Genomic DNA, 144,179 nt, shown 5'->3' on the forward strand with positions numbered 1-144,179 from the left:
TTAAAATCTTTTATCAAAGCTTCTAGATTAAACTATATCCTTGACTAATTTCTTCGGGGTTCGTTTTTAATAAATCAGTCTTGAAAATTTCCTCATGATTTCTCTCAAGTTCTAGAATTTTGTAGTTTTCCTAATAGTTTCTAGCGTATAAGATATTCTAATAATTTACTAAGTGAATACTCTAAGATCGTAGTATTTCTTAAGAGACTTATCTTATTTCTATTGAATTTGGATAGAAATTTTTAGAAAAAAACTTGTGGTATCAAAATTGGTAAAGGGTTGTTATCCATGCCGGTGACTTCGTTAGTGACTCCCGTGCTTGCAACTCCAATTGTTGCTTCCATGTTAGTAGGGTCCTTCTTTGCGATTTCTGCTTTTGAATTCTTTTTCTTCGGGGCCATGACGAAAATATGATTCGTAGAAGAAGAAGAACACGGCAGTAATACCGGTTGGCAAGGGTATAAGACTCTCGATGATGATGATGATTATTGTAGGATTGATCAATGATGTAGGCCTCACGGATGGTTCTTCTTGCCTTGTGGAGAGCAATACTTATCTCTCTCTAGCAGACAGAATAGGGATGAGAGTAGAGGTATGACTTTTAACCAAATTGATAGAATAGGATAGAGTTCTTCAGTGTCTTCTCTTCTCGGATTAGAGTAGAAGAGGATGAGAGACCTTCTATGTATCCCCTTCCTTAGGTTGAATGGAATGATGTCTCTTCGTCTTGCATAATAGAGTCTCCTCCTTCTCAATCATCATCTCATCCTCGTCAATATTGCTCTTGTCCCCCTTCTTGCTCATCCCCAATCCCTCAATTTATAGTTTTGTAGGGGGTAAAAGAGAGGATGCTTGCTTTTTAGCATTTTTCGATGACATCATCTATGACAAAGAGAGAACACTTTCTTTTAGCACTTCTGATGAAATCATTGATGACATCAGAGAGGGAGCTCCATTTTTGTAGCGCAAAGATAAAAATTTACGAATCTATGAGGCGAGCATTGCGTGGCGCATCGTTGGATGGCCGTCACTCCAAGGCATAGACCTTGGCATCTTGGCCTTAGCATACTTGGCAACGGGCTACAAGGCTTCGTTGGTGTCGTTGACTACACGCAAGAAGCTTCCACTAGCTTGTAAGAAAATCTTCCCGGGAGGTCACCCATCCGAATAATGTCATCAACCAAGTACACTTAACTGCCAAGTGACTATCCACTAGGCTAGTTCTTTTTATTGTTCTATACTACAAACATAGTTTTAATAAGCTAGTCTTGGGAGAGTCTCCCAAGTCTTTCTTCCATGAACTGGCATATAATACCTCATTAATAATAATAATATCTTCATAATGAGAGTCAGTTTCATAATTAGAGCTAGTTTTGTTTCTAAATGTGCAACATAAATCAATTTTCTTTGGAATGTATACACACATTAAAATAAACTAAATAATGGGGATATTACAGTTAGTTCAATGATATGTTGTTTTTCATAAGTAGGATGATGCATAAAGATTTGGAAAATAAGAAAAAAAAGAAGGAAAAGATAAGTCTCCATAATGACCAAGAAACAAGGGAACAAAGAAAAAAAGAAAAGAAAAGAAAATATTTTGAATATCTAGGAATGAAAATAGACAGTAAGGGAAGAAAGAGAGAGAGCATTAAAAGAAAAGAAAAGGGGGGGAAGAGCTCATTTGAGTTGTGATGAGAGATTCATAGATACTTACTTTATGACCACTAGAACTGGTCGTAGATATTCTAGATATTTGGTCAAGTTTAAGCAACAGATCCAGGGAGAGTAATAGGCCAAAGGAGTAGCATAGATCTGTGTATCTTCACCCTTGGTGGTTCCACGTATGATCAGAACCCTCCTTGCTCATTGATGAATGTGGAGAGAATCATAGTTAGGCATATTGTGGTTTAGTGAATCATTACCATCATTTTTTGGTCATTCAATGTGTTTTTCTGTTGCTCAGACGGCGTCCCCAGACCTTAGACGGCGGTCAAATCCTCACTGTCCTTGGACGTCCGAGTCACCATAGTCCCACTCAGAATCGGACCACTTCTAGGCCTCAGATGGCCGACCCACAAGTCTCAAATGGTAGACTCAGATGCTCAGATGAGCATTCCTAATCTGAGCACTCGGATGGTCATAGAGCCCACTCGAATGGGCAAGTCTAGGCCTCAGACAGAAAAACTTGCTACTCGAACGGGTCGTCCAAAACACAATTTTTGACAATTTTGACTACTCCAAGACTTGTTAAGGCCAACATCTAGCTGCCCAACAATCCAAGTTAAAACTTAGACCTACAAATGGGACCATAGAGTTGATTGTTACAAGAACTTTGACCTAACAATCCAGGAGTGACTGAAATTACCGATCACTACCCCTTGGTAGAGACTCAATTTGCCTAGGCTAATCACCCATTAGACCACCTATCAAAACCCATGAGGAATCCAAAATTGACTTTTAGGAGTAATCACAAATCATGAGAATGAGCTGCAACTGCATGAAATGGATTGGTAAAAGTGTGAAAGTGATTAATTTCATCAAAGGTTGCACCCTACATCATAGACACTTAAGTGTATGTAAAAACTGAAAAGCTTAATTTCGCACAACTCACGTGGAGTCGCATCCCTCAAGCATGTAAGTATGTGTACACTTAGAGATTGATTGGATTAACAAGCAACACACTAAAGGAGATTAAGCTAAGAAATAAACCCACCAGTAGGAATCCAACCCCAAAAATCAGATGAGTGACCCAAGACACCCGAGACAAAGATCTAGGAAAAATAGGACCATCAAACCGCTGAGGAAAGGAAGGACTAACCAAGATTAGAGCTACATCTTTATCTAGCCTAGTCAACCTCATAGAAATAGTAGTGGGTCAAGAGACAACCACCATGGCAGGTACCAGTTTGAATGAGAATGACCTTGACCTTGACCTTGACATACTCGAATGACATCCAACAACTTATCATGCAGTATGACCAACATACAAGGATAACACATCATGGAAGACCTTCAAGGGCCAATATCATAGCAAATCTTAAGGAGGAGAGGAGGCTAGAAGGGATCACACTGCAACGCATAGCAAGCTATAACCAGAAGCAATGGGCTCAGAGGTCACGTTAAGAGAGAGAGCTCAATGAGGTTCACAGGATCCTAGCCATCTCAAGTAGAAACAGAGTAGGAGGAAATGCTAACAGGGAGAGAGCCTTAGAAGTAGATCTTATAGTGAGCGAGTTGCTCATCACAAAGTGATTGCTACACTAGCACTGGGCACCCCAAATACCAAGAGCCAAACAAAGATATCCATTGTTGCCAAGCAACTCGACAAATATCAAGCAAGCAATGATCCCTACAACTTCATTGAGCAGTTTGAGCAGGTGTGTGAGGCTAACAACCTCATGGACCCCGCTCAATCAACACAAGCATTTGGTCTTTGCTTAGGAGACAAAGGATGGACTTGGTTTACCCGTTTATATAATGCTGAACACAATAATTTCAATTATCTAAAGGATCTCTTCATCAAGAGATTCTTGGATGCAGAATACTCTAACAACCTCATCATTAAGTTGATGAATGTCAGTAAAAAAAGGAAAAGAGGACATATGAGACTATGTCACTCACGGGAGTCTCTACAAGAGGATACATGTAGTTGAGCGACTCAATGAGAGAGTGGTCTCTACCATATTCATCAATGGAATCCACAACAAAGAGCTCTATGAGGCCTTAGTGAGCAACTTGAACCTACAAAGGGATGTGGTGGCAAAAGTCTTTGAGGAGGCTATACGAGTGGATGACTGGCTCTCAGAGAGAGGTACTAAGGCTATGTAACAAGAGAATAATACATTTAGAAATGCCAAGACAATCGGAACACTTAGCGAACAATCAGTCCCTAGCAAGCAAGATAAAGGAAAGAATGTCGACCAGACCCAAGTGATAGATCATAGTTGACCTGACTATAGGAGTCATGGAGAAGGCCAGTGTGACCTCACATATAGTGTGTGCATTGTGGAGGGAACTACTTGCCATCTGAGTGTCCCAATATTAGGTCTCGGCCTTGTGCCAACTATGAAAGATTCAAGCATGATGCTATACACTGTCAATTGCCAAGATGGTTGCCATACCAATAACCCTAAGCTCAGCCATAGTATCCAGTAGTTAGGCAGCCTAACTTTGGAAGAGGATCCTCTTTGGCTCTACCCACACCTAATGATTCAAAGCCAACCACTCCAAGGATCAACATCAACCCAACATGAATCCCTAGATCACCAAGACCTATAGTGATCTGTCCACCAAGCGATACTCCAGTAGTGCACTTTGTAGAGGAACTACTCGAGGAAGACTCACACCTGAACCCTTATGTCTCTTATGATGAGGATACTAATGGACTTTAGGCTTGTGTTTGTCAAGATTGTGGGAGAGAAGGAAGGAGTCTCACTTGTAGCTTTCTTGCTTGCACAATGGGGGAATACACACACAGGTGGAGGCTGAAAACAGTTTTCCTCTTCTTAGTTGTGTAAGCCAAAAGAACTCACATACAAAGAAATAGAAGAACCCTATATATGGGTCTCAAACCAAACTCAACTAACTAAGGTGGCATACTAACTGAGCCACGAACTAGAGTAGATAAGGATAGCTATCATGTAGCTATTATTCATGGGCGGTGTACCAACCGCATCTGCAACTAACACGTCGGTGACATAAATGCACAACAGTCACCCTGGCATATCACGAGTGGAGCTCGATATCTCAACACTCTCCCTCAAGCTCAATCCCAATTCCTGCACACCAAGCAGGTCTCTGAACTTGCGTAGCTTCTTTGCGCCTAATGCCTTCGTAAATATGTCAGCTACCTGATCCTCTGTGCTGACATAAACTAGATCAATAAGACCTAGTAAAACCCTCTCCCGCACATAGTGATAATGCACCTCAATGTGCTTTGTTCTAGCATGATAGACTGGGTTATTTGCCAAGTGTATACTACTCATGTTGTCACAATAAATGACAACTGGCCCATCTGTAGGCTGATGCATATCATAAAGTAGCTTATGCAACCAAGCTACCTCACATGCAGCCATTGCTGCACCCCTGTACTCAGCCTCTGTGCTGGATAAGGCAACTGTAGGCTGTTTCTTGCTGCTCCGAGTGACTGTAGCACTCCCAAAAGAGAACATATATCCACTGGTAGATCATCTATCAGAAATACTACCAGCCCAATCAGCATCAGTGTATCCATGCAACTGTATCTGAACCCCAGTCTCATAAAATAGTCCATACTGCAATGTGGACTTCACATACCTGAGTATGCGTCTAGCCGCATCCAAATGTGGTTTCCTTGGAGCCTACATAAACTGACTTACCAATCCAACAGCATAGCTCAAATTTGGCCTGGTAATAGTCATATAAATCAAGCTTCCTACTATGCGTCTGTACATAGTAGGGTCTTCCAGAAGCTCACCTGCGTCTGCGCTCAGCTTCACATTCTGCTCCAAAGGAACTGAAATAGGCTTACAGCCTGTCATCCCATATTTGGACAACATGTCCAATCCATACTGCCTCTGCAAGAGCTGTATCCCACTTGGTGATCTAATCACCTCAATGCCCAATAAATAACGCAGCTCTTCCAAATCCTTCATCTCAAACTTCTGCTTCAATAGCATTTTCACATTAAGGATATCTTCATCACTGTCACCTGTCATAATCAAATCATCAACATAAATGACAAGTAGCATGATACCTTTCTCTGTTTTTCTCACATAAAGTGAGAAATCTGCCTTGGAAATCTGAAAGCCAATAGTGACAAGATACTGTCCTATCTTGTCAGACCATGCTCTAGGTGCTTGCTTCAAGCCATACAATGCTTTCTTCAACCTGCAAACAAACTCAAGATGAACAGCATGCACATAACCTGGTGGCTGCTCCATATATACCTCTTCTTGCAATTCACCATGCAAGAAGGCATTCTTTACATCCATTTGATGTAAATACCATCCCTTTGATGCAACCATAGCAATGATTGCTCTTACGGTTGCCATCCTTGTAATTGGACTGAATGTTTCTTCATAGTCAATGCCATATGTTTGTGCATACCCCTTGACTACTAATCTTGCCTTGTATCTGTTCACAGAACCATCTGCATTGTGCTTCACCTTATAAACCCACTTACAGCCAATTGCATTTTTACCTTTAGGCAAAGGTACCAATTCCCATGTAGCATTTGCTTCCAAGGCATCCATTTCTTCATCCATGGCTTTCTCCCATTTTTCTTTTCCCATGGCTTGCTCAAAAGAAGTGGGTTCCGGTTCCTGTATCACTTTGACCATATATGCATAGTGAATAGCTGTAAATCCATCATATTTCAGCCTATCCACAGGATACCTAGCTCTCGTAGACCTGCGCAAAGTAGGTTCACTCCCAGGTGCTCTCAAAACATCCCTGGTCTTCCTTACTCCAGGTGTAACAATAGAAGGAATACCCAACTCATCATTAATGCTCTGTTCTGAGCCACTGGATTCACCATCCATATAAGAGTGACCTGCATTCACATCAAACATGGGCTGATCAACCTTCTCTTTTCCTTTTCGTGATACCTGCATACCACTATCTGCATTGCTTTGAGAAGATTCTCCTGATCTCAATCTGCCTGTCCATGGCGAAGAATGTGAACCACTACTAGAGGATGCTCCAGGTCCACTAATATTTTGTGACTGCTGCTGTGAATTCTGTGCAGCATTACCATTTTGTGTATCTACATCATCAATCACATTTACTGGTTTATACCAGCTATTCATCTCATCAAAAACAACATCTCTGCTCACTGTAAACTTATGAGTAGAAGGGTTATAGCATCTATACCCTTTTTGCTGCAGAGAGTAACCAATAAAGATGCACTTCTCAGCTTTTGGATCCAACTTGGATCTCAACTCATCTGGCACATGTACATAGGCAATGCAACCAAAAATTTTCAAATGAGAAATATCTGGTTTCCTACCAGTATACCTCTCCTCTGGAGTCATTCCATGTATTGCTGCAGTGGGAGTCCTGTTCATTATGTAGACTGCTGTAGCAACTGCTTCAGCCCAATAAAAATCTGGCAAGTCTTTTTCATTTAGCATGGCACGAGATACCTCTCCAATATGCCTGTTTTTCCTTTCTACAATTCCATTTTGTTGTGGGGTATGACTGCATGAATATTGCTGCTTTATGCCATGCTCCTGCAGGAACCTTGCAAACTCATTTGAGAGGTACTCTCCCCCTCCATTTGACCTTAGGCATTTTATCTGCAGGCCTATTTCTTTTTCAACCATAGCTTTAAGAGTTTTGAAATGCCCAAAAACTTCACTTTTCTTTTTCATAAAATACACCCAAACTTTTCTGCTATAGTCATCAATAAAAGTGATAAAATAATGACAGCCTCCAAGAGATGCAGCTTTAGTAGGCCACACATCAGAGTGGATTAATTCCAATGGCTTCTCACTCTCTTGAACATGTCTAGGAAATGGTTTCCTTGCCTGTTTTCCAAACTGACAATCTTCACATACCTTATGCATTTCTGCAACCTTGAATTTGGGCAATCCTGCAACAATATTTTGGGCCTGCATTGATTTAAGTCGCTGTACATTAACATGACCAATGCGTTTATGCCAGATATCAATATCTGCAACTACACCGGTCCCATGTGCAAACATTGCTGCACTCAATTCAGGCATGTCTGCATCCAACGTAAACATTCTGCCCTTCTTCTTTCCTTTTGCTATCAAGCGACCTTTATTTTTCATATCCTCAACAAAGCATCCATGAGGATTAAATCTGACCTGCAAGCCCTGCTCAACCATTTGACCAACAGACACCAGATTCTTGGTGATATTCGGGACATGAAATACATCGGACATGTATTTCTTTTTCCCATCCTGCATAGACAAAGGAATTTTTCCAATCTGCACAATAGGATGTGCAGTATCATCACCAGTCTCCACAAATCCTGGTTTTTCCATTTTCCTTGCATCCTCCATCCATTCTGCATGACCTGTCATGTGGTTTGATGCACCTGAGTCAACATACCATACATCATTGCTTTCTTCTGCACTTGTCACAGAATTGTTCATGTGCTGCACCATAAACAAATGCTCATTTCTGTCATCACCCTGTCTACTAGAAGATGCATAATTCCCTTGTTGCAGTTTTCCATTCATGATGTCATTCTGCTTTTTATAGCAGTCTTTAGCCATATGATCCATTTTACCATAGTAGTAGCATTCAACATTACTGTTTGCATTTTGGTCTCTTTGCCATGCACCACGACCTCTTTGGCTCCCCCTGCCTCTAGAGTTACCACGTCCTCCTCTATAGGACTGGTTTTCTTGAGTTTGCTGCATATTATGATTTCTACCACGGCCTCCAAATCGGCCTCCTCTACCTCTGCCTCTACCTCTTCCAGCATTTGAGTAGAAGACAGCTTCTTTTGAAGTTCCTCCTGAAGAAGATGCACCACCATTTCTCTGCTCCTCAGAAATTAGAAGAGCAATTAACTCCTCAAAATCAGGAAATCTTTCACGAACTGAAATGGATGTCTGAAACTATGCATAATCCTTTCCTAGACCATTCAAGGTCATAGAAACTAAATCATCATCTTCCACTGGCGACCCAATGGAAGCAAGTGCATCTGCAATCTTTTTCACTTTCATGTGGTAGTCATTGATACTCATACTTTCTCTTTGCACATTATGCAACTCTTGCTTGAGTTGCATTTTTCTGGCTTGCGTATTTGTTCTATACATTTTTGACAAAGTATCCCATGCCTCCTTTGGCGTACTTGCATCTTGAATATGCACAATCATAGAGTCTGAAATGCTGATAGAAAGCCAGTACATAACTTTCCTGGCTCTCTCATGCCATGCTTTAAATGCCTGCATTTGCTGTTGATTGGGAACATCAGGAAGAACTGGTTCTTCTTCATTTCCTGCAACAAATTTCCAATATCCTTTTCCCATAAGGAAATTCGTCATTCTAAACTTCCATGCTTGGAAGTTGTTCTTGTCAAGCTTTTCAGTGACAATCTGTGAGAGAGAATCAGACGCCATTACAGAACACTGCAAAAAATTCTGTCACTGCAAAGAACACAGCTTCAGCCTCACAAAGGCAAATTTGCAAAACTGACGAAAGTGGTATTTGACCACACAGTCACTTCCTAGTGACGATTTTGCATCAACAGGCAACAGGGATGATTCTGTAACTCCCAATGTCTCTGTACACAAGCATACGATGCAATTTCTGTGGTAACTTTTCACTGACCTGTAGAACAGTGGTCACACAGCATAAAACATGGCCTTTTCCTGAGTGTGTGCAGAAAACTTCCGCCTTCAAAACAGGCCCCGAAATGGCCTCAAATAAAAAAAATAGGGTCTCGGAGGGCTAAACCCCATTCCCGCAACATATACTGCCCTCTTGCTTCACCGCGAAGGGTGTCTCAACCTGAGACAATGCACTCCTGCACTTTCCGGCTGTGCTACCTGCAGAGATCTGCTCCCAAAACAGAAAGTGAAAGCAACACTGCTCCTCTTACCAGAACACTGCAAGCTTGGCTTGCTTTCTTGAGCTCCTTACCACGAACAAGGCTCTGATACCATGTCAAGATTGTGGGAGAGAAGGAAGGAGTCTCACTTGTAGCTTTCTTGCTTGCACAATGGGGGAATACACACACAGGTGGAGGCTGAAAACAGTTTTCCTCTTCTTAGTTGTGTAAGCCAAAAGAACTCACATACAAAGAAATAGAAGAACCCTATATATGGGTCTCAAACCAAACTCAACTAGCTAAGGTGGCATACTAACTGAGCCACGAACTAGAGTAGATAAGGATAGCTATCATGTAGCTATTATTCATGGGCGGTGTACCAACCGCATCTGCAACTAACACGTCGGTGACATAAATGCACAACGGTCACCCTGGCATATCACGAGTGGAGCTCGATATCTCAACAGTGTTGGCCATGGCTTTAGTAGAGGGAGAGATAGAGGTCTAGGAGGAGGTCAGAACCATGCCCATAGCATGTTGGACATGTGGCCATCGAGGGAATATCTCGTCCCACTACCTTGAAAAGGAGTAAGCAAATAAAGAGAAGGCTGACTTGAGATGTCCTAAATGCAGAGTCACACACATATTTTCCTATTGTCCTAGGAAAAAACCCTCCACTAGTTCAGCAACGTGCCATATGTGCTGCTTGGACTCTTTTGTGTCGCGTCACCTGACAACAATGCCACATGCATCCCTATAAATGTCATGATATGAGCCCAAATAAAGCAGGCCGGTATTTCATTACCTGGATCTAGCAACCTAGATGCAACCTCTATAGGAAAGAATAGTCAACAAAGGAGAAGAAAGAGGACTGATGCAAAAATAACACTCAAAATAGAGAGTGTGACCACTTTAACAAAGGGAAAGCAGGTTATTGATGCATAAGGAAAAACATATGCTTCTAGGACAAGGGAGAAGGGAAGTGCTAAGGTTGGAGAGTACCCTGACCCCAACCAGCAACTAAAGGTTGTGGATAAGGTCAAAGAATGGATAAAAGAAGCATAAGATCACTTGAAAGACGTTGATCCTATCATTGAGGATGAGATTAATGAACTCTCAACCGTGAGGCTACCAGTCTCTCTCATGTACTTGAGAGCAGGAGAGGCAACATCACCACATGCACAGCCGCATAGGCAAAACATGGATGCATGAATAAACAAACTATCCAAGAGCATTGGTAGGAATCCCATGAAGTAGAGGAGGGAAAGACGATTGGCAATTTGCTCACTACACTTATATCAACTCCTATAACATTGCCACTAGGAGAATTGCTTAGATGAAACCCTATATTGTGGCAAGTGTTGAAGCAATGGGTAGAATGAACCAATAGACATGAACTGCAAAACTTGCCCAACCATGATGTTGTGACACACATACCAAGCCTAACGCTGAACCCAATGTTTAAGTCCCCACACTAGCATTAACTCCATCTTATTCTTTTTTATTAAAACTTTTGTAGTTTTACTTTTGTCACTATGCTTGATAAACCTTGCAGCATTATGGAATAGGGTTGGCCACCGCACTTGAGATTGCAAGATCTAGTGAGCCATGGAGTCTCCATCAAAATGAACCCCCCGCAATTCTTGTGTGTGCCTTAGTCAAAACCTCATGTATCTCATACTCGCAATGCAACATTTCATGAGGCCATCTTGGCCTAATTGGTAAAAATTATCCTATAATTTGTAGCTAATAGGGTTGTGCTTTGATTATAAGTCGACAAAGTCAAACCTTTTCTATTGGTCAATCAGGTATTCTATTTCCAAGTTCTCAACCACATCATCAGTGCAATATGGAGTGAGGTCAGCTTTAAAGATGTTCTCTACTTGAGAGATTTTGAACAAATGTTTGCGACATGTAATGTGGCCGTGCTCGTGCTCTTTGCTGGGCTTGCTCCAAAAGTTTACGTCTTCTTTTTCTTGCAGCAATAACATGCTCGAGAACCTGGGCACCCTCTGGCTCTTATAGGGGTAGATTAGGCAAGGGCAGACTGGGCTCTCTGATTTGTGGTTCTTCTTTGAGTTTCTGCTCGAAGTCTGGCCCTTCCTCTCGGTGTCTTGTTCCAATGTGGGTTGGACTAGGGGTGGATGGGGCTGCTCTTGTTCCTCAAATCCAAGTTCCTTGAGCTCATCAGTGGAGAGGTCAGCTTGTCGCAAGTAGCTGCATTGCTACTCCTTGGTTATGCCCATGCTGGTTGGGAGTGTGTGTTCTTGCAAGCCATACCTTAAAGCTTTGGTTGTCAACTCCAGCTTCCTTTTCATTCTCTCCACCGAATCCTCGCCTTCAACTTGTGTGACATGAAGCACTGTGCTTAGAAAAGCTTGCCTTTGTGTGTTGGAGCACGCTTCAACAGCCTCAGCTCTGGATTCTATGAGCACCCTCTCACACTCCGCCATTGCCAAGTGCTCTGTCAACCCTCGTACTCTTTCAAAGTTACGCCTCTCCCACTACTGTGCCTTCTCTTCCGGATCTTCCTTACCCCTTTCCATCTCCTGAGACAGCATCATTACCACTGCTATTGCTCATCCCACACTTCTGGCATTTGGGCCTTCTCTTTATCCTGGAGGTTCAACTATTCTTCGGCTATTCTTTTACCTTGATCAGCCAATGGAGAAATGCTGGTGGGCCTCTGTGAGCCTTTTTGATAGATCTTCAGTAATTTGTGCTTGGATTTCTAGCTTCGCCAGGTGCAGTTTTCTTTCGTTCATGGCCATGGTCATTAGTCCCTCCACTTCTTGCTGGGCGTTTCGCACAAGTTGTCTTATAGGCTCCTGGTGGCTTCATCTATGGCCTCTTCCTTTCCTTCGACATGATTCATACCTCTCTCTCTAGCCTTCCTTGCTCCTCCACTGCTAACCACAACCTGAATACAAGGGCATCCTCCTATTGTTGGCGTTGTTCTTCTTATGCAACTTCTCTTTCAGCCTCTAGTTCTGTAGTGGTGGTCTTCTTCTCTTCCTTAGCGTTCTCTAGCTGGGCTAGGAGTTCAGCTACATAGGCATCATAGTTTGCAACTGGGGGCATTGTTGGTGATGCTATGGTGGTGGATGCTTCCAACCTTTACCACTTTGGGTCTTGCCTTGACTCAGTGTTTGCTACAGCTGGCCTTTTGGCTCCTACCCCTGGCACTATCTCTTGTACTTTCGTGACCAGGACTGCATCATGGACATGAGCTGAGTGGTGTCCATGGCAAGTGTTGGCTCCTGTGTTGTGGAGGTGGTGGTGGAAGTCTGAGGCGTGAGAGTCAAAGGGAGGGGATGGAGTGGGGCCTTGTCCTTTCTTGCAACAACAGGGGCCGCTTCCGCGCTACCGCTTGGTTCACCTTCATGCCGTGGGCTCAAGGTGGCCATCTCTTCGGCATTGTGGGTCTCCTCTATAGACATGTGCATGGCCTCTGCCATGTCTTCATCCTCCTTTCTCCTTAGCTCCTCAGCCTCTTCTTCCGCTCTCCTTCTCCTCTCCTCCTCAGCTCTTTGTGATTCTTCTCTCACTTTCTTCATTTCTTCCTTCTCTTTTCTCCTTTTGTTCTTCTTCCGCCCTTTTGAATTCTTTTTGGGCTCTTTTCAACTCTGCCCGTTCTTCCTTCGTCATCTCCTCTCTCCTTTGTTGCTGGGGGCCTCGTGGCCTTCTTCTTCTCTTATCCCCTAGCCTCCTTCTAGGTAGCCTACAGTTCCTACTCTCCCTAGTCGTTGATGGTTCTCTCGTTGGATTGCTCTATATCAGGATGCGACAATTATTGGGGTGTCTCTCCTACCTCCTCTTCAACTCCTTCTATCTCCTTTATGGATTCTTGGATGATAGCCGTTAAGACTCCGTCGAATCTGATCGTGGAGGCCTTGGAGGTAGGCTTCTTACTCTCTAATCTGGCCGTTGAGACTGGGGACTCCCCTCTTGCTGGTGCTGCACTTGTGGCTAGGATGGCGGTCGAGGACTTGATGGCTTTTAGGACAAACCCATTCAAATCCACTTCTTTAGGGGAGCCTGTGGCTATGCTCTCCAGCAGTGGCATGCCAATCCTGTTCATCAATGCGTTGTACCTCTGTCCCGAGAAGAGGGCATGGGCCATCTTCACTTGCATCCTCACTTTTGGGTTTGGGATGTCTAACAGACTTATCCCATCCACCATGTACACATCATTCTTATTCACACCCAGCATTGTGTACACGTCTCTTCGATAGCATTTTTCTTTCTTAGGGGCCAAACCTAGGGCCTTCTCCACCATTGCAGCACTTAGGGGCACCTTTACTTGGCGTTCTTCTTCTCCTGTCCTGACCATCAGGAGAAATATGGAATCTCTTTTTTGCCCCTTAAGGAGTGAATAAACAAATATAGGCATAATTAATGAGAGAGCTGGGATTCCAGATTCATGTAACATGAATCTTCTAGCCATAACTTGGCCCAAATCTTCCCTCAGTATTATAAAATAAGGGAAAATGTGGGGAATACAATGCTAACACTTCCTGGAAGTTTGTGACTCGAATTTTCATTTTTTTATTTTTTTATATTTGACTTTTCATCTCTCCCCCTTTTAGTTTCCCCCTCTTTCTTAGGTGGAACTCAAATTTATCATATCTCTTTCCCTGGTTCTTCTTTCCTGATGAAATCTTACAGCCTCATTGTTGCTTGCCCTATCTGTAACCCTGTGAAATTTCATTTCCTCTACACAAATACAGAGTGAGTTTCACATGTTTTATGAGAGCAGAGCTTGTCCAAAGCCCTAAGATTTTCGTCACAAAACTTTACAGGTATATTGTTTTCTTTCATGGATGTTCTGTGGTAAAGTTTTATCTCATTTGGACAAAACCTGTGCAAGTTATGTGCATTCTCTAACATGTAATTTCTTTTGTTTTGGTACTCTAGAAGTTTCTTACAGTCAAGAACAATGATCTTTTGAACACTCAACTTCTTCTTCAACATCTTATGGTTTCTTCGTAAACAAAGTTACATGTATGTTGTCTTGTTTTTTTGCTGCTCCATAGTTAAATTTTATCTTGTTTGGACAAAATGTATGCAAGCTATATGCATACTGAGTTTTCCTTTGTTTTTTTACTCCAAGAGTCTTCGAGGGTGGAGAACAATGTTTTTTTAAAAACTCAACTTATTCAACATCTTTGGGCTTCTTGCAAACAGAGCCACATGTATATTGCCACTTTTTTCTATTGCTCCATGGTCAAGTTTCAACTCATTTGGACAAAGGCTATGTAAGTTATATGTATGCTTTGACTCGATATTTCTTTTGTTTTTTTGCTCTAGATATTTGTCAATTGAAGGAACAATGGTCTTGTTATAAGTCAACTTCTTGTTCAACATCTCTAGGCTTCTTTGTGAAAAGAATTACAGGTACAATGTTTTTTTTTTTCCATTTATATTTCATTTCATTTGGAGAGAACATTTGCAAATTATACACATGCTGATAGGTAACTTTTCTATTTGGTTATCATAGATGTCTTCACGAAGGAAAAACATTAGTAACATACTTGCAGTGGAGGTCTTCAATAGGAAAGATAGTGGCGATAATTGGATTTGTGATAAGTATTATAAGTTGGATTGGATTTTGAGGCACCCAAGTACTCGAGGTAGTTTCAAGGTCAGGCATAAGGATGTTGCAAACCCTAGCAAACATTAGAAAGGTAGAATTTTAGAGTTTAGAAAAGTGTTTAATGGAACAACTACCGTAACATAAGTGTTTAATGGAACAACTACAGTAACATAAGTGTTGATCCAACATGTTTATACACACAAACAAATCTCTATATACAACAATAACTACATTGCAAATTTTAAACAAAATAATAACTTTTTAAATTTTATCATTGTTTATTCTCTTTCATTAGAGTTGTTTTTAAAAATCTTTGCAGTGTTCTAATTCAATCTTGTTTTACTGACAACAGCTCTATATCCATCAACTTTGCATGAATGGCAGAATGTGGAATATTTGACTGGTAAGATACACGTTTGGCATGAAGGCATAGGTTCTTTGATCTATGATAATAAGTGTATAAGTCAACTTGCAACCCAAAATATATATTTTTATAATTCATTGTATGTAGTAGAAATCCAGAGATTGCAGCATGTCCCATTGCTGCCACTATCTAGTGGTGAATGGTTGATTGGTAGCTTGGAGTTGTCAGGAGCATGTAAGTCCAATATGAAATTTGATATCAATAGTGCTATGAAACCTACCACATGCTCCAAAGATGTGCATCTTAGTTGGTTGATTCCATTCTCATTGTTTGCACATATGTTTGGTTCATGTGATGTTTTGAAGAAAACAAAGATTACTTATCAATGTAAGTGTCCATCTGAGGAATGGATGAGTCAGCTATTGGGTGAGTTTTGGAAAGTCAAAAGAATACATCTTGATGAGATTATTGAGTGCAGGGTCAACCAATCTGATCTCACATTCAGGCAAATCTTTTTTACTACTTTTAATGCCTTGATTTAATTGACATAGGACTTGCTTAGATGAAATGTTGTGTTATTTGCATTTACTTACCATTATTTTTGTTTTTATTACATGTATTTCATCGCTAGACAAACTCTGTGCATTCACTTTTGATATAGAAGATGACGACTTTTGCAAGGGGAGTGGATGAGCTTGGATCAAGATACTCGAGATGAGACATATACAACTCTCATAGATATGGTTATCTTGTGGAATGGTCATAATCTTTTTGTGGTCAGCGCAAAGAGCCATTGACCCATTTATTTTCTGAGACAAGAAATCCAATTAATGTTCAATGAGCCCCTCTGCAACTTCTATTTCAAGTTAGATAATAGAAAAGTCAGGATTTGTAGTGAGCAATCCATGACATGTAAACAATGTGCTTCTTCACATATCCTTGAGATAATGGAATCCTTGTAAATTTTTTATATAAAGAACAAATATAAATTTTTTAAACTTTTGAGTACTTTCAATTTAGATAATCTTAGTTTACTATGATCCAAGCATGTGATAATACATACTATAATTAGTCAATAGTGTTGGTTAAAATCATAATTAAATTGCAGACTGGAGTTCTATAATCCATGCAATATTGTATTTGCATAATGATATATTGTAGCTCATCTCTTCTACTTATTTCTTAAAATTAAATATTAAATTGGATCCAAGGGATTTTGAAGGTCTTTTAGATTTCTTTTCTTAAAAATTTTCTATATTTTCTGTAGTTGGACTTGAATATACTCAGCAATCCAAGTATATTTGAGGATATAATAATGTAGAACGAAGCATTTATCTGTATGAGTAATTTTAATGGTTACTTTAAAATATTGAAATAAAGAAACTAAGGTAAGAGTTTTAATTTGAAACTTTAGGGTTTTAAAAAAACCTTTATTTAAAACCTTAGATACATAAAAGCTATAACTCCAAACTCATTTTCACTTTCATTCTCTACTTCATTACACTTGTGCTCTCCTTCCTTTTCTCTTTGTGTGCCATGGCTACCACTCCCGCCTTTACCGCATGGATTAGCTCCACATGCTATGCACACATAAGAGACCAGATATACCCTAGGTTTTGCACGACCTTGAGTCTAGAGAGCTCACTTTCCGCTGTAGACCCTAGCTCTAGTATATTGGCATCATTTTGTGATGCGGAAAACCCTCTCACTTGCTCTATTCTGGACTCTGCTGAGGTGCAAGAGGGCACGGAGGAAGACATCGACACACCTCTCAGCCACAAGTGGAGTATTTCGAGAGGGAGCCTGAGGAGATCACACTCAATCCAAGAGTAGAGGCAGCACAAAGCTTAGCCATTGTGCACCCACCTCCTTGCCCTGTTGAGATGCCGACAAGTGATGAGCCACCCCTCGCTTCTCTCCATGCTATCATCATTGAGGGGGTGAAATATTTACTTATGCAGGATGTACTAGAAATATTCTTATGCAGGATGTACGAGGGTGATGTACGAGGGTGGCCCAGTTGCAAGAGTAGACGTGGATGCTCCATTACAGCAGCAGATGGATGATGCAAAGAAGGTAATGTTATCGAATTTGTGTAAAAATTTACTAGTAGGGCCTCTAGGGCATCGGGAGTGCGCACATAAAATTTTTCCGAGGTTAGGCCCCCAGAGCTGCCCTACTGGCCGGAGGCTCGCATCTGGGGGGGGCCAGTAGGGTAGCTATAGGGGCCCGATCCCAGGAAAATTTCATGTGCACACTCTCGATGTCCTAGAGGCCCTACTGGTAAATTTTTACGTGAATTTGATTTATATATCTTTAGTATACTCCATGCATAGTGAGTCTCACATAATGAGTCTGACACTGAACTTGTGTGATGCAGGACATTGTCTATATAGATGAATTTTCATCTAAACAAGGTGGCCAATTTGGTAGCCAAGGAAGGGTGCAGGACTCGACATTGAAGGAGTATATAGGCCAGCTTGTGAGCGACATTATTGTATTCCATAAGACATGCTCTTCGACTTTTACTGAGAACTTCTTGAAGTTGAGGGCACTAACAAAGGCTGGGCCCTTCAAGACCATCCCAACGAACTCTAGCTTGAAGAAAGTAGTGTTGCTTCGATGTTTGAAGCTCCTCTACTTATTCTCTAGTAGTAGGTCTGGGCCGCTTTTTTCCATGGTGGCCCGTGGCATGGTTGCTGGTGTTGAAGACCCCAATGGAATTAGGCAGGAACTACTAGGACAAAATGTGTTGCTGCCCATGATCAATAATAGCTTTGACCATGGGGAGTCTACCTCAAAGAAGCCTAGGAGAGAGTAGATGTACTTAGTGCCAAATGATATCTCATCACCAATGTAATGTAATTTGTAATCTTCTCTTGAAGTACTGAAAACCGATATTTGTTGGATTTGCTTGCAATGTAGTTTGTCATACGCGTCATTTATTATTGTTTTTTACTTGAATGTTACGTTTATACGCAACATGATTTGTATCCTAAATTTAATACGTAGTGCTTTTTGAGTTCGTGCGCAACATATATTTGTTTGAATGTATGTAATGATAACTCAAAGACATAAATAAAAAAAATAACAAACGAATAAAAAAAATAAGATGCGCTAAAAAATTTGTATTAATATTCATAACATTTTACATGGGATCCTTCACAACCAAGGTTTTACAAAATCTCTTTGGAAGCTACATTTCGTATATGTTTTGGTAGTACACCCCTATCATTGTTGATCTCCGCAAGGACTATCCTTCCATCGCCGAAAGAACCTCACTATCCGCAAATCCCTATCAGTGAACGGTGACTCTCCTTGCATGTATTGTTGCATAGACCGAGTCTCCGAACAAGTCGATGATGTAAGCTTTGGCAGCTTCTTGTAGTGCAAGTAGGGCTTGGGCAGTCCAACGATTGGGTTGTTGCAAGCGTGTTCCATCTGGGAAGTGCCTCTTGCTGTTCTTAATGACTATGCCATCCATAATCTCATGCACCAGCTTCTGGAATGGAGTCTTTAGTATCAGAAGGTGTGTGGTCTTCTAGTAATGGTAGATCTCACGAAGAGCCACTGTGCTTGGCTTCCATCAATGCTTGTGATGCTGGTGTGGTGGTGGTGGTGGAGTTGGGGGAGATGGCCTCTACATAGGATTTCTAGGGGATGTCTCCGGGCCGCTTGCTTGGTACGTGTCGTGTCTTCTAGGAGAGAAAAATCAAAACTCAAAAGTGAAATGTGTAAAATGAGGTGAAACTTTAAACTTATATCAAAACTTTCAAAAAATCCTTAAACCTAAATTAATGTGTCCAAGCTTTGGAAAAATATGAGTAGTGATTCGATTGATGGAAAATTTTACATGTTGACTCCTCTAGGGTACATCAATTACCCAAAAATTTTTTGGCCTCATTAGAAGTCTCTGGGACACTTGTCTGGAGGCTGCTGGAGTCTGGGGCCCTGAATCCCTAGATTCAAGGCCCCAAACGCGAGCCTTCGAGAACAAGTATTCTAGAGACTTTTGATGGGGCCAATTTTTTAATATCCATGAGTTTTTATGATGCCCGACATAAGGGTGAAGCTTCACCAGATTTTGATTTATAAAATTGACGGTTCAATCATTTTTTGAAAATGAATTAATTGGATTATACTTCAATGATAACAAAAAAACTCACCACCACACCGAGTGTCCGCAACTACATATTAAATGTGTTGTCAACCAAACTACGTGAAATTTGGAAACTTAAAAATTCACAAAAAATAAGTCATGGATCAAATGGAATATCGTGTATCAGATATATTGTTGCCAAACTGCTAAATACAGTAAAGATATAGTGCATCGGCCCATGTACAACTGATCATTGATGTGTGTGTGATTGCACATTGAATTTATCCTCCATAAAGCTACTTTTAAATTAGAAACTTGGAAATATGCACAATGCAAATCATGGCAAAATAGAATACCAAATATCAGATTTGGCATTACGAAACCATGAAATACATGGTAGATAGTGCATTGCACCAAGTACAACTAGAGCTAGACAAAATTTAACTCTATTTTGTAGACCACTACTATCAAATACTTGAAGGTCTACTAGAAAGATAAACCTGAGCTAAAAACATAGATCCAATTACAATGTAGCTTCTCAAAGCATATTGTTGACATTAAGATTAAATGCATCCTTGTTGTTGCAGATCCTACGAACAATAACCATATCTATGGGCTTAATAGTGATACGTGGGGCATGAATGGCTAAAAGTTGAGAATCACCCATTAGATCAATCAAGTAACTTTCAGCTGCTTCTTGGAGAGCAAGCAAGGCTTGGCTTGACTATCGCCCCACATTCCTTGCATGGTTCCTTGAAAAGAACTTGTGATGATGCCCTAACTGCATATCTTACAGTATTTCTTGCAGTAACCTAGAGAATGGTGCCTTAGGAATAATCAAGTTGGCACTCTTCTAGAATTTCCTTATCTCACATAGCGCACCTGTGCCTAGTCTCCATCTTCGCTTCTTATGTGTTGGAGGACGTGTATTACTAGCTGGAGCAGTAGTGGGAGGTGGAGCAATTGGAGCATGTGGACCCCCATTTTTGGACAATGGCAAACCATCATTATTGACTACACTAGGGCCACCATTGTTGGACACAGTAGCACCACCATTATTAGCTGTAGTAGGGCCACCATTGTTGGCCACCAAGGGACCTTTGTTACTCACAGTACACTCACTAGATTCGGAAGAGTATTGAGCTCTTGCTCTTGCAAGTGCCTTCTTGATAGGAAGCTTGGAACGTGCTATGGTTGTGATGATGAAGGATAGAAAGGTGGAGGGTAGAGTGAAGAGTAATGGGAAAAAAATGAAAGGAGAGACTTGACTTAAGTACGAAACTTTTAAACTTACTGTGGTGTAAATGAACTTTAAAATTAAAAAACTTAGTTCGAAATCAACTTTGAAAAATGTAGTGACAAACCTTCAAATTTTTAAACAAAATTTGCAAGACATCTCATGTTAAAGATAGGAGTATTGATGTGTAATATCCTAGGTACCTATGCTCTCTCGTGGACTCTAAATGCATCAAAAGTATTATCTTTATCTAGGTCTCCATTTCTTGCCATCTCTCTCTTGGGTTGCCAACCATTCTGTGTGGCGTTGTCTACCTGTGTGGTTTTCATATCTTGCTTTTCTCACTTCATATATTGCCCTACTTATAAATTTTGCTTGAGAGGTTTTGGACTTCTTTTCTTTGTATCGTATCTCTAATCTCCTATACCACCATTGTAATAATTGCCTCATAGAATTGGAATCATTGATGCCACCTCCATGATCAGTTGCCTTTTGAAAAGCATAGTGAGCTTGCCAATGAGATCATTCCATGCCTTGAGTTGACCATATTACCAAACCTCCTTGATCAGCAAAGTATGGACCATGTGCTTCAAGTATATGCTACACAAGAAGAGAGATTATAAACAAAAACTAATTTGAAATGATGATATTTTTTTGTAATGGTGACAATACTGACCATATAGTGTGTTATACTATTTGTAGTCCATGCCTCCACCATGGACTTATGAAATTTAGCAACTTTCTCTTTAAATGTATTGGCATCACCATTCCTAAACCTCAAATTTTGTAAGAGAGCTACTAATCTATTTAGGTGTATCCACACTTCTGCCTTTGCAATCCTTGTTCGTCTCCCATTGCTCCAATCCGGAACAATAAGGTGCAACTTTTTCCATGCTTCATACTTCTCTGGTTGTTTTACAAGTATATTGCATTCCTCATCTCGAGGTGGAGATATAAACTTCCTAGCCTTGGGTTCGCCAAAGCATGGTTTACAAGGGATATTTCCACTCTTTCCTCATTTTTTCTTGTCCTTTTTTATTTCTACTTGGCCCTCATGCTATCCAACTTTAGAGAGGACTTGTTCTACATTCTTGAATATAGCATTAGCTTTTGACTAGGCTGCATCTTGTATGCAAAGCATATATATTCATATACTAGCTTCTCAATTATTCTAACCAAATAATGCAATGTGCAAAAGTGAACCCTTGTTAGTGGTATTTCCAAAATAGGGCGCCAGTTTGGATCCACTCAAACTAGAATTCCATTTCTCATGACTTTTTGATCACGTGTTGGAGCACCTTTTTGTCTTGGCTTGGCAATCCATTCTTTCTTTCCATATTTCCCTTTCTTCCTAGTTTGCATACAGTTCGCTGCATTTGATAAACTAAACATACACTTCAATGTTTTTAAATCACTTGCAAGATGCCATTTAACTTGATAGTTCCCAAATCCCTTGATGTGTAAAATTTCTCCATTATTTTGATGTTGAATAACATTGGGTATATTAATGAGGTTTAAAAAAACTTTAAGTACTTCACGGTCCTCCTTTGGTACTTCAAATGCTAGAAGCCACCATATTTCATTCTTTGATTGTACACTAAAGTATAAAGGATTTTTTTCATTGATGTTGGGATCCAATGCTCGATTCATAAGTATTATACTTACACGTTCAAGTTTTTGCCCCTTAATAATCTCACTCTCATCAAGTTTAAGGACAAACTTAAGCTTGCCTCTACATTCTTCCATAGACATATTATAGAACTTGACCATAGCAATCTAAACCCTACATATATCCAATACAAAGTTGTTGGATGCATTCAATACAAATGCAACTTCTTTGGAACCATACTTCAATATGTGTGTATTTTTCAGATGCACTGGCTCACCAATTAGTTCTAAAACTTTCTCATTTAGTTATTTTCGAGCCTTCTTCACGTGAAATGGTTTTGGCAGAGATTACTCGCTTAGTTTTGAAGACTTGCTTAAATGCTGCATCCAATTGTTGATAGAGCATACTATACGACTCAAAACTCATTCCCACCATGTTACATAATCCCTGAGCATTTGTAGCAGTAAACAAGTTGCTCGCATCCCTAAGATGTTCACTTGCGACACCATCTTCAATGTCCTTGAATTTACGATTTTTCAATGCATTTTTGACCATATCCTTGCTTGGGACTTTGGTAATAGTATCATTCTCTGCATGAAGGAACTTATTTTTTATTGTAGCAGATTAAGCATATATTCTTCTATGATATTGTCCACTTCCTTTGGTTAATTGGTGAATTGGTTTAACTAATCAGATGCACTGGCGTGCTTCTTTGGTTTTTAAAGTGGACCCAATCTCCAAAGTATTTGTGAACTTCCTCTTTATGTTTCGATTCTCCTTCTCCAAGTCCATAACTTTAGACTATAACTCCATATTTTGCAAGTGTGTAGCTTGCATAGCATCTTCAATGACATACATTGCTTGTTGTAGGCTCTGGTTCTCCCTATCCTTCTCAGCCAATAATCTATTCTTTTCCATCAAAGACTACATATTCCCTTGTAATCTTGTCCACATATTTGTCAAGGCTTGATGAACCCCTGCTAATCCTTGTGTGACAAGTTTGCATGTGTATCCATACAATCTTTCATTGCCTTCACAAACGAACTTTACAAATGATGTAAGCCCTTCAAATTGTGGTGGCCTTTGAGTGACTAGATCGGGTGGATAACTGCACACATCAACCCAAAGGTCCACATTTTTTTTCTCTACATTTCTTTCTTGTTGCATCCTGTATCTTATTGCATCATCCCTTTCTACAGTTCTTTTGAACATTGGTGCATCTTCATCTTCCAATTGAAAGTGAATATCTCTCTTTCTCTTAGTATGTCCTCCACCTGCATCATCCTATAAAGAAAAATATATGCCAGTTTTAACATTACACAATTACATCCCTTTGATGAATAGTAAGCTAAGGAGTTGATGCCAATTTTTTGATCAATAGCAAGAACGTCTAAATATCTAGGAGTTGCAGGTTAGCATCAATCCAGCAGCATACAGCTAATTCTGGACTGGCTCAAATCACACGATTGCACCCCTTTGATTCACTATATCTGTGTTCTTTTTTACCCAGTTGGATCTTGTCTCTTTCTCTTGATTTCAATCATGATAGATCCTAATCAACCCCTAATCTTCTTGTAATCTTAGCTTTTAATCTACCTCTAATCAACATCCAATCTTATCTTCTGTTCTATCTAAAATATTCTCTCTCTTTGTCTCTGTCTCTCTTTGTCTGTCTCTATCTCTCTCTCTCCCTCAAGAAGAATTGATCAAAGATATTTAAACACATTTATACAGAAGCTTGGCTAGTGGAGAACAATAACATCATCTTATCTTCTACCCTAATTTACTCTCTGTCACTCTATCATTTATTGTCTTAGTTCATCTCACACAGTCCTGTCTCTTCCCCCCTTCTCCTCTCTCTCTCTCTCTCTCTCTCTCTCTCTCTCTCTCTCTCTCTCTCTCTCTCTCTCTCTCTCTCTCTCTCTCTCTCTCTCTCTCTCTCTGAATTGACACTTAAGGATTGAACAACAACTATGAAGAATAATAACATCACAAAGATTAAAAAAATAAAGACACCTCCATTATCACTTGATTGCTTGTAGTATAGAGTGTTAAAGAGGAAGATATCTTATAGCATAGTACTGAAAAGGGAGATTGCTTGTAGCAAGGTAGAGAGTGTTGTAGATAGAGATTATTTGATTTCAGCAAATGCTATCAAAACCAGTCTTGAGATTACTTGTCGCAGGGTAGAGAGTGTTGTAGATAGTACTGAGTGTTGCTTTAGAAGAATTCGTATGCAAGAAACCATGTTCTAGAGGGAAGGAGAAGAGAACACAAAAATTCGGACAAAACTAGAGCTTTGAGAGGGAATGAGCAAATGCCCAGAAATAGGCATATACTTGTCTAAACTCTTGAGTTGAAAAGGTGTCTCTAGGTAAAAAATAATCTTAAAATATTATGTGTATGTCATTTTATATCATTTTTTAACTTTCGCCCTTTTAAGAAGCAAGAATGAGAATGATTCTATTATATTTTCATGTTAAAAAGTCATGAGGGTATTAAAGAGTTGTATATGAATGATTGGCTCTATTTTTAGAGAAAATAAAAGTATTATTATTTTAGTTATGGGGATTTTGAGAAAAAGTGACATTATCCTACAGTTTGAGAATAAAATAATAGGAAAAATCTATTGAAAATACAAATACGAGATTTACTTGATTGTAGAAGATCTCTTATTCTAATATTATTTTGGAATCTCTTTTTAGAGAGAGAGAGGTGAGAGAAACCCCTTAAGGGGCAAAAAAGAGAGTCCATATTTCTCCTAATGTGTTATTGTGCTGCAGTTTCTTGCATCATCAAAGCTTCTCAAGAACTTTGCGCAAATGCTGTAGTCAAATGCTTGCCCTACTTTTTCCACATACTTTCGGAGGGCACATTTGTCCACTAGCTGCTTTATAGCTGGCTCCTCTAGGATGGCTTCCAAGTTCAGTGTATGTTTGAAGGTGAAATAGCTAAAGCTCCTTGTCTCGACACTCAGGCCATACCTAGTCTGCTCTTCTTCCGTGAAAGGGAGCTTGCCACCTTTATCTTGCCTCGCCATTGTGGGTATCTATTATTCATCATAATCCAACATTAGTATTCCTCATATGACTTTTCGGTAAGCGGGAAATTGATTTTGCTTTCATGAAGAGAATGAAAAAGCTGAATAAAAGACATGAAATTTTTCAAATAGCAGCCTATTCATTCTAAAACATTTTTGACATTTTCTTTCCAACCCTTTCTATTCTTTCATGATTTTAACTTTGATTAAGGCTTTTTGTTTCATTCTTTTTTCCTATCACCTTACCCCCCCTTCATCACCTAATCACCTTACCTCCTTTCATGAAGAGAATGGACAAGCTGAATTAAAGACCTGAAATTTTTTAAACAACAACCTATTCATTCCAAAACATTTTCGACATTTTCTTTCCAACCCTTTCTATTCTTTCCTGCTTTTAACTTTGATTGAGACTTTTTGTTTCCTTCTTTTTTCCTATCACCTTACCCCCCCTTAATCACTTAATCACGTTACCTGTTCCCTCCTTGGAAAATGATGAGAATCCTTCCTAGGATTGGACATGGGAGACGTAAGGCATTTGAGCATAGTAGGGTGCTATCTATTTTGGCATAAGCCAATCGTAGAAATCAGGGTTGTATTCCAAGTGGACATGATGATCAAGATTACGAGGGCTAACACATACTTTTGTTAATGTAAGTTAGGACATCGATTAGAAAATCACTCGAGTTAATGCGGCTAGCCACATGTAGCTCCTCTTCCGTAAGGATGCGATCAATGTAAGGGTGGGCCAAGACATGGTCATCTAGGTGTTTGTTTTGAGTGATGGCCAAGACCCTGAAAGAGATTGGTGCTACGTAAGTTGGGTCATACTTGGTTGTTTTAATCGCATGTTGTTGCTCAGCATTAGTCATTACTTGGCAACCCTATTTCTCCCATTGGAGACGTAGGGTACACCATTTTTGTAGGAACGATGAGTCAGAGTCAGCGAGGCGAGTGAGTTCATCAAGCTCAATGGGTGATGCAGGCTTTGGGGCTTGCGGTATGATGTTATTAGTCGACTGATGAGTGCATGCTCTTTTGAGATTTCACCATTATCGATCAACTCCTTTGCGACCTTGGGGAATTTTATGGTCATGAACTCGTATTCTTTCCAAGTGCAGGATAAAGAATGAAACATCAGAGGCCAGAGGTTCATCAAGTAGGTCGAGGTCAGGTGGCCAAGGTCAAGTCTTTCATAGCTCCTAGCAAACGTGGTGAAAGTGTTGTCCAAGAGCTTGATGCAAGTCACCAAGTCATCTCCCGTATTCTCAACAAGGTCCTTTAACGACCATTGGGAACGAATGTCACTCATAGGAAGGCCTAAGACCTGCTAGTGCTTGCGGTGGAATTGGGCTAGATAGTGATGGTTCTAGTGGCAGTGGACTTGACAGTGGTGTGTCTAAGGGTAGCTTCGTAGTCTGATCCGTGTGACTAGTGCTGCTTTGGGGTACCGAGGGTGGCTCCAGTGGCATAGATGGTACGTTGCCCTCTTCTTGTGCAGCCACTAGGGTGCCAAGCTCTCCGGACTTAGATGATTCTAGGGTATCAAGCTGTTGTTTGGGTCGATAGATTGGTTGGGGTTTTTTTACCGCAACTGTTGTGGGTTCTGTAGGCTTTGCAGCTTAGGTTTCCTAGGTGTTCACTGCCTTAGCAGGAGTGTGGCTTCCTGGAGATGGGGTGGCAAGCGATGGTCGTGGTTGGGCCATGCCTCTAGGATTTCCCTTCTTGGGCACCCATATCCAGGTGTTGCCTTCGTAGTATCCTTAGGCTCGCAACAGATCTTTGGGGATCCATTGCGGCTTGATTGTGCACCTATGTTGATAGCGTCGAGTCTATCTCTTCGGTTTCGAATGATAGTTGTTAGCCTCACGAGGCTGTGTTTGCTGGCTATGAGTAGGTCACTTTTGGTGCTTTAGTGATGGGACCTAAAATGGGCCGGCACTGGCTATGGCACTAGCCGGACCTCATGCTCATAATAGATAAACACACCCTCACGGCCTCGCGGACCAAGAGCGTCAATCTAATGCTAAAGGACAAACTGCCCTAAAGCCTAATCTATGCATTTATAGTTTTTTAGTTTTGTAGTCCAACATTTTCCTTTCTATAAACTACTCCTCAAAGGGAGAACCCATACACATTGGCAATAAATACTACGATAATCACATACATGGGAAGCAGCCTACGTCTGATTGTTGTTGCCCCACTGCAGCTCTCCTACATCACAGGGATTAGCCCCTTGATGCGCCGCTAAAACATATAGAACATTCTAACACGAACTCCTCTCCTTTATATTTCTCGTATTTCCAGGAGATACCATGTGTCCTTACTTAACAGTCCCTTAGGAAACCGACCCTCTATCCTACGGCAAGGGATAACCTTACGCTCTCAATTGTGGGTCCAATTCCTAAGAAAACAAGTGCTATGTAGTCCAGGAGCTTTCCCGTTGATACCATGAACTATGCATAGTGCATAATGTGAACGGTTTAGTACACAAACAGAAGAAAATCAGCATTGTGCATCGTGCGAAACCATTCTTTTCATGATTTCCATGCTAGCGTTTATGTGCTGCAATGAGAAAAGACACGGAGCCTTACGCTCATGTTGCATTTATCTTTATTTTAAAACAACATCCTATACGCATGATGCAACACATAAACCAGATTTTAGTTTATGTTTTGATGCTCAACCTCCCCTCTCACCCTGCCATTTAATGTTTTGTATTCGTTGATAGGTGAAAGGGTTGTTTCATGTGTGTTTCCTTACAAAGAAAGCGATAAACATGAACGGAAACATAGAAACGAGGGTAAACCAAGGCAAACCTCGTGCTTTACCTTCATTATACGCTGCACAAACATGTAAATTTTTGGAATTTTTCTTTTATCGTTTCCTAAATTTCTCCCATTTAAAACCCATTTTTTACCATTTTTTGGGTATTTTTCTCTATTTTCTTCAATTAAAAAAATGACTAAAAAGTAAGATTGATTGTGGGCTATGGCTCTTAGGTTCCTTGATAGAAAAATTTCAGGTTTTGTAGGCATTATGTCTCATATTTTCCATTTATTTTGCAAAAATCCAATTTTTACTCCTTAAACGCGTGTTTTTTCGAGTTTTATAACATTAATTTCAGCCATATCGCTTATGATTTTCTGATGTTTAGATTATAAACTGTTGAAACTCATAGAAAACAACATCATAATGAATATTCAGCCCATGGGAACAATGTTTCATCAATCAAATGGCATAAAAACTCATTTTTCTTCATAAAAAATTGAATTACTACTTAGGTTTCGTGTTTCAGGATTTTGGTTTTGCTGCAGGAGTGCGGGTCAGCTCAGATTCAATGTCCAGCATCTTCATAATAAGCAATCTTCATGTCTACATCGACCCGGAAGCAATCCAGTCCCAACCGGACAATCTTTCCTTCACCGTTCTTCATTTCCTCTTGCATGCAGGAATAGCCCTTTAGAGGAGAGAGAGGGAGGAGAGAGAAAGACTAGATCTGGTTCTCTTCATTTAGTCCATCGTTCTACGAGCAAAGGGCGGCAATAAGATGAGTAGAGAGGGAGAAATCAAGGGCCAATGTCTGCCAGATGGGTTGCATTCAACCCCCATGATTGATCCACCAAGAATGGAGCGCAAAAATCGGCGCAGTTTCAGATATCTTCATCTCCACGAAATGTCACGTTTTTTTCCTTCATGTTGGTCATATAATTTGTGGGGGCCCAAACTGCAAAAAGGCACTATCCCTTTTGGCTTCTCAAATGTCCACATCTTCGAATCTTGACCATTTGTTGGCTCCTTCCTCGCCCGGCATCCGATTCGAGCTCTGAAAAATCCTGCGCATCCGACTTGACATCCCGCATTGATTGGAAACTCCTAACAACCCACACGACAGTCAAAAAAATTATCAAAAATCCACAAGTTTTGCTCGGACACCTTTTAAGAGCCGTCTTTCACTTGGTGCTTAAAATTGTCCTAGCTGGAGCCGCCGCCTCCGATGTTAAATATTTTTCCCCTAAATTCCAGATTTTTGGCAAATTTTAGGCACATCCTGGGCTCAAAACTCCGCTCTCATTGGTGACCACGGGATAGGGCGACTCCACCCGTCAAATCCCACAACAGATCTGCACAAAACAACCAAAGGAAGCATCAAGCTGATACAAAAATAGGTATATACTAAAACATAACACAATGCTCACCCTACCCCCTAACAAAACCAAGGCATGAAACCCACAAGGAGTAGGCCTAGCATAATTTGATAGAAGGTCCGAAGCTAGTCACTAACCGACTGGTCCAACACGGCCAAACTAAAAGGAACTATCCAAGAGGTTGCCCTAAGTGGTGGTCTGAACTACCTACCTAACTAAGGACAACACAACCAGGAGCTCCTACTAGATGAAGACTCCTATAGCCTGATCAAGAAGTATCATCTTTTAGCACATTTCTTCTTTTAGGTTTTTATTTTTCCATACTTGCGCATGTAAAAAGGAGGGAGCTGAGCGTAGTGACCCAAGGAGAACAGGGCATCAGCCTCAGGTCCTGTCTCGGTACCTAAGAACCTACCAAGCCCTCACAAGGCGACACTTAATCCTTTTCTGACTCTCACTTTTATTTTTGCTCCAATCTTCTTTACTTTCTTCTTTTCCAGCAAGACGCCACCCCTAGGAAGACAAGGCATCGGCCTTGGGTCTGACTCGTCCCCCAGGAACCTACCAGGCCTTTGCAAGGCGATGATCAACTTCTTATACATTTCCCTTTCTTTTATTTTCTATTTTTATAGGGGTTAGAACCCCTTTTTACACACCTTCATATATATTTATTATCTTTAAGATATTCAGGATTTTTTTTCCCTCTTATATCATCATCTTTTCCTTTCAGTAGGCTTCTCTAACTGCCTCACAACTACAAGAACTCCTAGAACGGCTGCCTAGCAGGCTAGCAGAACAGGGTCACTAGGACACCTTCTAAAACAGGTCTTTCAATGCTTGGCAATGTCTTTACCGGAGGCAATGACTACTCAGACCTCCCACATACATACCTAACCTAAACCTGGGACTTCATGCCTTGGACGCCGGTCCCCAATAAGAAAAGAAAAATCCCCCAACAAGTGCATAGACACATATAGCAGAAAAATACGGTACTCGATAAGGAGAGATATCACTTGGATAGGGCCACGAGAAGCTTCCACGCAACAAAGGCTCCTTCCAAGCTCTTCTTTGAACCTGTCTAACACAGAACTAAAACAAAAACCCATTAACCGCACCTGTACTAAATAGACAACTGGTCCTCTTGGCCTAATGAAATAAAACACTAAAACCTCGCAAAACTGGCCCTCTTGGCCTAATGAAATAAAACGGAATAGCACCTACACATCCCTCCTCGAAATAGTACAGATATACAATAATATGCTCCTCCCCAAGGAGGAAAAATAGGGCTCATAGCCCTAAACTAAATGCATAAGGTTATGACCCATCCCTCCTGCGTATATAGCAAGAGGCGTATGCATAACATGTTGTCTAATCAACCTATGGGTCCAGGATAACAATGGTAGATTGGTCTCGGCTACTCTGTGCATCACCCATATCAAACATCGCCTGCCATATATTGCATGCTCTGATAACATTCCCCACAAGCGACCGGGTCCTGTCTCATTATTGATAGCAATATCCAAACTAGGGCCATAGTTGAAAAAAAGGTCTTCTTCATAAGCAAGATTTGCCAGTGAATCCGCAAACTGATTCCAGTAACGTGGAATCAATTGAAAAGACACTCTGTCAAACTCCTCAAGTAGGGTCATCGTAGTTCGTTGATACATACAAAGAATGGGATTCCGCATTGTGTATGTCCCATCTAGCTGATTCAGAATCAACTAGGAATCCCCTTTTACTAACAACCGCCGAATACCACCTTGTTTGGCAATATGCAGTCTCGTAATCAAGGCTTTATACTCTGCCATATTGTTAGTGAATCCTACCCCGAGATAAGCAGCTAATTTCATCGTAACTCTACGTCGGGAATCTTGGATTACTACTCCAACACTCCCTTTTTTTATTAGGATCCCTGGATGCTCCGTCAAAATATAATGTATACGTCCACAATGGGTTTACACAGCCTGCTATCAGGAACTCCTCTATTCGTAATTATGATAGTCAAAGTTTAGCATGTTGAGAGGGTGAACTGACGGCTCCATCCCATCTTCTTCATTAAACTCAATAGGGATATTTGTCAACATTCGTAAATAGTGATGGCAGAAGACTTTGATCTCCCATACAAAGGTTCCGTCTTCTTGCTCAATCACTTTATAACCTTTGCTCCACCAGATAAGTTTCCCCTGATGGTATCTTTGCTCCAGATATGGGTGCTCCAAATAAGGAATTAACCACCCCATCAACCAGCTTTAAGCTCTGTTGCAGGTCTCAAATCAGCCCCAGCATGGACTTGTAATGCATTTCCCTGTGTTAGCATACTTAGAAATAATAAGGTTTAATCTTATTAAGATTAACCTTATTTTTAAATTCTACTCCCTGCAAATTAGCTAGTAGAGTCGTAGACCTATTTTTTCCTATCCTGATAATCTTATAGGGGCCGTCCCATCTAGGTTCCAGCTTCCTTGGAAATAGCTCTCTACGCATATCGTAGTACATCACTAATTGCCCTTTTTTAAAGGTATACTTCTTTGCTTTAAGGTCATGCAACTGCTTCATCCGACCTTTAGCTACCTCCTGGTGTAATAAGCTCTGCAACTTTAGTTAATCCAGGTGGGCTATGGTCGTGAAACGTTCAAAGAGTGCATCCTCATCTCCCAAAGAGTGGTTAATTGCAAACCGTATGGTTGGCAACTAGATTTCAAGGGGTAGCACACACTCTTCCCCATAAACTAACTTAAATGGAGTATAGCCAGTAGCTCGCTTGAACGTTGTATTGTACGTCCATACTGCCACATACAACTTTTTGTCCCAGTCTCGTTTCTTCTCAGAAACTATTTTAGAAAAGATACCCACAAGCTACTTATTAGTACTTTCAACTTGTCCATTTGCTTGCGGATTATAGGGGGTCGTTTTACTGTGCTTGATTTGCCAAGCTTTAGTCAGGCTTTTAATCACTTTATTCAAAAAGTGGGTTCCACGGTCCGACACTAGTTCCGTCGGTGGACCGAAACGGCAGATAATCTGCTCTAAAAGAAAACTTGCAGTCTCTTTTGCATTGTCTTGCCTCGTCGCCCACACTTCTGACCATTTCGTAAAATAATCAGTTGCTACTATAATGTACCTCTTCTGGGTAGTAGACGACAGGGTGATAGGACCCACAAAATCAATGCCCCACTTCTCAAATGGGAGGATAGCCATGATAGGCGTAAGTGGGCGTTTCCTATTCTCTCTGAATTCATGTCTTTGACAGGTATCACATCTCTTAACATACTCAAAGGAATCTTGGAAGATGGACGGCCACCAATATCTAGCCCTTAAAGCTTTCTGTGCCGTCAACTATCCCGCGAAGTGCCCTCCACACCCAGAGTCATGGCACTCTTACAAAATGAAAGGAACCTTGTCAGGCATCACACATCGGCGATAGATATCATCAACACCCTATCGATATAGTGTTCCTACGATCAAGGAAAACTTCAAAGCCTGTTGTCTGATTTTTCTCTTTTCAGATTTTGATAAACCAGTTCCAGTCTCTCCTGTTGATAGATAATGCGTGATAGCAGCATACCAAGATGGGATAGAAGCTGTATCAATTTTAAACATTTCTTCAATATCACTTCCTTCAGCCAAAGTCTCTTTCGGCTCCTCGAAATCCACAAGGCATTCCACAATGCCCTGCAACCTCGGTGGCTTACTCTTAATCTCATAATCGAACTCCTGCAAAGTGATCAACCACTTTGCCAAATGATCAGGCGGTTGTAGCTTGTTCATAAGCAATCTAAGCCCTTCCTCCTTCATATAGAACACTACCTTCTCATAGAGGATGTAGTGCCTGAATTTTGTAGTCGCAAAGACTATCGCAAGGCACAACTTCTCCATGTAGGTATAGTTAATTGTCGATATGCCCAATTTTCGACTAGCAAAAGCTATCGGATGATACCACTTTTCCTCCCAGATTTGGGCTAAACAACAGCTTATATTATGCATGGTGGCTGCTAAAAATATGTAAAATACCTCACCTCTTTTAGGTGATTTTAAAATTGGTGCTTTTGCTAGCTCCTGTTTCACATCCTCGAAAGCTACCTTACAAGGGTCGCTCCATACAAATAGACAGCTAAAGGATAATAAATTCGTTAATGGCAACATCCTTTTTGCCAAGGCATTTATAAACTGTTTACCGCAGCACAGAGGCGCGGGAAATGGAAAAAAGAAAAGAAGAAAAAGGCGCCTTAACTAGACCTTGGAAAAAATTAAATGCACGGGCACGACCCTCAAGAAGTCTTAGAGTCGCCCAAGGAGAGTAAAAGAATAAAAAGCGCACCATTAAGTGTGAAAATGCTTCCAAAACCTTGTAAGAGAGCGCCAAGCTCACTCCTGTGCAAATTGTATGCATTAGTTGGGGATAGGATAGACTAAAACGGTGGGAAATGAGAAATGGGCCTAGGCTAATGGCCGGCCATGTAAAAAAGGGGGATGACCACCCATGAAAAGTAGGGCATGTATATAAAGTTGAAAAGTGAACGGGAAGCTCAGTCTTGTGTGTGGCCAAAGCTTCTTCTTCTTCTTCTTCTTCTCTTGTTTCTTGCCTTCTTGCTTATGCTTGAGAGAGGGATTGAGAGAGTGCGAGGGAGTGAGGGAGTGATTGTGTGAGAGTGAGGGATCTTGGAGAAGAAGCTCTCCATTCTCTCTCTTCATGTTCTTCTCGCGCGTGGCTATGAGGATGAAGCTCATGGGAGAGGGATTGAGGTTTCTTGAGTTTGCTTCAAGGATCGTGGAGCTACCGACGTGCAACAAAGAGGAGGGTACTCGATCGAGCATCAAGGTAAGCTCACTACACCCGTAAGGTAGGCATTGCGCGTCGGCTATGTGAGAGGTAGCCATGGCCGCTCGGTTTGAAACACTTGAGCAATAAGTGGTCCATAGGTCTCGGGGTAGAGCTTGAAGCTCCCCTCCATTTTGGTTCCATTGCCGGGACAGACGGAATCGAGCCTTGAGCGCCGCGTGCATCAAATCAAGTATAGAAGTAGGGTTTGCAGCCTGAACCAGTGCTCGAGATAACTAGGAGATTTAGGAGGGTTTAATCCGTGAAACAAGTAAGTATTTGGGTTTGTTGAAAGCATTAGATTAGGACTACTATTCTGCATTTCTATTTTGCATGTTGGCTGCACTAGATTAAGGTTAGATTAGGGTAAGAAAAGAGAAAACAGAGGTTCTGGCCACTGCTGGAAACAGGGAAACAGGGGACCAGATTCAAGTTTGTGGGTGAAACAGGGAAAGGGAACTGGCTGTAAGGTTTTGCAGTGCTGGGAAAGGACCTTAAGAGGCTTGGGAGGCTAGGACAAACCTCATTTCTTTGTTTAGCCTTGTGTGTGAGAGAGAGAGAGAGAGAGAGAGAGCTTCTGGTTCATAGGAAGAGGAAACGCTACCACGATTCTAGGTGCCATCGATTCGTGCTACTCCAGGTGAGTCTGGTGTTTTTCAATAGTGCTCTAATCAGATATGGGAAGTCTGTAGTGATTGTGTGCAGCAGACATTAAGAAGGATTCAAACGCGTCAGAATCGCGCCTGTCGCCAACGCAGTTGGACCAACTCGTAGTGGTTTGATTCGCAGAATCGAACCACCCGAGTCTTGGAGTCGGACCGTCCGACTAAGGGATCGGACCATCCCTCTGTCCGAGTCCCGGAATCGGACACCCCGATCGAACGTGCCACGTGGCACTCGGACTGCCCATTAGAGTCGGACCATCGGAGCTCGACTCGGACCAGACCACTTTGAAAGTAGGACCTTCTCCTGGTCCGATTCCCAGAATCGGACCACCAGGGTTGGACGAGTCCCAGAATCGGACCAACCCCGTCCGACTATTAGAGTCGGACCAGACCTGTCCGATTGCAAGAATCGGACCGTGCGACTCCCAGAGTCGGACCAGCTCTGTCCGATTCCCAGAATTGGACCATCCTGCCAGAAGGAAAAGATAAGGATCTTTGCTAGCCTTGCCACAGACCTGATCCCAGGACGCAACCCTGAACACCCCCAAGACCCAGTTTGACCATTAGAACCTCAGAGACCAATCGAACTTAGGGCGTGGAAAGACCATAGAATAGCCGAGAACCGAGTTGAGAACTCAAATTAGGCTGGGAATGTGGGTAGAAACAAGGTGGAGTTTTCATTAAACGCTTTCTGCATCGGCACTTCACTCTTGTGCTCCACTAAGTCTGCACAGCGAGAAAAGAGAAAAGCCTGTTTTCACACTAAGCACCACGAAAGCACTAAGCACAACGTGTGAGTAAGGATCGCAGCTGCTTTCAAATAACAAGGAACACACCAGGATATCTAATAACATTAAGGAACCCACTAGTAGGAGAAGACCCCAAGACTTAAACAGGTGCCTGAGTGCCCTACTAGTAGTACTTGGAGAAGACACAAAGACACGGGAAGCAACAAGATAGAGGAGTGGAAGCTGCCAGAGCTAATTGGATTCATTGACAACCTCGCGGAGCTGGAAGCAGAAACAATGTCGGGATCAAGAGGCGAACAAGAGGAAGACCAATTAGACTTAGGATAATTTCCAACCTCAGTCCAGGAACTGGTCCATGACTATGATCTACTCACCAGGACCGTGATCCAAGGCAGATCTGTAGAGGAAGTGGTAGCTAACTTGGAAGAATAGAGAAGAGCTATCAAGAGAGCGCTGGAAGGCATAATTGCCTACAACCATGAGCAAAGGGCTAGAAGGCTGCAGCAAGACGTGGATATGTACGAGGCTAGACGAGTACTAGACCTAGCTGGGGCAGCCAAGTTCAGACCGAACATAGAGAAGGAACGGGCATCGGAGGCTGGCATGACATTGAGTGAACTGGTGGCAAAGCGACTCATGGACAATACATTCGTGGAATAGAGTGCTACTGCCCTAGCCACCACGCTACTGTCAGGATTGGGAGTCACACAAGGGGCTAAAGGGCAGGCTAGAATCCCCATAGTAGCAAAACAACTAGCTCGATACGAACCTAGCAGTGACCCGTACAACTTCATGGAGCAGTTCGAGCAAGTATGTGAGGCAAAATGGTCTTACTGACCATGCGCAACAAGCTCAAGCCTTCGGCATGTGCTTAGGCGACAAGGGGAGGACCTGGTATTCTAGTCTGGATGACGCAGAACGTACAAACTTTGCTCGCCTTAAGGGCCTCTTCATCAAGAGGTTTTCGGAGGCGGGGTATTCAGATAACCTCATTGTTAGGTTGATGAATATCAGTCAAAGGGAGAAGGAGGACATTAGGGATTACGTCACTCAGGTGTGCAGCCTCTACAAGAGAATCCCTGCCAATGAGCGGCCTACCGAGAGTGCAGTGTCTATAGTGTTCATGAATGGGATTCGGAGTGAGGAGCTCTACAAGGCTTTGGCCAGTAACTCCACCTTGCAACGAGACATGCTAGCTCGAGTCTTCAAGGAGGCAATACGCGTAGATGATCAACTCAGGGAATGTAGCATGAGGACTACCAACCGAGATAGTGCAGGCCAGAGGGACCCTGAGAGATCAACCACCTTGGGGGAAAAAGCAACTGCTAGCGTGCAGGATAAGGGAAAGAGTGTAGACCACGACCAAGGGATGGCAGAGATGAGAATGGAGATTGCACGGTTGCAAGAGCTTGTGAGAAAGCCTGTGAGATCGCATGTACAATGTGTGTACTGCGGCGGCAATCACCTCCCAGTTGAGTGCCAAGATCCTAGATCTCCGCCGTGCTCAAATTGCGGTAGATTCGGGCATGATGTAGCGCATTGCAGAATGCCGAGGAGATTCCCATACACGCAACAGTACAACCCTCCATACTTAGGCAATAGGCCACCTAATTTCTTTGGCATGGGAGCCCAGTTAGCTCTTCCAGTACCAACTGACTCAAGACCTGCCGTGCCTAGGCTGGAGATGAACCCAACTGGTATGCCCAGGCCACCAGGGCCTTTTGTGACTCACCCATCTAGTGATGCTCCTGTTCACTTTGTGGAAGAGCCTAATGAGGAAGAGACATATGTCAATCCGTACATATCCTATGACAAGGAGGGCAACCCAGTCCTGATGGACTATCGGCCAGTGCCAGTGATGGCTTTAGGAAGAGGAAGAGACAGAGGCTTTGGAGGGCCTAGCCAGGATCCAGTCACATGCTGGACTTGCGGCCACCCAGGCCACATTTCATCACATTGCCCAGAGCGAGAACAAGCTAACAAGGACAAAGCGGATCTCCGATGCGCAGAGTGTGGAATCACACATCTGTTTCCTGACTGTCCTAGGCGGAAGCCATCAACCAGCTCTGCCAACATGCCATTGGTGCCTTTGGGGCTCTTTGGAGTGGAAACTTTTGGTAGTGAGGATACGCCCATCCCACTACATGCTATGACACGAGCTCAAACGAAACAAGCAGGCATCTCCTTGCCAGGGCCAAGTAACCTTGATGCAGCCTCAATGGGGAAGAAAAGCCGGAGGAGACGGAAAAAGAGAACCGATGCAAAGATAACCCTTAAAATTGAGGAAACGACTACGCTAGTAGTGGGAAAGAAGGTCACAGCTGCAGAGGCAAAGACCTCGGTTCCTAAGACAACAGAGCTAGGGAGTGCCAAGGTAGGGGAATATCCCCACCCCAAACGGCAACTCGAGGCTATAGCCAAGGTCAAGGAGTGGGTCAAGGATGCCCAAAAGCACCTCGAGGATGCTGAAACCATATTGGAAGACCCTATGGACGACTTCTCCAGTGTTAGCACACCAGTCTCACCCTCAAAACCACAGGCTAGGAGCATACTTGTACCACTAGGAGCGACTCAGCAGCAAGGCCAGGGGGAAACTTACCAGGGCAGATAGAATGCATGGCCTAGAACTTCTAGCCTCAAAGGAAGACAAGGGTCCAGTAACCTCCTCACAACCTTGCTGTCCACTCCAGTAACTCTAAGCTTGGAGGATCTGCTTAGGGAAAATCACTCCTTGTGGCAGGAGTTAAAAGACTTGATTGAGGGACACGCACGACTTGCGGGTGCTGATCCGCAAGGTCATGATGCAGTTACACGGATCCCAAGTCTAACTCTACACTCAAATCCTAAGTCTTTGCACATTAATGCTTTTTGGGAAGGCACTGAAATGCACGCAGTTTTGCCCGTCCTAGCCTTAGGAGACATGACTCGAAAAGGAATTGTAGACATAGGCGCCGGTGTTAGTGTGCTAAACCATGCAGTCCTAGAGGCATGGGGAAACCCTCCTGTAGAGATTGCTAGATTCAATGTCATGCTAGCAAATGGAATGAGGGTAAGACCATTTGGGGTCTTAAAGAATTGGCCGGAAAAGATTGCCAGTGTGCAATTTTCGATAAACTTCATTGTCATGAAGGGAGTGGATTACGACATACTATTAGGCCGACCTTGGATGAGGAATGCACGTGTCATAGAGGACTAGGGCAATGGATTGATTTTCCCAGGGAACAGAACTAGTGCAGTGAGGGTAGAGATGGACACTTGGACGACGACACCTGTTGACCTAGCTACCATCTCGGCTATGCTAAAAGGCGATACTCAAACGACCAAACCCTATGGATCGCTCGCTAGATATATTCCTTGCCCCGAGGATGAGAGGGATTGGATGCACGTTTTGGCAACCATTGACCTACCATTCTCGGATGAGGAAGAACCACATCAGCAGGCTGCTAAAGCCGCAACCATGCCAACTGAGGAGCCAATTGTGCCACTTTGCATGATGGCAGGAAGCTCACTCAACCCGGGCAAACCGGCCTCGTCCCACATCCCCAACAACAAATTAGAGCTTCAAGAAATTGTAGACTATCTGACCAATAAATTGGACGGCAATTTGGCTGCTAACTTAAAACCTCTACATGACCTTTTAGCTAAACCAGAATGGAAATGTACCAAGGTCCACGACCTGAACTTGTTATATAATTGGGCTTTAGTTACTAATGACAAGGAGATTGAAGAGGGAATCTTAGGAGATGATGAGCAGTGAGAAGGACAGGACCCAGATGATGAGGAGTATGAGGACTGTCACTCTATGGGAGAAGAGAGTGAAGAAGAGATAGACACAATAGAGTACGACATGGAGGGAAAAGCGATAGAACAAATCAGGGCAGACTCGAGGCCTAGGAAAGAAGGGATCAGTCGGAACGAAAAAGGAGTCATGCGAATGGAGTGTGACAGATCCTGGCTAGAATGCATAGGAGCCATGGATTACGAGCAAGCCGGAGTAGCACAACCATGGGTAATCCCAGTGCTCAAGACAGATGCACCTACGGAACTACGACCCCCTGGGGAAACACCTTCCTCAAGTGAGGGATGTGAGTTTAACTCAGAGTCGGAATTTAGCACTGAGAGTGATCCCGAGATACCGCAACCCTCTAAGGTCAAACGCACCAAGGGAGACTTGCCAGTCCACCTGAGGCACAGGAGGCTAAAAAAGGAGGCCAGAAAGCAAGCAAGGGACTCAGAAGCAGAAAGGCAGAAGAAACCACAGGATCTGCCCAAACGCTTTACAAAATTTAAAAAAGGTGACAGAGTGGTGATTCTATTAGGTGCAAAAAGACAAGGTCAAACTAGTGAAACAATCGAGGGACCCGCCAAAGTCAAAGAAGTTAACTTGGCTGGGAAGGGTGAAAAACCAGGACCGATGTTCGTTGCAAATGACTTGGCGGAGGATGAAGAGACCAGACTCGTTGCGCTCCTGCAAGAGTACATTGATGTATTTGCCTGGACATTGGACAAACTTAAGGGAGTCGACCCTAGGGTTGTGATTCATAATATCCCAATGATCCCAGATGCAGTGCCAATGAAACAACGACCTTACCCCATGAATCCCAAGCACACCCATGCAGTAAAAGAGGAGATTGATAAACTCATGAAGGCAGGTTTCATATATGAGATCGAGCACATGGACTAGGTATCACCTATCGTGATTGTCATGAAAAAAAATGGAAAAATCCGAGTGTGCGTGAACTACAAAAAAGTGAATGCCGCTATGAAGAGGGATAACTATCCTTTACCTTACACCAAGCACATGCTTGAGAGGGTAGCTAAAAAGGAAGCCTACAGTTTTCTGGATGGTTTCTTGGGCTACAATCAAGTGCAAGTGCACCCCGACGACAGGCACAAGACTGCCTTTGCCACGAAGTGGGGCGTGTTTGCCTACATTGTCATGCCTTTTGGGCTAATGAACACACCTGCAACTTTCCAATGCCTAATGTGCACTATCTTTAAGGACATGCTTAGGCGCGAATTGGAAGTGTTCGTAGATGACTTATGTTTACACTCTAGTTGGGCCGAACACTTGGAGAAATTGAGAGCTGTTTTTGAAAGGTGTAGGCTGTACCATCTCTCGTTGAACCCCTTAAAGTGCTAGTTCTGGGTAAAACACAGATGCATCTTAGGGCACGTAGTGTCAAGGAATGGCATTGCTACTGACTTTTCCAAAGTTAGAGTCATTGTTGACTTACCGCCACCAGATAACTACAAGGGAGTTCAGTGCTTTTTGGGACACACTAGATATTATCGATGCTTTGTACTAAATTATGCACTAATAGCTAGACCATTGTACAAGCTATTGATAGTGTTTGAGTGGACGGAGGAATGCCAGCGCGCATATGAGGAGTTGAAAAAGGCTCTTACGATTGCACCAATCCTACGAGCCCCAGACTGGAACATAACGTTTCATGTACACATAGACGCCTCTAAGTTCACTATTGGAGCCGTGCTATGCCAGCCTGGTGAACATAACTTGGATTACCTGGTGAGTTTTGCCAGTGGACAGCTCACAGAGACCAAGATAAACTATTCCACGACAGAAAGGGAGGGGTTGGCCATGGTATTTGCGGTAAAGAAATTTAGGCATTACCTGTTGGCCACTCCCTTTGTCTTCTTTGTTGACCATCAAGCCTTGCTGTATCTTGTGAACAAGCCTTGCGCTACGGGGCGCATAGCTAGATGGTTACTCCTCTTACTGGAGTTTGACTTCTCTATGGTTGTACGCAAAGGAAAGCAGCATTACATGGCTGACCACATGTCCCGCATACCCACAGGAGAAGCCGCTGGACAAGGCGTGCCTGACGATTTGCCGGATGCCCATCTCTTTAACCTGTCTAGTGAGTGAGAATTATTTAAAGCTGATCTGATGCTGTACTGGGCCGATGACATAGTGCAAGTGCTAGAAAATGGACTACCAGAGCGACCCATTGAGAAGGCCAGGTTCAAAAGACTTATCTTGAAAATTCAGCCATACCAACTGATAGCTAGTCAACTCTACAGGTTGGGACAAGACGGTTTATTGTGCAGGTGCGTGTGTGAGCACGAGATGCACGATGCATTGAACGAAGCACATGGAGGAATCGCTGGAGGACACTTTAGCGGGGACAGGATAGCCCGAAAAGTGCTACAATCCCAGCTATGGTGGCCCACCCTCTTCCGCGATACATCTAAATTTGTAAAGCACTGCGATGAGTGCCAAAGGACCAAAGTGCTTGTGTGAAAGGACAAGATGGAGTTGACCCTTGTCATAGCCCGACAACCCTTTGAAAAATGGGGCATCGATTTTATTGGACCTATCAGTCCTGTGGCACAATATTCCCAAGCTCGCTACATCATAGTGGCAACCGACTATCTAACGAAATGGGCAGAGGCACGAGCCACGAGGAAGAATGATGCTAGGACCACTACAAAGTTCTTGTGGGAGCAGGTCATTTCACAGTTTGGCTATCCAATCGAACTTGTAAGCGACCAAGGCACACACTTCATTAATGAAGTGATTGCCCACTTGCTCTCTACCTTCCTAATAATTCATCGGAAGTCCTCTCCCTATTACCCTCAGGCTAATGGCCAAGCCGAATCCACAAATAAAATCTTAGTCAACGTGCTTACAAAAGTTGTGTCTACTTCAAGAAGTGACTGGGACAACAAGCTAATGGCGGCCTTGTGGGCCTATCGCATAGCTTATAAAATGACTATAGGACAGATGCCTTTTAGGCTGACATACGGAACTGAAGCCATTTTACCCTTAGATTTCTTCATCCCTAGCTTGAGGCTAGCAGTCTAGGAGCATTGGGAGGGAAGATAGGCTTGGACCAACCGCTTGGTGGAGCTAGAGCGCTTAACGGAGACCCGACTCCTCGCCATTCACTCTCTGATTTGTGAGAAGGCTCGATGAAAGATGTGGTTTGACAAGCATGTCAAGCAGCGAGACTTCGAACAAGGGGACCTTATTCTGCTATACTCAGTAAAAGGACATAAACAGAAGATGAATTCCCAGGGGCTAGGGCCTTTCAGAGTATGCATGATTGGTAGGACCGGGAATGTTGAGTTGGAGACACTTGATGGGTGAAGGAATAGGCTTTTTTAACGACAACCGCATAAAGAAGTACTATCCTCCTTCCCATCCATTACATGAGCCACCCATGCTAGAACCCCCACTGAACGTCCGCATGGCTACTATAACCGACCTTAGAGATCAGGACGAAGAAGCAGTGGCACCGGCGTATCTACGAATCATAGTCGCAGCAAGAGCGGTGTATTCTTTCGAAGCCTTGATTGATGAAGGTGTCGACTACAACATCTTGACGCATGACCATTGGACACGCATTGGTCAACCGAAACTACAACCCACTAAGGCCAAACTCACCCCGTTTGGGGGTACTTCTTATTCACTCCTAGGGAAGTGCAAGGTGGTCATTTCCATTGAGTTTGAAAGTTTACCAGCCTTCTTCCATGTGTTGCTTGACACTAAAGGAGTCGGTAATGTGTCACTATTGGGTCGCACTTTCAAGAAGCAAACAAACCGTAATGTGGATTACAACCCAAACCGCATACATCTTGCTATCGGCAATGTGAGTATAGTGATGACCTTCAGCAAGGGCTGTCTTGATTCCTCCACCAATACGAAGCCACCGGTAGAAACCCCTACGACCATGCTTCAGCCCGAGTCTAAACAGAAGGAAACTATGGCCTCGTGCCAGGCTCTCGACCCCAGGCCCAAACCCACCAAGAGTGCTCACAAGGCCAAGGAGTCCAAGCTTATGTGGGTGCCAAAACGACAGAAACCACATCTGGGCACACCACCCAAACGCGATCCTAACCGCCAAAATCATCAGCCGTCCCGACCTAAGAGGCAGTCTAGGCGCTATCGCCGTAGACACACAACCACGCTGCGATGGATTCCCAAAGATCTCTTGCGGGCACAAGGATACTACGAGGGCAACCCCTGGATTTGGGTGCCTAAAAATGGCCAGCTAAGAAGCTCATCTACAAGCAATCTCACCCTAGTGAGGGAGGCTTACACAAGTGGTGCCCTAAACATAGTCAGCAGGCCATGGCCAGCTGTGGCTAGTAAGTCTCATCTCATCTATCGACCAAAGCAAATGCCACAGGCCTTAAACCTACCTAATCCATAGAACTTAAAAACCACTAGGGCTGCTCACTCAGAACCCAGCACAACCCCCATGCCCCCGGAGCTTCCTACAGCACCTCAAAGTGCTTCAGAGTGCAAGGCCCAACCCGTGACACCGATGAGGGAGTCACCACTATCCAGTCCAGTTGCACCACCCCCACCAGCGGGTCTTAAACCTTCATATGCGATACGACCTTTCCTCTCCTTGGCTAAGGACCTTGCCGCGACTTCTGGGGATGACTTAATAACCTGCATTAAGATGTTGGACACAACTTTCACTACATTCACTAGAAGTTATGAGAGGCTAGACCTAGGTCTTCTTGACAAAACGCTTGCTTCGGATGTTCGTGCATTACCATGCACTTGGGAAGAATACGAACTTATGACCACTAAATTCCCCAAAATTGCTGCCGAACTGAATAGCAAACGATGAAATCTCAAAGGAACAAGCTGCCCTAAGAAGACTTATCACTTCGTATCGTAAGCCCCCTCATTCTGCTCCTGAGCACGAGTTGCAAGAGCTCACACAGATGGCAGGCTTGCCTTCCCCGTCCTTGCAGCAATGGTTTACTCTAAGGATCCAATGGGAGACAAAAGGTTGCCGGATAATGACCAATGCTGAGCAACGCAGGGCCGTTAAAACCCTGAATATGACCCTACTTATGTGGCACCTATATCGTTTAGGGTTTTGGCCATTGGCCATAACCGCATTTAGACGACCAGGTGCTTGCTCACCCCTACATTGACCAATTCCTCACCGAAGAGGAGTTACATGTTGCTAGTCGCCTCAATACTGGAGATCTCTTCCACAATGGCTTGACCTACATTTCCCAAGTCTCCATCCAACCATCTGCTCTTGATTGTCTTGCCCAACTTGAATACAATCCAAGCTTCTATGATTGGTTATTGTCCAGGTAAGCCAAACCACGCGAAACAGCGGTTACCTCGTCATTCCTGTGCTAATCCTAGGAAGGATTCCTTGAAAGATCCGCGACGGAGGGGGGGGAGCAATGTGAGCAAGAGTAGAGCAAAATGAGAGTTATGCTATTTAGCTAGCAGAATGTTATAATTAATTAAGTTTCTATGGAAGAATACTGCAAGGGAAAACAATAGTAATTGCTGTTGTGGGCCGATCTCTAAAATTCAAGCCTCTAAGTAAGTATACCAATTTTGGGCACATACATTTTTCTCTCAAACTGAGTTTTGATTAGAAATAAGCCGATTGTTAGGCATTAATGTTGACATGGTGTGTTGACAGGTCACCACCATGGCAGGACAAGACAAAGGGGGCAAACTCCCATTCTCTGAAGAAGAGATGACCAAATTCCGCATCAGCATCGAGACATGAGGATTCAGTCAATTCACTTTCAAGCACACACTGAATCTGGATGAGGCCATCCTGGAGGAACCTGCGATCAAAGACTTGGTGGACAAATGCCATCTCCACAAGTATGTGGAAAAGGTGGAGCAGGCCGTGGATTACGGCATGTGTGCAGATTTCCTGAGGAACTTCAACAAGGGCAGGAACTGTGTACTGTCACAGTAAGGACAGGGGAGCAGGAAAGAAGAATCGAAGTGCCCCTCAATGCAACAATCATAGAAAAGGCCCTGGGGCTCGTACCCAAGAAAGAGAGACGACCGAGACGGAAAGTTTACGCCATGCTGGGGGTAAAGAAAGAAGAGGTGCACACCGTGGATGGAATTAGCTTGACTGACATCCCGGACTTAGCAATGAAATTACAAGCGAAGATGATCCATACCCTCTTCTCGGGCCAACGGTACAATGCATTGATGAACAGGATTGGGGTCCCGCTATTGGAAAGCATCGCAGCAGGAGTCCCTAAAGAGATAGATTGGAATGGGTTTGTGTAGAAGACCATTCAAAGTTCAGCTGCCTCCTCACTCCGGCGGAAGCACTAGCAGGAGGAGAATCCCCTGCCTCAACCGCGCGTTCCGCAAGGAAGAAACCTGCGTCAAAGGCAGCTACAATCAGATATGGTGGTATTCTGACAGCCATCATAGATGAAGCAATAAAGGATGCGGGCGTCATGGAGGAGCAAGTTGTGCACCAAAGCCCACCGCACCAAGCCCACCGCATCAAAGCCCACCTTACCACGAAGGAGGGGAATCAAGTGAAAGAACAATAAGTGACAAGGGAGAACAGGAGGTGCCACCTACACGAGCGAGCAAACCCGAAGAACAAAACAAAAGTGACAGGAGATAGAAGGAGAAGAAAGAGAAATTAAGTAAAGAAGAACGGGCTGACATCAAGAGGGCTCAAAGAGAGTCTAGGAGGGCTGAGGAAGAAAGGAGGAGGAAAGAGGAGGAGGAGCTTGCAAGAATAAGAGAGGAGTTGAAGAAGGCAGAAGAGGACAGGAAAAGACGGGCAGGAGAAGAAGCTGAAGAGTAGTGACTGAAGGAACTAGCCGAATTGGCAGAAGCTACACGAAGATCTGTGGAAGAGACCCATGGGGGCAGAGAACTCAAACTCGTAAGCCCCCGCCATAAAGCCGAAGCCAGTGCAAGTGTGGAAGCAGCTCCAGTGGTCGTAGGCAAGGGCAAGTCCCTACTACATCCACTTCCTTCCTCCTTTGTGCCGACAACAGCTGAAACTACGACTGCAATCACTGCACAATCCACACCTTCCCTTGACACGGCACAGCTCATGACCATGGTGCAGATGCTAGTGAGCAAAGTGGCCAAAATCGTGCCAGAAACCAGATTGAAAAGGCCCACTGCCGCAGATGCAGAGTCACGGCAAGACCTTAAACGACAAAGGCTGGAGGCATCGACCACCATGCCCCATACTCCCATGCCTGCCGACATTGACTATGATGCATATGTGGCCCCGAGCTACTGACACAACTGGACAGGGCAAAAGAAGAGAAGAAAGTAGCCTTGCTGGAGCTAGAGAAAGAAAAAGAAATGTCAGCGGCCCTTAGGCTAGAAGTCTCAAGGCAGGAAGTCGACAGACGGAGAGAAATAAAGGCCCTACAGGACCAACTAGCAGAAAAAATGAAGGAAGCCCAAGACAATGAAAGCTGCCTTAGACAAAGGCTGGAAGACGAGGAGTAGAGCCTAGTGGCAAAACAAAGGAGCCTAAAGCTACTAATGCAGCAATATAGTGATCTATAGCAAAGGGTCGCTCAAGTGGAAATACTCTACCAGGGGGTTTAGGAAGGCGAAGCCACTGTTCCACAAGAACATGCCACGGAGCCCCAGTCGTGGCAGGAGCTAGAAGAACAGAACAGATTAATAAGCGAAATCGAATTCCTGAAGAGTGAAGGGCTAGGAGTCTCAGCAGGTCAAGCAAAACGACTACAGGATGAAGTGCAAAGATTACAAGATGCGCTGGAGACCTCCCAGGAAGACGTAGAAGCCCTCATGGCCATGGCTTTCAATCAAAAAAGGCTATTCCTCACTGAAATCCAAAGCCAAGAGTAGCTGGTGCAGGAAAAATCAGAAATCGTGGCCGAGGTGCACCAAAGGCTCAGCATTGTCGATCAAGCTAGAGGGATTGCTGAAGAGCAGCTGGCTCAGAAATTAAGAGAAAGAAATCAGTTATGGTTTTTATCAAATGAGCAGCAACAGGTAGTAACCACCTGGTGAGCCAACTGGAGGAAGAAAGGAAAAGGATGGAGGAGAGAGCCATGGAATGGGAAAGAAAAAAATTTGACAGGTAAGGGACTTAACCGAACGTGTGGCGGTGGCAGAATGCGAAAGAATGCTTGCAGAAGCTAGGGTTGAGGCTGCAGAAATAACCACTAAAACCCAGTGGCAGGCCTTCCTCAACACGGTGCTCCACGTGATGCAAGTTGAGGGCGATGATCCAGTGGAAAAGGTGAAAAGAAAGTTGGAGCTAACCACCCGAGCTCTAAGATACGATCTTCAAGAGCGGGAGCTTCCAACAAGTACAGGAATCACTAAAGAGCAACAATTCTACTACCTACATTGTACGGCCTTTCCACTGCTGCTGAGCTGAAGAAGTTAGGTTTTCAGGAGGTAGGAACAACCACCACCACTGCCGCCAGTCATCCCACCTGTGGAATGTTGAAGAGGGTCCGGATTTCGACCAAGATGATGACGAAAAGCCACAAAGAATGCCGAGTCCACCTCAACCCGATATCCCACAGGAGGAACCTACAGATGCCCATCTACCTGAGCACATAGTTGTAGCACGGAGAAGGAGACAAGAGTTAGCTGAGGAGGCCCAATGCCGAGCACGCACACTTCCCCGACAACTCCCTGAGGAGCCCATGCCATTGAGGAATGATACACATCCTACAGACTGGCCCCAGGAGTTGGTCATCTGGCGTCAGCGAGAGTTACATAAGAGGCCGTTCGAGCTCTCATTTGCTTTCCCACGATCTCTGGACTGGGCCCTGCCTCTAGGAGTCGTAGCCAAGATCAAAGATCTGGCTAACGAACTTGCAAACAGATGGATAGAAGAAAGGAGCATGATAATGACTAGGTGGCGACAAGAGCCACAGGAGTACTGGGAAGACAAGGTCAATCTGGTTCCCAAAACCATCCAAGGCTACGAAGCACAGTCGAAATGGCAAAGGAGGATTTGGGACACCAATTTTGATGCATGGACCGCATTTTGTAGTTCACTCCCCGAAGAGCGCAACAATCCCATATACATGCCCTACCCCCATAGGCATGGAGTGGACTATGATAGAGATTTACATGGGGATTATGACTTCTTGAAAATATATAATGTAAATGCTAGGAGCCCTGAGGAGTGCTTAGTGTTTAGGGTAGAAGATATACTTCCCTCTATAAACCGTTTTCTTGTAGACTTTTCTTCCTGTCCTGATCCAGCATTTTTGACCACTTGTAATTACCTCCGACTTATCAAATTCCTGCTATTCCATAAGCCTGCACAGCAGAGGAAGCCCATCTCCCCCCACTCTTCTTTGATATTAACCTAGGAATAGATAGTAGAGTTATGACTAGGTTGATGATGCGGGCTACTCTCCTCCCTTCCTTCTGTCTAGAGCTCTTAGAAAATATGAGTGACACTCACTTTGCAAGGTGTAATCACCCCTTCTTGTCCACCACTCCTCTGAGAGCTAAAGCAGATATTAAAGAATACCTACAAAGTCGCGCATTCTTATCACAATGCCTGCGACCGCCCTGTGACTAAATATGTGCCATATACCTTGCCAAATTTACTCTCTCTCTCATTCTTATTTACAAAAAAAAAGAGAAGAAGCCAGACAAGAGCAAAAACAGCAAAGCTGAAAGATGGATTTACTACTAAACAGGTTGACAAGGAGGACACTTCACATGTGCTTGTAGTCTTCCTTCACTATTATTGTGCACCACACTCATTGCATCTAGGGTTCTCTCTAGCCCCTCCCCCACTTCACATTTAGGGCACATCAAGGGCAGGACTTTCAGACCTGTCACCCTAAGTTTTGCACTACACCTCCAACGACGCACGAATTGGGTCCTCAAGGGTGGGACATTACCAAGGGCTTGCCCAAGGTTAGACCCATTTCCCAGTTCCATTGGCACAGGCACCATGCACTACACAGTGAGACAGACACACCCCCTAGGAAGTGCACAACTTTTCTTGCAGGTCATGTTCGTGTTTCCAAAACTGGCTGCTTGGCTGAAAAAGATCGTCCACTACATCCTCCAAGGATAAGGAATTTTTCCATCAATCGGACATGACTCCATTCCCACAACTTTGAAGCTTCCCTACAAAGGTCTAAAGGGCTCCACACACTTTATGTGGCCAAACATCCGTCTACTGACGGCTGCCATGATTGAACCAAATCAAGCAGAAGAAAACCCCAGTGATGGATCTACCATTGGCATAGATCTTGGAACCTCATCGTCCAACGATCCCTGCCCAACGCCTCAAGATCTATGGATCGCTTATTGATTCCATAAGCTTGAAGACCTTCAACTCAAAACTAAATATCTTCTACTCAAAGACAAGGATCTTCAATCATAGTCATGGATTTTCAAGGCCAACAGCATTTGGGGGGTTTTTCCAGAATAAATCCCTCCAATACCACCCTCCTAAGGGATTACTTATTGCTTCAAGCGTTTCAGATACTCAAAGGACAACCAGTTACCTAAAGGGGCGCCACAATAGTGTGAAAGATGCCTAGGATCTTCATAGAGCCTAAAGCACGCTGGAATCCCTCTTGGTCATCATCATCAAACCCCATCACTTCTCATTCACAAGCATCATTGTCATCTACTAACCTGGCCCACCTCGCGACATCATCATCTATCCCACTACCTCCCCCCACCGTGCCATGGGACTGGCACTTGGCTAGGAGGGGGGTAATGTTTATCGCAACACAGAGGAGCGGGAAATGGAAAAAAGAAAAGAAGAAAAAGGCGCCTTAACTAGACCCTGGAAAAAATTAAATGTACGGGCATGACCCTCAAGAAGTCTTAGAGTCGCCCAAGGAGAGTAAAAGAATAAAAAGCGCACCATTAAGTGTGAAAATGCTTCCAAAACCTTGTAAGAGAGCGCCAGGCTCACTCCTGTGCAAATTGTATGCATTAGTTGGGGATAGGATAGACTAGAACAGTTGGAAATGAGAAATGGGCCTAGGCTAATGGCCGGCCATGTAAAAAAGGGGGATGATCGCCCATGAAAAGTAGGGCATGTATATAAAGTTGAAAAATGAACGGGAAGCACATTCTTGTGTGTGGCCAAAGCTTCTTCTTCTTCTTCTCTTGTTTCTTGCCTTCTTGCTTGTGCTTGAGATAGGGATTGAGAGAGTGTGAGGGAGTGATTGTGTGAGAGTGAGGGATCTTGGAGAAGAAGCTCTCCATCCTCTCTCTTCATCTTCTCCTCCTCTCTTCTCTTCTCTTGTCTCGCGTGTGGCTATGGAGGATGAAGCTCATGGGAGAGGGATTGAGGTTGCTTGAGCTTGCCTCAAGGATCGTGGAGCTACCGGCGTGCAAGAAAGAGGAGGGTACTCGATCGAGCATCAAGGTAAGCTCACTACACCCGTAAGGTAGGCATTGCGCGTCGGCTATGTGAGAGGTAGCCATGGCCGCTCGGTTCGAAACACTTGAGCAATAAGTGGTCCGTAGGTCTCAGGATAGAGCTTGAAGCTCCCCTCCATAAACCTCCGATAATACCCTATCGATGACAGAAAGCTATGTACCTCTTTCGAGTGCGTGGTGGACTCATAGCAACTATGACCTTGATCTTTTCAGGGTCAGTTGTTACGATCCCTACTGAACTGACCACATGGCCTAGCAAGAGCCCATAAGGCACACATCCGTGGATTAAGAGCAATACAAAATTGTATGCAATGCTCAAAGCACTTTCTTAAAATAATCAACATCCTTTCCCTTACAGTGGCTATCCCCAGGTCATCGATAAATACTTTCAACTCATCCGGGGAAATGTCACCAAAGGTCTTGTCTGCTATTTGTTGCCATGATCTAGGTGCATTGCAAAAACCAAAGGCCATAACATGGTACGCAAAAGTACCAAAGACAGTAATGAAAGTTGTTTTCAACTTGTCCTCTTCTGCAATTGCCATCTGATTATAACCCGCAAAGCAATCCATAAACGAATATATTTCCCTACCCACTAATTGATCCAAAATCTGGTCAATAAATGGCAACGAGTAGTAATCCTTAACCGTTTGCTTATTCAGCTCTCTAAAATCTACACACAGTTGGATCTAGTTGTTTTTCTTCTTTCTGATAACAACTGGTGAACACCATTCTGTGTGCTGTACAGGGAAGATTAAGCCAGCTTTCTGTAACTTTTGTAACTCCTCAAACAGCGCATCCCTCAATTCAAAAGGCATACGCCTTACCTTCTGACGTACACGACGACTGCCTTCTTTTACATGAATAGTATGAATAGCTAGGGTGGGAGGAATGCCTCTTAGCTCATCATAACTCCAAGCAAAGATGTCGCGGAATTCTTCAATCAAGGACACATAGTCCTTCCTTTCTGTTGAACTGAGCATGGAACCTAATTTAATTGGCCGCGAATCATTCGGCGTGCCAAGGTCCAACTCAATCACATTCGCTTCTCTTATCCTATCTTGCGGCTCTATCGGCTCATTTAAAGTTATTTGATAAATATCCTCTGTAGTGGACCCCTCTCTAGATTCATCACTGCATGATGTCTCACTACCAGATGGATCATCTGCTATTTCTAATTCAGTAGAGGATAAAGGAGCTCTCTCACTCAGAGGAGACTCAGGGTAAGCATAGACTATTACTCGATTAGCATCTCTACTTAGAACCACTCGATTGGCGGGTATATCGACTTGACAGTCTGTGCGTAAAATCCAAGGCCTGCCTAGCAAGATTCGATAGCTAGGACGTCCTGCAAACCTTATTACCCTAAAGTCCAAGAAGCATTCTACACTTGCAACTGTAACATGGACTTTAGTAACGCAACCTTCTGATTGCCTTAGACTATCATCAGCCATTCTAAGAAGGGTGGAGCTATCTTTTTGGATGCCTAGACCCAACCTCTCCATCAACTCTGAACTCATGATATTGACGGAGGACCCAGTGTCAATGATAGCATGCTCCACTAATATTCCATCCACGTATGCTGGAACCCTAGGCAATTCTTTTCAGCATGATCAAACCAATCTTCCCCTACTCGTGCTATGCCCAAAGGTTCTACAATATACGCAATACGCAGGATCTTCTTGAATTCCTTGCGTACTCCTAGAGATAATTTAATCAACTGTAAGAGGTTTACATTTGGTTTGACTTCGCAAAGAGAACTTGCTAAATCAAAATCATGATAGGTAGCTAAAGCTCTATTTTCTCGCCAAACCATTCTTTCTTTTGGTCTCGGGACTGGCTTTGGTGCTTCTTTTTTAGCTCTTGCCTTCTTTCTTGGCACTTCCTCATCCTTCTTAGGATCAACTTTTTTTTCAATAGGCCTTAGAGGTCCACCTTCCACACTAGGATTCAGGACTTGGGTCCCCTTATCCTCTTGCTTAGGGTTTCCCTCAACCGGTTTTGCATTATCTTTGTCAACCTCTTTAGCCTTTTGGCCTCTTGTCACGGCTTGTAGGTTAGAGGTCTCAGTGTCATTGATGCGTACAGCCTCAATAAGGCTGACTCCATTGCCTTGTGACAACTCTTCTATAGTGGTCTTTCCCCTTTGCAATATTTGTCTTGGTCCATCACTTTGTTGGAGGCTTGTGCTCTATGATTAACTGGACCTGGCTATTAACTCCCTTGTTGGAGGGAACAAATCTTACTCCAATAGGTAGCAACTAAGTGGCTCGACTTCCCACAAATGTCACATTTAACATTTGGATAGTTCCTAGAGAAATGTTGTCCACCACACCACTTACAGCTGAATCTTGAGGGTCCCCCTCTTCAGGGCGTCGACTCCCTATCAGATTCTGCTGCTTCTTTAGGAAATTGACGTCAACAGCTATTTGCCGATATTTTTCAGAAATCATGTCAGTGTAGTGCTTCAGCATATCCTTAACTTCTCCAAGGACATTAGATGCACTTGACTCATAGCCTTGATCGTCTATCTGTCGTTCTATTGGCCTAATCATTTGATTGGGCATTGGTTGTTGACTCACAGGAACAACATTAGGGTTCGAAACTTGGCCTCCAACATTTGGTGGAGCCAACTGACTAGCCATAGGCATAGTCACACTAGGAGGAGCTGGCAGCAAAGGTACATTTTGAACCATGCTTCCTCTCCCATTAGGGTTATTCATAGGCATCCCTTGACTTCCATTCATCAATGGTAGATTGCCTCCAGGTGCTAAACCCGCATTAAGATTTATTCAAGAGGAGTAGGCCGTTTGTAATCGTGACTCTACTCCTTCTGCCCGCGTGATGGCGGTGTCTATATCAGCCAAAGCCACACTGCTCAATTGTACATTCATCAATGTGGGCTTTGTGGTTTTGGGAATGGCCTTAGTTGGCGGTGATTTTGTAGTCTGGATGGGTTGTGATGAGTCATGACCCCCCTCCTTAGGCTTGGTCCTAGGTAGCTCTATCGGTGGCATAACAAGTTTGGGTGGAGCCTCGCTGCCCTTGCTGAAAGCTATCCCGATTGGAACGTTGGCAATGGCAAGGTGCATACATTGCAGATCATAATCTACATTGCAATGTGCAACTCATACCAAAACCATTCCAAACCATAAAAAATGACTCAATAAGCTTTCAAACAATCTCAAACCCTTTCAATCAATACTCCATCCCTCCTTACAGAGAGAAAACAGAACAAAACAGAAGCTCAACAGAACCAATCAGGACCAAACAAAACATATCAGAACATCATCAGAACTTCACATCTCTAGTAATAAACATCATGAGCTTAATAAAACCATTCCAACCTATCCAAAACACTCTTAAACCACTTCCAAACCAATCAATCATCTCATAAAATCAACAATTCAGCTCTCAAAAACAACAAAAATCAGCCAAAAAATAGATCATTTCAACTCTCAACATATCCCCACACTTAATAAGGAAGCGTCCTCGCGACCTAGGAAAAAGGGAATACAAGTTCATTCAAAAGCTCAACTTTGATCTTCAATAAACCTTCAAAAACAATCCATCTAACCACGACCCCAACTTATAACCTGTATTTGATATAAAAAATACAACGAAAGGAAAACCCTTTATACATTAACACTTCTTATCAAACTGGAAATCACAACAAACTTGTAAAGGATATAAGAGGTTTCTTCTTCTTCTGCATCAGCATCTTCAACTATCCAACCAGCAATATCATCACCACAATTCTCCAAAAATGTAGCTCGCACGAAAGTAAATCAAATAGGCAACCACCACGATCTTATCACATAAATTAATCCACAACACAAACACTACACACAACACAACCATCTGAATGACTCCTCCAAAAAGAGAGATTTATCATTAAAAATCATCTACCATACATGGCAAAGGTATCAATGAAGATGATCCCTCTTGAAAGATTGGTGATTTCGAAAACGATCCATAGACAAGGATTCATCTACAAATGTCTTGGGAGGATTCTGAAAAAACTGAAGGCAGCACATCCTTTTCAACAAGACAAGGTATCTGCTAGGCAAACAGAGGGCATGAAAGTACAATACATCCAGTTGTTGCTGGGAATCAATGCTCACATTGACATTCATGCACAACTTTGGAATAGGCTTTGAATCATTATGAGAATGCCTATGCATATACGCCAGGTACCAAGTAAAATGAGCAGTTAAGCGTACAGAAGGATCTGCAAATTGAGAATACTGCTGAGCAAAATGCAGATAATTCTGATAAGCCTAACTAGCACTTATCCATTCTCCTGGGATCAATGGCCAATTGATTTGAGGTCCAGTAAGGGAATCATTTGAACTCCAGCCTCTTCTTCGAATAATCTTCTGATCAAAACCGGGATACCCACTAACCAACTGAGGAGGATTAGGAATAGAAGTGTTAGGAGATGGAAGGGGGACTAATGAAAGAGGATGAAGCGATGGATAGGCAAAATCATAAAATGAAGAATGGATTAAAGATGGATTGGCTGAAAATTGAGGAGATTCTGTTAAGAAAGGTGTTAAAAGATAAGCAGGAAAAGTTGATAGAATATCAGGGGATGGGGAAGGACAAGGATCAGGAGGTAGAAAAACTTGATCTTCAATAAAAGAACAATGCATAAAGATAGGAATTTGAGGAGATCCTTGAGGTTGGAAAAGAAGGGGTAAAATGACTTTTGGGTTAGATTGAAAAAGGGAAATATAAGCATCATACCTATGAGCCATTTGTTGATAATGAGTTAGGCATGGTAAGGATGGACCTAAAGCTGATCTACAATGATAGGCTTCAAAGAAAGAAGTATCAAATGGGGGTTGGTTGGAAAGATAGGCTAAAAGATCCACCCTCAGTTGGTTAATGTTCTGGGCATGAGTTGAAGCTTTGACCTGACGGTGATTCAAAATGATAGAATCAACCATAGTGTGCCATGAAAACTCAGGACACTCAGCCACCTTGGAAAAATATCCCTGGAACATCTCATCAATCCTCAACTCCAAATGTCGGACATACAAAGAAGCTTGCAATACCACATCTCCGATATACCAAGCTAGATCTTCCTCATCGGGAATCAGTAAATCACCCCTCAAATACATGTAGGACAAAAGCATCGTATCTGGAGTGACAGAGTCTTCAAAAACCATCCTTACGACTTCTATCAGCAAATTTGATGACCAGGCCCCACTCCATCCATCCTCTGGAATAGGTAAATCCATCATGGAAAGCTTTATATAGAAGGCCAACTTCTGTTGTTGATAATGGACAAAAAAGGAATGATCTGGTGGAACATATTCCTGATACTGCTCAAAAGAAGACCATAACAAATCCATACGAGATTGCAATCTTTCCACCTTGGCCTAAAATAAGGGACATAAGGTAGCCTGTCTTTGAAGAGCTGCCAAGTCTGCAGGGGATAAAAGAGAAACTGGTTGCACAGGACTCTGTGTATTAGACCGAGACTGAGCCAACTGATCTTTGAGTTGCTGGATTTGAGCATTGCTCTGGTCTAAAATAGCTGTGGTGGATTTAAACTTCTCTGCTTGGGCAGCTATCACCTCCTTCATCTCTTGACTCTCCTTCTGTAACTTATCCCTCTCCTCTGTTACAGCAACCAGTTGAGACCTAGCTTCTGCCAACTCAGCTTTCAACTTAGAGATTTCAGCTTTCTGAGTATCTACGAGCTTAGTCTGCTGCTCCATTTGCGTACAAAGGTCAGAGAATTTATCCTGAGCAAAGGCTAACTCAGTATTGGTCTTATGCAGTTCCTCCTTAGACTGCTGAACTTCATCATAAAATGAAGAATATAATTGCTGGATACAGGCAGTCATCGAAAGTTCAATAGAACTTTGGATATCCTTGCACAGGAATGGAATAGCATCTCCTGTGACCAGGGGGTGAACAGAAGGAATAGTAAGGTTGAGCATCCCATCTCTATGGGCTCTGAAAAGATTTGACGTCTGAAGGAATGCAGGCAAGCTACTGCAAGACTGGGCAGGAATTGTCACTGGAACTGGAGGAATAGGCATTGAATCAGCCACCCTCTTGAGGCGTTTTCTCTGAATGACCAGGGGAGGAGGAGAATCATCATCCTCAATTATCACTTCATCATCTTCATTATGAGGTGGAGGAGGAACTTTTGGAGGATCAACTGGAGGTAAAGGAACTTCCTTTGCAGGGGCAGCATGTAGCAAGAAAACATAGAGGAAGGACCCAAATGTAACATTAGTCACATTTCCTCGAGTAGCTCGGATAAAATGGTGATCCATCTTGGAGAGGAGGTAGGTACTCCAATCAATGGTTATGCCTTTCAAAATCATTCGTGAAGCTGTAAACAACTCCTTGGAAAGATAATGAGATGGGGATTTTGCAAGCATGAACATGTCGTGAAGGAATTGGCATATCTGTTTCCATAAGGGATTGGAAATCATGGAGACACCCACTCCTGACGTGGTAATGACCTTCTTCGGATCAAGAACATCTTGAGTCTGCTTCTGCAACAACTTCAAAATATCATCATTGGTAAACAACTGTCTGGCAGTAGGGACAGATTCCCCACGATATGGCAGACCAAGAGCCTTGCCTAGACTCTTCGGTGTCAGAAGAACAGACGTGCCACGGACTGGACCAGACCTCTTGCTGTAAGAGGTTAAAAACTCGTCACAAAGGGAAGGATCATCTGGAACCAGTGGGAAAGAAAGGCTGACGAACTTGGATAAGCCCGCTTTAGCGACAACGTCCGAATCCAGTAACAAAGAATAATCGTGGACAGCCAAAGGAACATACTGAATCGGGGGAGGAGTACGAGAGGGCACCATTCAGATGGTTACACACATACACCACAAACACAGACAAACCAAAAAGAATGCTTGCAAAGAAACAGACAAAAACCAAGGATAAGATATCAACCAAAGTGGTAAAACGTGACTCGACCAACTATCCCCAAGCAAACCACAGCCTAGAAAAAATTCGACATGACCTCTACACTTATGCGACCGAAAGCTTCATGCTATGCAACATGCAAACACCCAAATCCCCGTATCAGGTAATAAAGAAAAAAACTACACACGGTATCAAAGAAACTGAACCAAAACATAACAACAACCCACACATATCAGGACCACAACATTGATAATCAGGTTTGACCATGGAGACAACTCCGAAGACTTCGCATACCCATCCCACGAAACGAGTTCATTAAAAAGGGGAAATAAGTGCAATGAGGGGGAATTAATTTAACGAAAGGTTCATTCATTTTATGAATTATTAAGAAATGGGTGAATTTTTATTAAGTGATAAACCTTAACAAGAAAACGACGGTTCTTTCTTAAAATTTTAATTACAAATTATTAGGTTAAAGCGGTGCTTTAATCCGAATCCCGGACTTCGATACCCAGACTGGATCTCTAAATGCAAATTCATTTATTAAAAATTAAGGTGATGTGGAGCGCTTTTTTGCCAGCGCGTGATTTTGTGACGGTTGGTTCATTTTAATTAAAAATATTAAGGTGCCTCTTAAGCGCACTTAGCGCGTGCTAAGTGAACGACGGGTTGATTTTAATTATAAAATGGTGTGTTTAGCGCAAACGCGGGTGCCATGGTGGTGTTTAGGGTTCATGTTAAAAATTAACCGTGAATTTGGACTAGCGAAAAAAAAATAAAAAAATAAAATGGAAAAAAAATACATGGAAGTGGGTGTATGTGTATGCAATGAATGCACACTTCTCAATCCCAAATGGAGGTTAGCAATCCAAAAAGAACCAATGTATCTGGATTTTTTTAGAATTTTCAGTTTATGTTTTGAATTAAAGAGAATTTTGTATGTATTTAGCATTTAATGAAGTATTTTTACCATAAAATAATCATGGAATAAAATGACACATCATTTTCAGCTTAGAAAATCTTCAAAAAATAAGTAAAAAAGTTAATGGAAAATTCTTTTTTGCAATTAAATTGAAATTTTTACCATTTTTAATGATTTTTTTTTCATTTGGTGGGTATTTTTAAAAGAATATTTAATTTTAAAGTAGTCTAAAATTTTTTCCTGAAATTTTCAATTCAAAAAAATATTGCAATTTACTGCAAAAATATTGGGAAATTTTCAAGATTTTTTTGTAAATTTTTTAGAATTTTAAGTGTTTTTAAATGATTTTTGTTTAATTTTTCAATGTATTTTTAAGGTTTTCGGGTATTGGAATTAAAAATCCGGGAATATATCCAGAAATAGAATGCATGTCAGCTATGTGTGAACAGCCAGCTGCACCCCACCTCAGGGACCAGTTAACGCGTGTCCCCGCGTGTGAACATTTGCGAACGGACTCCCGCACCCGCACACGAGCAATCACGAACACAACCACACGTTCGTGTGTCAAGGGGCTGAGAAAGGTGCCTACGGGTTTCTACGTAGTTCATGAATTTTTGCTGGTGCTGCTGGTTTCGGTGGGTGAAAGGGGGGCTTATGGGGGGTTTTTGCTAGTGGGTTTCTGGGGGGGAACAGGGGCTTGGAGGGGGGTTTCTGCGGGTCTGCGGGTGGGACGGGGGGCTTAAGAAGGGCTATGGTGGGTTGTGGGGTTGGTGGGGTGGGATTGGGGCTTGGGTGGGGGGAATGGGGGCTTGCAGGGGGTTGGGGGATAGGTGTGACTGTGGGGGGGGAAGGGGGGCTTGCAGGGGGGTGGGGGTGTGGAACTGGGGGAAATGGGGGCTTGGGTGGGGGGATGGGGGATGTGACAGTGCACGTGGTGGGATCCGACAGCAGCGGGGCGTGAGGGAGGCATGGCAGCAGCAGACAGGGCACAGGGCGGCCACGTGGCGTCAGAGGCGGGGTAGGGCGGCGTCCAGGGCGCACAGGGCGGCGTGGTGGGGAGGAGGCGCTCGGCGGCAGGGCAGGGCCATGAGGCGAAGGCGCCGCATCGTCAACCAGGCGGGGGCGCCACGAATGGCGGCTAGGCCACAGGGAGAGGGGCAGGGCGCATGGCGGCTGACAGGGTGGCGTCCAGAAGGCAGGAGGGCGGGAGAGGAGGGAGGGAGGAGAAGAACATGCATCAGGTGTGAAGGAGGGAGGAGAAGGGGAAAAGGAGGGAAAGGAGAGGAGGAGGAGGGAAGGAGAAGGAGGATGGAGGTGGAAATGGAGGGGGGGAGATGGCACGCAGGGAGAGGGAGATAGAGAGAGGTAGGGAGGTGGTTGGGGGGGGAAGGGTCGGGGAGAGAGAAGGGTGGGGGTAGGGGGGGATGGATGGAATTGGGGAGGGTGCCCGGGGGGTGGGGGAGCCCAGGGGTTGGGTGCCCATGGGAGGGGTGAAAGGGGTGTGGGGGGCCCATGAGGGTGCCCATGGAAAAGAATGGGCCGGGGGCCCATGGGGGAAGGGTAGGGGTAGGGGGACCATGGGGTGCCCATGAGAGGGAATGGGCGGGGTGCGCCCATGGGAGGGGTGAAAGGGTGTGGGGGGTTGCCTATGGGGGTGCCCATGGGAAAGAATGGGCGGGGGGTCCATGGGGGAAGGGTAGGGGTAGGGGGACCATGGGGTGCCCACGGGAGGGAATTGGCGGGGTGCGCCCATGGGAGGGGTGAAAGGGTGTGGGGGTTGCCCATGGGAAAGGGGTGCCTACCATAAAAGAAAGGCGCGCCCCCGCCCCGTGCGCGTGCGCGGGGCGGGGTAAAAAAATTTGCCGTGACGGCATCGAAATAGCGCCTGAATGTCGGTACGGGGCACGCAGATGCAATCGGGGCGCGTTGAGACACGTGAAATAAAAAACGAACGCGTTCACGCGCGGGACGAGTCGTGCGAAAATACGAAAAAAAAAGAAAAATGAATATCTCCCAATCTGGGCATCAAAACGAAATGTCATAAAAATAAAAATTGGGTAGGACGGCAGGGGGAAGACAGGGGAAACATGCAACGGGAGTTCCGGGGGAAAGACAGAGCATTCACATGCAAAAAACGCAAAAAATGAGAGTAAAAACGCAAATGAAAATTAATATCGAAAGATCCGTGCATCGGAACGAGGTGCAGGAAAAATGAAAAATGTGCTGAAAGACGTGCCCAACAATCCTATCACATCAAAACATGGTTCTGACTGAGATAATACGCGTTCACATGGGAAAATCCCAAAAAATAGACTCGAAAATAGAATCGAAAATTAATATTGGACGAACCGCTGGCCGGAATGACATGCAGTAAAAAGAAAAAATGTCCACAAGAAGGGGGGGTACAGTGTTGTCATGTCAAAATGCAGTTCCGGCAAAAGTAGGAGGGGTTCACATGTGAAAAACCCCAAAAACACATTTAAAATTAATAATAAAAAATCCAAAAGTCGAAAGAGGATGGAGGAAAAAGGAAAAAGGTGGGGGAAGACGCAGTGGACACGGCTATCAAATCAAAGTGGAATTCCAATGCAAATAGGCTAGGTTCACATGGAAAAATGTCAAAAATACGCATGAAAAAGTCTCGAGAAACCGCAAAAATTAATATTGGACAAACCGTGCATCGAAATGACACGGAGTAAAAAGAAAAAATGTCAGGGAGAAAGTGATTGTCAGGGCTATGATGTCAGATCATGGTTTCGAAGCAAGAAAAATGCGTTCACATGGAAAACTGGCTAATGTGCGCAAAATACTGCAAAAATTAATAACTCGAAAACCGTGCACGGAACAGGGGTAGCTAAAGAGGAAAATTGGACATTGCGAAGGGACAAACAAGTTAGTAAAGTTAGATTGGAAGTCCGCTGAACGTAGGGTGCTTTCACATAAAAACACAGCAAAATAAGAGAAAAAGAGAAATGGAGGAGGAACAACCCCAAGGGAGGGGGACAGTGGACGGATGGGTGGGGAAGGGACCCCAGGAGGGTAACAGAAAGTCATGGTATACATGCATGAGCAGGTTGAGGCATATGCAGAAGGGTATGCAATGTAGACGCGCAGGGACGCGTCCCCACACTTAAGACCTTAACGGACAGGGTTAACCGAGCAACAGGGACCTAGGACCACACAACAAACTATTCACTAACGTCCCCACACTTAAAACATGAACGTCATTGAGAAACAGAAGGTGTAGGGTTAGAAAAACTTGGTCCATGTTGTCGAGAATCAAGGTTGATTGTCGATGGCACTTCCACTGTCGTTGTCGGCTGCAGGAGGTACCAAGGCATCTTCACAGCACCCGTCCTTCATGGCAGGGACCACGTGGCAGCACCCAGGGAGGTAGCTAATTGAAGGAATCGCAGGAAAGTCGCCGATGGCGAGGGATATTACACTCAACTCACAATCACTCATATGGAATGAAAGAGCAATCACTCACCCCATGACTAATATCACTCGAGGAATAATGATTGAAACCCATATCTCATACCCGGTTTAGAAATCGACAGGGGAATGGTGCAGAAGGAGTATGCCAGGGTGCACAGTTTGATGGTGCATTAGTGCGTCCAACCCGTCTGGCATAAGTGCAAGGAGGAAGGCAAGGGAGCCTGACAGTGCAGTATACAGAACAGAGTGACGTGTCCTGTACTGATGGCAGAGACCCATCCCGTGGGTGCATAGGAAAACGGGAACATACTTGACTCTAAGTGTCGTAACATCCCTCAAATCTCGCCTCTCAATAAGTGATTGAGGAAACACCAGTCACACTCAACCCACCCTTTGTCTCACGCTCTGTTGATAGATACAGGAGGGCAACCATGTCCCGAAACCCATTGATGTTATCCTCAAGGTCACTTGTGCAAAGGTTGTATGCCTTGTGCGCATTTGATGGTGCAACTGTGCATTCCACCCTGTGCCGGCATACGGTGTGAGAAGGAAGGCCAGGGAGCCTTAGGGTGCAATGCACAGAAATAAATTGTGCTTTGTGCATTGTGAGGCCCATCCCCTGCGTGCAACACTTCATTCACACTGCTCACCTCTCATTTGATTTGAAGGGAAAGACTCGTCTCTCGCCCCACCCTCTGTCTCACACTCTGATAGATACAGAGGGCAACCATACTCACTGCCCCATCCGGTTAAGATGAAAGCTCACATCACTCAAGGGGTTGTCGATGAAGATCGCGTTGCCAGTTGTTGAAGAGGCATACCCAGGGAGATAGCCATCAAATCTGGTACTTCAATTGGTTGTAGAAAAGATCGTCTGCGAAAGGGGGCATACAGACTGATGAAGTTGCAGAGACAACGCACCAAGGGAGGTGGCTTCAAATTTCTTCTAGATCATTTTCTGCTGGTGAGTCAGTTATCCTGAACTGCAGGGTGTTACCACCTTTTCCACAGCCAGCTTCCCGCCCAAGGGTGTTAAACACATTTTCTGGGAACGAGGCCTGCTATGACAGGGAATTGCTTCCTTTTCTCCCATAACATTTTTTTTTTCGTTTTTCTTATCTTGTTTTTTTTCCTTCTTTTTTTTTTCTTGTTTTCCCCATTCCTGATGGTGTCTCCACCTTTTCTCGAAGAATAGGTCGGCATGACAGGGACCGAAGTCCTTTTCTCCCATGATCGATATGTATATATTTTTTCTTTTTTTTTTCTTCGAATTAAGCAAGGGAATGGTAGAAATACCACTTGTCAGAACCCACCTCGCCACTGCCGCTGGTGGAAAATAGAGGATAAGAGATCAGGGCTGGAAGGTGGGGCTGAGGAGATAGAGGGTTGCGTCCACCTCATCAGGAGTGGCTGAAGAACTGCTATCAGAAGTAGCATCATAAGAGGTACAGTGCCACGCCAACAGGGGAAAGGATCAGGTGACCATGATTGTCAAGATCCCCAAGGAGGGAAGTACTTCTTCAAGCGATAGCCATTAATCAGGAAGGGATCATCAGAGGCATCAACGGTTTGCACTTGGACAGAGCCATTAGGGTTGACAGCAAGTACCTTATATGGGCCCATCCATCGCTGTTAAAGCTTGCCAGGAAACTTGCCAAATCGTGAATCATAGGCTAGGACCAAATTACCTTCCCTGAACTCCTTGTGCTTGATGAAGCTGTCATGGTAAGCCTTGCGTCGAGCTTGGGTGGCTTCCATGCACTGTAGAGCCATCCTGCGAGTTTCTCCAAACATTCCAGGTGCAGGAGACGACGTTGCAGTGAATCATCGTCCCCCAAACGCTCTTTGATAGCCACTCTCAAAGAGGGCAATTCCAGTCCAACAGGGAAAACAACTTCTGTACCATACACCAGCTGAAAGGGTGTCTGTCCTGTTGCTGCTTTATGGGAGGTTCTGTACGCCCAGAGGGCCTCTATAAGTCGATCATCCCAATCACAACGATGTGCGGCAATTGTTCTTGTCAGGATCGAGTAGAGGATTCGATTGGTGACTTCGACTTGGCCGTTGGCTCTGGGATAATAAGGAGTGGACTTGCGATGGCAGATCTTATACAGCTCTGTCAACTCTTCCATAACTTTATTAATGAAATGAGTGCTCTGTCACTTACTAGCTCTAAGGGACTACCAAAAAGGGTGATGATATTCTCGTACATGAACAAGGCCACGCTGTTACCATCATCCCGCTTTAGGGCTTTAGCTTCACACCACTTTGTGACATAATCCATACATACGAGGATGTATCGGTTCTGCTTCCTTCTGGTAGGAGGATCGATTGGGCCTACGAAGTCGATGCCCCACTTCTCAAAAGGCTTCAAAGGAAGGATAGGTTGCAGTGGCATAGCACTGGTCTTGGTGGGTTTCCCCATTCGCTGACAAGCATCACATCTTTTACAGTAATCATAAGCATCCTTATGAATGATAGGCCACCAGTATCCTGCTGCAGAGCCTTCCTGGCTGTGGCTTCTCCTACAAAGTGGCCTCCACATTGGCAAGCCTTCAGAACAATCCCAATCTCATCTCCTGCAACACATCTTCTGAGCACTTCATCTTTGCCTTTCTTGTCCAGTGCGCCGCCTAGCAGGGTGTAGGGGGCTGATTCTAACATAAGCTTCTTCCTTTCCCGACTAGAAATACCAGGAGGGTACTGTTGGGTTGCCAGCAGATTGGCAATGTCTGCATACCCTGGGGTTACAGTTTCTACCAAGAAAAGGGAAGCATCAGGGAGGTCTAGATTATCCTGCTCCTCGTCTGCAATTTGTGGGATACGCGACAGATGATCAACCAGAACATTGGAACGACCAGGTTTGGTAATTACCTCAAAGTCAAACTCCTGGAATAGAAGGAGCCATCTCATCATTCGTCCTTTCACATATGCTTTGTTCATCAGGAAGGATAGGGCCTCGTGATCCACATAAAATTTAAAGTGGGTAGACAGCAGATAGTGGCAAAACTTCTCTAGGGCAAACACCATTGCCAAGCATTCCAGCTCTGTCACTGTGTAGTTCTGCTCTCTATCCTTGACTTTTCGGCTGGCGTAATAGATCGGCTGATCCAGCTTCGAGGAGCCCTTCTGGCAGAGAACTGCGCCTAAGCCTTCAATGGATGCATCAGTGTGTACATGAAACTCCTTCGTCCAATCAGGAGGTTGCAGAATGGGTGTCTCAATCAGACACTGCTTCAGAGTGTTGAAGGCTATGTCACATTCTTCCGTCCAAGTAAACTCTGCATCTTTCCTCAGAAGCTTGTGCAAGGAGGTTGCCTTTGTTGTAAAATGAGCTATGAACCTTCTATAGTAACCCATATGGCCTAGGAATCCCCTCAACTGTTTGAGGTTGGTGGGTGCTGTCAGAGCTGCGATCTTTTCGATCTTTGCAGGGTCTGTTGATATCCCTTATGCAGAGAGAATGTGGCCCAACAGAACTCTAGAAGAGACCCCAAAGATGCATTTGTCGGGGTTGAGGGAAATCCCATACTCCCGGCATCGGTCAAAGCATTGTTCCAGGTGTCCCCAGTGTTCACGGATCAAACTATAGACACAGAAGTCATCCAAATACACCTCAATAAAGTCGTGCAGATGATTTTGGAATGCGACCATCATGACTCACTGGAAAGTAGCAGGGGCATTGTAGATTCCAAACGGCATCACTCGGTAAGCATAGGCCCCCCATTCTGTGGTGAAGGTTGTTTTGGATTGGTCTTCTTCTGCTATCTGCACTTGGTTATATCCGCTGAATCCATCCAGAAGGGAATAAAGCTCATGTCCTACCAGTATGTCCAACAGTTGGTCTGTGAAAGGGATAGGAAAGTGATCCTTCTTCGTCTTGGAATTCAACTTGCGGAAATCCACACATATACGAAGCTTGCCATTCTTCTTGGGTACAACCACGATGGGTGAGACCCATTCACTATTTGCCACTGGATAGATGAACTCGGCTTCTAGAAGCTTCAGCAGCTCTGCTTTCACCAATGTGGAATAATTCGGGTTCATTCGCCTCTGTCGTTGCCGTACTGGCTTGGCATCAGGCTCCAAATCAATATGATGCTGACATATTGTGGGATCAATCCCCTTTAGGTATTTGTATGACCATGCAAACACGTCCAAATTTTCTTTCAACAAGTTGTACAAAGTTGACAACTCCTCTTCTGGTAGGCTGCTACCCACCTTCAAGTGGCGTTCAGTGCCATCTACATCCACAAAGGTTAAATGTCTTTCACCCTCTACTTCACGGATGAAGGTCCCACGGGACTGCTTCTGGGTACAGATCTGACTCCTTCAAGGGGGTGGTGTCCTCTTCTGATGTTTCACTAGACCCAACTTCTTCTTTTGTGGAGACTTAGGTTGTCTCTTGAGATGTTGAAATGGGATTAGAGCCGTTTCGGATTTGGTTTCAAAATTAGTTACCTCTTGGTTTGAAGACTCATCTTCTGATGACACGTCCAGGAATGTCACATAACAGGGACCCTCTGATGTCGGTTGGAATCGTGAGACTGGTGCTTGTTGGCACGGTGCATCATCATCATCTTTCTTTGGCAAGGATGGGTGAGGATGGTAAGAGCCACTGCTGAAAGATGGCTTGTTCTTCTTAATCCATTTCTTATAAAGATTTTTCATATGAGAAGATCCATTTACCAGACCAAATGGTACCCTCGCCATTCTGTCCCACAGCATGAGCTCGTCTGCTTCTGATGCTTCTGAAACTTCTTTTTCATATGTATCCCCTTTAGGTGGGATAGATTATTCCATCTCGCTTTCATAACCTTCTTCTTCCATATCATCTCCCTCCTCTTCTGTCTCTGTCTCTGGCTCTGTCTCTGTAGGAGCTCTGTAAGAGAAGAATAGGTTCTCTGTTTCATCTTCTACCTCTGTCTCTGGCTTTGCTGTGGCCATGTAACAGGGAGAGCAGTACATCCATGCTTCTATCTCACTGTCAGAAGTGATTTCGGAAATCATTCGTGGTTCAGGCAGGAAGTATTCACCCATTGATAATGGCTTGGCATCTTGAGGGAGTTGGCTTACAGTATCCACTGTTAAGGAACGTGCCACTATTTTCTTGGGAAGGATCTGTTTGACAGCATCTTCTCTGCTGATGTTCCATGTGTAGCCTCATTAGGAGAGTCAGAAGATAATTCCAAGGAGGTGGATCCATGTCCTTTTTGAGCACCATATAGCTTCAGGACCACTTTATTGGGTCCTCTACCCAAGGTCAAGGTTCCTTTGAACCAATCCGTCCTTGCTCTGGCTTCAAAAAGCCATGGTCTGCCCAGTAACAGAGGGTAGGATGTAGCATAAGAGTTTGGCTTCACCACCAGATAGGTTAGCCAATAATCTTTTCTAGCCACTGTAGTCTTCACATATGGGAGAATGCCCAAAGGCTTGATTCTGCTCTGATCCGCCAGTCTGATGAGCCATTGGGTTGGTTGCACACCTTGTAGGCCTAGATCCTTCATTGTCACATCTGTCATAATGTTCACTGATGAACCACCATCAGTTAGTGCATTTGCAATGAAGCAGCCTTCTATCCACACGCCAGTCTTTGGGGTACCCGGATCTAGGAAGGCGTTAGCCACATCCACTTCTTTTACAGGCTCTGGAGCTTTATTGGATTTTGTTGCTGTTGAGGGAGCAATCCTTAAGCCACGTCTTCTTGTCAGTATACTTTTGAACCTTTTTCGGCAACTGGGAGACAACATCAATAATTGTCGGAATGTGAGGTTTGGTTTAAAGGTATCTAGATCTCTGACCATATCGTATTCCTTAATAGGATCCACTGGGTTCTCTAACCGGTTAGGGAATGGGGCAACACCCATTTTCGTTTTCCCTCTTTCTTCCAACAGAGGAATCATGGGAACTTCTTCTCCGCCTTGTGGCACCTCCGCCTCTTCTGTCTCCTGGACCTCTGGTCCTGTCTCTGGAACTGTCTCTGTAACTCTCTGTGGGACTGTAGTGCTCTATACGGCACTGTCAGGCTCTGTTCTGTTCTGTTCTTCTAGTGGAAGATTGAACTTCACTGTTCTGGCAGGAGGATTGTTTTCTTTCTGGATAGGTGGTTCCTTCTTCTTTGCACATGTGATGGCAGCAACTTCCAATTCCACTAAATTGGAGGTAGGCTTTTGGGCCTTGGCCGGACTATCAGTAGCACTGTTTTTCACTGGGGCTGGGCTTGGACAGTCTTTTGCAGTGTGACGTTCTCCTTTGCAACGACTGCATAAGGGCTTGTAATCCACTAACCTTCTGGGATTTGGACAATTTGGTGAGATGTGTCCCTTTTCTCCACATCTGTAACACTCCACTTCTGATCTCTGACCACCCCCAGACTGTCTTCCTCTGTAACTTTGGGATGGAAATCTTCTGGGTCCGAAATTAGGACCAAACTCTCTAGGCTTGGGTCCAATATCCTGTGTTGTCATTTTGGATTCCAGCAAGTTGAATCTTGCGTCTCCTTCCTTCCTTCTCCTATCATGCATCTCCTTCAGAGAGCAAATGTCCTCTGTATGGTTCTTCCGCAAACAGTAGGAACAGAAGGCTCCAGGGATGGTTGGTTTTCGTGTACATTCAGTGGCTAAATGACCTGCTTGATGACACTTACCACACCAAGTATTTGATCGCATCACATCTCTTCCTGCTCCTGCAACATTGGATATGCTAGCGGTATTCACTTTCAGCGACTGTAGCTGCTCTGTAATCACATCCATCGACTCCTTTTTGATATTTGCAACTGAGTTGGATAAATAATCCTTCAAGCTTTCTCCTCCTGAGGTACTGGCAGTAGGGTTTTGAGGAGTCTCTGTAATCACTACATAAACAGGTTTGACTGGTGTAGAGGGATCTTTGTTCTGATTCTGATTCAGAGCTCATGTTTGAACTGTTGGCTATTGGCTCCAGTTGGTAGGGTTCCACTGTTGCTGCTGGTTTGGCATTGGGGAAATTGGTTGAGACAATTGTTGTTGTGGTTGAACCATCATTTGAGGCATGGATTGTGGCCACTGTGGATTTGGTGCACTGTACTATGATACTGGGGGCATCTGTTGGTAGGGGTAGGGGACTGTCCCTGGGATTGCATTTGGTGGGTACATCATTCCTGGCATCAGAGGAGGTAGAACTCCTCTTCCTGGATTCATCGCCAATCTAGCTTCCACTTCATCGTACAGTCTTGTACCTTCGTTTGCAACTTGCAATGTGGCTGGTCTTTGCAGCTCCACAAACTTACGGACTTCTGGTTGTAATCCTCTGAGAAACACTCCCTTCTGAATGCCATCATCTAGATTATGGTTAGTCCATCTCTTCAGGATGGATTCCATTCATGAGACATAAGCTTCTACTCTTTCTCCAGAGGATTGACTTAGGTTCATAAATTCCTCTTGAATCCGCTCTTCAAAACCTTCACGCTTGAATTTCGTGAGGAAGACCAACTTCAGGTCGTCCCATGTGCCAAAAGTTCCTGCTGCTTGTCTCTCATACCACTGAAACGACGCACCCTTGAAAGTGGCAGGGAATATTGCTAGCCAATGCTCAGGGGTTCTGGCATTGTTAGCCACACATGCTACCATAAACTCTGTTACATGAAGATCGGGGTCTTCATTGTACTCTCCCTTAAAAACAATGGGACTACATTCGCTGGCCTATCATCAATATTTCCAGGATGGATCTGGCTTGGAAGTGGACCTCCAGCAGGAGGAGGAAGGGCTTGATGTGCCATTGGGACTTCTGTAAAGAGTTTCGCAAGGGCATCAAAGGCGGCTTCTGCTGCGAGCTCATTCTCAGCTTTGATTTTTGCTTTCTCTCTTCTCACGTACCTCTGGACTCGTTCTAATGCTTGCCTCTTTATTGCATCATTCATCAGGGGCTTGGCTCCACTATGTTGTTAGTGCTCCACAGAGGGATAACAGAAGGCTTTGTTGAGATATCGAGCTCCACTCGTGATATGCCAGGGTGACCGTTGTGCATTTATGTCACCGACGTGTTAGTTGCAGATGCGGTTGGTACACCGCCCATGAATAATAGCTACATGATAGCTATTCTTATCTACTCTAGTTCGTGGCTCAGTTAGTATGCCACCTTAGTTAGTTGAGTTTGGTTTGAGACCCATATATAGGGTTCTTCTATTTCTTTATATGAGAGTTCTTTTGGCTTACACAACTAAGAAGAGGAAAACAGTTTTCAGCCTCCACCCTTGTGTGTATTCTCCCATTGTGCAAGCAAGAAAGCTACAAGTGAGACTCCTTCCTTCTCTCCCACAATCTTGACATGGTATCAGAGCCTTGTTCGTGGTAAGAAGCTCAAGAAAGCAAGCCAAGCTCGTGGTGTTCTGGTAAGAGGAGCAGTGTTGCTTTCATTTTCTGTTTTGGGAGCAGATCTCTGCAGGTAGCACAACCGGAAATTGCAAGAGTGCACTGTCTCAGGTTGAGATGCCCTTCGCGGTAGCACAGCCTGAAATTGCAAGAGTGTATTGTCTCAGTATTTTTGATTTGAGGCCATTTCGGGGCCTGTTTTGGAGGCGGAAGTTTTCTGCCCGCACTCAGGAAAAAGCCCTGTTTTATGCTGTGCGACCACTGTTCTACAGGTCAGTGAAAAGTTACCACAGATATTGCATCGTATGCTCGTGTGCAGAGACATTGGGAGTTACAGAATCATCCTTGGTTCCTGTATATGCAAAATCGTCACTAGGAAGTGACTGTGTGGTTAAATACCACTTTCGTCAGTTTTGCAGATTTGCCCTTGTGAGACTGAAGCTGTGTTCTTTGCAGTGACAGAATTTTTTGCAAGATTCTGTAATGGCGTCTGATTCTCTTTCATAGATTGTAACTGAAAAGCTTGACAAGAACAACTTCCAAGCATGGAAGTTTAGAATGACGAATTTCCTTATGGGAAAAGGATATTGGAAATTTGTTGCAGGAAATGAAGAAGAACTAGTTCTTCCTGATGTTCCCAATCAACAGCAAATGCAGGCATTCAAAGCATGGCATGAGAGAGCCAGGAAAGTTATGTACTGGCTGTCTATCAGTATTTCAGACTCTATGATTGTGCATATTCAGGATGCAAGTACGCCAAAGGAGGCATGGGATACTTTGTCAAAAATGTACAGCACAAATACTCAAGCCAGGAAAATGCATCTCAAGCAAGAGTTGCATAATGTGCAAAGAGAAAATATGAGCATCAATGACTACCACATGAAGGTGAAGAAGATTGCAGATGCACTTGCTTCCATTGGGTCGCCAGTGGAAGATGATGATTTAGTTTCTGTGACCTTGAATGGTCTAGGAAAGGATTATGCACAGTTTCGGACATCCATTTCAGTTCGTGAAAGATTTCCTGATTTTGAGGAGTTGATTGCTCTTCTAATTTCTGAGGAGCAGAGAAATGATAGTGCATCTTCTTCAGGAGGAACTTTAAAAGAAACTGTCTTCTACTCAAATACTAGAAGAGGTAGAGGCAGAGGTAGAGGAGGCCGATTTGGAGGCCGTGGCAGAAATCAGAATATGCAGCAAACTCAAGAAAACCAGTCCTATGGAGGAGGACGTGGTAACTCTAGAGGCAGGGGGAGCCAAAGAGGTCGTGGTGGATGGCAAAGAGGCCAAAATGCAAACAGTAATGTTGAATGCTACTACTATGGCAAAATGGGTCATATGGCTAAAGACTGCTATAAAAAGCAGAATGACATCATGAATGGAAAACTGCAACAAGGGAATTATGCATCTTCTAGTAGACAGGGTGATGACAGAAATGAGCATTTGTTTATGGTGCAGCACATGAACAATTCTGTGACAAGTGCAGAAGAAAGCAACGATGTATGGTATGTTGACTCAGGTGCATCAAACCACATGACAGGTCATGCAGAATGGATGGAGGATTCAAGGAAAATGGAAAAACCAGGATTTGTGGAGAGTGGTGATGATACTGCACATCCGATTGTGCAGATTGGAAAAATTCCTTTGTCTATGCAGGATGGGAAAAAGAAATACCCGTCCGATGTATTTCATGTCCCGAATATCACCAAGAATCTGGTTTCTGTTGGTCAAATGGTTGAGCAGGGCTTGCAGGTCAGATTTAATCCTCATGGATGCTTTGTTGAGGATATGAAAAATAAAGGTCGCTTGATAGCAAAAGGAAAGAATAAGGGCAGAATGTTTACATTGGATGCAGACATGTCTGAATTGAGTGCACAATGTTTGCACATGGGACCGGTGTAGTTGCAGATATTGATATCTGGCATAAATGCATTGGTCATATTAATGTACAGCGACTTAAATCAATGCAGGCCCAAAATATTGTTGCAGGATTGCCTAAATTCAAGGTTGCAGAAATGCATAAGGTATGTGAAGCCTGTCAGTTTGGAAAACAGGCAAGGAAACCATTTCCTAGACATGTTCAAGAGAGTAAGAAGCCATTGGAATTAATCCACTCTGATGTGTGGACTACTAAAGCTGCATCTCTTGGAGTCTGTCATTATTTTGTCAGTTTTATTGATGACTATAGCAGAAAAGTTTGGGTGTATTTTATGAAAAAGAAAACTGAAGTTTTTGGGCATTTCAAAACTCTTAAAGCTATGGTTGAAAAAGAAACAGGCCTGCAAATAAAATGCCTAAGGTCAGATGGAGGGGGAGAGTACCTCTCAAATGAGTTTGTAAGGTTCCTGCAGGAGCATGGCATAAAGCAGCAATATTCATGCAGTCATACCCCACAACAAAATGGAGTTACAGAAAGGAAAAACAGGCATATTGGAGAGGTATCTCGTGCCATGCTCAATGAAAAAGACCTGCCAGTTTTTTATTGGGCTGAAGCAGTTGCTACAGCAGTCTATATAATGAACAGGACTCCCACTACAGCAATACATGGGATGACTCCAGAGGAGAGGTATACTGGTAGGAAACCAGATATTTCTCATTTGAAAATTTTTTGTTGCATTGCCTATGTACATGTGCCAGATGAGTTGAGATCCAAGTTGGATCCAAAAGCTGAGAAGTGCATCTTTATTGGTTACTCTCTGCAACAAAAAGGGTATAGATGCTATAACCCTTCTACTCGTAAGTTTACAGTGAGCAGAGATGTTGTTTTTGATGAGATGAGTAGCTGGTATAAACCAGTAAATGTGATAGATGATGTAGATGCACAAAATGGTAATGCTGCACAGAATTCACAGCAGCATTCACAAAATATTAGTGGACTTGGAGCGTCCTCTAGTAGTGGTTCACATTCTTCGCCATGGACAGGCAGATTGAGATCAGGAGAATCTTCTCAAGGCAGTGTAAATAGTGGTATGCAGGTGTCACAAAAAGGAAAAGAGAAGGTAGATCAGCCCATGTTTGATGTGAAAGCAGGTCACTCTTATGTGGATGGTGAATCCAGTGGCTCAGAACAGAGCATTGATGATGAGTTGGGTATTCCTTCTATTGTTACACCTGGAGTAAGGAAGACCAGGGATGTTTTGAGAGCACCTGGGAGTGAATCTACTTTACGCAGGTCAATCAGGGTTAGGTATCCTATGAATAGGCTGAAATATGATGGATTTACAGCCATTCACTATGCATATATGGTCAAAGTGATACAGGAACCGGAACCCACTTCTTTTGAGCAAGCCATGGGAAAAGAAAAATGGGAGACAGCCATGGATGAAGAAATGGATGCCTTGGAAGAAAATACTACATGGGAGTTGGTATCTTTGCCTAAAGGTAAAAATGCAATTGGCTGTAAGTGGGTTTATAAGGTGAAGCACAATGCAGATGGTTCTGTGAACAGATACAAGGCAAGATTAGTAGTCAAGGGGTATGCACAAACATATGGCATTGACTATGAAGAAACATTCAGTCCGGTTGCAAGGATGGCAACCATAAGAGCAGCCATTGCTATGGCTGCATCAAAGGAATGGTCTTTACATCAGATGGATGTAAAGAATGCCTTCTTGCATGGTGATTTGCAAGAAGAGGTCTATATGGAGCAGTCACCAGGTTATGTGCATGCTGTTCATCCTGAGTTTGTTTGCAAGTTGAAGAAAGCCTTGTATGGCTTGAAGCAAGCACCTAGAGCATGGTCTGACAAGATAGGACAGTATCTTGTCACTATTGGCTTTCAGATTTCCAAGGCAGATTTCTCACTTTATGTGAGAAAAATAGAGAAAGGTATTATGCTATTTGTCATTTATGTTGATGATTTGATTATGACAGGTGACAGTGATGAAGATATCCTTCATGTGAAAATGCTATTGAAGCAGAAGTTTGAGATGAAGGATTTGGGAGAGCTGCGTTATTTCTTGGGCATTGAGGTGATTAGATCACCCAGTGGGATACAGCTCTTGCAGAGGCAGTATGGATTGGATATGCTGTCCAAATATGGGATGACAGGCTGTAAGCCTATTTCAGTTCCTTTGGAGAAAATGTAAAGCTGAGTGCAGATGCAGGTGAGCTTCTGGAAGACCCTACTATGTACAGACGCATAGTAGGAAGTTTGATTTATATGACTATTACCAGGCCAGATTTGAGCTATGCTATTGGATTGGTAAGTCAGTTTATGCAGGCTCCAAGGAAACCGCATTTGGATGCGGCTAGATGCATACTCAGGTATGTGAAGTCCACATTACAGTATGGACTATTTTATGAGACTGGGGTTCAGATACAACTACATGGATACACTAATGCTGATTGGGCTGGTAGTATTTCTGATAGATGATCTACCAGTGGATATGTGTTCTCTTTTGGGAGTGCTGCAGTCACTTGGAGCAGCAAGAAACAGCCTACAGTTGCCTTGTCGAGCACAGAGGCCGAGTATAGGGGTGCAGCAATGGCTGCATGTGAGGTAGCTTGGTTGCATAAGCTACTTTATGATATGCATCAGCCTACAGATGGGCCAGTTGTCATTTATTGTGACAACATGAGCAGTATACACTTAGCAAATAACCCAGTCTATCATGCTAGAACAAAGCACATTGAGGTGCATTATCACTATGTGCGAGAGAGGGTTTTACTAGGTCTTATTGATCTAGTTTATGTTAGCACAGAGGATCAGGTAGCTGTCATATTCACGAAGGCATTGGGCGCAGAGAAGCTGCGCAAGTTCAGAGACCTGCTTGGTGTGCAGGAATTGGGATTGAGCTCGAGGGGGAGTGTTGAGATATCGAGCTCCACTCGTGATATGCCAGGGTGACTGTTGTGCATTTATGTCATCGACGTGTTAGTTGCAGATGCGGTTGGTACACCGCCCATGAATAATAGCTACATGATAGCTATCCTTATCTACTCTAGTTCGTGGCTCAGTTAGTATGCCACCTTAGTTAGTTGAGTTTGGTTTGAGACCCATATATAGGGTTCATCTATTTCTTTGTATGAGAGTTCTTTTGGCTTACACAACTAAGAAGAGGAAAACAGTTTTCAGCCTCCACCCTTGTGTGTATTCCCCCATTGTGCAAGCAAGAAAGCTACAAGTGAGACTCCTTCCTTCTCTCCCACAATCTTGACAGGCTTCAGTCTCTGGAGGAGTGTCTTGCCAACATTTCTTCTACTTCTTCCTTTTCAACGTCTCTGAATTCTGCTTTCATGCCACTGCACAGAGGAAGGTATTCAGTTCTGAAGGTGTCAAAATGCATATGTCTAAGCATTGTAATGGTGCCATCATCATAGAAATGCAAACTTCTGATGGTTTCAATAGTGTATGTTGTGAAAAACACTCTGTCTACCAACTTCTAGTGGGTTGCTAATTGGACGAACAAAAGATTATCAGTGCACCAAGCATCCCATGTATCTTGCTGTTGAGCATCCACGAACAAATTCCAACTCTTTTCCTTCTTGTCTTTGTGAACCTCCACAGACCAAGACTCCTGAAGCTTCTTCACAATCTCCCACTTGATGATGTCTGGAAACTTCTCAATGAATGCCAAATCTTCCATGTATGGTCTATGGGAGCTTTCGCTCAACCGCCAAGACCCACGGACCGCTTATTGTTTCAAGCGTTCCAAGCGAGCTCTCATGGCTATCTCTCACCTAGCCGACGCGCCGTCGATCCTACGAATGCAGTGAACTTACCTTGATGCTTGATCGAGTGCCCTCCTCTCTCTCACACTTCGGTAGCTCCACGATTCTTGATGCTAGCTCAAGCATCCTCAAGCCTCCTCCATCTCCAAGCCCCATCCGCCATAGCCGCGCGCGCAAGAGAAGAGAAGAACAGAGAAGAGGAGAAGGGGAGAGGAGATGGTGGAGAGCTTCACCCTCTTGATTCCTCACTCTCTCACACACTCACTCCCTCACACTCTCACACTCCCTCTCTCAAGAGCACACACAAGCAAGAAGGAGAGAAAAAGAGAGGAAGAAGAAGACTAGTTTTGCCACACCAAAGAATGAGCTCTTCATTCACTTTTCAACTTTATATACAAAACCCTACTTCCCTTTTGGGCGGTCATTCCCTTTTTCCCTTTTTTACATGGCCGGTCATAGCCCAGGCCCTGTTTTCCATTGTTCTTTTCTCTTCCTTGCTTTCTTTTCACTACCCTTCTATATTTACAAATAGCACGGGTGAGAGCCCGGCACTCTTTTACAAGATTTTAGGGTGCACTTTTTATGCGCCTTTCCCTTTTTGTGGTTGCCTTGGTCTTTAACGGTTGTCCTTGCGCTTTTGGGCTTTTCTCCTTCTTTTCCTTCCGTCGGGCTACCTTCTTTTCGCCTTTGCCCTGCGTCTTCTCTGCTTTCTTTCGCTCTCGTCGTGTTGGGGTTAACATTGCCCCCTCCTAGACGAGTGCCAGTCCCATGGCACTTATTGGCGCAGGGAGCAAGTGGTGGTAGGCGCTGAAGACTTCAGGGGGACAGGGGCTTGGGGTCTACACTGGTGACTGGGTATGCGGGGGTTGGTTGGGGATGCCGCGTTGGGTGATTTTGTCGGCTCGCTGGATGCTGGGTGGGCAATTAGCATGGGAGGTTGATGAAGAATGAATGTCACTTGGGTTGTGGTTGTCGATACCTGCAATTGAAAACCTGTCAGGTGGTCTCTCCCTAGGGGTGATGCTAGTCTCTGTATTGTGCACAAGACTTAGTTTGGGAGACAGGTCGAACTCTGAGCAAGCTGATAGTGTTGTCCTGCACTTGAGGACCCAAACTGTGAATTAGTTCTGTGTAGGTATTATATGAGTGCCGTGCGTGTGCATATTTAAATATTACGTAGTTAGGAGACTGGGCGACGGGGGCCGCGTGGAGCAGAAGGGTGGTAATGGGGAGATAAAGTACACCTTTGATTGTATTCAGGATTTTTTTTTTTTTTTTTTTGCCATGGTTACATGGGGGCAGCAATACAAGGGATAACGGGAGTTCTACCCCTCATCATCCGAATGGTGGGGAAGGGTGGGCGGAGGCCGGGGGGCCTTGTTGAGGAACTTTCGACTTAGCAAGTAGCCTTTAGTATGGAGGCGGGTTTTAAGGGTGGTGGTGGAGAGAAAGGGGTGATTGCACTGTGTGAACTTGCTGTCATTCATGTCTTCCAGCAGTGCACCACAGAAGGATGGCAAAAGGGTAGCATGCATCATGAGACGAGTCATGGTGGTGCTGTCTATGGCATTGGGATCAAAATAAAGGGGCGGAAGGTGGCGCTCTTGGGGTGCAGGTTCCTGGTGTACTAGGATTCTAATTAATCTAAGGTAGTTACAGGTGGTGATGAAGGCTGGGTCAGGGCAAGAAGAGAATTCAGTAAGGAATTCATTTATGGAGCTGTACAAGTCGGGCAGGGTGAAGAGAAGAGCGCTCCTATGGGAAGTGGAGTTGGCATTATAAATAACGGGAAAGTCAAACCTGCCGTGGATGGACGGGTTAAAATCCACTCCTACCCTTCGAGGAAATGGCATAAAGGTGGGGTCGTTCCTTTCCGAAGGGAGGGTGTTGCAAAACGCCATCCATGCCTCCAGGTTGACGTCAAAAATGCGCTGCCTCCAGGTGGGTTGGGAACTATAGCCTTCCACGGTGCGAGGTACATGGAGGACTTTGTCCTGCCAAAATTCGCGGTCCTCGGTCCCCCAAGTAGTTGGGTGGGCCTCACGCTCTTCTAACCATCTAGCCTTGAGCCGGGCCCACATGGCGATGACATCCTCCACCAACTGAATGGGCAGCACCCTATTCAGGGCGGTGGGAAACTCGAAGCGTAGGTCGAAGGGGTCTCGGCTATACTCCTGCTGCTCCCAGATAATCATCTCAGCGCGGTACTCAGCGGGGGAGTCTTGGGTACGCAGCGGGAAAGGGGCAGGCTGTTTCAGGGCGGGTCTAGCCTTGAGTTTTCTTCTTGCCTTCTCCACCAGTTCCTTCCTTCGGGTGGTGTGGGCCGCTCTTCGTTCGGTGGGTGCTTCATGGGGTGGCACTTCGGTTTGTTGGGGTTGAGGGTGTTGAGATATCGAGCTCCACTCGTGATACGCCGGGGTGACCGTTGTGTATTTATGTCACCGACTTGTCAGTTGCAGATGCGGTTGGTACACCGCCCCTGAATAATAGCTACATGATAGCTATCCTTATCTACTCTAGTTCGTGGCTCAGTTAGTATGCCACCTTAGTTAGTTGAGTTTGGTTTTGAGACCCATATCTAGGGTTCTTCTATTTCTTTGTACTTGAGTTCTTTTGGCTTACACAACTAAGAAGAGGAAAACTATTTTCAGCCTCCACCCTTGTGTGTATTCCCCCATTGTGCAAGCAAGAAAGCTACAAGTGAGACTCCTTCCTTCTCTCCCACAATCTTGACATGGTATCAGAGCCTTCTTCGTGGTAAGGAGCTCAAGAAAGCAAGCCAAGCTCGCGGTGGTCTGGTAAGAGGAGCAGTGTTGCTTTCATTTTTTGTTTTGGGAGTAGATCTCTGCAGGTAGCACAGCCGGAAATTGCAGGAGTGCATTGTCTCAGGTTGAGACGCCCTTCGCGGTGAAGCAAAAGGGCAGTATATGATGCGGGCGAGGGCTTTAGCCCTCGGCGACCTTGTTTTCTTGATTCGAGGCCATTTCGGGGCCTGTTTTGGAGGCGGAAGTTTTCTGCACGCACTCAAAAAAAAGCCCAGTTTTATGCTATGCAGCCACTGTTCTACAGGTCGGTGAAAAGTTACCGTAGAAATTGCATCGTATGCTTATGTGCAGAGACATTGGGAGTTACAGAATCATCCTTGGTTCCTGTTTATGCAAAATCGTCACTAGGAAGTGACTGTGTGGTCAAATACCACTTTCGCCAGTTTTGCAGATTTGCCCTTGTGAGGCTGAAGCTGTGTTCTTTGCAGTGACATAACTTTTTGCAGTATTCTGTAATGGCGTCTGATTCTCTCTCACAGATTGTCACTGAAAAGCTTGACAAGAACAACTTCCAAGCATGGAAGTTTAGAATGACGAATTTCCTTATGGGAAAAGGATATTGGGAGTTTGTTGCAGGAAATGAAGAAGAACCAGTTCTTCCTGATGTTCCCAATCAACATCAGATGCAGGCATTCAAAGCATGGCATGAGAGAGCCAGGAAAGTTATGTACTGGCTGTCTATTAGCATTTCAGACTCTATGATTGTGCATATTCAGGATGCAAGTACGCCAAAGGAGGCATGGGATACTCTATCAAAGATGTATAGCACAAATACGCAAGCCAGGAAAATGCAGCTCAAGCAAGAGTTGCACAATGTGCAAAGAGAAAATATGAGCATCAATGACTACCACATGAAGGTGAAGAAGATTGCAGATGCACTTGCTTCCATTGGGTCGCCAATGGAAGATGATGATTTAGTTTCTGTGACCTTGAATGGTCTAGGAAAGGATTATGCGCAGTTTCGGACATCCATTTCCGTCCGTGAAAGATTTCCTGATTTTGAGGAGTTGATTGCTCTTCTAATTTCTGAGGAGCAGAGAAATGGTGGTGCATCTTCTTCAGGAGGAACTTCAAAAGAAGCTGTCTTCTACTCAAATGCTGGAAGAGGTAGAGGCAGAGGTAGAGGAGGCCGATTTGGAGGCCGTGGTAGAAATCAGAATATGCAGCAAGCTCAAGAAAACCAGTCCTATGGAGGAGGACGTGGTAACTCTAGAGGCAGGGGGAGCCAAAGAGGTCGTGGTGGATGGCAAAGAGGCCAAAATGCAAACAGTAATGTTGAATGCTACTACTGTGGTAAAATGGGTCATATGGCTAAAGACTGCTATAAAAAGCAGAATGACATCATGAATGGAAAACTGCAACAAGGAAATTATGCATCTTCTAGTAGACAGGGTGATGACAGAAATGAGCATTTGTTTATGGTGCAGCACATGAACAATTCTGTGACAAGTGCAGAAGAAAGCAATGATGTATGGTATGTTGACTCAGGTGCATCAAACCACATGACAGGTCATGCAGAATGGATGGAGGATGCAAGGAAAATGGAAAAACCAGGATTTGTGGAGACTGGTGATGATACTGCACATCCTATTGTGCAGATTGGAAAAATTCCTTTGTCTATGCAGGATGGGAAAAAGAAATACCTGTCCGATGTATTTCATGTCCCGAATATCACCAAGAATCTGGTTTCTGTCGGTCAAATGGTTGAGCAGGGCTTGCAGGTCAGATTTAATCCTCATGGATGCTTTGTTGAGGATATGAAAAATAAAGGTTGCTTGATAGCAAAAGGAAAGAAGAAGGGTAGAATGTTTACGTTGGATGCAGACATGTCTGAATTGAGTGCAGCAATGTTTGCACATGGGACCAGTGTAGTTGCAGATATTGATATCTGGCATAAACGCATTGGTCATGTTAATGTACAGCGACTTAAATCAATGCAGGCCCAAAATATTATTGCAGGATTGCCAAAATTCAAGGTTGCAGAAATGCATAAGGTATGTGAAGCCTGTCAGTTTGGAAAACAGGCAAGGAAACCATTTCCTAGACATGTTCAAGAGAGTGAGAAGCCATTGGAATTAATCCACTCTGATGTGTGGACTACTAAAGCTGCATCTCTTGGAGGCTGTCATTATTTTGTCACTTTTATTGATGACTATAGCAGAAAAGTTTGGGTGTATTTTATGAAAAAGAAAAGTGAAGTTTTTGGGCATTTCAAAATCCTTAAAGCTATGGTTGAAAAAGAAACAGGTCTGCAAATAAAATGCCTAAGGTCAGATGGAGGGGGAGAGTACCTCTCAAATGAGTTTGCAAAGTTCTTGCAGGAGCATGGCATAAAGCAGCAATATTCATGCAGTCATACCCCACAGCAAAATGGAATTGCAGAAAGAAAAAATAGACATATTGGAGAGGTGTCTCGTGCCATGCTCAATGAAAAAGACCTGCCAGATTTTTATTGGGCTGAAGCAGTTGCTACAGCAGTCTACATAATGAACAGGACTCCCACTGCAGCAATACATGGAATGACTCCAGAGGAGAGGTATACTGGTAGGAAACCAGATATTTCTCATTTGAAAATTTTTGGTTGCATTGCCTATGTACATGTGCCAGATGAGTTGAGATCCAAGTTGGATCCAAAAGCTGAGAAGTGCATCTTTATTGGTTACTCTTTGCAGCAAAAAGGGTATAGATGCTATAACCCTTCTACTTGCAAGTTTACAGTGAGTAGAGATGTTGTTTTTGATGAGATGAGTAGCTGGTATAAACCAATAAATGTGATTGATGATGTAGATGCACAAAATGGTAATGCTGCACAGAATTCACAGCAGCAGTCACAAAATATTAGTGGACCTGGAGCGTCCTCTAGCAGTGGTTCACATTCTTCGCCATGGACAGGCAGATTGAGATCAGGAGAATCTTCTCAAAGTAATGCAGATAGTGGTATGCAGGTATCACGAAAAGGAAAAGAGAAGGTTGATCAGCCCATGTTTGATGTGAAAGCAGGTCACTCTTATGTGGATGGTGAATCCAGTGGCTCAGAACAGAGCATTGATGATGAGTTGGGTATTCCTTCTATTGTTACACCTGGAGTAAGGAAGACCAGGGATGTTTTGAGAGCACCTGGGAGTGAACCCACTTTGCGCAGGTCTACCAGAGTTAGGTATCCTGTGGATAGGCTGAAATATGATGGATTTACAGCCATTCACTATGCATATATGGTCAAGGTGATACAGGAACCAGAACCCACTTCTTTTGAGCAAGCCATGGGAAAAGAAAAATGGGAGAAAGCCATGGATGAAGAAATGGATGCCTTGGAAGCAAATGCTACATGGGAATTGGTACCTTTGCCTAAAGGTAAAAATGCAATTGGCTGTAAGTGGGTTTATAAGGTGAAGCACAATGCAGATGGTTCTGTGAACAGATACAAGGCAAGATTAGTAGTCAAGGGGTATGCACAAACATATGGCATTGACTATGAAGAAACATTCAGTCCGGTTGCAAGGATGGCAACCGTAAGAGCAGTCATTGCTATGGCTGCATCAAAGGGATGGTCTTTACATCAGATGGATGTAAAGAATGCCTTCTTGCATGGTGATTTGCAAGAAGAGGTCTATATGGAGCAGCCACCAGGTTATGTGCATGCTGTTCATCCTGAGTTTGTTTGCAAGTTGAAGAAAGCCTTGTATGGCTTGAAGCAAGCACCTAGAGCATGGTCTAACAAGATAGGACAGTATCTTGTCACTATTGGCTTTCAGATTTCCAAGGCAGATTTCTCACTTTATGTGAGAAAAACAGAGAAAGGTATTATGCTACTTGTCATTTATGTTGATGATTTGATTATGACAGGTGACAGTGATGAAGATATCCTTCATGTGAAAATGCTATTGAAGCAGAAGTTTGAGATGAAGGATTTGGGAGAGCTGCGTTATTTCTTGGGCATTGAGGTGATTAGATCACCAAGTGGGATACAGCTCTTGCAGAGGCAGTATGGATTGGACATGCTGTCCAAATATGGGATGACAGGCTGTAAGCCTATTTCAGTTCCTTTGGAGCAGAATGTGAAGCTGAGCAAAGATGCAGGTGAGCTTCTAAAAGACCCTACTATGTACAGACGCATAGTAGGAAGTTTGATTTATATGACTATTACTAGGCCAGATTTGAGCTATGCTGTTGGATTGGTAAGTCAGTTTATGCAGGCTCCAAGGAAATCGCATTTGGATGCGGCTAGACGCATACTCAGGTATGTGAAGTCCACATTGCAGTATGGACTATTTTATGAGACTGGGGTTCAGATACAGTTGCATGGATACACTGATGCTGATTGGGCTGGTAGTATTTCTGATAGACGATCTACCAGTGGATATGTGTTCTCTTTTGGGAGTGCTGCAGTCACTTGGAGCAGCAAGAAACAGCCTACAGTTGCCTTGTCGAGCTAAGAGGCTGAGTACAGGGGTGCAGCAATGGCTGCATGTGAGGTAGCTTGGTTGCATAAGCTACTTTATGATATGCATCAGTCTACAGATGGGCCAGTTGTCATTTATTGTGACAACATGAGTAGTATACACTTGGCAAATAACCCAGTCTATCATGCTAGAACAAAGCACATTGAGGTGCATTATCACTATGTGTGAGAGAGGGTTTTACTAGGTCTTATTGATCTAGTTTATGTCAGCACAGAGGATCAGGTAGCTGACATATTCACGAAGGCATTGGGTGCAGAGAAGCTGCGCAAGTTCAGAGACCTGCTTGGTGTGCAGGAATTGGGATTGAGCTCGAGGGGGAGTGTTGAGATATCGAGCTCCACTCGTGATACGCCAGGGTGACCGTTGTGTATTTATGTCACCGACTTGTCAGTTGCAGATGCGATTGGTACACCGCCCCTGAATAATAGCTACATGATAGCTATCCTTATCTACTCTAGTTCGTGGCTCAGTTAGTATGCCACCTTAGTTAGTTGAGTTTGGTTTTGAGACCCATATCTAGGGTTCTTCTATTTCTTTGTACTTGAGTTCTTTTGGCTTACACAACTAAGAAGAGGAAAACTATTTTCAGCCTCCACCCTTGTGTGTATTCCCCCATTGTGCAAGCAAGAAAGCTACAAGTGAGACTCCTTCCTTCTCTCCCACAATCTTGACAGAGGGGGTGGCGGGGCATATTCCTCGTCTTGAGGCCCTAGTTCAAGCTCGGGCTCACCCCCTTCCGCTTGCTCCTCCTCCTGTGTTTTCTCCTCAGTGAACCCCAGGTCATCCATTTCCTATGTTGTCAGTCCTGCTCGTGCCAGACATTTCCTTTGTTCCTCCAGGCTCTGCGGAGGACCTCCTAGTTGTAGTGGTACATGCAGGCCTGCCGTAAGGGCCTTGCGCGCAGTGGTTAGCTTTCTCTGCAACTGATCATTGGCCTCTTCTGTTTCTGAGTGGATGGTGTGGAGTAGCGTGTTGATGAAAGTGCGCTGCTGAGCCATCATAGCAAGTTGGGCTGCCTCTGCCTGGTTTTCAGCCATCACTTTGTCGCCCTCCGCCTTGGCCAGCCGGCGTGCTAGGTCCCGCACTCTTTGCTCATTATGATTTGCCCACTCCTTTGCCCGCTTCTCCATGTCTTCCAGGCTTTCCCCTTGTCGGAGGGTCATTGCCATGAGCTGTTGTTGTTGGGCTTCGAGCTCCTGGTGCAAGCGGGACTGCTCTCGGTGCTGCTCTGCAATCTGCTCGTTAAGTTGGTCCCGCGTCGCCTGTAACCTGCGCACGTGTTCTACCCTCAATTGATCCAGCTCTACAACGTCTTGTCTAATTTTTTCGAGCTGGCTCTGCGCCTCCAAGTTGGTTACAGATAGCTGGTCATTTCTGCACTGAAGGTGGGCATTTGTCTCCCTCTCCCTGGTGAGACGCTCCATTAGGATTTTCCTTCGTCCTTCCCAAGTAGCGTCGCGCTCCTTCAGGGTTTTCAGCTCCTCCACCTCCTTGGTGCTGGCCTCCTCCTTAAGCATAGCAATTTCTTTTTGATATTCTGATATTTGCCTTACTCTGTCCAGTTGGAGGGCAGATTGCGATTCGCGCTCTGCTGCCAGCTCTTCCACCGCCACCCTCCTTTCCTGCCTGGCTGTTTGCAACTGCGCGAGCAGCTCCTTTACATAGTCATCATAGTGGCCTGTTGGGGGTGGGGAGTGGGGCATGATCGTAGTGGTGGTAGTCTGCTCCACTTTTTGTCTTTTCTCCTCTGGCCCTGGCTCCAGCTCGGTCGTCGCTGCCCTTTTGGCCCCTGAGACTGGGGTGGCCCCGGCTACTTCCCTTGCCAACTCTCATTCCACTAAGAATTGTAGCCAGGTAACTACATTGCTTTCATCTACCTTTGCGGTGTGCATCAGGGCGGATGTGTCAGGGGGCGTCACCTTGAGGGGAGTGGCTTGCATGGTTGGTGCGAGGAGAGGGGAGACGGGTCTGACCGGGTCTTTTCCCTTCCCTTTTGTAGGAGGCGGCGGCACAGGTTCCGGCGCAACAGTGCTGGGGCCGGGTGCTTCAGATTCGGATTGGTATGCCCTGCCCGCTCCCTCTATGTCTTTCCTATGCTGTTCCTCGATGGAGCGACGTGTTGCCAGCTCCAATTCTTCTTCTTCTCTCCTCCTCAGCTCTTCCTCAGCTCTTTTTCTTCTTTCCTCTTCTTCTCTTACCGAGTCTCTTCGGGCCCATTCGAGCTCCTCCTGCTCTTTTCTCCTTCGCTCCTCCTCTCTCTTTCCATGCAGGGCTTTGGTCCGTTGCTCCGCTTCCCTTTCTGGTGCAGCCTGGCATTCTTCCTCCTTGTCGGTGTCCGTCTCTGTTTCATCCGACTGTTCCTCCGGTCGGGGCTGGGACTACGACGGCGATTCGCCTCCTTTTCCACCGCCTCCCTGTTTGTCCTCTTCAGCACGTCTCTGCCCTATTGCCTCGTGGAGGATCGCAGTGAGGACACCTCCAAAACCTACGGTGGAGGCCTTGGAGGATGAGGCCTTGCGGGTCGATCGAGGCGAGGGAGACTCTCCTGCTACTACGGCCCTTCCTCCTGTTGCTAGGGCCTTTGCTGAGGCCTCAATCGTCCTTCTCACGAAGCCGTTGAGGTTCACCTCATCCAGTGCCTGAGCCGCGATGCTTTCGACTAAAGGCACATTTATCCTGGACATGATGCTATTGTACCATTGACTTGAAAATAGGGTATGCATCATTTTTGCCTGCAGCTAGATCTCTGGATCAGGGATGTCTGCCAAGTTGACTGTGTCATTGGTGTGGACTTTCACTTTGTCCATTCCCAACATGGCGTAGATGTCCCTTTTTGGCTTCTTCTCCACCTTGTTCGGAAGTTCCAGAGCTTTTTCTACCAGTTCAGGGGTCAGTTCAACCTGCACCTGTTTGGTGGCTCCCGCATCCCGTACTGTGATGGTGCCTCTGTTTTTGTTGAAGGTGCGTAGGAACTCTGCGCACAGGGCATAGTCTATTCTCTGGCCCACTGCTTCCAGGTACCGTTGTAAGTGGCATTGCTCCATGATCCGTCGCACCGCTGGTTCCTCAATAACCACATCTTCCAAGTTGAATATGTGGCGGAACTTCAGCTGATTGAATGCTCTGGTTTCCACCGTGAGGCCGTACCACACCTGTTCCTCCTCCGAGAAAGGGAGTTTGCCAGCTTTGTCTTGGCCTGCCATGGTCACTACCTGTACTTCCAGTCAATTCGCTCCTTAGTATTTTTGGCAACCAATTTGTAGGACAACCATAGCAGATTTTATCATTTATAATCATGATTTTTTCCTTTTAAACTTCTATCACCTATTCCTGCATGGCATTTTAATTTGGAGCTTTTTCATGCGTGGTTCACTTTTTAGTTTTAACTTTCATGCTTGGTTTGCTTTTTAGATTTACTGATTTACTGCCTCATCCCCCTTGTGGAAAAGAAAAATCCATCCCAGGATTGGGGTGTGGGTCCAAGGCGTTCAGGTTGTTTTGTGGAGGAGCCAATCGTAGAAGTTGGGGTTATATTCGAGGTGTGCAAAGTGGTCCAGGTCACAGGGTCGGATGCCTACGTGGGTGATGTATGTGAGGACATTGGTGAGGAAATCTTCGGAGTTGATCTGACTTGCGATGTGGAGCTCTTCTTCTATCAGGATGCGATCGAGATAGGGGTGTCCTAAGATATGATCGTCCATGGTTCGACCTCGAAGAGTGGTTAACACTCGATACGAGGTGGGCGCGACATATGTGGGATCATACTCGGCCGTCTTGATGGCTCGGCGTTCTTCGGCGTTGGTCATTCCATTGCCCATTTTAATCGAAGAGTGTACCATCGCTTCAAGAAGGGAGATTCGGTGTCCGCGAGGTGGGAAAACCTCGCTGTTTCTTGGCTAGTGAGGCCGGACGTCGTGCGCGGGTCAAACGATGGGATGAGGCGTTGCTTAATGGCTTGCTCTTTGGAGACCTCGCGAGCGAGTAGCTCAGCAGCAGAGCGTGAAGCTTGTGCAAAGGCGAATTCGAAAGTCTCCCAAGAGCAAGGCATGGTGCGCACGTCCGTTGCAAGGGGTTTCGCTAACAGTCCCAAGTCTAGGCGGTCATAGCTAAGGGCCAGTGCCACAAAGGTGGCATCGAGTTGTTTGATGCAGTCCACAATGTCATCCCCCGTGTCCTCGACGAGGTCCGCGGCCAGCGTTAGGAATGACTTAAGGCTGGCGGGTGGTTGAGGTTTGCTGGGGCTAGAGGTTCTGTCAACACAGAGCTGCTCCTGGGGGCCTGTTTGAGTCAGCAGCTCGGCCAACGGTCGGATGGATGGGTCGGGGTTGATCTTAGGGACCATGCTAGGGCGGTCGGCAGGGCTGCTGGGTTGCGGGCCAGGGTGGTTGGGTGATACCACCGGCAGTAGTGGCCGGTGCTTGGGCCGTTGGGCGTGTATGACGCCTGTGGGATGACTCGCAAAGGAGTCGAATGACTGGGGTGGATTCTGCGGTTTGTGGTCTTGAAGTGTCAGAGGACAAGGCCTTGCGATTGACGTAGGAGCAGGGCCCGTGTCAGTTGGGACCTTGGGGACCCACAACAAGGCATTCCCTTCATAGTAGCCTTGTGCACGCAGCAGGATTTTGGGGACCCATATTTTCTTAACCACGCGGCGCTTGTGATGATGGCATTTTGGTCTTCTAGGTTTAGGTTTGTATGTGTTTCGCGGACCCGCAGGTCTAGTTCTAGGCTGATCCCGAGGCTTCTTCGGCACCTAGTGCAAGCGAGTCTGTTGGGGTTTTGGCTTAGGTTTGGTGGGTTGCGGTGCATGGGGATTTGGGTGTAGTAAATATGCACGGCCCTCCTTCTTAGTCCTGTGTGCAACTATTTCTAATGGTGGTCCATTGAGCAATGCTGGGGTTACGAGGCGCTGGTTGAAAGTCCTGACAATAGCCACATTCCCGATTGTTAGGTGGATGCGTTGTGACTCATAATCAACATTGCAACGGGTCTGCTTTTTAAAAGTTCGCCCGAGCAGTGACTCTGTGCCTGCCTCCCTGGCATCGGATAGGACATAGAACAGCATGGGAATAGTTTCAGTCTCGATAGAAACGGCAACCCTGCATGTGCCGAGGAGCGGGTAGGATTGGGCCCCATATGGGTTCAATCTGGCTGTTGTGGGATGAAGTGTTGGTGCGCCAAGTTGGATCCAATGCTCATGCGTCAAGATGTTAAAATCCGCCCCCTCGTCGATCAGGGCGTTGAAGGAGCACGTTTGCTTGGTCGTGACCGTGATGCGGAGGTAGGTGGGTTCTACAAGCTCGTCCTCATTTTCTCCGATTTCTATAAGTGTGGCTACTCGTATTTTAACGTGTGTTTCCACCATTGGTTGTTCATGCAGTGGGTGCGTGGGCGGATAGTACTTTTTGATTCGACTGCCGCCGTTAAAGAAGCCGATTCCCTCTCCATCCAGTGTTTCCAGCTCGACATTACCAGTACGGCTGATTGCGCGGATCTTAAAGGGCCCAAGACCTCTGAATTTCATCTTCTGTTTATGTCCTTTAACTGAATAGAGGAGCACTAGGTCGCCCGGCTCAAACTCTCGTTGCTTGACGTGCTTCTCAAACCAGGTTTTGTGTCTAGCTTTCTCACAAATAAGCGCGTGGGTGGCTAGCAGACGTACCTCTGATAGGCGTTCTAGCTCGACTAAGCGTTGCGTCCATGCCTCCCTCCCCTCCCATCGTTCTTGTAGTGCTATCCGCAGGCTAGGGACAAAGAATTCTAATGGAAGAATAGCTTCGGTCCCATAGGTTAGCCTGAAAGGCGTTTGTCCGACGGCCGTGTTATAAGCTGTTCGGTAGGCCCACAGGGCTGCCATCAACTTGTTATCCCAGTCACTTCGTGAGGCTGAGACAACTTTGGTCAGGACAGTGATGAGAATTTTGTTGGTTGACTCAGCCTGGCCGTTAGTCTGAGGGTAGTATGGTGAGGATTTGCGATGGATGATGAGGAATGTGGATAGGAGATGGGCTATCACTTTGTTGATGAAATGCGTTCCCTGGTCGCTGACCAATTCGATGGGGCACCCAAAACGCGAGATCACTTGTTCCCATAAAAACTTGGCAGTTGTCCTAGCGTCGTTTTTCCGTGTGGCCCTCGCCTCCGCCCATTTGGTGAGGTAGTCCGTGGCTACCACTACGTATCTAGCCTGTGAATATTGTGCCGCAGGGCTGATGGGTCCTATGAAGTCAATACCCCACTTTTCAAAAGGTTGGCGAGTGATGACCGGGGTTAACTCCATCTGATCTTTACGGACCGGGGCCCTTGTCCGTTGGCACTCATCGCAGTGTTTGACAAATTGTGAGGCATCCCGGAAGAGCGTGGGCCACCATAGCTGGGACTGCAACACCTTCCGTGCTGTCGTATCCCCGCTAAAGTGTCCTCCTGCAATGCCGCTGTGCGCCTCTGAGAGCACATCGTGCATCTTATGCTCACATACACATCTACGTAGCAGACCGTCTTGCCCCAGTCTATAGAGCTGGCCTGCAATCAACTGATAGGGCTGTATTTTTAGGATTAATTGCCTAAGCCGTGCCTATTCCATTGGTCGTTCGGGCAGCCCATGCTCGAGTACTTGGACTATGTCGTCTGCCCAATATGGTGTCAGGTCGGCCCTGAATAGGTCTTTTTCGCTGGATATGCGGAATAAGTGGCTGTCTGGTAATTCGTCCACTATACCTTGTCCAGCAGCTTCTCCTGTGGGTACTCGGGACAGATGGTCAGCCATATAGTGTTGTTTTCCCTTCTGTACTACCACTGAGAAGTCGAATTCCAGGAGCAGGAGAAGCCATCGTGCTATACGTCCTGTAGCGCAAGGTTTGTTGACTAGATAGAGCAGAGCTTGATGGTTGACAAAGAAGGTGAAGGGCGTGGCAAGCAGGTAATGCCGGAACTTCTTCACGGCGAACACCATGGCTAATCCCTCCCTTTCTGTTGTTGAATAGTTCATCTCTGTTTCAGTGAGCTGCCTACTTGCAAAACTCACTGGGTAATCTAAGTTATGCTCACCAGGTTGGCACAGCACTGCTCCCACGGCGAACTTAGAGGCATCGATGTGTACGTGGAACGACATAGTCCAATCTGGGGGTCGTAGGATAGGTGCTGTTGTTAGGGCTTTTTTCAGTTCCTCATAGGCTCGTTGGCAGGCTTCGGTCCACTCAAAGGCAATTAGCAGCTTGTACAATGGCCTAGCGATCAGCGCGTAGTTTAGTACAAACCGGCGGTAGTATCCTGTGTGACCTAAGAAGCATTGAACCCCCCTATAATTATTTGGGGGTGGGAGGTCCACGATAACCTTGACCTTTGAGAAGTCCATGGCAATGCCGTTCTTGGATACCACATGTCCCAGGATGCAACCGTGCTTTACCCAAAATTGACATTTCAGGGGGTTGAGAGAGAGACGATATAAACGACACCGTTCAAAGACCGCGCGGAGTTTTTCGAGATGTTGGTTCCAGGCCGAATGGACACATAGGTCATCAACGAAGACTTCCAACTCCTTGCGAAGCATGTCCTTGAATATGGTGCACATGAGGCGTTGAAAGGTGGCGGGGGCATTGGTTAGCCCGAATGGCATGACTACATAGGCAAAGACGCCCCACTCAGTGGCGAAGGCGGTCTTGTGCCTATCTGCAGGGTGCACTTGCACACCTGATTGTATCCCGAGAAGCCATCCAGAAAACTGTAGGCTTCCGTACCTGCCACCCTCTCAAGCATGTGCTCGGTGTACGGTAAGGGGTAGTTGTCTCTCTTTGTCGCTGCGTTTACTTTCTTGTAATTGACGCACACTCGAATCTTGCCGTTTTTCTTCATCACAATGACTATGGGTGATACCCAGTCCGTGTGCTCAATTTCGTAAATGAACCCGGCTCGCATCAACTTATCAATTTCCTCCTTGACAGCATGGGCGTGCTTGGGATTCATGGGGTATGGTCGCTGCTTGACCGGCATTGCATCCGTCGTCATGGGTATGTTGTGAGTCACAACACTCGGATCTACCCCTCGTAGCTCGTCTAGAGACCAAGCAAACACATCCTGGTACTCCCGCAAAAGAGTGATGAGGCTGGATTCTTCCTCCGTGGTCAGGTCCTCAGCAATGAACACCGGTCGGGGTGTTTCTCGTTCTAGGGCTAGGTTGATCTCCTTAACCTTGGCTGGCCCTTCGATGGGTTTGCGGATTTGCCCTTGGCGTTTGGCACTTAGCAGAACCACCACCCTGTCCCCTCTTTTGAATTTTGAAAAGCGCTTAGGGAGGTCTCGCAGCTTTCGTTGTTCTTCCGATCGCACGTCGTTGGGGCGCTCTGCTTTATTCTGTCGTAGTCCTCGATGCCTCAGGTGGATGGGTAGATCTCCCCTGGTGCGTCTGGCCGTGGGTGGCCTAGGGATTTCTGGGTCATCCTTCGAAGTAACTTCAGATTCAGAGTCGAATTCCTCATTTTCACTAGGGGAGGTGGTCTCCCCTGGCGGCCACAGTTCGGAGGGCGACTTGGTTCTAAGTAAGGCTGCCGCTTTTGGTTGGGTCAGGCCGGCCTGCTTAAAATCCACAGCCCCCATTTGTTCCAACCAAGCACGATCGCATTTCACACACATGACCCCTTGGTCCATCCAAAGGGCCGGCCTCGGCTGTGGTTTTGCATCCGCTCGGATTTGCTCAATCTCTCGCCCTTCGGTATCATATTGTACCGTGTCCATCTCACCCTCACTTTCTTCATCGAAGGGTTGGCAATCTTCGTATTCGTCGCCGGAATCCGCCTCGCTGGACTGCTCATCGTTCGCCAAGGCCTGTTCTGCCTTATTTTGTTGGTCGGGGACCAATGCCCAGTTGTATCTGAGATTTAGTTCGTGCACTCTGGTCCACTTCCATTCGGGTTGTTCCAAGAGGTCTTGGAGCAGCTTGAGGTTGGCGGCTGCGTTGCGCTCCAGTTGGTCCGTTAGATGCCCCAGTATTCCCTGAAGTTCTCTCCGATTGGTTGACACTTGGAAGGCGACAGGTTTAGGTCCGTCATGGAGGCTTGCTGCCATCATGTAGACAGGTGTGGCCTGTGTCTCCTTCATGGCTTATGCTTGAAGCCTCTTCATGATTTTGGGGGGGGGGGGGGGCGCGATTTTTTCGGCGGCTGCAAAAACAGCCGCCGCCCTCCTCCTACATCACGATTTTTTGGAGGGGGGGTGCCAAAGGTCACCCCCCCTCCCTTACACCTCTTGGGATTTCCCAAATTGGGCCTCCCTTTGGGCACCCCGACCGGTTTTGGGCCATCTTGCGCGTACGGAACCCGATCGTCCCTCTGAAAATTTCTATGAACTCGTCTCGACATCCCGCACTGACTGGCACAGGCGCACGGAAAAATTATAGGGTTGTTGAAGGAGGTCACTAGCGCCATTAGGGTGAAACAAGGATGTCGACTCTCACCTACTCTATTCAGCCTTTATATTGATGAGATATCAAACTACATTAATGGACTTCGATGGGAGGGAGTTAGCCTGGGGGGGCATTGATACCGTCCTAGGATACATCTATGCTTCACCCAAAACTGGCACTTCAAGGGATTCAAGGAGAGACGATATAGTCAACATCGTTCAAAGACTGCTCGGAGTCTGCCTAAGTGTACTTGCCAAGTGGAATGAACACACAAGTTGTCCACGAAGACCTCTGACTCCTTCCTCATCATGCCTTTGAATATTGTACACATCAGTAGTCATTGGAAGGTAGCTGGCGCATTAGTCAATCCAAAAGGCATGACTATGTAGGCAAAGATGCCCCATTTTGTAATTGACACACTCTAATCTTTCCATTCTTATTTAATACGATGACTATGGGGGAAACCCAGTCCTTGTGTTCAATTTCATAGATGAATCTTGCTCTCATTAGCTTGTCGATTTCTTCCTTGACAACATGGGCATGCTTTGGATTCATGGGATACGGTCGCTGCTTGACTAGTGTTGCATCAGGTGTCATGGGTATGTTGTGAGTCACCACACTTGGGTCTACCCCTTTGAGCTCTTCTAGGGACCAAGCAAAGACGTCTATATACTCCCGTAAGAGAGCAATGAGGCATGTTTCCTCTTCCTTAGTCAAGTCATTGACTATAAAGATAGGTCGTGGGATCTCCCCTTCCCTGGCTAAATTGACCTCCTTGACCTTGGTGGACCTTGGTGGGTCCCTCGATTGGTTCGCTTGCTTGCCCCTATCGTTTGGCTCCTAGAAAGATCACCGCCCTATCTCCCTTTTTAAACTTCGTGAATCGTTTCATCAGGTGTTGCGATTTTTGTTGTTCTTCTCCCTGTGTTTCTTTCGGTAGCTTCCATTGTTCCTCCCTTAATCGTCGGCGAAGGTGGATGGGTAGACCCCCCTTGGTGCGTCTAGTCTTGGGGGGTCGAGGAATTTCAAGATCACTATCTAAGCTGACCTCCGATTCAGAATCAAACTCTCCATCTTTGCTAGAAGAGAGGCTCTCTCCTAGTGGTCGTAGCTCAAAAGGTGAGTCTATTTGCAGTAGTGGTGTGTTACTTGGCAGGGCTAAAACTACCTGCTCATAGTTGATTGCACCTATGTACTCCAACCAAGTTCTATCGCAGACTGACAAGTTGGCTAGCAATCCAACAATGAATCTTAAGCCACTCTTAGATCTCTTAGACGAGCCTGAAAGGCAATGGTCCAAAGTGCACGATTTAAACTTGAGATAAATTGGATCCTAATCCTCGACCACCAAGAAGAGATATGTTATAACCTGGAGAATGATGAGCAACCGAATGAAGACAAATCTGACGATGAATATAAGGACAGTTGTTCTTTCAGTGATGAGAGCGAAAGAGAAATTGATACGCTAGAATATGACACTGGGGGACGTATGATTGAACATATACGAATAGACCCTAGGCCACGCAAGCAGAGTGTCCTTAGAGTAGCGAAAAGAGTCCAACACGGAGCTCTCGTCTATTGTTCAGGACTTGGAACGCAATAGAGTTGGTTCTTCCTTGTAGGCTTCCAGTCATCATGCAGAGTGGCACTAAGGGTGTGTCCTTGGATTTTCCAGTTGCCTTGATGGCTTGTTCGTACTCCTCAGTGTTTGAGAGCGGTAGGTCAATTGTAGCAAGAATATGCATCCAGTCCCGCTCATCCTCAGGGCATGGGATATACTTGGTAAGGGCCCTATAGGATTCCCTAGTTTGTTCGTCGATCTTCAGCATGGTGGAGATGGCATCCAAGTCGACAGCTGTAGTCTTCTATATATCCATCTCCACTCTTATGGCCTCCATTTTAATGCCCAGGAAGATAAGACCGTTGCCCCAAACCTCTACAACTCTCGCGTTGTGCATCCAGAGTCTAGGGTCAAACTAGCAGGATGTCATAATCCACTCCTTTCATGACTATGAAGTCTACATAGAATCGGATTCTTGCGATCTTCACTAGCCAATTTTTCAACACTCCGAATGGTTTCACCTTCATTTCATTAGCTAGTGTGACATTGAACCTAGCAGTCTCGACTAGTGGGTTACCCCAAGTTTGGAGTACCACATGGCTTAGCACACTCACTCTTGCCCCTGTGTCCATGATCCCCTTTCTGGTGACATCCCCCAATGCTAAGATTGGCAGGATTGCATGCATTTCTATGCCTTTCCAAAAGGCATTAATGCACAAGAATTTAGGTATGGAGTGTAGCGTCAAACTCAGTATTTGAGTTTTTGCATCGTGCTCAGACAAGTCTGTGGTAATTGGCTCATTTGGTTCTTCAACCCACTGTTTTAGCTCTAGCCATAGTGATGGATGTTGCCTAAGTAGGTCACCTAGGCTTAGAGTTACAGGGGTGGTCACCAGTGTATTGAGAAGGTTGGTAGTCCCTTGCCTCTCTCCTAAGTCTGCAGTTCTTGGCCAATGGCCTTGACAGATTTGCTGGCCCAGCATTTAGTCTTTGTCTAGGTGGCCCTGTCAAGATTGTGGGAGAGAAGGAAGGAGTCTCACTTGTAACTTTCTTGCTTGCACAATGGGGGAATACACACAAAGGTGGAGGCTGAAAATAGTTTTCCTCTTCTTAGTTGTGTAAGCCAAAAAGGAGTCTCATACAAAGAAATAGAAGAACCCTATATATGGGTCTCAAACCAAACTCAACTAACTAAGGTGGCATACTAACTGAGCCACGAACTAGAGTAGATAAGGATAGCTGTCATCTAGCTATTATTCATGGGCGGTGTACCAACCGCATCTGCAACTGACACGTCGGTGACATAAATGCACAATGGTCACCCTGGCATATCATGAGTGGAGCTCGATATCTCAACACTCCCCCTCGAGCTCAATCCCAATTCCTGCACACCAAGCAGGTCTCTGAACTTGCACAGCTTCTTTGTGCCCAATGCCTTTGTAAATATATCAGCTACCTGATCCTTTGTGCTGACATAAACTAGATCAATAAGACCTAGTAAAACCCTCTTCGCACATAGTGATAATGCACCTCAATATGCTTTGTTCTAGCATGATAGACTGGGTTATTTGCCAAGTGTATACTACTCATGTTGTCACAATAAATGACAACTGGCCCATCTGTAGGCTGATGCATATCATAAAGTAGCTTATGCAACCAAGCTACCTCACATGCAGCCATTGCTGCACCCCTGTACTCGGCCTCTATGCTCGACAAGGCAACGGTAGGCTATTTCTTGCTGCTCCAAGTGACTGCAGCACTCCCAAAAGAGAACACATATCCACTGGTAGATCGTCTATCAAAAATACTACCATCCCAATCAGCATCAGTGTATCCATGCAGTTGTATCTGAACCCCAGTCTCATAAAATAGTCCATACTGCAATGTGGACTTCACATACATGAGTATGTGTCTAGCCGCATCCAAATGCGGTTTCCTTGGAGCCTGCATAAACTGACTTACCAATCCAACAGCATAGCTCAAATCTGGCCTGGTAATAGTCATATAAATCAAACTTCCTACTATGCGTCTGTACATAGTAGGGTCTTCCAGAAGCTCACCTACATCTATGCTCAGCTTCACATTCTACTCCAAAGGAACTGAAATAGGCTTACAGCCTGTCATCCCATATTTGGACAACATGTCCAATCCATACTACCTCTGCGAGAGCTGTATCCCACTTGGTGATCTAATCACCTCAATGCCCAAGAAATAACGCAGCTCTCCCAAATCCTTCATCTCAAACTTTTGCTTCAATAGCATTTTCACATGAAGGATATCTTCATCACTATCACCTGTCATAATCAAATCATCAACATAAATGACAAGTAGCATAATACCTTTCTTTGTTTTTCTCACATAAAGTGAGAAATCTGCCTTGGAAATCTGAAAGCCAATAGTGACAAGATACTGTCCTATCTTGTCAGACCATGCTCTAGGTGCTTGCTTCAAGCCATACAATGCTTTCTTCAACCTGCAAACAAACTCAGGATGAACAACATGCATATAACTTGGTGGCTGCTCCATATATACCTCTTCTTGCAAATCACCATGCAAGAAGGCATTCTTTACATCCAACTGATGTAAAGACCATTCCTTTGATGCAACCATAGCAATGACTGCTCTTACGGTTGCCATCCTTGCAACTGGACTGAATGTTTCTTCATAATCAATGCCATATGTTTGTGCATACCCCTTGACTACTAATCTTGCCTTGTATCTATTCACAGAACCATCTGCATTGTGCTTCACCTTATAAACCCACTTACAGCCAATTGCATTCTTACCTTTAGGCAAAGGTACCAATTCCCATGTAGCATTTGCTTCCAAGGCATCCATTTCTTCATCCATGGCTTTCTCCCATTTTTCTTTTCCCATGGCTTGCTCAAAAGAAGTGGGTTCTGGTTCTTGTATCACTTTGACCATATATGCATAGTGAATAGCTGTAAATCCATCATATTTCAGCCTATCCACAGGATACCTAGCTCTGGTAGACATGCGCAAAGTAGGTTCACTCCCAGGTGCTCTCAAAACATCCCTGGTCTTCCTTACTCCAGGTGTAACAATAGAAGGAATACCCAACTCATCATCAATGCTCTGTTCTGAGCCACTGGATTCACCATCCACATAAGAGTGACCTGATTTCACATCAAACATGGGCTGATCTACCTTCTCCTTTCCTTTTCGTGATACCTGAATACCACTATCTGCATTGCTTTGAGAAGATTCTCCTTATCTCAATCTGCCTGTCCATGGCGAAGAATGTGAACCACTGCTAGAGGACGCTCCGGGTCCACTAATATTTTGTGACTACTGCTGTGAATTCTGTGCAGCATTACCGTTTTGTGCATCTACATCATCAATCACATTTACTGGTTTATTCCAGCTACTCATCTCATAAAAAACAACATCTCTGCTCACTGTAAACTTACGAGTAGAAGGGTTATAGCATCTATATCCTTGCAGAGAGTAACCAATAAAGATGCACTTCTCAGCTTTTGGATCCAACTTGGATCTCAACTCATCTGGCACATGTACATAGGCAATGCAACCAAAAATTTTCAAATGAGAAATATTTGGTTTCCTACCAGTATACCTCTCCTCTGGAGTCATCCCATGTATTGCTGCAGTGGGAGTCCTATTCATAATGTAGACTGCTGTAGTAACTGCTTCAGCCCAGTAAAAATCTGGCAAGTCTTTTTCATTGAGTATGGCACGAGATACCTCTCCAATATGCCTGTTTTTCCTTTCTGCAATTCCATTTTGTTGTGGGGTATAACTGCATGAATATTGCTGCTTTATGCTATGCTCCTGCAGGAATCTTGCAAACTCATTTGAGAGGTACTCTCCCCCTCGATCTGACCTTAGGCATTTTATTTGCAGGCCTGTTTCTTTTTCAACCATAGCATTAAGAGTTTTGAAATGCCCAAAAACTTCACTTTTCTTTTTCATAAAATACACCCAAACTTTTCTGCTATAGTCATCAATAAAAGTGACAAAATAATGATAGCCTCCAAGAGATGCAGCTTTAGTAGTCCACACATCAGAGTGGATTAATTCCAATGGCTTCTCACTCTCTTGAACATGTCTAGGAAATGGTTTCCTTGCCTGTTTTCCAAATTGACAGGCTTCACATATCTTATGCATTTCTGCAACCTTGAATTTTTGGCAATCCTGCAACAATATTTTGGGCCTGTATTGATTTAAGTCGTTGTACATTAACATGACCAATGCGTTTATGCCAGATATTAATATCTGCAACTACACCGGTTCCATGTGCAAACATTGCTGCACTCAATTCAGGCATGTCTGCATCCAATGTAAACATTCTGCCCTTCTTCTTTCCTTTTGCTATCAAGCGACCTTTATTTTTCATATCCTCAACAAAGCATCCATGAGGATTAAATCTGACCTGCAAGCCCTGCTCAACCATTTGACCAATAGAAACCAGATTCTTGGTGATATTCGGGACATGAAATACATCGGACAGGTATTTCTTTTTCCCATCCTGCATAGACAAAGGAATTTTTCCAATCTACACAATAGGATGTGCAGTATCATCACCAGTCTCTACAAATCCTGGTTTTTCCATTTTTCTTCCATCCTCCATCCATTCTGCATGACCTATCATGTGGTTTGATGCACTTGAGTCAACATACCATACATCGTTGCTTTCTTCTGTACTTGTCACAGAATTGTTCATATGCTGCACATAAACAAATGCTCATTTCTGTCATCACCTTGTCTACTAGAAGATGCATAATTTCCTTGTTGCAATTTCCCATTCATGATGTCATTCTGCTTTTTATAGCAATCTTTAGCCATATGACCCATTTTACCACAGTAGTAGCATTCAACATTGTTGTTTGCATTTTGGCCTCTTTGCCATCCACCACGACCTCTTTGGCTCCCCCTGCCTCTAGAGTTACCACGTCCTCCTCCATAGGACTGGTTTTCTTGAGTTTGTTGCATATTCTGATTTCTACCACGGCCTCCAAATCGGCCTCCTCTACCTCTGCCTCTACCTCTTCCAGCATTTGAGTAGAAGATAGTTTCTTTTGAAGTTCCTCTTGAAGAAGATGCACCACCATTTCTCTGCTCCTCAGAAATTAGAAGAGCAATCAACTCCTCAAAATCAAGAAATCTTTCACGAACTGAAATGGATGTCCGAAACTGTGCATAATCCTTTCCTAGACCATTCAAGGTCACAGAAACTAAATTATCATCTTCCACTGGCGACCCAATGGAAGCAAGTGCATCTGCAATCTTCTTCACCTTCATGTGGTAGTCATTGATGCTCATACTTTCTCTTTGCACATTATGCAACTCTTGCTTGAGCTGTATTTTCCTGGCTTGCGTATTTGTGCTATACATTTTTGACAAAGTATCCCATGCCTCCTTTGGCGTGCTTGCATCCTGAATATGCACAATCATAGAGTCTGAAATACTGATAGACAGCTAGTACATAACTTTCCTAGCTCTCTCATGCCATGCTTTGAATGCCTGCATTTGCTGTTGATTGGGAACATCAGGAAGAATTGGTTCTTCTTTATTTCCTGCAACAAATTCCCAATATCCTTTTCCCATAAGGAAATTTGTCATTCTAAACTTCCATGCTTGGAAGTTGTTCTTGTCAAGCTTTGTAGTGACAATCTGTGAAAGAGAATCAGACGCCATTACAGAACACTGCAAAAAATTCTGTCACTGCAAAGAACACAGCTTCAGTCTCACAAGGGAAAATCTGCAAAACTGACGAAAGTGGTATTTGACCACACAGTCACTTCCTAGTGACGATTTTGCATCAACAGGCAATAAGGATGATTCTGTAACTCCCAATGTCTCTGCGCATAGGCATACAATGCAATTTCTACAGTAACTTTTCATCGACCTGTAGAACAGTGGTCGCACAGTATAAAACTGGGCGCTTTTTCCTGAGTGAGTGCAGAAAACTTCCGCCTCCAAAACAGGCCCCGAAATGGCCTCAAATCAAAAAAACAGGGTCGCGAGGGGCTAAAGCCCTCTCCCGCAGCATATACTGCCCTGTTGCTTCACCGCGAAGGGTGTCTCAACCTGAGACAATGCACTCTTGCAATTTCCGATTGTGCTACTTGCATAGATCTGCTCCCAAAACAGAAAATGAAAGCAACACTGCTCCTCTTACCAGAACACCGCGAGCTTGGCTTGCTTTCTTGAGCTCCTTACCATTAACAAGGCTCTGATACCATGTCAAGATTGTGGGAGAGAAGGAAGGAGTCTCACTTGTAGCTTTCTTGCTTGCACAATGGGGGAATACACACAAAGGTGGAGGCTGAAAACAGTTTTCCTCTTCTTAGTTGTGTAAGCCAAAAAGGAGTCTCATACAAAGAAATAGAAGAACCCTATATATAGGTCTCAAACCAAACTCAACTAACTAAGGTGGCATACTAACTGAGCCACAAATTAGAGTAGATAAGGATAGTTGTCATGTAGCTATTATTCATGGGCGGTGTACCAATCGCAGCTGCAACTGACACGTCGGTGACATAAATGCACAACGGTCACCCTGGCATATCACGAGTGGAGCTCGATATCTCAACAGGCCCAGCTTGTGGTGCCATCGCCTCCCCTGATCTTGGTCATGGGAGAGAGATTGGCGTGCTTATGCTTGAGAGATCATCGATCTCGCCTTCTAGTATGGGCTCACTGTCCTTTAGGTGCTCTTGGGCCTCCTTCACCCATTCTTTTACCTTCTTGATGGCTTCGAGTTGGCGCTTCAAGTTGGGGTACTCCCTGACCTTAGCACTTCCCTCTTCAACCGTCCGTGGGGCCGACGCTTCTTCCTCTGCATCAATGACTTTCCTTTCAATCGGTAATGTTGTGGCACTATTGGTCTTAAGGGTGACCTTAGTGTTTGGTCTTTTCTTCCTTCTTCTCTGGCTCTTCTTTCCAACCAAGGTTATGTCAAGGTTGCTAGGCCCTGGCAATGATCCACTTTGTCTGTGTGCGGGTCATGACATGCAATGGGATAGATGTGGTCTCCCCATCGAGTGTCTCGACATCGAACAACCCCAATGGAACAGATGGCTTGTTTTTCGAACTAGAGGATGCCTTTGTCTAGGGCAATCGACAAAGAGATGAGTGATTCCACACTTAGTGCATCTCAAGTCCAGCCTTATCTCTATTTGCTTGCTCCCTCTCGGGGCAGTGTGAAGAGATGTATCCTAGGTGACTACAAGTCCAACATTGGCTCTTGGGTCTGTGCTCCTAGGCCTCTACCTCTCCCCCTACCTAATGCTATCACCGATACTAGTTGGTAGTACATAAGGATTGCGTTGCCTTCCTCATCGTATGACATGTATGGGTTTACATAAGGCTCGTCCCCGCTGCTAGGCTCATCCACATAGTGGACTGGAGTATCACTTGGTGGGTGGGTCACATAGGGTCTAGGTGGTCTAGGGATACTTGTAGGATTTATTTCCATCTTAGGGATGGGTGGCTTAGCATCATTAAGTGCCAAGAGAGCCAGTGGGGCTCTCCTTCCAAGGATGTTCAGTGGCTTGTTCTCAAGGTAGGGTTGACCGTAAGGCTGTGGGTACAAGAGTCTCCAAGGTAGTCTACAATGCATGGCATCATGGCCAAACCTACCACAATTAGCACAAGGCAGTGACCTGGGGTCCTGGCACTCAGCTGGCAAGTGGTTCTTGCCACAATGCATTGGACATGTGGACACCTTGGTCGTCTCATCATCTTTTGTAGTTTGGTTACGTCCATTCTAATCTATGTTAGCTCTTGTCCCAGTCAGTTCCCTTCCCTTTGTCCTGCATGCTTGGGCCTGTTCTCTCACTCGGTGTTGAGGCCCTCTCAGAACTCCTGGTACTGGAATCTTCTTGATTCGAGCATCTGGAGCCTCTTTCCTTAAGCTAGTCATCCACTCTAATAGCTTTCTCAAAGACCCTTGCCAGTGAGTCTCACTGCAAGCTCGAGTTGCCGGCCAAGGCTTTGTAGAGCTCTTCACTTTGTATTCCACTGATGAATACCATGGATACCGCTCTTTTGGTTGGTCTCTCACCCATTGGGATTCTCTTGAAGAGGCTCCTCACCTGGATCATGTAATCTCAAATATCCTCTTTCTCTCTCTATTTGATGTTCATGAGTCGCACTAGCAGGTTGTCAAAGTACCCAGGTTCAGAAAATCTCTTAATGAATAGATTTTTCAAGCCATTAAAATTGGCATGCTCTATAGCATCCAAACTCATGTACCAAGTCCACCCCTTGTCACCAAAGCACGATCCAAAAGCTTGGGAGTGTTGAGTAGGATAGAAGGCCGTTGGCCCCACAGACTTGCTCAAACTGTTTCACAAAGCTATACAGATCGTGGCATTTGTCCAACTACTTCACCACCGCAGGGATTTTTGATTGGCTCTTAGAGTCTTGGTTAACCCCTAACCCTGCTAGCAGTGATGTTGCTAATCTGTAGCCCTTTGCTCTATAGTCGTGTTATCTAACAGTCGCTTCGTCAGAAGCTCGCTCATCCACGATTCGTGATGCACGCTCAAGCATCCTCAAGCCTCTTCCTTCAAGCTCCATCCTCCATAATCACGTGCGAGACGAGAGAAGAGAAGAGGAGAAGAGAAGAGGAGAAGAGAAGAAGAAGATATGGTGGAGGGATTTACCTCCAAGATCTCTCACCTCACACACTCTTACTCCCTCCCTCAAGCACTCACAAGCAAGCAAGCAAGAGACACACCAAAAAATGATCTCTCATTCATTTTTTAAACTTTATATACAAAACCCTAAATCCCTTTTGGGCAGTCATCCCCTTATCCCCTTTTTTACATGGCCACCTAAGCCCTTTTTCCCATTGTCTTTCTATCTTCCTAGCTTCCTTCCTACCACCCATATACCTTTACAATTTGCAGTGCTCTTAAAATAAATCATGGTGTGCTTTGTGCTCTTTTACAAAAGTACTTTTCTGCACTTCTTATGTTTGCATATTTTTCTTGGCACGCCTTCGTTTTCCTTTTCACTTTTGCCTTGGCCTTGTCTTTTACTTTAGATTTTTTGGATTTTCCACCTTGTTCAACTAAGGGTTAACAAGGCTAGGTGAGGAATAGCCATTTGTGCTCGCTTGAAACACTTGAAGCAATAAGCGGTCCGTGGGTCTTGGCAGATGAGCGTGAGCTCCCACTTCATTTTGGTTCCGTTGTCGAGACCAACGGATTCAAGCTTGAGCACTTGTGTGCTTCAAATCGAGCTTCGAAGTAGGGTTTCATCCCCAAACCGGTGCTTGATACAAGTAGGATATTTGGGGTTTTAATATTCAAAACAAGTAAGTATTTTGGGTTTTTGATGAGTAGACAAGTAGGATAAATCATTTCAGTATTTGGGTTTTGATTTTTGTTGCATTTAGAGTAGGATAGGATCAAGAAATCGAAGCAAATCGCTTTAGGGTTGCTATTGTAAAATAGGCCCAAACAGGGCACAAACAATGAAAAAATAAAAAAAAGAGTGCTTGAATGTATTGATGCCACAAGGGGAGAGATTAGAGAGGTCAAGGCTAAGCGGGGCAAGGGTTTAAGACCCTAGAGAGCAAGGGTGAAGCTCATTTTCACTATTTATTTGCAGAATAGAGAAAGCAGAGAAAGAGGCATCAGGAGAAAAAGTGCAAGGTGGGAAAAAGAAAAAGGCGCCTCACAAGAGAATGGGCCCCGAAAAAATCTAAAAGCATGGAAACAACCACCAGGAGTCCAAGGCGCAACCATGGAAGCTGCAAAAAAGCCAAAAGCAAGAAGGCGCACCTTTAAATATAAAGGCGCAGCTAAAATCTTTGTAAAGGAGCGCCAGGCTCCCTCCTATACAATTTGTAACCAGGGATAGACAGTAGGACTAAGCTAGGAAGTTAGGGAAAGGGAAAAAGGGCCTAGGGCCATGTACAAAGGGGATGACCGCCTAAGGGAAAGGGGGCATGTATATAAGCCAAAAAGTTAATGGAAACTCTCATTCTTTGGTGTGTGGCAAGGTAGACTCTTCTTCTTCTCTCCTTCTCTTCTCTTGCTTGCTTGCTTGTGAGTGCTTGAGGAAGGGAGTGTGAGTGCGTGAGGGTGAGGGATCTTGGAGGTGAAGCCCTCCACCATCTCCTCTCTTCTTCTTCTCTTCTCTTCCCTTCTCTCATCTCGTGCGTGGCTATGGAGGATGGATCTTGGAGGAAGAGGCTTGAGGATGCTTGAGCTTGCATCACGAATCGTGGAGCTATCGGAGTGCTTTAGAGAGGAAGCAACGCAATTGAGCATTAAGGTAAGCTCACTACACTCATAGAGAGGGATTTCCAGAACCAACGGGTTCAGCAGTTGAGGAGGTACTGGCAAGCTTAGAGAAAGAGAGAAAAGTGGTTAAGAAAGCATTGCAAGGCACAGCTGCCTACAACCGTGAGCAAATAGCTAGGAAGTTACAATAGGACATAGATGTGCAGGAAGCTCGACTCATGCTAGCCTTAGCTGGAAAAAGAAAGGTAGGACCAAACACGGAGAGAGAGAGCACACTAAAGGCAGACCTTACACTAAGCAAGCTTGTGACCAAGCGGCTCATGGACAACATGACTGCTGAGCAAAGTGCAGTAGCTGTAGTGACCTCGCTACTCTTAGGCCTAGGAATTACTCAGGGGGGCGAAGAGCCAATCAAAAATCCGTGTAATAGGTACGGAGCTAGACAAGTACCAGCCTAGTAGCGACCCGTATAGTTTTGTAGAGCAGTTCGATCAAGTTTGCAAGGCCAACGGTCTCATGGACCTTGAACAACGCTCCTAGGCGTTTGGGCTCTGCTTAGGCGATAAAGGTAGGACATGGTACACCAGCTTAGACGTGGCGGAGCAAGCAAACTTTGCCCGACTAAAAGATCTCTTGGGGATCAAGCCTCTACCACATGAGGAGAGCAACACAAGATCAGGTGTTCAGTGCTTCTTAAGACACACAGGGTATTATCGACAGTTCGTATTGAACTATGCATTGATTGCTAGACCTCTATACAAGTTGTTGATTATATTTGAATGGACCGAGGAATGCCAACGCACGTATGAGGAACTGAAAAAGGCTCTAATCATAGCACCAATTCTACGAGCCCCAAATTGGACACTCACCCTTCATGTGCACATCGACACTTCAAAATTTTCCATAGGAGTGGTGTTGTGCCAACCTGGTGAACACAACCTGGATTACCCAGTGAGCGTTGCTAGCAGACAACTCACTGAGACTGAAATGAATTACTCGACAACGAAGAGAGAGGGCTTTGGCCGTGGTGTTTGCTGTAAAGAAAATTTGACATTATCTTTTGGCTATGCCTTTTACTTTCTTTGTTGACCACCATCAAGCCTTGTTGTATCTTGTTAACAAACCATGTGCTATAGGAATCATGGCTAGATGGCTTCTTTTGCTTTTGGAGTTTGAGTTCTCCATGGTGCTGCGTAAAGGGAAGTTGCATTACATGGCTGACCATCTGTCTCGTATTCCCACGGGAGAAGTAGCTAGACAAGGCATTGTGGATGAACTACCAGACGTGCATCTATTTCGCTTATCCAATGAAAAGATTTGTTTAGAGTTGACATGATGCCGTATTGGATAGATGACATAGTTCAAGTGTGACGAGTGCCAAAGGACTAAAGTTCCGATTCATAAGGATCACATGGAGCTAACCCCAATTATCGCATGACAATCCTTTGAGAAATGGGGGATTGACTTCATCGAACCCATTAGTCTTGTGGCACAGTATTCACAAGCTAAATACATAATTGTGGCTTCTACCGATTATTTGAAAAAATGGAAAAAAGCAAGAGCTACGAGAAAGAATGACGCTCGAACCACTACTAAGTTCCTATGGGAGCAAGTGATCTCACGATTCGACTGCCCCATCGAACTAGTTAGCGACTAAAGCATACACCTTATCAACGAAGTGATAGCTCACCTATTGTCTTCCTTTCTAATCATCCATCCGAAATCCTCACCTTATTACCCCCAGGAAAATGGTCAAGCCGAATCCACAAATAAAATCTTAGTAAACGTCCTGACCAAAGTCATCTCTGCTTCACGGAGTGATTGGGATAACAAGCTGATGGTAGCCTTGTGGAGACGGCCATAGGATAGACCCCCTTTATATTGGCATATGGTACAGAGGCAATCCTTCCCTTGGAATTCTTCATACCAAGCCTCAGGATAGCCCTTCAAGAGAGATGGGATGGGAAGGAGGCATGGACAGAACGCTTGATTGAACTCAAACACTTATCGAAAACTCAGCTTCTGGCCACCCATGCACTAATATGCGAGAAGGCAAGAAGGGAACGCTGGTTTGACAAGCATATCTAGAAGCAAAACTTTGAATAGGGTGACTTAGTATTGCTATACTCAGTTAATAAGGGACACAAGAAAAAGTTAAAGATTTGGGGGCTAGGACCTTTTAAGGTTCGAACCATCAGCCGACTGGCAATGTAGAACTCGAAACCCTAGAAGGTGAGGGCATAGGCTTCTTCAATGGAAGTCGCATAAAAAAGTACTTCCCTCCCACACACCCATTGCACGATCCCCCAATGCTAGCACCTTCTATCCACATATGCGTAGCCACTATCACTGAGGTGGACGGTGAGGATGAGGGAGTAGTACCACCAACTTACCTAAGCATGATGATCACTGCTAAGCACACATGCACCATCAACACGTTGATCGATGAGGGAGCTGATTTTAATATCTTAACCTATGACCATGAGACCCAAATTGGCAAACCACAATTGCAGCCCACTAATGCTAAGCTCACCCCTTACGGAGGCCAACACTACACATGTTTGGGAAAGTGCAAGGTTGTAGTTTCTATCGAGTCTGAAAGCGTGCCAATAATCTTCTATGTGTTGCCCAACACTAAGAATGCAAGCACAGAATTGTTGTTAGGACGAACTTTCGAGAAGCAAGCTTGTTGCAATGTCAACTACGAGTTGCAATATATCCACCTAGTCGTGGGCAATGTCCGCATTGTCATAGCTTTCAGTAAGGGCGGTGCGACTCTTTCCAAGTCTGCAAAACCACCAGTAAAAGACCCCACCGTCGAGTCCAAGGAGGGGGGTCGTGACTCGTCACAACCTACCAAGCCTCGATGCCAGCAATTCACTGAAACCAATGCTGAAGCCCATGAATCCTAGTTCAAATGGATACCTAAACAGAGAGCACCACTTAGGAATAGAAAGCCACAGCCTCGCAAGGCTAATGATCTGCACTCGAAATCTAGAAAGCCAAGACAAAACTATAAACATCGACGTACGGTCAAGCTGTGATGAATCCCCAAGACCTTATTGCAAGCACAAGGCTACTATGCGGATAACACCTGGATTTGGCTTCCTAAAGCCAAAACAACCAAAGGCTCTACTCAAATGCCACCCTCAAGTTTTACCACATGAAAAATCATGCCAGAGACACTCAAATCACAAGAAAATCAGAGCGCTAAGTCCATAGAACCTCCAAAGCCTAGCTCAGTAGGGCAGCCTGAACCAATCTATCACCCAAAACCGTAGCCTGCTTCTAAAAAATTGCCCAAATCTAGTCCCGGTGGTGCCCCTTAGACCTCAGACGCATCTAGTAGCACCACAACCACAACTACAATATAGCCCATCGAACATGAGGCCAAGCTACAACCTAAGGAGCAAACCATGCTGCGACCATTGGCTGTTGAACTCTCTAGTTTTGTCAAACCTCAACCACCCTGCCAAACTTAGACCCCCTTATGAATGGCGATCGATTCTAACATTGGCTGTGGACTTAGCTGAAAATACTAGGGACAACTTGGTTGATTGCCTAAGATGCTTGGACGCTACTTTCATGGCATTGGCTAAAAGCTATGATTGACTAGGTAAGGCTTCCGAATTTGCTACAGAGTTAATTGCAACTAAGATATCCAAGGAACAAGCAATCAAATAGCATCTTGTTACATCATATAGCAAGAACATGATCATGGCCACAAATGAGGAAATTGAGAAGTTAAAACAGCTTGCTGACAACGCTCCTCCTTCTTGCAGAAATGGTATGCTCTATGGATGCAATGAGGGATGCCAAATAATGACCAACACTGAGTAGCAACGCGCAATCAAGGCATCTGAATGTGACCCAACCTATGTAGCTCCAACTTCATATAGGGTATTGACTACCCTTTGTAATCGACCCCTTGAAAAACACATTAAGGGATACCCTTATTTAGATCGCATCCTTACTGAGGAGGAGTTGCATGTTTCTAGCCGAGTGGCCTTCAATGACTTCTTGCTTGATTTCCTCACTTACATTACGCATGTAGGCATTCGCTCTTTTGACATGGATAGCTATGCTAATTTAGAATATAATCCAAACGTTTACGCCTGGCTCATGCGAAAGTAAAACACTAACATTATGTGTTGAAGGCCCTCCATCCTCTAACCCTTTAATCCTTGAAAGGATTCTTCTCATTTCACATGGGGAAGGAGGTAAAGTGAATCAAACCAAACACATAAGGAAAATAATAAAGGAAAAGCACACATTGCAAGGGTAGGATGAAACAACTTGTGATTGAGGAAAATGTCAATAAAATTTGAAATCAATAGACTACTTGGAGGAAAAAGTCTACTTCTACGCTCAAGCATTTCAATTTAGCAAGTATGTAGTCATTCCTGCTACTTGTAATTATTCTGAGAAATACTAATGGTGAATATGGCTTCATGATAGGCACCCATCATGGCAGGCCAAGAAAAGGGTGGAAAATTGCCTTTTTTAGAAGAAGAATAAGCAAAGTACGGCCTTTCAGTGGAGACATGCGTCTTCAACCAGTTTAAGTTCTGGCATATCTTCAACAGAAGATGTGGTCATTGAAGAACAGTTTGTAAGGCAGATCATCGAGCAATGCAATCTGCAGAAATACATGGAAGCAGTAGGCCGGGAGGTGGACTACTTCCACTGTGCAGAGTTTTTGAGGACTTTCCACAGGAACCGCGGCACAATAACTATGCATGAGGGAGAGGAAATTCGTTGGGTGCAGATTGAACTGACCTCGGTGGAGCCCCAAGAGGAACACCAAGGAAAAGGGAATTATCTTGCAAGAAAATCTATCTTGTAACATCAACAAGCTTTTATTTCATTCTTTTGATCATCAAAACAAAGAAAACAACAAATCTTCATGCAACATCATAGTAGATTTCTCCCACGGATTTGATAGAATCAACCATAATCTTTGACATCTTCATAAAATTCTTCAATAGAACAAAGAACACAAGGGGATACACCATCTTTGAATGGAAATCAATCACATAATATTCATCTTCAATGTCTTCATAGTTCTCTCTCTCAATCTCTCATATACAATTACACTGTTTTGATAGAATTGACTATCTCTAACTCTCTCTCTCTCTCTCTCTCCATCAATAGTACATCATCTCCTCACTAAAATAATCCCATAATAACTCTCAATAATCCTTCTTAGGTCGTGGATGCACCTCTCAAGAGGTATGTCTGATATGAAGAGTCACTAGAGCCACTACAATGTCTTTTCACATCTCACTACTGTCACTGTCACTTAGCCTTCTCTTTAGTCTTCAGCAGCTGCTTCTTCCACTTGTTTTAGCCTTTTTGAACTTAGATTCATCCTTTCCAAAGGTTAGAAAACTTTTCCAAAGTCACATATACTTTCTATAGAACACCTACAGAAGGTCTACAGAACAGTTACAGTACAGTACCAGAGCAACTATAGTACAGTTACAGTACAGAGATAGAGCAAAGACATAGGCTCTACAGAAGGTCATAAGAACCTCATAACTCATACTCAAAGCATTCCAAACTATAAAAAACTATTCAATAAGCTTCCAAAAGATCTCAATCTTCATCAATCATCAATCCATGCTTCATATAGAAGACAATCAGAACAAAACAGAAGCTATACAGAACCAATCAGAACCTCAACAGAACCTATTAGAACATTACAAAGCTTCATATCTCCACTAAGAATCATCATGAACTTCTAAAACATAATCAATATCATCCAAAAAACTCTCAAACACTTCCATTAACAACCATACATCACTCTAAATCCATCAAAAATCAATCATTCAGACCTCAAAAACAACAAAAATCAGTCAAAAAATCAGTCTTTTTCCACTCTCAACATATCCCCACACTTAGAAAGGAAGTGTCCTCGTGACCTAAGGAAAAGAAGAATATCGGTTCACTAAAGAGCTCTATTTTATCTTCCGTAGGATCTTCAATAATCTCTCCAAACCGTGACCCCGACTTTTCACTTGTATCTAATAGAAAAATACTACTAAAGGAAAACTTCCATTATTTGTTAACTCATCTGATTAATCATTTAAAAGCCATAACAAATTTATAAATGATATAAGAGATTCTCTTCAGCTTTCCCCCATAGGCTTTCCATCCACCATCAATCAGTTGAAAAGAGCTCTCGAACAAGTTATTCTCAATCAGCACAAACTCATCACATACAATTATTACAAAACACACACACACACACTAACACAACCATCTAAATGACACCTCTAAAAAGAGATATATATCATTAAGAATCATCCAAGATACATTGCAAAGGCATCAATGAAGATGATCCCTTTTGAAGGCTTGGTGGTTTCGAAAGCGATCCATGGAGAAGGATTCATCTACAAATGTCTTTGGAGGATTTTGAAAGAACTACAGGCAGCACATCCTTTCTAGCAACACAAGGTATCTGCTAGGGAGACACAGGGCATGAAAATACAAGACATCCAACTGGTGGGAGTCAATGTTCACATTGACATTCATACAAAGTTTTGGAATGGCCTTTTGATCATTATGGGAATGCCTATGTATGTATGCTAGATACCAAGCAAAATGAGCTGTCAATCTCGCTGAAGGATCTAGAGATTGTGAATATTGGTGAGCAAAATAAAGGTAGCTCTGGTATGCTTGACTGGCAGTTGTCCAATCTCCTGGAATTATTGGCCAGTTAATTTGAGGTCCCGTAAGAGAATCAATCGAGCTCCATCCTCTTCTTCTAGGAATCTGCTGATCAAACCCTTCATATTCACTAACCAACTGAGGGGGTTGAGAGATAGAAGTGGTAGGATATGAAAGTGGAATAAGTAAAAGAGGATGAAGAGATGGAAAGGAAAAATCATAAAAGGAGGAATAAGTTAAAGAAGGAGTGGCTGAAAATTTTAGGGAATCAGTTAGGAAAGGTGTTAATTGATAAATAAGAAAGGTAGAAGGTACATGGATAGATGGAGAAGGGCATGGTGGAGAAGGGGAAAATACTCTATCTTCGATAAAAGAGCAATATGTAAATATGGGAATTTGAGGAAAAGATTGAGGTTGGAAAACAAGGGGTAAGATTGCTGTTGAATTGGTTTGATAAAGGGAAAAATAGGTATCATAGCGGTGAGCCATTTGTTGGTAGTACAGTAGGCTAGGAACAGAGGGACCTAAGATAGATATTCTCTAATAGGCATAAAAAAAGGTTGAATCAAATGGATGGTTTTTGGAAAAGTGAGCTAAGAGATCCACCCTCAGTTGGTTAGTGCTCTGTACATAGGTAGAAGCTATGTTCTGACATTGATTCAGGACCACAGAATCAATCATTGAGTGCCAGGAATTATCAGGGCAAGTAGCCACTTTTGTGGGAAGCTTGTGATTCCACCGTATCCTTAGCAGTTTGTAAGGCTGAGAGTTTACGTCGAAAAGAGTCTGAAACTCTTGCGCTTCTTTGGACATCCTCTCCTTCTCCTCTGAGATTCTAGTGACCTCTGATTGAGCTTCTGTTAAACTGAATCTTCAAATAAGATATCTCTTCTCTTTGGGTCTCAATCATTTGGGTTTGTTGCTCCATCTGCTTAAACAGATTTGCTAGTGTGTCTTTAGCAGAGGCTAACTCTGATGTTGCCTTATGCAACTGGTCTTTGGACTGCATCAGTTCTTCATAAAGGAAGCATATAGCTATTGAACATAGGCTGCTACTAAAAGTTCAATTGAACTTTGAATGTCTTTACAGAGGAATGGAATGGCATCTCCCGACACTAAATTGTTCAGTGAAGGGACTGATATGTCCAAGGAACCCTCTCTATGTGCCCTGAACAGGTTGTTACATGTGAGATAAGCAGGGAGGTCATTGCCAGATGTAGTAGGAATTGTAACTGAAGGAAGAACTGAAGGAGCTTTATCTGCTACACGCTTCAAGCATTTTCACTGAATGACCAGGGGAGGAGGAGAATCCAGATCCTCTATATCAATAGGTTCTGACTCTTCTAAAGGTGGTGGAGGAGGTACTGGATCAGATGGAGGAGGTGGAAGCACACCCTTCTTTAGGCCTGAGTATGTCAAGAAAGCATACAGGTAGGATCCATATGTGACATTTGTGACATTTCCCCTGGTTGCTTTGACGAAATGTTGATCCATCTTTGTAAGTAGGTAAGTGCTCCAATCAATAGCTACTCCTTTTAACACCATCCTGGAAGCTGTAAAGAGCTCTTTGGACAAGTAATGGGATGGTAACTTGGCAGGCATAAACCTATCTTGGAGGAATTGGCAGACCAACTTCCACACAGGATCAGTGATCATGGAAAAAGAGACTCTTGAAGTGTTGATCGCTTTCTTGACATTCAGAATTTCCTTGGTCTGCTTCTGTAACAACTTGAAAATCTCATAAGTGGAGAATAGTTGGCGACCTGTAACAAAAGGCTCTCCTTTGTAGGGAAGAGACAAAGCCTTCCCTAACCCTCAGGGTGTCAATGTCATGGAAGTACCATGGACTAGTCCCGACTTCTCGCTGTATGAGGCAAGGAACTCATCACACATGGATGGATCTTGTGGAATCAAGGAGAATGAAGTAGCCACGAAAGTCGCGAGTCCTGCTTTCGCTATAGGCTCAAAAGCCAGTAGGAAAGAGTAATCCCAACTAACTAGCGGGACATATTGGATAGGGGGAGGAGCGTGAGGCGCCATTCAGATGGAAAACACACACACCACAACATAAACAATCACAAAGAATGCCTGCAAAACAACCAAAGGGCTATAAAAAAGGAATCAATAAAAAAGAAGGACACAGATATATACACAGACGTAACTAACCCATTTACCACCTCGGACAATACACAGCCTAGAAAAAATTCAGCATGACATCTACACATATGCGACCAAAAACTTCATGCGATGCAACAAACAGGCATCCAAATCCTCATATCAGGCAAGAAAGAAAGAACTACACACCGTACCTGTAATTGTAACACATAGACAAATTAGAATACCATAAAAATGTACCTCAAAACTAGACCATAACCTTGACCATCAGTGTCAACTAAAAGACTTTTACGCGCCCATCCCACCAAGCGTGTTTATTAAAAAATGGAAAAAAGTGCAATGAGGGGGAATTATTTTAATGATGGGTTCATTTTAAGAAATTATTAACAATGGGTGACATTTTATCAGGTTATAAACCTTAATAACAAAATGGCGGTTCCTTGTTAAAATTTTAATTACAAATTATTAAGTTGAAACAAGGCTTTATCGCAACTCGGACTACGATTCCTAGACTAGGTCTCTAAATGCAAATTTCTTAATTAAAAATTAATAGTGATGTGGAGCGCTTTTTTGCCAGCGCGTGCGTTTTTGTGACGGCTGGTTGATTTTTATTAAAAATTAAGGTGCCTCTGAAGTGCACGTAGCACATGCAAAGTGAACGGCTGGTTGATTTTTATTATTAAATTGTGAATTTAGCGCTAATGCGCATGGAAAAGGTGGGTGAATAAATAGTTTATTTTAGCAATTAATTGTGGTTAAGGGGTAATGAAAATAAAGAAAGCTCACAAAATAAATACCTGGTAGGGGTGTGTAGGCAATGGCCTGAAGGTGCATGGAGGAGTCCCCCAAAAGCAATGAATCCAGTCAAACAAAATCAAAGACCTTTGACTGAACAAAAAATAAAACACCTTAGTGTGTTTGTTGATTTTTAATGCATTTTTAATTTTTGATTTTGCATTGTGTTTGTTTTATATTTTAGGTGTGTTTGGTTTGTGTTTATAGTGCGGTTTGGTTTATTTGTTTTATTATTTGTTTTTGTTTTTTAAAAAAAATATTTGTGGTTTTTTATTTTAAAATAATAATAAATAAATCAAGATATATAGCACATGGATATGTGATGAAGGGAAAAAATGAAATTTCAGCCATTTAGGAAATGTCCACAATTTATGTTAATTCAACCATGATTTTCAGATGATTTGTAGGATTTAAAATGAATTTTTATGATAGGTAGTATGAAAATTAGGGTTTTGGTGCTTCAAAAAATATTTTTACCTTTTATGGAAATATTTTTAAGTGAGAAATTAGGGGAAAAATGGCGAGGGAGTGGGTGGAATTTTTTGGATTTTTTAAAAAAATTATTTCTGGATTTTTACTAAGTTTTAATGAATTTTAGCCATTTTGCATGTAATTTTGAATGAATATTCAGAATTAAATTTTTTGTAATTTATTTGTTTTAATTTCCACCTTACAAATATTTCAATTAATTACAAAAATAGGGAGAATTTTTAGGCTTTTTTCTATAATTTTTTTGAGTTTAAATGAATTTTTGAAATTAACTAAAGTAATTAAATGATGTAAATCAGGTTAGTTGGGTAAGTGAGGTCAAGTCAGGTCAACTAAGTCAGGTTAGTCTAGGTAAGTCAGTTAAGTGAGGGTAAGTCAAGTCAGGTCTGGTTAGGTTAGTCAGGGTTGATTAGGTTAGTTTGAGTTAGTCTAGGCTAGGCAGGTCAATTAAGCTAGTCTAGGTTGGCTCGGCAAGGCAAAGTAGTTAGGCAAGTTCTAACTAGATGTGGTTAGACTAACTAACCAAGGCTAGTTAGTGGGGTAGGCATCTAACCATGGTTTAGTTAGTAAGGGTGGAAACTAACTAGGGGTTAAGTTTGTATGGTTAACTAACTGGGGTGAGGTTAGGGGTCAACTAACCCTAGGTTAGGTGAGTGGGGGGTGGAACTAACCTAAGTTAGGTTAGTGATACTAACTACAGTTGGGTTAGAGGGTACTAACTAAGGTCAGTGAGAACCTAACTACAGTTAGGTTAGTGGGGGGTTAACCAACTAACCCTAGTTAGGTTAGTGGGGGGGTTAACCAACTAACCCTGTTTAGGTTAGTGGCTAACTTTAGTTAGTTTAAGTTAACTTTAGTCAGGTTAAGGTAACTTTAGTTAGTTACTAACCTGGGTTAGTTAGGCAGCAGGGGGTGGTGGGGGAGAAGAGGGAGGAGGTGGAGGAGAAGGAGAAGGAGAAGGAGAAGGAGGAGGGGGAGGAGAAGGAGGAGGGGGAGGGGAAGGAGGAAGGTGGAGTTGGTGGAGGCGCTGATGGCATGATCGAGGGGAGTCGAGGGGAGGCGCAGGCGCTGGAGGTGTTGGTGGCGACTGGCGGCGAAGGGCAGTCGAGGATAGACGGTGCTGGAGTCCAGGGGCTAGAGGCGTCGGGGCGTGGCAGCAACTGGAGGAGAGGCAGTGGCGGCATCAGGCGGCGAAGGGCAGCCGAGGACAGGCGGTGGCGGCGTCTGCTGGAGGGTAGCGGCCGAGGTGGAGGATGGGGAGGAGTAGTGGGAGGGAGAGGCGGCTGACAACAGGGACGGCAACGGCCATGGGCGTCCAAGGGCAGGGGCAACAACGGCAACGGGCGTCCGACATGAAATAACAATCGGTAAAAAGGAAAAATGTCCGAAAAAAAGGAATTCACAGGAATGGCACATCAAACTCAGTGTGGGGGAAATTAGGAAGGGTTCACATGGAAAAAACACAAAAAATGCATTAAAAAACACTTGGAAAAATTAATAACTAAAAATTCGATAGGCAAAAAAGGGGGGAGGAAAAAGAAAAAAGTGGGGGAAAGGCTGGCAAGACACGACTGTCAAATCAAACTGGAATTCCAGTGAAAATAGGATAGGTTCACATGGAAAATTGTGAAAAATAGGCACAAAAAAGGCCCCAAAACCTGAAAAAATTAATCACGGATGAAACGTGCACCAGAATGACACGGAGTAAAAAGGAAAAATGTCAGGGGGAATGGGTAGGATAGGGCTAGTGCATCAGATCAGAGTTTTGAAGCAATAAAGATGTGTTCACATGGAAAACTGTCCAATTTATGTGAATTGCTTCAAAAATTAATAACTTGAGACCCTTCTGTCGGAACAGGGGTTGGTAAAAAGGAAAAATAGGCAATTCGAAGGGACGAATAGGGATGTAAGGTTGGATTGAGTTTTTGGTGAACGTAGGATATGTTTGTATGAAAGAAGTGCAAGACCAAGAATAGGGGCAAACGGTCAAGAAACAACCCGGAGGATAGGGTGAAATAGAACAAAAGGGTGGGGGAGGGACCCCATCAGGGTAAAATAAAGTCACGGCATAGATGCATGATTAGAACAGGGTGTATGCATGGGGGTATGCAATATAGACGCGCAGGGACGCGCCCCCACACTTAAGACCTTAGCAGGAAGGGTAAACCAAACTTCACGGACTTGGTACCTCACATCAGACCAACCACAAATGTCCCGACACTTAAGACATGACCGGTACTGAGAAACAGAAGGTGTATGGTTAGAAAAACTTGGCCCATATTGCCGAGGAGGAATGTCGACTATCAAGGTTGCGTTTGGAGGCGTTGTCAGCTGTAGGAGGTAACAAGGTATCTTCACAGCACACGTCCTTCGTCCTTCGTGGCAGGGACCAAGCGGCAGCACCCAGGGAGGTAGCTGGTTGAAGGAATCACAGGAAATTCATCAATGATGAGGGATATTATACTCAACTCACGAGCACTCAAATGGAATGAAAGAGCAGGCACTCGCCCCATGACTAATATCACTCGAGGAAATAAGGATGAAAACCTAGAGCTTACACCTGGTTTAGAAATTGACAAGGGAATGATGCAGAGGGAGTATGCTAGGGTGCACAATTGATGGTGCATCAGTGCGTCCAACCCGTCAGGCATAGGTGCAAGGAGAAAGGCCAGAGAGCCTTGTAGTGCAGTGTATAGAACAGAGTGATGTGTCCTGTGCTGATGGCAGAAACCTAGCCCGTGGGTGCATAGGGAAATGGGAATGTACCTGACTCCAAAGGTCATAACGTCCCTCAATCCTCACCTCTCGATAATTGATTGAAGAAACACCAGTCACACTCAGCCCACCCTCTGTCTCCCACTCTGTTAAAAGATACAGAGGGCAGCCCTTTCCTAAAACCCGTTGATATAATCATCACTGTCACTTGTGCAGAGGTTGTATGCCTTGTGCGCATTTGATGGTGCAACAGTGCATCCCGCCCTGTGCCGGCATATATTGCAAGAAGGAAGGCCAGGGAGCCTTATAGTGCAGTGCACACAGACAAATCGTGCTTTGTGCATTGAGAGGCCCATCCCGTGCGTGCAACACTCTGTTCACACATCTCACCTCTCATTTGATTTGAAGGGAAAGACTGGTCACTGTAACATTCCCGATTACCAAGTACGCATCTTCGCATGAACCTCCGCTTAATAGGAAGTCATTAATTGAATTATGGCAATTTTTTTATTGATTATCCCTCTCTCCTCTAGCCGACTGTCATGCTAGAGGAGAAAGGAATAGCATAAGCCACTAAGCTCCTTGTTGGAGCTCGAAAGGGGGGGGAGGCCATGCGAAATGGCGCGTGGAGGGAAGGAGGTTACCTCTCCCTCTCCCATATAAACCCTCTGTGGGGAATAAACGAGAAGAAGGAGACGGCCGAATCTCTGTCTCTATCGTGAGCTGAAGGGCCTGTGACTGCGTGAGCTGGGAGAGAGGCTACGGAGGGTTCAGACGATAAATTGGAGGCTAATGCTTTAAATCGTGAGGGATCGTGGAGGATAGGGAGCCGTCATACTGTCAACACAATTGACAGAGAGGAGGAAGCAAAGAAAATTGGTGTTGTCACTGCCATTGAGAGAGGAGGAGGCACCGCGTGAGGCCGCTGACATCCACCAAGAGTGGAGGGAGGAGTCGTCAGACTCCTGGCGAGTGCCGTGGAGCCAGAAGAGGTCGCCGCCAGACTAACAAGCGAGAGGGAAAAGACTTCACTCCGCTGACTCGAGGAGCGGCCATGGAGGGGAGGAGATCACCGCCATCTGTCAGTTGCAGATGCCTTCTCCCTTGCCACGTGTGGCTTCCACGACTCTATCAAGAAGCATCAGAAGCTTCTTAGGAAGCTTCTATAGCTCCTAAGAAGCCCCCCTTCATGTGGCCTACTTAAGGCCCTTTCATATAACCCCCCCCCCCCCCCAACAAATTCTTCTTCCTTCTTTTTCCCCCCTTTTCCCCCTTTTTTCCCACCTAGAGCATCCTAAAAACTACCCCCTTCTTTTTCCCCCCTTTTCCCCCCTTTTTACCCACCTAGAGCATCCTAAAAACTACCCCCTCGGGATTCAAGAAAAGCCCCTTCCCGTGGCTTGATAGGCCTTGCTCTAAAAAGGTTTTTCTAACCCCCTTCCCGGGATTTAAACATTTTCCCGTGGGTTTCTTTCCCCCTCCACGGAGATATCCCTTTTAAGGACTTTTATACCCTTTGGGCCTTTTTCCAATCCATTAAAAGTCCAGTTAGTACCCCTTTTCCGTGGGTCCTATCCGAGGCCTTTAAAAAGGCTCATTAAGCTTGTCCCCTTGGATTTCCTTCAATCTCCCAATTAGCCTGAGTGCTAAACCCCTTTCCGTGTATTCAATTTGGACCGGAGCTTCTACGAAAGGAAGGAAAAAACATTCATAAAGGACGGTGGAATTACAAAGGGAGTTTTGCAAAGTCGCATCCAAGACGGAAAGGCCGCATTCGCGATTGCTCCTAAGAAAGCACAAGGCGCAACCATAGGAGGATCGTCTCCTAACATCCACGTGGACATCTCACCACAAGTCCAGGTTTTTCTTCCTAATTTTTATTTACGTAGTTATAATTCAATCGTGCGTGGATGATTTTTGGAGATAGGATGCATTCTTCGTCTTAAATACTTTGGTTAATTTAAAAAGAATTAGCTCACAACGGAAGAGTTCGGTCATTAGTATTTTTTTTGTAAAACGAACAAAATAAAGGGAGCATAAATGCATTTCTAGCAAGTATTTTTTATGCATTACAATGAATTAAAATTAGATTAATGTCCATTTTTACAAAACAAAATTATGATAGTACACGTCGATTAAGCATGGAAGAAATAAACTGCATATTGCATTATTGAACATCTTTTTCGAAATAATTCCTAAAGGAAGTTGCTAGCAACCGTAGGAAATTGCTAGGGTTGTATGAAAAATATTTAACTCTAGGCAAATGGCCTAAAAACTTAAATCAACGAAAGAGTGTGTAAGTTCTACATACGACAAATTCATTCGGAAATGAAAATAGTAAAAGGTTGTGTGTTTTAGCATGAACCTTGTTCGCATGTTATAGGATGATTAAATGGAATTAGGCTATAACCTAACCTATGCTTGATCTTAAACCGAAAAGTTAAGGTTTGAAAATCAACTTATGCGTAGATAATAAGTCATGTGGTTATGGAAATGATAGCGTAATTATCTTCAAGAATAGACAGGTTAAGTTGGCATAAACCTAAACACCAAAAACTGCGGAGTTTTCGTTTAGAAAAGGGTTAATTCAATGCAACGTATCCCAAGGAATTGACTAGGGTTAGCACGGTGAAGACATTTACCTAGTTGCACGTATTGCCAAAACTGAAACTCCTATACCCTAAATACTTGTCCACATTCACGAAATTTAGGGACAGTAGGACATACTTGCGAGAAAAGATCTAGGGTTTTTTTTTCCCCTAAGAATCTCTCGCTAAAAAGATGAAACTCGGAACCCTAGGACTGACAATGTCGGCCTAATGCAATCAGGAAAACGGATTGCTATATCTAATCAGGACTCCGAGATTAGAAGACACCGTTGATGGATAGAATAGTCCCATAGTTTGATGCGACACTTGTGCAACAAGTTGCAGAGTCGCATGATCTTGTGATTGGATCACAAGGGAATGGCCAATTCCTCGGAATGAGGTTGGCAGATTCTTATGCAAGTTATCTTGCAAGAGGATGAATAATCGTCCTAATATAGTATCTTTCTTGGGTAAAGATAAATTCCTTGGAAGCAAAAGACCAACCAATAATTTGGAATAACATATGAACTTAAGGTATTGATCAAGTCGGGTTAATAGGGTATGCCCTAACCCAAGATATAGAGGATCTTGCCAAGTCAAAATTAATCCCGGATCGAGTGTTGGATGCATTCGGAAAGAAGGATTCACTCCTTAGCAGTTGGCCAACAATAACGACCAATGAAATGATTGTGCTTGTTACAAATTTAAGAGCACTGTTTTGCTTTGTTTGATCAAAGAATTAAAGGATAAATGGATATCTAATGCTTCAGGATGAAGGCCTGAAGGGAGAGGCAGCTTCATTTACCCCCGACTACCTGCCTGACCCTAACCAGGGGGGTTGTTAACCACACCGGGAAGGTGGACCGAACCTGTTGCGAGAGGTCTCTCCGTTAAGCGCTAATTGGAGCAGGAGGACGTTTGGGTGCCAGGGGGGGACTCTGGCCGTAAATCCCTTGCCTTCCGGGCCCTACACAAGAGGCTAATGTGACTTGAGAAATACCATATGTCAAGACCAACCTCGCCACCGTTGTTGGATCAGACGAGAAGAGAACAAGGTCGGGTTGAGATGTTTCTGCGAGGGGGTAGTAGAACGAGACTGCCTCATGAGGAGAATCATAATGGCTATCAGAAGCATAACAAGAAGGACAATGCGACACCAAAAAGGAAAGGGGTAGGTCGACTGTGATTGTCAAGATCCCTAAGGACGGAAGTACTTCTTCAGGCGATAGCCATTGATGAGGAAAGGATCATCAGAGGCATCAACGGTCTGCACCTGAACAGAGCCATTAGGATTGACGGCCAATACATTGTATGGGCCCATCCACTGTTGTTGGAGCTTGCTAGGAAACTTGCCAAATCTCGAATCATAGGCTAGGACAAGATCACCTTCTTTGAACTCCTTGTGCTTGATGAAACTATCATGATAGGCCTTGCGTCGTGCTTGAATAGTTTTCATGCACTGTAAGGCCATCCATTGTATCTCATCCAAGCATTCCAAGTGCAGGAGACGAAATTGTAGTGACTCATTATCTCCCAAGCGTTCTTTAACTGCCACTCGCAAAGAGGACAATTGCAGCTCAACATGGAAGACAGCTTCTATACCATACACTAGCTGAAAAGGGGTCAGTCCTGTAACTGCCTTATGAGAGGTTCTATACGCCCAGAGGGCCTCTGTAAGTCGATCGTCCCAGTCGTGACGATGTGCGGCAATCATTCTTGTCAGAATTGAGCAGAGGATGCGATTGGTGACTTCAACTTGGCCATTAGCTCTGGGGTAATAGGGAGTGGACTTATGATGTCAAATCTTATACAGCTCTGTCAGCTCCTCCGTGATTTTGTTAACAAAATGAATACCTCTGTCACTTACCAGCTCAAGGGGACTGCCAAAACGGGTGATAATATTCTCGTACATGAACAGGGCGACACTGTTACCATCATCTCGCTTCAAGGCTTTAGCTTCGCACCACTTTGTGACATAATCCGTACATACTAAGATGTATCTGTTCTGCTTCCATCTGGTGGGTGGATCAATGGGACCCACAAAATCAATCCCCCACTTCTCGAATGGCTTTAGGGAAACAATGGGTTGCAGTGGCATGGCACTTGTTTTGGTGGGTTTCCCCATTTGTGCTAACAAGCATCACATCTCTTACAGTGATCATATGCATCCTTGTGGAGGGTCGGCCACCAGTATCCCGCCAACAGAGCCTTCCTGGTTGTCGCTTCTCCTGTGAAGTGTCCACCACATGGTTCGTCATGGCATGCTTTTAATACTATGCCGATTTCATCCCCTGCAACACATCTTTGCAGCACTTCATCTTTGCCTTTCTTGTACAATGCTCCGTAGGGGGATGATTCTAACAGAAGCTTCTTCTTCTCATGGCTTGAGATGCCAGGAGGATACTGTTGAGTTGTCAGGAGGTTGGCTATGTCTGTATACCAAGGAATAACTGTTGCAACTAGAAACAAGGAAGCATCAGGAAGGTCTGGATCATCCTGTTCCTCCTCTTCGGATTGAGGGATACGTGATAAATGATCGGCTAGGACGTGGGAATGGCCAGGCTTAGTGACCACTTCGAAGGCGAACTCTTGGAATAGGAGCAACCACCTCATCAGTCGTCCTTTAAAATTTTTTTGTTCATCAGGAATGACAGTGCTTCATGATCCACATAGAACTTGAAATGCGTTGACAATAGATAGTTTCGAAACTTCTCCAGTGCAAACACCATTGCCAAGCACTCAAGCTGACATAGGACAGCACCTAGCCCTTCAACTGATCCATCGATGTGCACATGGAACTCCTTCGTCCAGTCAGGAGGCTGTAAAATAGGTGCTTGGATCAAGCACTATTTTAGGGTATTAAAGGCCTCTTCACAATCATCAGTCCAAAGGAAATCCACCTCTTTCCTTAGGAGCTTGTGCAGAGGGGTTGCCTTTGTTGCAAAATGTGCAATAAATCTTCTGTAATAGCCCACATGGCCAAGAAATCCTCTCAATTGCTTGAGGTTTGTTGGTGCTATTAAGGCGGCGATCTTCTCAATCTTTGCTGGGTCTGTTGCAATCCCTTGTGTAGAGACAATATGGCCCAATAGAACTCCTGAGGAGATGCCAAAGACACATTTGTTGGGGTTGAGAGAAATCACATACTCTCGGCATCTTTGCTCTAGGTGTCCCTAGTGCTCACGGATCAAACTATAGACACAGAAGTCATCAAGATACACCTCAATGAAATCATGCAAATGATTCTGGAAGGCAGCCATCATTACTCGTTGGAAGGTGGCATGAGCATTACAAAGCCTAAATGGCATCACTCTGTAGGCATAGGTCCCCTATTCTGTGGTGAAGGTTGTTTTGGATTGGTCCTCTTCTGCAATTTGGACTTGGTTATATCCGCTGAATGCATCCAAGAGGGAATACAGCTCATGGCCTGCCACCACTGTGTCTAACAGTTGATCTGTAAAAGGGATAGTGAAATGATCCTTCTTCGTCTTCGAATATTCAAAGTTTCCCGTTCTTCTTGGGTACTACCACAATGAGCGAAGCCCATTCACTGTTAGCCACGGGCTAAATGAACTCTGCTTCCAGAAGTTTCAATAATTTAGCCTTCACTAGAGCAGAGTAATTAGGATTCATCCACCTTTGTCTTTGCCTTACAGGTTTGGCATCGGGCTCTAGGTCAATGTGATGTTGACATACTGTGGGATCAATCCCCTTTAGGTCTTTATATGACCAAGCAAACACATCTAAGTTCTCCTTTAGTAGGTCTCGCAGGACCACTAATTCTTCTTCTGGAAGATTGAGACCCAGTTTCAGGTGATGTTCAGTACCGTCAGCATCCAAGAACGTTACTTGTCTTTCACCTTCCACTTCGTGGATAAATGTCCCACGGATTGCTTCTGGGTAGATGTCTGACTCTTTCAAGAGAGTAGGATCCTCATCTGATGTTCCACTAGAACCAATGTCCTCCTTCTGAACAGATGATTCATTTGTATGTTTAGGTTGCTGAAAGGGTATCAGAGCTTTGTTTGCCTATGTGTGAGTAGTGATTTCTTATGGACTTAGGGATTCATCTTCAGAAGATGCATCCAGGAATGTCACATAGCACAGACCTTCTAGGGGCCGTGGCTCTGAGGGCTTTGGCTTTTGTTGGTAGGGGACATCATCATCATCTTTTCTCTGGATTGAACAGTTAGGGAAACATGAGCCACTGGTGAACTTAATTTTTATGCTTTTAATCCATTGTTTATACAGATTCTGCATACTTTGTGGTCCATTGATAAACCCAAATGGAACCATGGTCATTCCATCCAGCACCCTGAGATCTTCGACCTCTGAGGTCTCTGTAGTAGGGACATCAACAAGATCATCCTCTATCAGAGGGAATTCTTCATCTGCTTTTTCATAACCTGCTTCATTTTCTTCCTCATTATTTTCATCCTCTTCCTTTGGAGGCTCTGTCTCTACTTCTGTAGAGGCTCTGTAAGAGAAGAACAGATCTTCTGCCTCTACATCTGCTTCTGCTTCTATCACAGTTTCTGACTCTGACTCTGCTTCTAGCTCTGTATCTATTACTGTCTCTGTATCTGCTCTATCTGTGTTCTGTAGCCACTCTGTATCTGCTCTGCCTCTGTACTATCTCTGCTTTGTCTCTGTACTGTCTCTGTGATTGTCATGTAACAGGGAGAACAGTACATCCATGCTTCTATTTCACTGTCAGAGATGATTTCAGAAGTTAATTCTAGTTGAGATAGGAGGTATTCACCCATGGACAAGGATTTTACATCCCATGGCAGTTGGCTTACAGTGCCCACTGTTAGGGACTGTGCCTCTGTTTTCTTAGGAAAGATTTGCTTAACAATCTCTTCATCTCTTGATGTACCATCTGTTACCTCATTAGATGAGTCAGTTATGACTTCAATGGATGTGGACCCATTGCCTTTTTGCGATCCATACAGCTTTGACATCGCTTTGTTGGGTCCTCTGCCTAGGGTTAGGGTTCCTTTGAACCAGTTTGTCGTGGCTCTTGCTTCAAAAAGCCAAGGTCTTCCCAATAGCAGAGGGTATGAGGTCCCATAAGAATTTGGTTTGACCACCAGGTATGTTAGCCAGTAATCTCTTCCTGCAAGGGTTGTTTTTACGTATGGGAGGATGCCCAACGGTTTGACTCTGCTTTGGTCTGCCAATCTGATAAGCCACTGTGTAGGTTGAATTCCTTGCAACCCTAAGTCCTTCATTGTGACATCTGTCATTATGTTTACCGATGAGCCTCCATCAATCAATGCATCTGAAATGAAGCATCCTTCTATCCATACACTAATCTCTGGGATTCTAGGATCTAGGAAGGCATTAGCCACATCTACATCCTTTACAGGCTCCGGGGCCTTTTTGGTCTTGATCATTGTTGAAGGAGCGATCCTTAGTCCATGTCTTCTTGTCAAGATGCTTTTGAATCTCTTTTGGCAGCTGGCAGACAGCACCAGCAACTGTCTAAATGTTAGGTTTGGTTTAAAAGTGTCTAGGTCTTTTACCAAATCATAATCTTCGATAGGATCCACAGGATTTTCCAGCCTGCTGGGGAAGGGGGCTACACCCATTTTCATCTTTCCTCTTTCTGCTAACAATTGCTGCATCGGTACTTCTTCTGTTTCTGGAAGTGCTTCTATATCTTCTATCTCCTGGGCCTCTGATCTTGTCTCTGGGACTGTCTCTCTGTAACTCTCTGTGGCATTGTAGTGCTCTATACTGCACTATTCTGTTCTGTACTGCTCTGTCCCTTAGGTAGGTTGAACTTCACAGTCTTGGTAGAAGAGTTGTTTTCATTTTGAACCACTGGTTCTTTCTTCTTGGTGCGCGTAACAGCGGCAACTTCCAACTCGACCAAATTGGAAGCAGGCTCTTGTACCTTCTGTTGGCTATTAGTGGCATTGGCCTCTACAGGGGCTGGACTGGGACAGTCCTTTGCAGTGTGGCCTTCTCCTTTGCATCTACTACATAAGGGCTTGTAATCCACAAATCGTCTAGGGTTTGGACAATTTGGGGAGATATTTCCCTTTTCTCCACACCTGTAACATTCAACCTCTAATCTCCGACCACTGCCAAACTGTCGTCCTTTGTAACCCTAGGCTTTGGTCCAATATCCCGTGTTGTCATTTTGGATTCCAGCAAGTTGAATCTTTCATTTTCATCCTTCTTTCTTCATACATGCATCTCTTTCAGAGAACAAATATCCTTTGTATGGTTATTCCAGTAGGAACATAAGACTCCAGGAATGGTTGGTTTTCGGGTACATTCAGTGGCTAAATGTCCCACTTGATGACACTTTCCGCACCATGTATTAGAGCGCATCACATCTCTTCCAACTCCTGCAAGAGTGGATATATTGGCGGTATTCACCTTCATCGTCTGCAGCTGCTCTATAATCACATCCAGAAGCTCTTTCTTGATACTTGCAACTGAGTTGGATAAGTAGTCCTTCAGATTTTCACCTTTTGAAGTACTTGTAGTAGGGTTTTGGGAAGCGTTTGTAATTACTGCATACACTGGTTGGGTCAATCCAGAGGGTCCTCTGTTCTGGCTCTAATTCAGAGCTCCTGTTGAGACTTGGGGTTGTTGATTCCAGTTGGTAGGGTTCCACTGTTGTTGATTCGCCATTGGAGAAACTGTTTGAGGCCACTATTGTTGTGGTTGAACCATCATTTGAGGCACTGTCATCTGTGGCGACCACAGTGGATTAGGTGCATTATGTTGCGGCATTGTTTGCATCTAGGGATAGGGGTAGGGAACTATCCCTGGGACTGCATTTGGTGGGTATACCATTCCAGGCATGGGAGGAGGTAAGACTTCTCTTCCTGGAGTCATTGATAGCCTTGCTTCAACTTCATCATACAATCTTGCACCTTCCAATGTAGCTTGCAGATTGATTGGTCTTCTCAATTCCATGAACTTACGAACTTTTGGTTGTAGGCCCCTGAGAAACACTCCTTTCTGGATACCTTCGTCCAAATGATGATCAGTCCATCTCTTCAGGATGGATTCCATTCGCTAGACATAAGCTTCTACTCTTTCTCCAGAGGACTTTTGACTTAAGTTCATGAACTCCTCTCGCATCCGCTCTTCAAAATCTTCACGCCTGAATTTAGTGAGGAAGGCCAACTTTAGGTCATCCCATATGCCAAAAGTTCCTGTTGCTTGTCTCTCATACCACTGAAACGCCGTGCCCTTGAAAGTGGTGGGGAATATTGCTAACCAATGCTCAGGGGTTCTGGCATTGTTAGCCACACATGCTACCATGAACTCTGCTACATAAAGATCAGGGTCTTCATTATACTCTCCCTTAAAAATTGGCAATGGGACTACATTTGTTGGCCTGTCATCAATATTTCCAGGACGAATTTGACTAGGAAGGGGACCTTGAGTCGCCATGGGGACTTTTGTAAAGAGTGCTTTTAGGGCGTCAAAGGAGGCTTCTGCTGCAAGCTCATTCTCAGCTTTGATTTTTGCCTTCTCTCTTCTCAGGTACCTCTGGACTCGTTCTAACGCTTGCCTCTTCATTGCGTCATTCATCAGGGGGTTGGCTTCAACCAGTTGGCCTGCACTCAACAGGATAGTATCAGAGAGGGCTTAAGTTTCTGGAGGATTCACTGGCCAACATCTCCTCTACTTCCTTCTTTTCAACATCTCTGAATTTAGCTTTCAAACCACTACAGAGGGGAAGATATTCCGTTATGAAAGTATCAAAACTTATTCTTCTTAGGATTGTTGTTGTGTCATTATAATAATGCCAACTTCTGAGGGTTTCAACAGTATATATTGTAAAAAACACTCTGTCTACCAACTTCCAGTGGATTGCTAATTGGACAAACAGAAGATTGTCAGTGCACCAAACATCCCACATATCTTACTATTGAGCATCCATGAACAAATTCCAACTCTTTTCCTTCTTGTTTTCGTGAACCTCTACAGACCAAGACTCGTGAAGCTTCTTCACAATCTCCCACTTGATGATGTCTGGAAACTTCTCAATGAATGCCAAATCTTCCATGGATGGTCATTCTCTTTGTTTCTACTCTTTAGTTTGTTCCCAAACAGTTTGCCACCAAGATGCAAGTTTCTGCTGCTTCAATAGGAAGAGGAAACAGTCCACCACATAGAGCATACATCATGATGGCGATATGTTTCTGCCATTGTGGGATGAAGTTCTTGTGGAAAGTGGTTTTGATTATGAGAAATTCCAACTCTTCAGTGGAAGAAGGAACTTTGCAAACATCCATTGAATTCTCCTCTTCTTGACAATGCCATTTCCTTCATTTTTAGCCTCTTCTGGTGCTTGTTGATGGCAAGTTTCCCTAGCTGCACACCAAAAACATGGAGCCCCAAGAGGAACACCAAGGAAAAGGAAATTCTCTTGCAAGAAAATCTATCTTGTAACATCAACAAGCTTTTATTTCATTCTTTTGATCATCAAAACAAAGACAAGTAAATCTTCACGCAGCATCATAGTAGAATTCTCCCATGGATTTGATAGAATCAACCATAATCTTCAACATCTTCATAAAATTCTTCAATAGAAAAGATAACACAAGATAATACACCATCTTTGAATGGAAATCAATCACATAATATTCATCTTCAATGTCTTCATAGTTCTCTCTCTCAATCTCTTATATACAATTACACTGTTTTGATAGAATTGACTATCTCTGACTCTCTCTCTCTCTCTCTCTCTCCCTCCATCAACAGTACATCATCTCCTCACTACAATACTCTCATAATAACTCTCAATAATCCTTCTTAGGTCGTGGATGCACCTCCCAAGAGGTATGTCTGATATGAAGAGTCACCAGAGCCACTACAGTGTCTTTTCACAGCTCACTACTGTCACTGTCACTTAGTCTTCTCTTCAGTCTTCAGCAGCTGCTTCTTCCACTTGTTTTAGATCTTTTGAACTTAGATTCATCCTTTACAAAGGTTAGGAAACTTTCCCAAAGTCACACATACTTTCTACAAAACACCTATAGAAGGTCTACAGAACTGTTACAGTACCGTACCAGAGCAGCTACAGTACAGTTACATTACAGAGATAGAGCAGAGACAGAGGCTCTACAGAAGGTCTACAAAAGGTCATTAGAACCTCATAACTCATACTCAAACCATTCCAAACATCAAAAACTATTCAATAAGCTTCCAAAAGATCTCAATCTTCATCAATTATCAATTCATGCTTCATACAGAAGACAATCAGAACAAAACATAAGCTATACAGAAGGTATACAGAACCAATCAGAACCTCAACAGAACCTATCAGAACATTACAAAGCTTCATATCTCCACTGAGAATCATCATGAACTTCCAAAACATAATCAATATCATCCAAAAAACTCTCAAACACTTCCATTAACAACCATACATCACTCTAAATCCATAAAAAATCAATCATTCAGACCTCAAAAACAACAAAAATCAGTCAAAAATTCAGTCTTTTTCCACTCTCAACACTTGGAGCTGGTGGAAAAGGCATTGGGCTTGGTAAACAAAGTAGAGAGGAAGCCAAAGAGAGATGTATATGCATTGCTAGGAATGGACAAGGTGAGGGTCCACACCAACGATGGCATCAACTTGGTGGATATTCCTGACTTCGAAATCCAACTCCAAGCCAAGATGGTGCACACATTGTTTTCTAGTCAAAGATACAACACCATCATGAGCCGCATCAACGTTCCCCTACTAGAGAGCATAATAACAAGGCTGCTGGATGAGGTGAACCTCAATGGTTTTGTGAGGAAGACCATTGAGACCTCGGCAAAAGCTCTGGCAATAGGAGGATAGCCCACCATGGGGGAATCTCTTGCCACCAAGGCTAAAAGGAAAGCTTCGTCTTCAAAAACTGCAACCATTGGATTTGGTGGGGTCCTCACCGCAATTATCAGGGAAGCCTTGGGGAAAGGGTAGGAGGAAACAAAAGAGGGAGTGGATAAAACACCAAGCCAATCGCCACCTCACCAAGAACAAGGGACACAGTCTAGTGAAAGGACGCTTAGTGAGGAAGAAGAAAGCAAGGAGAAGAAGTGGGAACTAGCTGAGGAAAGGCCAATAAGATGAAGAAGAAAATTATACAAGAATAGTAGGAAGAGAAGAGGAGGAAAAAGGAGAAAGCAGACCTGCAAAAGGCTCGAAGGGAGTCCAAAAAGGCTGAGGAGGAAAAAAAGAGGAAGCAGGAAGCGGAGGAGGAGGAGTTAACAAGAAAAGAGGAGGAAGAGATAGCCCTCGCCATGCGCAGGTCCATTGAGCAGAAGTTCAGGTAAGACAAGCCTGAACCCGTGAGCCCAATCGAAGACAAAGGCCCACTCCCACTCCCCCACTCCTGACGCCCGTCACCACCATTGCCATGTCCACACCTAGCTCTACGACCCAGGAGGATGCCAACAACTTAATGGCGTGGGTCCAATATTTAATGAATAAAGAAATGGGCCGAGGAGCAAGAGAAGGAACAAAAATCGATAATATCATCCCTAACATGCAGGGAGGGGGAGAGCTCTGAGGAGATGATGAAGAGAGCAGAAGAGTGGGAAACCCACAATGAAAAAAGAGTCAAAACCTTGGCACGATGTCTCGCTCGAGTCAAAAAAGAAAGAATACTTGCTAAAAGTAGAGCGGAGGCCGCCCAAATGAGCTTCCAAACCCAGCAAGGTGCCTTCCTAGATACCCTATTGGACGTCACCCAGGAGGAGGAGGGAGAGTCCATAGAGGCAATGAAAAGGAAATTGGGAATGGCTCATAGAGCACTGAAAGCAAGACTGCAGATGCCGCCACAACCTAGCGAAGTTAGCCCAAGCCTAGAAGAGCAGCTCCATTATCTCCTATTAACCAAAGCAGACCAACCATAGGAACAAACGCTGAGCTAACCAATTTGAAGCAAGACGAATGCTCAGTTGGCGATTTGAAAGGCCTGTGTATTGAGAAGGAGCTCAAAAGGGGCGACTGCGTGGGAGTACACCTAGGACTTCACTGGTACAGAGGAGAGGACATGGTACGATACTTGTGTTGAGAGCTGATGAAGAGAGATGATGTTGACTTGAGCCAAATGCCACTTGTCATGCTCTCACATGCCGTCTCTGCTCTGATGGGACTCTTCAAAGACTGGTTGAGTCAACATGCTAAAAACGGGGAAAGCTGGAGGATCGGCAAGGCAGTAGGAGCAACAGATGTGATGCGATCCAATCAAGCAGTAGTATGAGTATTGGCAAGCCTAACCTCAAAGGAAGTGGACGCACTTGGGTTCCTTAAAGAAGAACAACCACAGGAGGTAGGAGCAGGGTCAAGCCATGAAAGAGCACAATGAGACGAGGAGTGGATCCCACCACCTTCCTCATCACAACTAGAACCCCCTCAAGAACAAGATGCCATAGTAGAAAGGAGGGTGGAAGGGAAAAACAAAAGGGCCAGAATATTGGATCAAGCACACAAAAGGGCACAAGCACAACCTTTTGCAGTTCCACAGCCTCCCATCCCACTAAAAAGTGACTGCTCACCCCTAAATTGAAATATGGAGCTATCAGTTTGGGAGCAGTGGAAAAATTGTCGACAACCCTTCGATTTCACCTTCCAATACCCAACGGCCTTGAGTAAAGTACTATCCACCGAAGCAATAACGGAAGTAATCACCATGGGAAGAAGGCTTGGTGACCGATGGCTCATGGAAAGAGAGAGAAATCCAACATCTTTGGGGACAAAATCCCCGGATCACTGGGAAAACAAGGTTGAGGATGTGCCCCACACGGTGAAAGGCTACAAATCCCAATTTAAGTGGAGGAGAAGAGTATGGAACAGCAACGTGGATGCGTGGATGTCGTTTTGTGGTTCCTTGCCCTTTGAATGAAATGACATGACCTATCTACCATATCCTCAGAGGGTGGGAGTAGATTTTGATCCGACATCCATGGCCGATACAACTTCTTGAAGATTTACAACATCAATGCCACAAAACCAAAGGAAGCACTCGTCTTCTCGGAACAAGATCTATGGGACTCCATGGCCCATTTCCTGATGGAATTATCCTCTTGCCTAGACCTTGCCTTTGTAACAACATGTAATTATATTAAATTATTTAGGACTCTCCTCAGGAAACCCCCCACATGAGTAGAGTACAATCTTCCACCACTCTTTTTTCACATCAATGTGGGAATAGATGGATGCGCCATGACGGCTAATGCTGCATGCTTCTTTACTCCCATCATTTTGTATGGCCCTCCTTGAGGACATGAACGACATCCAATTCACTAACTATAGCCATCCATTTTTGTCCACCATCCCTCTCCATGTTAGAATAGGCCAAAAAGGGTACATGCTAAGTAGGCACACTTCCTTAGTAAATCATTAAAGCCCCCTCCCTCCCCATCTCAGGTTCGAGAACCTGAAGCATAAATCCTCTATCTTGTACTACCCCACTGAAGTCAAGAAACTGGCCCAAAATAAAAAACCACATGTTGCACAAAAATCGCCATCATTGCACCTAGGGGTTCTCAATTTAGGTGCATCCAAGCCGGTGGCCTCGATCTGTCGGTTTCGTGTCTAACCCCCTAGCCCTTTTGATCCCCCACGACACTTGCTTAGGGCACATAAAGGGTAGGACATCCCTAGAAAGGTAATTCCTGCCTAGGGTTAGACCTATCACCCCAAGCCCCTTGCACCACACCACCTTTAAGCACACACTGGGTCCTCAAGTGTGGGACACCATCGAGGGCTTGCCCAAGGTTAAGACCCATCTCCCAGTTTCATAAGCACAGGCACCACGCACTCCACGGTAAGGCAAAAACACCCCCATGTAGTGCACCTTCTTTTCTTTCCAAGTACAAACAAATGTCCTTCCACCAACTCCAAATACCCCATCATCCATGCAATGCACTCCCCATCTTATACAAAATGTCACCATGTAGGCCACAACAAAGCACGAGGTGGATGTAGCAGCCCCAACCAATAAGTGAATGAAGAAGCTCATTTTGAACAGTGCAGGAGAAGGTAGCCAGGGAGGGCCAAACGACATATCCGTCCAACTTTATCTTCAATTCCAAAGGCATAAATCCCTCCAATACACCTTCCACCAGGGCTCGTCCAGGGGCCTTTCAGTTCCATAAATCCCTCAAACACCAGGGCTCATTCCAAACGCAAGGACCTTTTAGTTCCATAAATCCCTCCAACACCAGGGCTCCTTCAAAACTCAAGGGCCTTTCAGTTCCATAAATCCCTCCAACTCTAGGGCTCCTTCCAAACTCAAGGGTCTTTCAGTTCCATAAATCCCTCAAATGCCAAGGCTCATTCCAAATGCAAGGGCCTTTCAGTTCCATAAATCCCTCCAACACATGATCCACCAAGGCGGCTCGTATACACACTCAAAAAGCCACCCGACTACTCTAGCAACACTGTCTGACTCACCACCTAGTAGTGCCATGGGATTGGCACTCATCTAGAAGGGGGGTAATGTTAACCCTCAGACGAACAATGTGGAAAATCTAAAAAATCTAAAGCAGTATACAAGGCCAAGGCAAAAGTGAAACGGAAGACGAAGGCGTGCCAAGAAAAATATTGAAACATAAGAAGTGCAGAAAAGTCCTAAATCAAGTAGAAAGGCGCACAAGAAAAAGCGCAAGTCAAAACTTTGGTAAAAGAGCGCAAGGCGCACCATGATTTAATTTAAGAGCTCCAAGTACAAATTGTAAAGGTAGATAGGATGTAGAAAGGAAGCTAGGAAGATAGGAGGACAATGGAAAAAAGGGCCTAGGCTATGGCTGGCCATGTAAAAAAGGGGATAAGGGGATGATCCCCAGAAGGGATTTAGTTTTTTGTACATAAAGTTCAAAAGTGAATGAGAGCTCATTCTTTGGTGTGTGGCAAAGTGGACTCTTCTTCTTCTCTTCTTCTCTTCTCTTCTCTTGCTTGCTTGCTTTTGAGTGCTTGAGGGAGGGAGTGAGAGTGAGTGAGGGAGGGAGTGTGTGAGATTTTGGAGGTGAAGCCCTCCACCATCTCTTCTTCTTCTCTTTTTCTCTTCTCTTCTCTCGTCTCGCATGTGGCTATGGAGGATGGAGCTTGAAGGAAGAGGCTTGATGATGCTTGAGCGTGCATCACAAACCGTGGAGCTATTGGAGTTCTTGAGAGAGGAAGCAACTCAATCGGGCATTAAGATAAGCTCACTACACTCGTAGAGAGGGATAGTGCATCGATTATGTGAGAGGTAGCCATTAGTGCTCACTTGAAATGCTTGACCAATAAGTGGTCCATGGGTCTTGGCAGTTGAACTTGAGCTCTCGCCTCTACAAGCTCACATGCTTTCGATCCCATGGAGGTGTAATGATCTTACCTTGATGCCCAAATGAGTAGCCTTCTCCCTTAAACAAGCCGGTAGCTCCATGATTCGAAATGCGAGCTCAAGCAACCTCAAGCCTCCCCCTTTGAGCTCCATATCCTCCATAGCTGTGTGTGAGATAAGAGAAGAGAAGAGAAGAGAAAGAGAGGAGGTGATGGAGAGCTTCTCCACCATGACCCCTCACCTTCACACACTCACTCCCTCACACTCTCACACTCCCTCTCTCAAGCACACACAAGTAAGCAAGAAGGAGAGAAGAAGAGAAGAAGAGAAGAAGAAGAGACAACTTTAGCCACATGCCAAAGAATGAGCTTCTCATTTACTTTTTGAGTTTATATACAAGCTCTCAATTCCTTGGGCACCCATCCCCCTTTTACATGAGCGAGCATCTTGCCAAGGTCCTCTTTACCTATTCCCTTCTAGTTACCTTATCCCTTCACCTATGCCTGTCTATGTTTTACAATTTGCACAGGAGGGAGTCTGGCACTCTTTTACAAAAATTTAGTGGTGCCTTTGCATTATAAAATGTATCGTTGCCTTCAACTTGACCTTTGCGATTGCCCTTGTGCTTTTGGCATTTCCTCTTTGATTTCATGCATGGTGTTAACCTCAAACGAACAAGGTGGAAAATCTGGAAAAGCTAAAGCAGAAGACAAAGGCCAAAACAAAGGGAAACGGAAGACAAAGATGCACAAGGTGAAAAGTCCTAAATAAGGGAGAAAGGCGTGCAAGGAAAAGCGCAAGTCAATACTTTTGTAAAAGAGTGCAAGCGCATCATGGTTTAATTCAAGGAGCGCCGGGCTCTCACCCATGCAATTTATAAAAATGTAGACAGGCGGTGGAAAGGAAGCTAGGAAGATAGAAGGACAATGGAAAAAAGGGCCTAGGCCACGGCCGGCCATGTAAAAAATGGGATAAGGGGATGACTGCCCAAAAGGGATTCAGGGTTTTGTATATAAAGTTGAAAAGTGAATGAGAAGCTCATTCTTGTGTGTGGCCAAAAGTGGCTCTCCTCTTGTTCTTCTTCTTCTTATTCTTGCTTGCTTGAGCTTGTGCTTGAGAGAGGGAGTGTGAGAGTATGAGGGAGTGAGTGTGTGAGGGTGAGGGACCGGGGAGGAGAAGCTCTCCATCTTCTCCTTTCTTCTTCTCTTCTCTTCTTTTCTCTTGTCTTGCTCGCGGCTATGGAGCTTGGAGCGTGGAGCTTGAGGATGGAGCTTGCTTGAAGCTTGCACTAGGATTGTGGAGCTACCGGAGTGCTAGGGAGAGGAGGTAACTCGATCAGCATGGAAGTAAGCTCACTACACCCATAGATATGGATGGCATGTCGGCTATGTGAGAGGTAGCCATTAGTGCTCGGCTTGGAATGCTTGAAACAATAAGCAGTCTGTGGGTCTTAGCAGTTGAGCGAAAGCTCCCACATTTTGGTCCCATTGCCGGGACCTACAGATTCAAGCCTTGAGCACTTGCGTGCTTCGAATTGGGCATTGAAGTAGGGTTTTCCCCGAACCGGTGCTTGAGGTAGATAGGTAGGAAGCGAGGGAGTTTGAATAGGTATTCATCCTTAGCAAGTAGGTTTTTGATTTGTTGTTGAATATTAGAGTAGGACCATTCATCTCCATCTTTGGTTTTGATTTTTGTTGCATTAGGTTAAGGTTAGGATATGAAAAAAGAAGGAAAACAGTAGGGTTTTCTGTTGCTGTATAATAGGCTGAAACAGGGAAATAGGGGCATAGATTCAGATTTCTAGCTGGAAGAGTATAAGGGACTAACCTCTGAGGTCACAGTAGGCTGGGATGGGGCAATAAGAGGCCCATGGAACTAGAAAATGCCACATTTGACATCCTGCCCTTTGAGAAGAGAGTGAGCTTGAGAGCCAGGGAGAGAGAGAGAGAGAGAGAGAGAGCTGTGGGGAGATCGTTGACGTGCTGATCGATTCGAGCACTACACCATTTTCAGGTATGCCAAACGTTTCCCTGTGTTGCTTTGCATCTAATTAGATGGCACGGCACAATTCGGTGAAGTAGACGTCAGCCTAGAGGCATCGCGTGCAACTCGCGGGCCGTCGGCTACGCAGTCGGACTAGTTCGTTCGAGTCCCAGAATAGGATTGCCCTATCTCTGGAGTTGGACTGTCCGACTTAAAAAATCAGACCTCTCCAGAAACCATCCGACTCCGAAAATCAGTCTACCCTTTCCAATTCCCAGAATCGGACTAGTTCCAGAATCGGACCAGTCCTAGAATCGGACCACCCTTGCTTGTCCGATCGAACACTCGATCGTCTGATTTTGAAAATCGGACACTCGGACCCTGGAAATCGGACACAAGGAATCGGACCACTCAGAATTAGACACTTGTCAAAATTGGATGTCCGATTCCAAAAATTGGACGTGACCAAAATCGGACCATTGGGCCGATCAGACCAACCCAAAATTGGACGTCTGATTCCGATAATTGGACTCTTGAACATCGGACATCTGAGAATCGGACAGAAAACTATCAAAATCAGATAGATATCTAGAACATAAATTTTGATGCATCTAAACCCTGAAATTGACCCCAAAGGCTACGTAGAGCTAAAGGCACATCATAGATCCATCATTGGGCTGAAACCTAGAGCAAGTAGTTCAAAGTTTGGCTATAAACGGTCCTCCAAATTGTGCATGGTCTTTACTGTAACGACCCTGTGAGCTGGGGGGACTGCCCCCCTCGGCACCTCCCCCAAGTAGGTTGGAGAGAAAACGCACGTCGTGACGGGTCCTCTGGATTAGGCCCTAGCGTAGTTATGGCTCTACACAAGCATAGTTCTTTACTTACAAAGCAGCAAACAGAAGCCCACACCCAAACAAAGATAGAAAGAGACCCTAGAACCTCAATAGGCCAATCTAGCCATCAAAGGCAAAAGGGCCACACCATGAGAACACAAAGACATTGTGTTCAGATCGTGTCTAGTTAGAGAAAAATGTAACATCAAGCTACAACAACAAGAATGACTAGATGTGACAGTCTTGACGATAAATACTCCTTGAATAGCATTGCACTGGCGATCCAAGACATCAGTGGGGAGAATCCACATCTAGTCGTGCAGTTGGGGACTCAAGGGCATTAGTGCTTGTGGAGGGGCATGGGAGGAGGACATGCAAACTGCCACCTGTGTGGCCAACCCCCCCCTATTCCCACCTTATATATGAACCCCCCCTCTCAAGCTTCAAAGGGGAGGGGGCATCGTCAAGAGCTGCCCGCCGTCGATCTACTGCCATCGCCATACTGTCCGTGCTACCAGGCTGCTGCCGCTGCCAACACCATCATCATCGTCATCATCCTCATCGTCATCCTCACCATCATCACTCCAATCATCTTCACCATCACATCCTTCCACATCATCTCTATCATCCAGAAGCTTGAGAAGCTTCTATTGAAGCTTCTCTAGGCCAAGTTCACTTGCGGCTCTCGGGTTTTTAGACCGTGTCTAGCAAGGCCTGTTTCCTGTGCAAGGAAGGAGATCTCGGGCAGTAGTAACTTCGAAACTCGTAAGGGAACGAAGGGAGAGTTCGCTGAGATAAAATTTATTTTGTCAATGGCTCATAAGCAAAAGTCGAGAGGAGCGCATGTGGGAGCTTCCACCCAAAGTACGAGAGTGAACAATGCCCCGATATTGAATGCCCAGGTTTCGAAGAATATCCCCACATGGAAAGGATGCATAAATCATTTTTTAAATTCACATAGGGAAACTTAAATGCATTGGAAAATCTATATACTTGTTCGATTTACAAAGTTTAATTGCATAACGAGTACTTGCATTTGCTTGCACTTCCATGATCAAGGGTAGTCGCATTTTTGAACGTAGGATGCATAAGTTAAAAGATGAAATTGTGCTAAGGCCGTATCCTTGTTGCATCATGCAAAGGATAGGGCATATAACATATAATGCACTTATGTAATAAATTCTTGGTTGTGACTCGTGTATAAGATAATCGTAGACGGTCATTAAATGATGTCTAAATAGTTGCAATGAAAGGAAAAGATTTATGAACTTTGGCAATAAAACATATATTATGCAATTCACATGCAATGATAGTTATATTTTAGGTTGAGATAAGTGATAAAATAAGCATTAAATCAATGATGTATTCATTGGCATCTAGTCATGAAAGAATGATGCATCCATACATAAAGTTATTTTATCAAAGTTCAAAATTGGGAAAGGATGCATCTTCATTAAAATGCTAAAGCTTTGAATTCGATGCATCATCATAGGGTTTATAAGAATTAGCTCTAAATGTAAATTATTATAGTATAGGGCAAGGAAAAGAAAGATCACTGTAGATCCTATAGTTGCATAAAGGCAAAAAGGTCTATGGTCTTGAAATTACATGGAATGGTATATCTCACACATCTTGCAGTTACTTACATCTTTTAGGGAAAGTACTTGCAAGTTTAGAAGAAATTATTTGCATCTTTAAAGGGAAGATCATCTTTAATTGTAGGTTGGTTAGATCAACTAAGTAATTCGCGTGTAATTGAGTAGCTTACATGATATTCATAAAGCTATGATTAGCTAGCATATGATGGTCACCTCAATGTGCTAGGTAGGGTTAAGCCATGATAAAATTCTACTTACTATCGCACTTGGGATGCCGATTTAATATTTTCGATCTTAAGAGTTCAACCCACATTCACGAATGTTAGGGTTATCAAATCAACCATGCAGGAATGATCTAGGGTTCTCACCCTAAGGATCAGATGACCAAATGATGGACTTTCACAAGGAATTTAGGGACTCTCGGGCCAAAACGTCTATCAGCCTAGTAGGTTTAGGGTTTTGGATTGGGTCAATAGGACTCCCAAACTCCCAAACCCTATATCTTGATCAAAGGCATTCTTGATCAAGAAATACCGTACGATGAGAAATATAATCCCACAAGTTAGATACTGACACATATCTCATGCTACAAGCTGCAACATCATATTCTCTTGCGTCTAAATCACAAAATAGTACTGCTACACCTTAGACCAAGTTTGGCGAGTTCTAATTACAAGTCTAGTTTTCTAGAAATTGAGCAGTCATCTTGCTACAACACTCTTCCTTGGGACTGATTTGTCAAGCTAGGGTAATTATGAATTGCCAAGAAAGCAATTGACCAACCAAGTTAGGGCGACGGGGTTGCCCAGGATTTATTGACCATAATATAAGGAAACCTAAGACAATTTGGGTCAACAGGGTATAAACCCTAACCCAAGGAAAAAGGATAAACAAGAAACTCAGCTTACGAAACCCTTGGGATCTTGCCAAGTCGCGAATGATCCAAGTTCGAATGCTTGAAGTATTTGGGGAGAAGGAATCACACCTTAGTAGTTGGCCTACGAACGACCATTGGAATGCTTGTGATTGTACACTTAGGTGCACTGTTTGTACTTCTTTGCTCAAGGAACTAATTCAGGAAAAACAACTAATGCTTCAGATTAAAATCCTGGAGGGAGAGGCAATATCAGTTACCTCCGACTGTCTACCTGACCCTATCCAAGGGGGTTGTTAGCCACGCTAGGTACGTGGACCAAACCCGCCACGCGTGAGAGGTCTCTCCGTGGGTGCTACTTGGAGTAAGAGGACGCTTGGATGCCAGGGAAGGCTCTGGCCGTAAATTCCTTGACTCCGGATCCTACAAAAGAGGCCGACGTGACTCGAGATGGGATCTCGAGGCCCGTATACTAGTCAACAAGCGGAACTTGGAATAGCAATCCCCTGAGGATTGTTGGGATAGCCTTCGGGCAGGTTATTTGATGTATTCCAAAGACTATGATAAATAAAGATGAAATATTGAAAAAGGAACTTGCTTGACATTGTTTTTCTGTGTCAATGCCTAAGTTACGTTTTTGCTTGTCAAACTAAATGTGGTAGGTAATTAAATAACTAAGTAACCCGAGGAAAGTGCAGTGGTGGATGTGGCTCTGAGTCCGTCCTATGGAAGGGTGGTCTCGGTTGGCCGTAAACTTTTCTCAAAGGAATTGACAAAGAGGTAACAATGACCTAGAATCAATAGAGCTAGAGCCCTGATTTATGCTATTTTAGGGGAACTGAATGGGACTATGCCTTACGGGCAGAGAGGTGGAGCTTCGCATCCCTCTTGTTTCCCATTCTCCTTGAACCAAGTGCAGTGTAAATCTGCTTCGACCCTGATGTTTCTACGCAAAGTGGTTCATCTCAGGCTCGACGCTAGCTACTTCCTAGAAACTTCACTTTTAGGAAAACCCTGATTCAGGTCGGTCCTAAGTGAGAACAGCTAGATGATTCCGCTTCATGGCAGACTTAGGAAGATATTGATCGCAAACCTCGTGACATTCCTTGTGAGTGCCGGGCGGCGCTTTCTAGACTCTCTTCCCGATGGGCTGCTAAGACGTGTCCTACAAATGGACAAGGGGGACATGTTACATAAGTCTCCTTTTCTTCACCCAACTACACAAGTCCATTATATTTTTAAGTGGTCTTTTTCTAATCCTATTGGAGTTTCTTTCAAGCGCAATAATTTTTCTTGCAATACTTATTAGAGTTTTCTAGATTATCAACCTTGTCTATTAGCTCAGAAATAGTTTTTTGTGCCAATGTTAATGCTTCCTTTATTTCATGCATTTTTTCTCTAAATGTAAAAGATGCAGAATATAACCTCATGCAATGGCCAAGCATCCCATCACAACCATCTCCAACATACCTTATGAAGTTGTGAATATTGTAAAAAGGAGGATGTTTACCTGTAGAAGGGTTCGAAGGATAAATATTTCCATCCATCCATCCATAAGTCTACATGCTTCTTTTCTTGTAATCGCAACCTGTTAGCTTCATCCTTGTCCAACAATGCTCGATGGTGTATACTCCTCCAAGATGAATAGACAAGATCTAACTAAATAGTAAGTTTATAATTGTGTGGTGGGGCTGTGCTTGTATTGCTAGAAGAGGTACTGGTAGACATTTTGGTAGGGAACCCTAAACGGGGCAACAATATCACAAAGAAGGAAATAGAACCACAAGAAAGAGAGGTGCAGAAAATGAACGTCGAGGAATAAACGAGTAGCATCTTTTGGTGAGAAAATTCATAAATACAAAATTTTGCAATTCCCAAGAGAATAAGGCTGAAAAGGTGACATTAACGTCCATTAAAGATTGAAGATATTTAATACCCGACCTCTTAAATGAATCATACATTCTCTCATTAATCACATTTAGGTAGCCAAATTTGGAGGATTTTTCTCTTCTAAACCTCTTCTAATTAGCAACTGAATCATTTTCTTATGAGTGCCATTTTGAAATGTTTTTGGCCCTAATGCACTTGAATGTAGATACATTCCACAAACTCTTAACCAAAGAAAGGTGAAACATTGTGTATAGAGGCATGTCAACAATACAACTTTCTTAGAGATGAATTCTATGTCAATAAACTCAAGAAGAAAACTTCTAGGTATAGATATTACCTCAAATATATGCACACAAAGGAGCTCTCTTCTTTAGACTTGATAGCTCCTTCATACTCATAATCCTCATCCAAGTAGATCACACTCTCAACCCATGGCTCATAAATTAGTAGCATCAATATCATGATCCTTTGCTAGAGTTGTGGGAAGTAGAAGCTCTCAATCGATCCATCCAAGAGGCCTTGGTTCATGAAATTTATCTATTTCTATGCTAGTGCATAATTGCATGTATGTGAATCGTGTGTGAAGACACTCTTCACTTTCAAATTCAATTTGGATCAAGGTGCTAGTTTGAACCGTATTCCTATAAAATATTGAGGAAGTAAGACTTTTATACAATCAATAAATGTAATCAATATTTCTCTCTTATCATTATGTTCCTCTTTTTCTCTCCATGCACATTTTTCTCTATCCTTACTTTCTCATTGGGTATCAAATCATTAACTACTTTTCTATCTACTACTTGTTGTTCCATCCCTGCTAGCTCACATCCATTCCATTTTCACTCACCTTCATCCTATCTTCTATCTTTTCTTTGGCAAACTACTTGTCCACCATAGCTTGCTACATCTCATGTCATGTATTTTCTTAACTCTCCTCTTCTTAGTCTTCTTCAACTTTGAGCTTGAGCAACCTTTGACAAGCTTTATCATCACATCATCAAGTGAGTTCCTATCCAAACATCACAAACCCCTTTGCAATAGTTTGATATAACCCTTCAACAAACCATGAAGAAATCATATACATCAACTTTCATGTACAAATAGGTAAAGAAAATAGGAAGAAGCTCAAAAACTTAATTGGTAACAAAATCGACACTCTAAATCATTTATAAAGAAAAAATTCTATAATTTAAAGAAGCTAGAACTTGGTAATCTTATTGAAGATTTGATACATTTTTCATCATTATTTACCAACTTGATAATCTCTTAGTTTCTCTAAGTGAAACTTATGAATAAGTTGTTCTTATATCTAGTATACAAGACTTTCCTTGATATCATGAGGTACTAGTAGCATGTCAATTGTAATACCTCCTACAATGGCATGGTGTCTCTTCTAATTGAAGAGGATCGATCCATAAAATATAAGTCATGTGCTAAGTAGTCGTGTTTCTCAAAAATTTAAAAAAACTTTAAGAAAATGAGCATGAAAATCCCTTCACACAAATTTGGAATGATGAGTTAAAATATATTTGTGAATCCAAGCAATAAGCATCAGCCTCTACACAATGAGTAGTTGTGGCTACTTATAGTTGATAGTAGGAGGAAGGACCTAGTTGGGCTTTTTATCAGGTTTTCTCATGAAGTTTTTGAAGCAAGGGGGTAATCTAGTGGAAAAATAAGATACCTCTTTATCAATCATCTCTCCCAATATACTCTTTCTTATTAGGCTTCCATGAGAGTGAAATGTTGGTGTGGCACTTCTCATTTTCTCATGATCCTTGAGATATGTTATGAAGTCTTCCACGAGAGTGAAATGTTGGTGTGGCACTTCTAATTTTCTCATGATCCTTGAGACATGTTATGAAGTCTAGCATGTGAGATCCATGTTGAGGAGGCCATATAGTTCAAGGGGGAATTCACACAAGATATTATAATGGAGAAAGAGTCTTATGTTTTTGTAAGTATACTCATCATATTCCTAAAGTAGATTTAAATTTCATTTTTTTAAACATTGTGGAATTAGACACTACCTCTTTTAGGTAAGATATTTTCATTCATGTTTTATTAGATTGGGATCGCCTTAAGAAAAAGTAAGATCTTCCCTTTAGATTTGCATGTCTTTATCTCATGTCAGAAATAACTGATCTTGTATGTGAAGGGGGACTAATAGTTATTTATCCCCTTGTATGTTGGAGTGTAACTACTTCTATTTGAAGTGTGTGTCAACGCATTCTTTACCTCCACATTTAATGTGGGTCTATCCTATAAGAGATAAAGGAAGTAAGACTTTTCTATAATCCATAAATGTGATCTTCTTTATCTTTTTGTCATTATATCCCTCTTTCTCCTTCCACATGTGTTTTTCTCTATCCATAGTTTCTCATTTGCTTTGATTAGTATGTCCAATTTTATCAATCATTCTCTCTTCTCATCAATCTATCCCTCTTTCTCCTTCCACAAGTGTCTGTATCTATCCATACTTTCTTGTTTACTCTAATTAGTATATCCAAGTTTTATAAAAGTTTTGTTACAAACTTGGGGATCATATGATACACTTGT

Source organism: Lygodium microphyllum, chromosome 5, assembly GCF_053477565.2.
Source record: "Lygodium microphyllum isolate KBCC chromosome 5, Lygodium_microphyllum_v1.1.10, whole genome shotgun sequence".
Classification (NCBI taxonomy): domain Eukaryota; kingdom Viridiplantae; phylum Streptophyta; class Polypodiopsida; order Schizaeales; family Lygodiaceae; genus Lygodium; species Lygodium microphyllum.